The sequence below is a fragment of the Cricetulus griseus genome, chromosome 8, assembly GCF_003668045.3.
Source record: "Cricetulus griseus strain 17A/GY chromosome 8, alternate assembly CriGri-PICRH-1.0, whole genome shotgun sequence".
Taxonomy (NCBI): domain Eukaryota; kingdom Metazoa; phylum Chordata; class Mammalia; order Rodentia; family Cricetidae; genus Cricetulus; species Cricetulus griseus.
The window spans coordinates 88677181-88821359 of NC_048601.1; the positions used below are offsets into that span (position 1 = coordinate 88677181).

Below are 144179 nucleotides of genomic sequence, written 5' to 3' on the forward strand. Positions count from 1 at the left end.
GTGTCAGGATCAAACAGTACTGTAGGCAGACTTTTCTGTCCTGCCTGTTGGTCCCCAAATAACCACACAGAGACTTATTATTAACGATAGATGCTCAGCCAATAGCTCATGCTTGTTATTAACTAGCTCTTACAACTTAACCCATATTTCTTTTCTACCCTCTGCCATGGGGGTAGATGAACACAGCATGCTCATCTCCTTCTTGATCTGAGACTTGCTTGAAACTCCTGAGATTCTGTCTTTTTTCTTCCCAGTGTCCTCTTACTAGGTTCTCCCACCTAAACATACCCTGCCTTGCTATAGGCCAGTGAGCTTCTGGTCTATAATCACAATGACATATGTTCATACAGTATAAAGGAACACCCCACACAGTACTCCTAGGACTTGGCAGTTTTATGACCACCTCAAAATATTAGAAGACCCAGTGAAGTGCTGTCAACTTTCCAAAGGACAAAAATTGGCATGAAAAGACATATCAAACTATGGCCACCATCAAACCCTAAAGGAAAAGATATTTTCCACCTAAAAAGAAAAGAAATAGCATTGTCTCAGAAAAAAGACAGTCCTTTCCCCAAATTTTACTGATCCAGGGAAACATTTTTCTTCAAAAACAGGTGTGAAATCTCCTTAAAGTGAAGAGGCAGTCTCTGGTCCAGGCCTTGGGATAAGAAAGGGCAGAAGTAACCCTTGGTGGTGCTCAATGTCCAGGCTAGAGGAAGCCCTATCCTCTAACTAGACCTCATATGTCCAGTTGCAGCACCATGTCTAACTTGATAAGAAACACTAGAGATACAGGCCTTGATTGTGAGTACTTCTGGTTATCATGGTCACAAAATTGAGAACAAATCTGCTGGACATCTGATTTGTTTCCCCTTTTCCAATTCCAGGCCCACGAAGCAGCCATCAAATTCCAGTGCAGGTCTGTGGACAGAGAGAATGGGCTGACATGTGTGGTTTATGAATTTGGCTTTGCTTTCTGTGCAGCTTTACTAGAGCACATAGAATCTACTGGTTACATCCACAAGTGGAAATCATTATTTTGCTTCCCTAATAAATTAATCTCTACTTGGTGGGTTATTATAATTTCTTGTGCTTTTTTAAGTAAGTTGGAGTTCATTAAAAAGAGATTTTGAGCTAAATTTAAACATAGGCATTTATGGAGAGAGCCCTTAGGAAAGGGGAAGTGCATATCTAAGTATGGGCAGACAGTGGAATTTGTCTTAGCAGTAACTGTGTATGCAATTCTGGTGGCCTAAGAGTTGCTAATGACTTCCCCCTCTGTTTTATTTCTGTTTTTGTTTTTCAAAGATCAAGTGATTTCTGAGACGCACTGGGTAGCAGTGCAGGTCAATAAAATGAAATTTCTAGTTAAAATAGCCAGTCTTCAAGGGAACCATGTCATATATACATTGTGACATTTTTAAGGTCATGCATATTTATAAGAAACACAAAGAATGACCATACAAATTAAGACTACTTCCACCAGCCAGACTGGCCTCCTAAATGCTCTACACTGCCTCCAAATAGCACCCCGAGCAAGGGACAGGTGTTCAAATCATGCACCTGTGGGGGACATTTCATATGTAAACTGTAATACATGGTGATCAATTTCATTCAATAATCTTTGTAATTCATATTTACAAGGGTAAATAACTGTTAACCACCACAGTCAAAGATTGGAAAATGGAACTAGACAACATAGAATGCTAGGTGTATTTATTGCTAGGCTCCCTTTGATGACAGAGCAAAGAGATATATGTGTGTGTACACTGACCTGTGTATATTTATACCTGTTAAACATGAATTTGTACTATAAAAATTTAATCCTCTTAAGTAAACACAATAATATGAACTCAGGTCAGGTCTCTACTTGGACTATAGTTCAATCATCTTATCAGTGTTTTGTGTAAGACATGTTTTAAAAATTGATTATGGGAAAGACTGATGGTCATGCCTATCCAGAACCACTCTTTAAAAGAATAATTTAAAAAATTCTCTCCACTATATTTTTAATATGTCTTTAGAGCTAGGTGTTGCTACGTGACTAAGTTCTAGCATGGAAAGGGAAATTGCAGGGTGGGAATTTTAACATGATAATGAGGACAGTCCTTAGCTCCTTCCATCTTTCCCTTTGCCTGGGACCATGGCAAGATGAAAAGCTGGAAAGTAGTGCCTGTAGTAAAACCAAACCAGACCACAAACAAACTAGAGCTGACCTTGGACTTTAATAAACTGGAACTGTCATACTAGAAAAAAAATGTCTACCAAAATGTTTTTTTGGTGATGGTAACAAGTGCAGGTCCTTGCACATGCAACATGCTACATGCACACATACATAGATTCATATATACTATACTTCTGAGTTACACTTCCAGACCAGGCTTCATTTATGCATGGAAAAAAGAATTGCTGTCGTTTTAGTTTCAGCCAGTCAAATTTGACGCTGTTTACATATTTTTGTCAGCGTCAGTGTCAGCGTCAGTGTCAGTGCCAGTGTCAGCGTCAGCGTCAGTGTCAGTGTCAGGTGACTTTAGGTATCCTTCCTTTTTCCTGTCTCCCAGATCAGTGCTGAGTATTCAACACAACCTCACACATCCCGAGCAAAGGCTCCTCTGCGAGCTAAGTTAACATCTAGATCCAGCTTCTAGCCAGACTAAACTATTTTCATGGTACTTATTTCAGCAAAGAAAAATACTTTGGGAAGGTCACTTCCAAGTAAGTATTAAAAGCTGAGAAGTAAAATTGTTGCAGAAAAAAAAAGAAAGGAGAAAAGGAAGAAAAAGGAGAGAATTGGGGAACTCCAAGTGATGGAGCAAGGGTGATTGTGTCGTATTACCATGGAGGTAACTAAGGGTACTATTGTTTTTCTGTCAGCCTAGTGGCTGCACATGAATCTATCTATCTATCTATCTATCTATCTATCTATCTATCTATCTATCTATCTATCTATTTTTTTCTGAGACAGGGTTTCTCTGTGTAACAACCCTGGCTGTCCTAGAACTCACTCTGTAGACCAGGCTTGTCTCAAACTGACAGAGATCCTTCTGCCTCTGCCTCCCAAGTGTTAGCGTTAAAGGCATGCGCCACCATTGCCGGGCTGAATCTATTGATATTTTAGTTATCATCTGTGGCCACACAGCCCCACAGACAATGTCCCACTGGCATGGAGGGCTTGTGGTCCTGCGGTCTCAACAGATATATAGGTTTAAACGAAGTCTCTATCATTCCATTTATCAACAAAGACTCATAAGTCAGATGTGGGGGTGAAAACCTGCTAGATCTGAGAAGCAACCAGCTGACCTTTCTTTTTGGCCAGAGACTCAGCAAGAGACATGTCTTTTCACTTGTCCCAAAATCAAAAGGAAGGAGCCAAACTCAGTCCCTGCCCTTTTCTTTCTGTGTGTCTTCTCTATCCAAATTGCTGGCTTCTCTATGGCCAGTTCTGGTTAGCTCTTCACTGGCTCTGTCCCGATTCATGGTAGACTTTAACAGTCTCGGAGCATCACAATGCGATCAAAATTCCTGCTGTAGGGTTCCATCTTAGGGATAGGTGAGAGTTAGATAGTTTGGTTTGTTAGGAAAAGTCTTTTAAGAAAAAGACTTTTTGCTGGGTGTTGGTGGCACATGCCTTTAATCCCAGCACTCAGGAGGCAGAGGCAGGTGGATCTCTGTGAGTTTGAGACCAGCCTGGTCTACAGAGGGAGTTCCAGGGCAGGCTCCAAAGCTACACAGAGAAAGCCTGTCTTGAAAAACAAAACAAAACAAAAAAACAAAAACAAAAAAAAAAGAAAGAAAAGAAAAGAAAAGAAAAATACTTTCCTTCCAGTTTCTGACAACAGGAGCATTAGATCTTTTCTTACAGTTCTAGCTCTTGGCCCTGCCCCCATTCTTGTCTGTTTCCTGTTTAGATTGAACGATTTTAGGGTTCCATCTTCCAGACTGCCAATTTTCTCCATTCTACTGTATCTTTTTTTCTCTATGTAATAGCTCTGACTGTACCTCTCTTTGTAGTCTAGGCTGGCCACGAACTCTGCTTCCCAACTGCTGGTATTAAACGGGTATGCCACCACTGCACGGTCTACTGTATCTCTTATTAACTGGGCCTTACAATGTCAATAACTGCATTTTTCAGTTCTAAAGTTTCCATATTTTTTCCTTGCTATGCATTCCTGGTTGGCCTGGCTTCAGTTTCCCATGAAGTGTCTACTGTACTTCCCCAGCCAGCAGGTGCTGGACACCTCTTCATTGTTCCCCACATGCCTTCCTTGTCACCAGGCAGTGGTGAGGCACAACTCTTTCCCAGGTCTCCCCTGACACGGTCAGCTGAGCAAGGCAGGGGAGCCTCACTTCTCTAAGATAAGGGTGAAACTCTGGGCATTTTACCTCTGCTGACACCAAATGGGTGGGGAAGCATCCTCATAGAAAGGACTTTATTGCTGCCCACTGTTGATGATGGTAGTCTCAGCCTCAGACAGGCTGAGGGTATAGAGATACTGTGGAATGAGTATGTGTTTGGAGGTCTCACAACAGACTGGAGGGTGTGGCTGCCTAGGCTTCCCACTTGGTGTGTGTGTGTGTGTGTGTGTGTGTGTGTGTGTGTGTGTGTGTGTGTGTGTACAGTTGGGTGGTGAACTGTCTTCTACCCTAACATGCTTTCTGTCTTGCTAGGATGTCCATATCTCTTGGTTTTACAAAAAAAAAAAAGCTTTATAGTGAACCTTTTTTGTTTATGAATCTTGGTATTTTCAGAATTTTGATTGTGGAATCCTTGCTTAGTCTCAGGGACGTAGCCTACTGGGATCTGTGAGGGACTGAAGAAAAGATGAAGGCATAAATAGGTACAAGTACAGGAAGCCCGGATCAGGTGGCCTGGGCTCTCAGATGGAGAAACCTCAGCACCCCAGAAAGCTCTGCATGTTCATTACATAGAGCTGAATGAACAAGGAGGCAGGGTGATTACTCACAGATGAACAAGGATGCGTGATTTATGGCACATAACTGGATCAAGAAAGCAGGGTTAAACGAATCTCAGTTGGGGCAGGGTCTGTAGGGGAGCAGTCTTCAGGCCGTAAATATTCAGGGGAGAAAGTTATGGCAGACATTTCTCCACTTACTATTAACACCCACAACTGGGCCCGCAGAGAAGGCCTTTGTCATTTCCCTCTGGGTCTCACTGGGGAAGGCTTTGTTTGCTACTCCTATGGGGCTGAAGCCAGGGATCCTTGACATGGCTGGAACCATGTCAACAGCACATGTCCTCTGAGGACTTCATTCATTCGGGGCTGAATGAAGAAAGAAAATGAAAGGAGGACATGACTGCTCCTAAGGAGTTGGGGTTTTTATTATAGATACAAGGGGGAACACAGACGGAGGCAGAGACATATGGGAGAGTCCAGAGTGGACATGACCAGCATTGTAAGAGGGGCCATGTGAGGAGAGTGGGGAGAGGAGAGGGGGAAAGGGAGAAGGGAGAGCCGGGAGACCAAGAGGCAAAGAGGTAAAAGGACCACATTAGTAAAATGGCCGGAAAGAGCAGCTGGGGAAAGGGCCACCCAGGCCCTGGGCAGAGTTTGTCAACTAGGATGACTCTAACAGGCACCGAGAGATGCTGGGGCGAACTAGGTAGCCAGAGTGCACTCTGATATACTAGCAGGAACCTCAGTTAACCATTTGTCCCAGGGTTTGAGACCTAACGAGGGACCTGCGCTCCTCACATTTGCTTTCTCCAGCTCGAAGTCTGAGATAGATCAGGTCCATAAAGAGTCATGGAATGTGCCGGGTGGGTGATGAACATCTTTAATCCCAGCACTCAGGAGGCAGAAGCAGGAGTTTAAGGCTATCCTAGTTTATATAGCAAGTTCCAGGCCAACCAATGCTTCAGAGGGAGACCCAGCCTTAAATCCTAGGCCCCACCTCCAAAGCTAACCACAGGCGGTAACTGCCTAATGAATAGTAAGGATTGGTAACAAAGTCACAACACTTATGACAATCCTTTGCAAGCAATTTGGGGCTTCTGGGAGAAGACAATAGTCTACATGATAAGGGGATAAGTTAAAATTATGACATCCCTTTGTGGCATTGAAACAAAATGAATCAAACTTTCAATACTATGAGTTCCAAAGCCAGAGCAAAATCAAGCCAAACTAAACCAAACCAAGTACACAAGTAAAGCTCTGCTTGCTCTCTCCCAGCCTCCTCTCCTTTCTGCTCCTAGGAGGATGGTGTTCAGAGTCAGCCATTTGCAAAGAAATAACTCATTTTCAAGAAAAGAGCCCCATAAACAACCCAGAGAAACAAAAACAGTAGCCCACAATAAAAATGACAAAAGCAATCTGATTGGGTGTAAAATGTGAAGAGGACTGGGGTATTAGAGCTGCAGAGATGAATTGATGTATTGTCTCGTGTCGTAAACAGCAGACTGCACTTCAGCAGTTAAATATAGAAACCTGTAGGGACACATTTATTGGTTGCAGAAAATCTATTCCAGTTAAAACCTAAAGAAACAAGAATAGAGAGACATGAAACGCTCCAGAAACCAATTAGTACTGTTAGGGAACGGAAGCATCAAATCCAAAATACTGTCCAATAGCTAGAACTTTTTTTTTTTAACTTTTTCTTCACCTCTGCCTTTCTTCTTTTCTATTACAGCAGGACAGAGGACTGTTTAGAAGGACAATCAATGACAAGAATTGTTACAAATGGGTCCTTGCACTCTGTATGGCTTCCTGGGAACATCAACACCATGCCAGAACTCTAAGAGCCTGCAAAGAAATTCTCCACCATTGACTTTCTTCTTATCAACCAGCTCCATGGGTAACTAGGAAGAGTTTTTTGGTTTTGTTCTTTTAAAGGTCAAACTCAAATCCCTTGATTCTGTTTTTTAGGTTGGACGAATACAACAAAAGGGAAATGAATTAAACAAGTCAAAACATAAACAGACTTGGAGGGACATCCAGGAGGTGGACATCCCAGGATTGCTATTGCCTCCAAACCTCATTCTTTCCTTCTGGCCTACTTTTATTCAAAGGTTACACGTCTTGTTTTGGGTACTGAAAATGAAAATCCTTCAGTAGATATAGAAAGTGTTGCCATTATTCCCAAGGAACAGAAATTCAAATATGTATACCAATTATCCAAATAAGGACAGACATACTCCCTTCTGGGTTTTAACATATCATTAGGTTTGGGTTTCAAAATGGATGCAGGTTGCAGAATTTTCAAGCATTAAAGACATGTATCTTTAGCTGGGTGGTGGTGGCGGCGCACGCCTTTAGTCCCAGCACTCTCGAGGCAGAGGCAGGAGGATCTCTGTGAGTTCGAGGGCAGCATGGTCTACAAAGAGAGAGGTTCAGGACAGTCAGAATTGTTACACAGAGAAACCCTGTCTCAAAAAAAAAAAAAAAACATAAAAAGTGTCTCGGAACCCAGCAAGTTACTAGAAACTTCAAAGAGAGCAATGTTATTACTTTCTTACTATTTTTTCAAATATGATTGGAGAAACCAGAGTTATATATATATATATATATATATATATATATATCACAAACATTTTAGTAATTACAAATGGTAGTTCTATTACTGCTTTTCAACAGAAACTTAAGATGTATGTTAACCCTGGGAGATTTATTTATTTATTTATTTATTTAACACTGGAGTATTCATTACTGAAGCTAAAAATAAGTCTCTATAGTAGGAAACACGGAATTTCTGCTTTTACTTTAAACGCTTCAGTAGCTGCATTCTTGTCTGTGAGGAGGAAAAACAGTTCCCAGCCCTAAGAAAAGGCAGTTTCCGAGGGCATGTGATCGGTGGAGGCAGTAGTGAGCGGCAGCCACCGCCTCCAACACACCCCTCGGCTTAGGGTAAACAAGGCTGCTCCCACCCCGAAGCTTGCACGCTTGGAAGCAGCGGCGAGGGGGGGGGGGCAAGGCTGGGCGTCTGAGGATCTGGGAGTCCCGATTGGTCCTTTCTCGCCTCGCCGGCCACGCCTCTTGACGCCGTGCCCCGCCCCTCGTTGGGCGGAGCCCGCCTGGAGCAGCGAGGGCGCGTGCGCGAGCTGTCCTCGCCGTGGAGCCTGCTAGCGGGCTGTGCGCACTCGCAGTCGGCAGGCCGTGTGTGAGGCGGCGGGGTTCACGGCGCGGAGGCGGGGCGGGGGCAGCATGGCAGCCTCCCTGGGGCTCCGAGGAGCAGCCTCCGGTCTCCGGTATTGGAGCGGTCGGCCGCGGCCGGCCGCCAGCCTTGCAGCGGGTAAGGACCTCGCGCCCCTTCTGCGCGTTTTCCTCGGGCCATCGGAAGAGGACTTTCCGCCCCAGGGGCTGCGGTTGGTTTGAGGGTAAAAGCGACAATTGTGGCGGTCAAGGCCCGGGGCCCCTCTGCGACCTTCTCCTGAGGGGTCAGCCTTCGCCTCCTGCTCTTTGCCAGGCTGCAGATTGTTCCGCGTCCTCCGCGGGACCCGGGGACAGCTTGAGTTCTTGAGGGGGAGCAGTGTTGGGGTCTGCGGCGTGCGCCTTGGAGTTGGGGCTCGTAGGACCTTTGGAGGGCTCAGCTCCAGGGGTGACACAGCCACCTCGGCCTCTCTCAGCCTCGCAGCTCCCTGGCTTCACCTTTAGCGGGCGCGAACTGCAAGGCCCGGTTTGTGTTTAACCACCCTTGTCGGTGGCATGGCGCGGTCCTAGCGTTCTGGTGAAGTTTGTCGCCCTTGACCAGCAAGTCGGGCTTACTCCATTATGGAATAAAGCTGTGCTGCCCGAAAGTCGTGGACTTTTCTCAAATTATTAAGCACAACTCTTTGAACGACCTCAAAATTGTGGTCATAACCTATCCGACTAGCTCGTGTATCTGCCGTAAGTTATGGAAACTGACTAGGGATTTAGGAAGACGCGGTGTTTACAGCCACATGAATGCTCGAGAACTCATTCAGTCATTTGGTTTTTCACACAAGGAACTCCTGAGGCCCTTGGATAAGCAAATTGGGACAGCAACAAGATCTACGAAGTAACCCTTGGTTCTTCTCAATTCTTGGATTTTCTAGGACACCAAGACACCTCTTTAATTAAGAATTGGTTGAATTATGCGGGATGCTGAAGGATTTTTTTAATGTAAAAGTTTATGGATTAACAAATAAACAACCCGCTTGTGTTTGTTTAGCATGCAAAGGGCTCTAGATCCAGGGTGACTGTATTTTTTGTGTAAGAAATAGGTTGGAAATTGATTTCTGAGCTGTCCCCAGTCTTTCTCCTCAGGAAAACCTGTTTATTTCCTTTCTGCTTTGGAAGAGTATCCGTGCGATAACAGGTAACAGATAAGGAATCATGGTAGCAAGATGCAAACACATGATTGTGGATATAGTTCTTAAAAATCACTTTCCCATATTAAAGGGAGCAGCAGTTTTCACATGAATGCACAATTCTTTTAGATCTGATTAGCCTAGGACAGTATGTTTGCTGTTTAGTAGTTTTACAAGGTGTTCTAATAAACTCTTAAGGTACCTTTTAAGAGTTTTGAAAGTTCTTATAATTCATGATAAGAGAATATGAGGCCAAAGAATGTAATACTTTGCTCTGACAGCTGGAAGGACCTGTCTCTCAATGTTGGTTAGATTGTTATAACAAACCATCTTGTTCTTGGGGTGCTTTGGCCCAAAGGTATGTATATATGAACAATTTTAAATATTAGTTCTTCAGTGCAGTGTTTAAAATGCTTGAGCAACGTATTTTACTCTGGAGTAAAATACCTGTGTTTTAAATGCCAGTGTTAGCTTTAAATAATATCCACTACAAACAGTAAATGAACTACAAAAATGTTAACTCTTTGAGATTTGAATCTTAAAAAAAATAGGGGGTGGGGAAACCATCTTCAGGCAAATTTAAAGTCTAGGAAAATGAAGAAAAGGAATCATGTTCAATTACTAACACTTAATGTTCTGATTTTATTTGCCTTATCATATGTTCAAGATGTTCATAGCAGGTACATGGTAATGTTATAAAGATCATATACTTTTTAAAAATGAGACCTACAAGTTGTCGGTTTATGGCAAATTTAGTGCATTCCAGAAAAAAATTGAAAAATAATTACTTTTCCTGTCTCATAGTTCATTTAATAAGCAAATTTTATATTTTATTTTAAAAGGTAATTAATTATATTTAGCTTTAGATCTATTTTTGTAAAGAGGTCAAAAATATACATGTAGGGAAAAAGGGCCAGCCAAAGAAACACACCAGGAGCAAGGAAACACACTTTGGTCCTGTAACTAGAACCAAAGAAATGTACCCTGACCCTGAAACCAGTGCCAAAGAAACACACTTTGCCCCTAGAATCAGTCCTAAAATTAGAGCCAAAAGGCTAAAAAGGACCAGTGAAAGAAACACACTTTGGCCCTAAAACCAGAGCCAAATCTGACCTTGAACCTGAGCAGAAAACCAACCACCAATCCCTGAGCACGAGATCTAGCCAGTCTGAGCTCAGGGACTGAAATCTGAACAATCCCCATCCTAGAAATCTTCTCCTTGGAAAACTCCCCCCCCCCAAGAAGCCTTATGTAAACCGCAGTCTGCGGCTGTCTTCTTCCACCATGGATTCTTCCCTCCCAATAAATCTCTTGAATGAGGTTTGCATGGAGACTTTCTTTTGCTGGAGCAGAGATGACCCTGGGCAGAGTGGAATGGAGCAGGGCTGTAACACTCTTCAATGGGGAAACCTTCCCCCTAGCAAATCAGAGTTGCTATAAATCAGAGTTGCTATACTCCACTTTTTTGGGGACTGGAGCTGAACTGGGGAAACCCTCTCCTGTTGAAGCAAAGCTGCTACACTGGGGAAGCCTTTCCCTGAAGCAGGGCTGTAAGCTGCTACACTTACTGTGACCTGTGGTATTCTTTGGCTCCTGAGTCCCAGAATACTTTTCCAACTGAGCTATAACTCTTAGTATTCTGTGGCTCCTGAGTGCCAGAATCCCTTTCCAGCCAAGCCCTAATGCTTACAATACGGATGCAGGCTCTTCAACTCACTTTCTGGGACTCCTTAACATGAACATGGAAAAATTGTATCAGGACATTTTAAACCAAAGATGGTGTAGAAAATTTAAATAGTATTGTATATAAAGTTGCAATGCAGAATTAAAAAAAACATCACCGATGCTTTTTGTATTGTACTTTTTTGTATGTTTAGGCTGAAACTTTTTTCAGTTTCATGCATAGATACAGCATATTGTGATAATATTTGCCTCTATTGCTCTTTGTTACACCTCTCCCATTCCCTCTCAACCCCTTCTTTCCAGCTAGTCCCCAGAGGCTATACCAATCTGGAAATGATACCCCTTAGACTGAAAATACTACATGGACAGTTAAGGGAGTGACCACATTTTTCATAACTTCAAAAATTGTATTGTTCTATATTATGGTTATTCTTATTCATCTCTTACTGTGCTTAATTTATGAATTTAGCTTTATTATGGGGATATATATAATACATATATGTATGTGTATATATTATATATTTATGGATTAAGCTTTATCATGGGGATGCATAATTATATATATTTATGAATTAAGTTTTGTCATGATATATATATATATATATATATATATATATATAATGTATACATATATATATCCAATTCGTAAATTAGGCACAGTAAGAGACATATATATATTTAGGAAAATATTTATATCCAATCTTGAACTGTATCTCCTTCAGGTAAGGGAAGCACACTATAATATCTTATGACACAGTGGGAAATCCATTGAGAAGTGTTATGTGATTATTTTTGGGTAGTCTACAATGAATATGTTCCTTTGACTAGGAAGATTTTGGAGTTGTAAAATTATCTTTTTACACAAAGTATACTGATTTCTGGTAGCGGAGCCAGTTACCAAGCTGTATGTAAAGCCTTGCTCATATTACACTCGAGAAATCATAATCTGCAAATTTAGAAACTGGTGTAATCCACTTTTCCAGTTAGTTTCTTCACCAGTCAACCAGCATCACCCTTATGCTGACTGAATTTTTTTTTCCCCAGCTTATCTTTATATGTCATCTGACTTTGCTGTCTCCACAGATTACTGTCAAACTTTCTTAAGGGAAGATGCTTTTCTGTCGTAAGTTTGAATGTCTTTAGAGTTTCACTAAACTCCTTTGGATCCCTGGACCTTTGGGAGCCAGTTCTGTATGCCAAGTACTCCTTCAGAAGCTCCATCTTCACTGGATGCTTGTAGTTTCCGAAATGATCTCTGCCACCTTTGTCTTTCTCTTCCATTAACCCACTAGGCTAGAAAGGCCATTTGATATAGGACTTGTTCTATAGTGGTACCTCTTGACTCTATGTTTACTGATTGTCACGAGGTAGGCATTGTTTAATGCTTTACATATCTTATTTCAAATAATCTTGAAGTAACCTTCTGATATTGTAGGTACTGTTGTTGGTAAAAACTCCTAGAGAAGTTAACTAACTTGTCACTTCAGGGGCAGGACATACATCTGAAAGGTGTCTTCACATGGATCTCCTTAACTTAGAGTTTATTTATTTATTTTCTGGAACAGGGTTTCTCTGGAACAGTTCTGGCTGTCCTGGAACTCACTCTGTAGACCAGGTTGGCTTTGAACTCACAGAGATCTGCCTACCTCTGCCTTCTGAGTGCTGGGGTTAAAGGCTCGTGCTACCACCCCTGGCTACTAGAATTTAAATTTGATCATAATCAATGAGTAACTTCTCTTTGGACAATACTTATACTTAATACTATTCTTTTCTTATTTTTGCCCCAATGATGAAATGAAGAGAACTGAGCCCATCATTGATAACCTGTCTTGGTACACACGTAGTTGGCCTGGGTAACGTAGGCCTTTTTGTTCTTGGCTCTTAGTCTTCTGTAACAAAGGTTTACACTGTCCTCCCAGCTCTTCTTGTATCCTATCACTTGGAATTTCACAAGAACAAGTCTTTTGGTGGCTAGCACACCCTCTGACTCTTGTTCTGCCAGTATCCATCCTGCTTCCCTGTTTTATACCTGGCCCATTGACACTTTTGTTTGCCCCATTGATAGGCATACTCTCTTTTGTTCCTTCATTAAGTACCTCTCTAGCTTTGATTGTATCCAGTCTGAAATTTATTTATTTATTTATTTATTTATTTTTGGGTTTTTCAAGACAGAGTTTCTCTGTGGATATGGAGGCTGTCCTGGAACTAGCTCTTGTAGACCAGGTTGGTCTCAAACTCACAGAGACCCACCTGCCTCTGCCACCCGAGTGCTGGGACTAAAGGCGTGCGCCACCACTGCCTGGCCTGAAGTTTATTTATAAACAGGAATTTTACTGATGTCTTTGACAGTATCTTAGTATTTTTCTGGGGTGATAGTTTATGACCTAACAAATAAAACTTTCCTGAAGATCAGAGTACAAAGCTAGCCACACTAGTTTAGCCATAGAGGCCAGGCAGTGGTGGCTCACACCTTTAATCCCAGCACTCAGGAGACAGAGGCAGACAGAGCTCTGTTCAAGGCCACCCAGGGCTACATGAAATTGATCCAGTCTAAAGAGAAACAGCTCACACAAAGGTCACTCAGTACTTAGGATCCCACACCTTTAATCCCACACTGGAGAGGAATATAAGACGAGATGAGACAGGAGCAGGGCAGTGTGAGGTCGTGGATCTCCCTTCTGTCTGAACATTGGTAGAGGTGAGAACTCTCTAGTGGCTGGACACTTTGCTTTTCTGATCTTCAGCTTTAACTCCAATATCTGTCTCTGGGATTTTATTATTCGTGCTACATTTTTCTTAATCTCTTGCTTAAGTTCTGAGTATTATCTTAAATTCTGAGTACTGTCTGTGGTCTGCCCCTTCCGATGGCTGCCACTTAGGTAATGATTTTGAGAATTACAGAAGTTTGCTGATTATTTACAATGCTTTCATTAATCCCTTGTTCATTACTTATTATATTTTCCATAGCACTTCCAGGTGATTGACAGGGTTTGGCAATCCCTGGACCAGACATTTGGCAATAGTGGCATTGCTCCATATTGTTTAGACAGGTGGGATCTGAATCTGGGATGAAGAGTGCTGGAGAGTTAACCTTGTAATGGTTGCTGCAACACAGCTCACATTTGCTGGATCTACTTTATCACCACTGTTACTCTGTAATTGCTTCAGAACTGGCTTGTATTCCCATGTGCCCATTTAGTGAAACCTCTCTAGTTAGAATTAATTCACATAGCACTTAACATTCACTGTGCCAATTCATTTGTTTCCTTTTCTTACAAATGTAGTTATAAAAATTAAATACATATGGAAAAAGAAAGGTTTTTAATAAAAAAATCTTTTCTTTAAATCAGACTGTTGCTCTCGACATTTGAACTGTGACTACTTTAAAAAAATCCATACAAACCCCCAGAAAAATAAGTTCATGTGTATTTTTTCCTCTGCATATTCTTCTTTTAATGTTTGACATCTGCTGTTATTCATTGGTTTTTATCCTGGAGGCTTTTCCTCTACTTAGACAGGTATGCTATGGTAGGACAGAATAGATAGAGATGTATATTCTTGTATTACTGCTCTGCATCTTGCTGTTTTTTATTTGGTAATTTATCCTGGAGGTTTTCCCTCTGCCTCAGACGGGCATACCACAGTAGGACAGGATGAAAGACAGTTAAGGAAACTTGGGAGGGAAAAGAATCTCCTCACTCTTGACTGCTTAAAACTTGACAGTCAAGTCAAGATGTGAGGAAGTTTGGAAGGTCCCACTCCTGTATGAAGAGCTATAGGCAGCAGTTCATGTCTGCTAAGAGAGGGAGAGCCAAGCTTCTTCAGGGACAAGCCCTTGGCTAGGTTACCCAATCTCAGTGGTCAGCTCTAACAAATACACAAGTGAGTAACACTAACTGGACTCAGCAGACTGTGTGTGTGTGCGCGTGCACACACGCGTGTCCATGTGCGTAACAATGATTAAAGAAAGTCATGAATTTGAGTGAGGGGAGGGGACACATGAGCTGGAAATGGGGAGAAGGAAGGGTAGGGAAGAAATGATGCAAATACTGTCCTCATGTATGAAATTTTCAAAAATTGAAAATGTTATAAAAGAAATTTAGCATAATTAACATTTTCAGTGACAGTTACCTATAAGAGACAATATTCCTTTTATATGGAAATGTTTCAAATAAGACTTAAATAACAGCCACGCTTAAAACCTAAACATGTTAATCAGCTCCATGTGTGATCTTTCTCCTTTTCCCAGCTGTAAACCTACAATTTTCAAGGACTCTCACAGAATTCCCATTGACAGTGAAAGACATGCCTTGACCCATTGTGTATGCCTTGTGACCCTGGTTTTTATCTTATCAGAGTTCAGTCCTATTCAAGACACCCCTGGAACATTCTGATCTCATTTATAGAAAAGAGGGAAAAGTGAGAGGGATGTTAACAACCTTTGAGATATAACTTGAGAGCTACCAAAGTCATATACATGACAATTGCAGTTTGGTATGTTTTATTCTTTCTGTTAGTGCCTCTCTAATGACCCTTGTGCTTCAATCTATGTTAAATTCTCTTAATAAGTCAAGAATCCTAATCAAGCTTCACCTCAGTTGAGGATTCTGAAAGGAACTCGGGCTGCTGCATGTGGGAGCATCCAGCTGTTTCTTGCCCCCACTCCACTGTTCACATTCTTTTAAATTAAATATGGGAGTAATATTTCATTGCATTGGGTTAGTGTGAAATACTGTGAATTAAGTACTCTACTAATATGTTATTAGTGATTCACATTTTTCTGCTGTAACAATAGTGCTATAATAAACTATTTGTGTCGTTCAGAGTTTAGTGCATAGCAGGAACCAGCAAGTGATGGTCAATATTCATATATCTGTTTTTATGAACAAAATTGTATTTGAGGGCTCAAGACATGGCTTAGTAGATAAAGTGCTTGCCATTCAAAGCTGAGGACCCAAATTTGGATTTCAAGCACACACATAAAAGCTGTGTGGGTGTGATGGCCTACCTTAACAAGTCCCCGTTCCCCACCCCATGCTGTTCATGTAGGTTAGCCTAATTCAATAAGGTCAGACTTTAAGAGATCTGCATCAGTAAATAAAGTGGAGAGGGATCTAGGAAGACATCCAATGTCAACCTCTGACCTCCATATGCATTTATACAGGTGTTAGCATGTATGCACTCATACAGGTGTGAACATGCACATACATATATACCATACTTAAACAATATTGTATTGGAATAAGCCTTGCACTTTTGTTTATTATCTATCGCTATTTTAACTAGAGCAGTGTCAAGAGCAGATGAATGGGTTTGTTGTAACAGAGGCCTTATGGCTTGCAAAGCTGAAAGTAATTTACTACTGACCCTTTTAAGACAAAGTTTATGACCCCTTGTAAATAGTAAATTTCTGGGAAGTAAAATTGCCTAGTCAGTTGTTTTAAATTAAAATTAAAATGTAGATAGATTTTCATCTGGGTGTTGGTGGCCCATGCCTTTATTCCCAGCACTCAGGAGGCAGAAGCAGGTGGATCTCTGTGAGTTCAAGGCCAGCTTGGTCTACAGAGTGAGTGCCGGGATAGGCTCCAAAGCTACACAGAGAAACCCTTTCTCAAAAAACAAAAACAAAAACAAAAACAAAAACAAAACAAAACAAACAAAAAAGTAGATAGATTTTCAAAAAGGCTGATCTGATATATTTTTTTTTTATTAGTTCAAATTAGGAACAAGCTTGTTTTACATGTCAATCCCTTCTCCCTCTCCCTCCCCTGATCTGATATATTTGATGGTGTACAAGAACACTCATTTTCATCAATCTTTACTTGCTGGTGATAGTTTTTGTCCAAGACACAAAAGTTGGTCCATTCAGTAGTTGAAGAGTAGTCTCATATTTCTTTGTTTTATTTTTCTCTAATTATGATAAGTTGAATGTATCTTCATAGCATTTTTTTCTAAAGAGAATTGTCATTTTCTGTTATTTTGTGATGTTTGTCTATCAGAGTCATCATAGAATTATAGAATTAATTTGGGTATAAAATAGTCCTGTTTATATTCTGTGCTAGCAGTGCTCTTCTTAGTTACCTGTTTTTTTTTGTTTTTTTTTTTGTCACCTGAAATATTTTTAAGTATAAATATGCTAGTTTTTCCCCTTGTGAAAAATATCAGATGGGAAGTAGTAAGAGTGTAATATAGGGATTTTTGAGTAGTCTTTTGTGTAGAGTCTGTTAATTTTACTATTTCCTTTATTTCTCTTCACATGTATACTAATCCAGCTTGCATCATTTGAAAAACAGTAGCAGCACTATAATGTACCTACTATTACAGTATGCATTTCAGAAGATTAAGAACAACGTTTCCACCATGTGACTGAACCAAATAATGATAAACTTCTGTAAAGCCCAAAGGCATGAGTATGTTCAGAAGTCATACCTAGCATGAGTTCAACTTCCAGCGCTGCAAATCCAAAACCAGATCAAACACACAGAGCCCAACTAGATAAGGCCTTGGCCATTTGACTTAAGCTCACTAAGCATCTAGATTCTTAGGGAAGATGTGAAGTGATGACAGTTATTGGTAAAGTGCTTAGATAACTAAGTGTCTGCCATGTTCTCGAAGCTGCCATAAATGGTAACTGTTACTGTTCATTTCTTCTGGCTCTCCTGTTCTTGAATGTACTCATGCTTCCTTTTCTTGATGTAATTCTCTTCTTTCTGCTCTGTTTGAAACCTGATCTACTGTAGAATAGTTAAGTGTACCTTCTTTAAATTTCCAAACCATGAATTCAGTGCCAGCATGATTTTTACATTTTACCCTTGCCTATCTTGCATTAATGTTTTGTTGTGTAGTTTATGTCCTCTTGGATTTTGAGGTTGTTGGAAGGCAAGGACTGTATCTTAGTTTTATGTTCAGTGTTGTCGTGGTGTATGCCTACAATGCCGGCACTTGGGAAGCTGAGGTAGGAGGATCAGAGTTTGAGGTCACCCTTGGCACAGTAGATTGGAGTGGCTCCTTAATGCTTGTAGATTATGTGACTGAATCCTCACTTTGCTGTCATGCTTGTTATCTGTTTGACTAACATAGTTGCTGTTAAATTAACTGCTTTAAAAATTCAGTGTTCCTTGTTTGTAATGTTTTTGGATTGGTAAATTGCACTTTCCCAACCTCAAACACAGTGGTCTGATGTAATAGGACTCCATTTTCTTTTTGTTAATTTGCTTATGGGAATTAGAGCTTTTATAAGATGTACTTCTTACTCTATTTAATTTTAAAATAAAATTTCAATTAGGTGTCATTTCTCTGTCATTGAACCTTCGTGGATTATAAAGACAAAAGGTTCCTGTGTATATAGTAAAACTTAGCAGCAATGTGTTGTTGCATAGGAATGACATGTTTAATGGAAGTGGTGGAGTCAGTCGTAAAAAGGAACTAAATAAACTTAACCTAGTATGAGCTTTCTTCTTAAGTATAGAGCTTCAAATAATTTGCCTTTGGGATCTTATCATACTCACACATGTTCCTGGTGAGTAGGAGCAATCATTTGAGAGGATTTGGAACTTAAAAATGGCTGTGATTAGCTGTCACATGATACAGTCTCTAAGATACAGTCAGTCTTTGAAAGGAAAAGGAAGAATAAAGCCTGCAAATTCAATGGCCAGTATAGTTATTTTTCTTCTGTCAGTAGATTGTAAACTTTTCAATGACAAGTACTGTATCTTGTCTTTCTAAACTCTGTCATTATTTCATGTAATGCACATTTACTGAGTGGTATTTGTTGAGTGTCATTGTGAAATGAAGAAATTGTGTCTCACTTTTGAAAGCATTATTTTATGGGGTTAAAACAGTTTTTTAGATTATTTTATGTGTATAAGTGTTTTGCTGTGTGTGTACCATATGAATGCCTGGTGCCTATGTAATTCAGAGGAGGATGTTGGAACTGAAGTTACAGATGATTGTGAGCCACCATGTGGGTGCTGGAACTGAATCAGGATCCTAGGCAAGAGCAAAGAACTCTTAACTGCTAAACCATCTCTTGAGCTCCTGTTTTTGTTTTTTTTTTAATTATTAAACTCTGTGTGTGTGTGTGTGTGTGTGTGTGTGTGTGTGTGTGTGTGTGTGAGAGAGTGTGTGTGTGTGTGTGTGTGTGTGTGTGTGTGTGTGAGAACATGCACATGCTATCACATAAGTGTGGCAATCAGGATAATCTCTCCTACAACATGGGTTGTAGGTATGTAATTCAGGTTGTCAGTGTCTTTATTTCTTGAGCTTTTTTTAGTGGCCATGTTTGTTTTTGAATCAGTGTCTCATGAGGGTGACCTCAAACTTTGGATCCTTTGTTTCCATTTCCAGAGTGCTGATGTTATAGGCATGCATGTCTGTGCCTGAGTAAGCCATTGTTTTGAATTATAGGCCCCCCAATGGGATTTCAAAAAGCATTACAAATTTATTTATTTTTATTTATAAATGTATTGAAATCAGTGTGTTCTAGGTCCATGGCTTCTAAGACTCCAGTTGGGTTCATTGGACTGGGAAACATGGGGAATCCAATGGCAAAAAATCTTATGAAACATGGCTATCCACTCATTCTCTATGATGTGTTCCCTGATGCATGCAAGGAGTTTCAAGAAGCTGGTGAACAGGTAAGGCTTGTCTTTGGATTTTCTTTAGATTTTGGTTTTTAAAAATAAATTTTCTTCTTCTTTTTCCAAGAGTCTTAGAGGTATACCTAACAGAGTTGTAAAACCTAATTATTGTTAATTGTATTTCATTTTGAATTTCACATTAATTTAACACTTGGGTGAATATCTAAAGAGCATTTAGTATAGCTGCTGGGAGGGGCCTATTTTCTGCTAGGTGACTTGGACATTTCCTGTTTGGTCATTTTTGAGATAATGTCTTAGCTGATTATGCTGATGATGCAGTTATTTGGTGGAGACAGCCTCCTTGTGAGAGAAAGTCAGGGATGACTGTCTTAGGACAGGAATCTGCTTTGGGACTTAAAGCTGAGCCCAGGTCCCAGATCAAACACTTACGTTATGTCTTGAATGATGACTAACTACTTGTGTCATTAGATTATGAAGCCCAGATGAGAAAATATATGTGAATGTACTTTATAAATGTTGCATGACAGCACTTTGTGAGTCCATAACTAGTTATTGGCCATAAACCAGGAGACAACCTAAAAACATTGTGGGCTGTAATATGGAGCTGAGTTATGACAAAACTGTAATGTGTTGCTTTTAGGCTGCCATTCACATTTCAAGAATTGTAGTATTAGAATTTATCATGTTTGATGGTAGCATCTGATGGGCAAGTCTTGTTCTGTTTAAATTTGTCAGACTTTATTAGTATTGGTAACTCAAGTGTAAAGAGACCATGTTTTAGTCTCTGAATTTAGTAGATTTGCTTTTTCTACAATAGAGAATTTTGTGCAACTTGTAGAACACTATGGGTAAGATGTGACCCTGGAACTGGAAGAATACCAAAAGCTTCCTAAGAAACAGAAAATGGAAAGAACAAAATAAAGCAGAATAATCAATGTCCAAATTATTATTGAAAGGAAATCCTGAGATAGAAATAGGCTTAGTGGCTTAGAAGCCCTTTGCAGAGCTGAGCACCCTGTGTCTCTCTTGGCTGTGCTCTCTGGTACTGGCTGTAGTGCATGAGAATGCGATGTCATCTTGGCACTTTTTACTATTGCGTTAATGCTGCTCGTGCCCATGTGGTCTATGGAGACTGACATGGGACTGTGACCCAGGTAACCTGGGCTGGTGGTAACTTACTTTAGTAGAGAACGTGAAGAAGGCGTCCTTTTATTATCTTTAGATACAGTAAGTATTCCAAGTTGATTTTCTGTCTGGGGTTAATCAATTAGTAGCTAGTTGATTTAAGGAGATAGATACTAACTTTGGGGATAATCCTGATATTTGACATTTGACACTACATGGCGACATGTATATGCCAGGGCTGCTTGGATGGCTAAACTGAGGGAATGTCTTAAGTTAAATACAGAGTTTAGCCAGAAAGCATGGTAGAGGTTGACTGGAGATCCTTCAGTGGATTAGAGTATGGGCTGCAGAGCAGAAACTCAGGGGCTTTTAAATGCCCATAGTTATTCCTCCTTCCATTCCTGTAGAACTTACAGCTTGCTTTTGGAACAACTGAAATGCTTGTCACCGCATTGTATATTTTTTCAGTTTTCCCCAGACTTCCAGACTTTCTGGTGTTCTGCTTAAATTATTGTAATCTCAGAAGTTAACCCTCTGACCTCTGTTCCCCAATAACATTCATGTTTTTTGTGAATTTTAAGTAGGCCTGAGGAAAGACTAGAATGAAAGAGACATTTATATTTTAAAAGAGAGAAAAAGGAGCCTAATATTTAGTGAGAGAAACTACTGTGTCTCAGGTCTTTTGATAGTATTTTGTGTATTTTAGTTACTTGTTTTGGAGGCTCATTATATAGCCCAGGCTGACCTCTAAATCTCAGTCTTCCTGCCTCAGCCTCCTAAGAGTTTGGATTACTGGTTTGTGGCACAACAAAAAGCAGCTCAACCACTCTCATCTTAGTCTTTGCTTTGTTTGTTTTTGTTTTATTTTTAAGTATGACTGTGAATGAAAGAGTATAGTGCCCTCAGAGACCAGGAGAGGGGTCAAAACTGATACACGGAAAAGTTAGGTGCTAGCCTCTGAAAGTGATGGTTTCTCTGTCTCCCAGTGCTGGGGTTCAGGTGCATGCTGCAATACCTGCCTTTTACTTGGGTACTGGAGATAAAAACTCAGGGTCTTATGGTTGCATGGCATACTTTATTCACTGAGCCATATATCTCCCAGTTCCTGATCTAGCAGTTAAAGAAAATCTGCATCTAAGTTGGGCAGTGAATGAATGGGTAAACAAAGTGTCACATCTGTAATGAGCTATTTAGGAATTAAGGGGAAGGAAGTGCTGATATTTGCTATGTAACAGATGAACTAAGAAAACACACTAAATTAAAGAGTCAGTTACAAAAGACCATGCGCTATGTATCTCTAATTATCTGAAAAATCTTTAAAAAAGGAAATCTATAGAGATAAGAAAGAGTATTAGTTGTGTAGTGCTGAGGAGGAGATAGACACCTTTGGACATACAGGGGTGATAGCTCATGGATATAGTTTCTTTTTGAAGAGACCAAAAACTTGGTTTGGTTTCTCTTGTGTGGGAATATGTAAAAGCCAACCAATTATCCACTTTAAATGGGACAGTTGTATGGTCTGTGTTTTAGTAAAGCCATTTAAAAGTGAGAACCAGGGTTGTAGCTAGTGGCAGCTGAGAACCAGGACAGACCATCATAGCAAGGAAGAAGACACAAACAGGAGAGTGCTTTGAAGATGGAGGCAGACATTACAGTTGTGCTGCTCCAGCCAAGAAATGCCAGCAGCTGCCTGAAGCTGGGAGAAGCAAGAGCATCTCCTAGAGCCTTTGAAGGGAAACTGGCCCTGCTGGCACCTTGCTTTCAGACTCAGACTTCTGCCTTCCAGCTCTATGACAATAAATTTCTGGTTAAGAATGAGGGCACAGGAATCATTTCTTTAAAAGGCAGAGCCTCAGTCTCCATTTGCTAGGTGTTTGCTGCTTTTGGCCAGCAGATAAACTTGAGTATCTGTTATATGTTTAGTAGTTGGTATTGACCTGAAAGTGACATGATGTCTCTGTGGCATTCTATTCAAATTATAATGCAACTATAAATAAAATGCCAAGACAGTTTTTGAGGAGAAAAAGACAGGTAACTCTGAACAGTTCATTTCTAATAGAGAACTAGAGAATAATATTGCATATGATCTTTGCCTACATTCCAACAGAGTGATGGTATCTGAAATGAAAGTTGTGAGGACAAGGTCTCAGAGGATTTAGAGAGTTCCAGGACATAGACTCAGTGACCAGGTTTTCTCTTTTCTATTGCCTTATAAATAGATAGAAGGAAGAAGATGACTTCAGTGTCATTGTACGGCGACCAGCCTTACTGGAATTGAAGGTTACTAGATAGTAACACATTCTACGTTGGAGGTAGAAGCTAAATTAGATGTTTTGTTGTTGTTTTGTATGGTAAGAGGGCACTTAGGGTTCTCTGTGGAGGCAGAGACAGAAGAGTACAAAGGATTTGTTCAGGTTAAGAATGAAGACAAATGAGTCATTTCTTTATAAAACAGAACCTCAGCCTCCATTTGTTAGAAGTCTCCCTCTGCATTCCAGGCTGATTTCAGATTTGCAATTCTCTTGTTAACACAAGTCTTCCTGAGTCCTAGGATTACAAGAATCAATGTACTGTTCTTCATTTTAGGTTGGGAAACTGAAAGCCAGTGAGGTTAAATGATTTGCACAAAATCAAACTTGACTACATGGCTGAGCTGCATCTCTGGCTTCCCTAAATAAGTGTTCCTTTGTTCCATCCATGATGTTTTTTTTTTTTTTTTTTCCACTGAATTAGCAAATGTAATTGCTAATTAGTTGGCTGCTAAAGGCTTTTGTGGCTGGTGTCAGATTGGGAATGACGTTGGTTTCTTCCTCTCAGCTTTTGAGTTGTGGTCAAATCTTGTCAGTTATTATTTCAGAGTTTTAAGGTTCTCAGATCAGTGGTAAGATCATTTGAATGTGTATGTCTAAGAAACATGCCTTTGTTGTACAAATCAGACGTTGTTATAACACGTCGAATGTCTGTAGTCATTAGATATAGAGCAGTTGTGTCCAGTAGAGTGGTGACATTCCTGCTATCACTATCGGTGTGTGTTTTTTCCAGATCTATAAGCTTTGACACTACTTGATGGAATTGAGGGGTTAGCAGTGCTCTGGCAAACCAAGCATCCCGAGAAGCAGATGCTAGGGATGCAGGGGGTCGATGGACCACCCCATGCACTTGGCAATTGGAGGAGTTGGCACTGCCAGTTCATAGGCATGAAAAGTTTGGAGATACATAGCACCCTAAGATCTGTGAGTTAATTCTTGGTACCCAGTAGGGAACTTTTGAAGGAGTTATCTAGATGGAACTAAATTTCTTTCAGTGGAAGAGAACTCTCAATTCTAAGGGGATGCCTAAAGTTTTCTCACATAGACTTCCAGGCTTATTTATATATTGGAGTGATCTAGGATCTTGAATTGGAAGAAGCCATGCCATTGTTTTGCTTTGTATTTACTTCAGTGATGTGGAGGTGGGCACGAAAGGGGGCTTCCTGTGAGACCCATATTCTCCAGACACGCGGATGAAGGCTCTAACAGCTTCCATTTGTTATTTCCTTTCACTGAGCTTTGTTGCTTGTGTATGATCTTGAACTGTTTTCCAGTAAATAGTTGCCGGTCCTGTTTGAGGTCTGGAAACTGTTTACATTTGAATTAAAAAATTCTCCTTTGCTATTTCTTTAAAGGTAGCGTCTTCCCCAGCAGACGTAGCTGAAAAGGCTGACAGGATTATCACAATGCTGCCCACCAGTATGAATTCAGTAGAAGTTTATTCTGGAGCAAATGGGATTCTACAGTATGTATTTTTCAAATGCTCTTATTTCTTGCTGTAGTTTCTGGTTTCACATTTTTTAGAACCACTAGGGCATTGCAGCTCTGTTGGTTAAACCTTCCTGTGTATTTTCTTAGTTCATGAAATGAACAGTAAACCGTTAATTTCTGCATTAGAGTCAAGTATGTGACTTTTGGGAATAAAGACCCTCCCCCTTCTTTCTTTCCTTTAATTCTTGCATTAAACTTACTTTCACTGGTAACACGTTAAATTAATAGATTTTTTAAAAGCTTGTGTTTTAAATTGTACTACTCTTAAAGACATAATTTTCTTATAGTGTACAGAGATCCAGAAAAGGGGTTCTGTGAAAAATAAAACCAAACATTGGAAAGAACACTGTAATTTAAGATTTTATTATATAATAAAAAGTTATTGTATGTCCTCTGGGTTAGTCCATCTGTAATGAGAACTTTGGGAAGCTGGAATTCGGTATTAGCAGTAGCTCTTTGAGTAAAGTATAATTTAGGTCAGTGTTTCCTACCAGTATGTCTTCCCTGGTGCTGTAACCCTGTTGGTCAGTTGCCACTTACTGCCAAACCCTTGTGGTTATGTGAGAATGACAGTGCTTGGATTCCATTTTCTAGGCTTTCTGGTTTCTATTTCTAACTTTGTTATTGAATTAAACAGAGAGGGAGTACAAAATTGTAGGCCATGTAGACACTTAAGTCACCTACATACTGATTTCTGATAATGCTTGCTAAAAGAAAGCAAGGTTTACTTTCAGAAAACTGTAATGTGTGAAATTTAAGGTTTGGGGAAATTGAATTGCTTTGGAACACTAACAGACTTGGTAGGGAAAGACATTTGGATATTAGACAGAAAACTGATAAGATAAATGTTTAGATTTCAGGGATGGTTGAGTGGCACTCATTTTGGATGGATCCAGCAGGCCCACAGTGTGTGTGGTCCCGAGGTGTCCTGGCTGACTCATTACCTAGCCTGCTTCAGTTATGGCCCTGCTTTACCTCTCAATGAAAAGTTCCTAAAACATGTGTAGTGACACAACAGTGATTAATATCCTTTACTTTAGAAGAGGTGCCAGCTACCAGACGTGTTTTTTCTAGGGAGTGCTTAGGAAGAGTTTGGTTTTCATATTAAACTATAATTGCCTTCTCAGCGATGTGCCATTCCCCCCTCCCCCAGTCAGTAAGGATTCTTTATCTATAGTAGTGCATAAGTAATTTTGAGATGATTTCCCACTTATTTTTAAAATTGTTAAAAGTGATAATACCATAGAAGACTGGTAGGTTTTATTCATTTTTTTTTTTTTTTTTGTTATATAAAGTAAAGGCTTGGGACTGAAGTGATTTCTACTAGCACTTAGCATATCTCTTGTGTGGAGTACACCCAAATACTCTGGTGGGCCTGTCTACAATGCTTCTTGTTTTGTTTTGTTTTGTTTTTTGTTTTTGTTTTCAAGACAGGCTTTCTTTGTGTAGACCAGGTAGGCCTGGAAATCTCTGTAGACCAGGCTGGCCTTGAACTCTGAGATCTGCCTACCTCTGCCTCCCAAGTTCTGGGATCAAAGGCTCACATCACCATGCCTGGCTGTAGTATCTTTTCTTTAAAACAGTGATTTTCCAAATTTTCTTTTTTAATATTTCTACATACTGAGTTCTGATTTTCCAATCTTGACTGTGTATCCCTGGGTGAGAAGAGAGACCTACAGGGAGAAATTGAGGAAACTTATAGCTAGTGAGATGGCTTTGGATAGAGCCCTTGCTGAGTAAACTGACTCCACAGAAGTTGTCCTCTGGTCTCCATATGCACAGCTACACACACATCATACACGTACACTAAAAATAAATAAGAACTTTGGGAAATTTGCATATAATTATTAGCTATTATCCTTAATCTGTATATTTTTGTTTTATTTACTTTTGAGACAGGATCTCACTGAATTGCTTAGGTTAGTCTTGAACTCACATTGTATCCCAGGCAGATATTGAACTCCTACTTCCCTTGAGTAGTTAAGATTTTAGGCCTGGGCCACTAAGACCAGGTATCTAAATTATAATGTAGGTCAGAGTTTCTTAGCCACTAGAATAAGCACTGCCTTATAGATACAAGGGAACTATTTCAGGTATATGTCCTGAACTCATAGCATAAACAGAAATCTTTTACTTAAGAATGATAAAAGTTTAGGTAAAATATCTATGATCCTGTTTTCATCTTAACCAATGTATGCATTTTAATTTGCCACAAAAAGCAAAAAAAATCTTTGAAAGTTCTAGATTCAATCCTTTATTTCCATTTCTACCTGTTTAATATTTTGTGTTTTTAAAAGGTTTCCATTAGGACAAGGAATAAGTTGATAGAGTGGATCTGGGAGGAGTTGGAGGAGGGGATGAATATGATCATAATACATTATTTGAAATTCTCAATTAATAAAAATACTATTTTTAAATAATTTAAATTATTAAGAGAATATGCTTTTGTGAAGCAAATAACTATATTTCAGTTGCTTGTATTTATTATTAGTGAAGATGACATGGATATGGAAAGTTTGCAGTATAGCTTACTAAAGATGTAAGCTTTTTAAGACCCATTGGTTCTACAAAAAAAAAAAAAAAAAAAAAAATCATCCTGTCAAATGCCCCTTTAAAGTTGATAGGTTTTAAAAATCGCTTAGATATTAGCTTCACTTGTTAGCATGGCTGTGTATTTCACCAATACCAGAATTTACCAATTACTTTATTAGATTTTTATTTTGTTACTGCTTTTCAGATGAGTCTGGGTTTACTTTGAACTGAAATTGATCTGGAACATGAGTAAATATGATGTTTTTTTCAATACCAAGCCAGAGGCCTCCTTGTTGGTCTAGCTATTTTTAGCTGATTCTGATTGTATAATTAGTTGCATGAAGTTCTTATGCAGAGTTGTAAACTTGAATATTTTTATTTATATTTAGAAAAGTGAAGAAAGGCTCATTATTAATAGATTCCAGTACTATTGATCCTTCAGTTTCAAAACAATTGGCAAAAGAAGTTGAGAAAATGGGAGCTGTTTTCATGGATGCTCCTGTTTCTGGTGGTAAGTGCTATCTAAAATACATGTGCACCTATTTCTGCTTGTCAGAAGCAGCAAACATTCTTGGTTTTGTGCTATCCAAGGTATATACAGTTGTATTTAGATCTGTAAAGATTCTTAAACTCCCATTAAAATAAGAACAAAACAAAACCGGCATGATATTTAGTGCTCTCTTGATACAGCACTGGTAAGTTTCCTATAAATTCCTGTAAGAATCACACATTTTGGGGGTTGAGTTATTGTGTGGTAAAGGTAGATCACTTCCTGGAAGCTGAGGAATTGGTTCAGGAAATAATTAGTTTGGGGTGGGGGCTGCCATTCAGTTGGTTGAGTGTTGCACTGGCATGCACAAAGCCCTGGGTTTGATCCCCACACCATGTAACTACATGTGCTGGTGCGTGCCTGTAATCCCAGCACTTGGTTGGTGGAGGCAAGAGAATCAGGAGTTGAAAGTCATCCTTCACTACATAGGGGATTTGAGGCCAACCAGGAATATGCGATTGTCCAGCTTGACTGACTCTACTGTTCAAGAAATTGAATGATTTAAAAAGAAGGGGGAAAAAAAAGAACAAAACAAACCCATCTGATCCTTCAAGGTAAACATGAGGCCCAGGTGGATTTACAAGTGACTGTTACTAAAATATAAGGCAAAGATCATCAAGATTTCACGTAAATGTTTCCAGACAGTAGATAATAAGGAAATACTTCCCGGCTCATTCTACAAGAAAGACCTTGTAACTCTCTTACTTAAAGCAAACAGAATCAGCAGGGAGAGTGATAGGTGAATTTCAGTCAGGACTATAGAAGTTCAACCTTAGCCGGGCAGTAGTGGCGCATGCCTTTAGTCCCAGCACTCAAGAGCTAGTTCCAGGACAGCCTCCAAAGCCACAGAGAAACCCTGTCTCGAATCCAAGCATAAATAAGAGAAATCAAGCATTACAGGTTCTTTGTTGCCTGTATGTAGAGATAGCTTAATATTAGAAAATCGGTAATTGAAATTCATTGTGGGTAACATGTTTAAAAGTTACATGAAAATCTTTGTAGAAGCAAAAGACCCACTAATGAAATTCTTAAGATTTAATTTTGTATCAAATAATAACAGGACTAGGAGTGTGGGAATGGTGAGTGTATGGGGATGGCATATGTGTGGGGATAGCAGGATTGCTGGTTTGGAAGGATCGTGGGTATGGTAGGATTGTGGGTATGAATTTCTGTCATTTCCAAAATTGCTATATAATAAGAAGTGCTTTTTGTGTGTGTTTGTGCTTATAAATGTATAAAGATAAGTATACATTTGTAGCAGTAGGCAACAATAGCTATTTTATTCCAATTATATTAAACATGACTTTGGATTTTTAAAAATGAAAAGTAAAATATTATTTAAGTCAGCTTTTATTTTTTTATAAACTAATGGTTTTTCTATAAAAATGTTATATTTCAAATTCATTATCATTTTTTTATTTTCTTTATTTGTGATTGGATCTTTTGTATTAGCCCAGGTTGGCCTTGATTTCCCTGTCTCTACCTTGCAAGCTCGAATTACAGACATTAACTATCATGTTCATCTTCAAGTCATTTTTGAGTGTAGGTGAAGGAATAAATAATCATTAGGTCTTCTTGTTACAATGAATTAGTTACACAAGATTTAAGTATAAAGATTTGCAGTAGTATTTAGACACTTCAAAAAATTAAAATTTATTACTAGTGTTTATGATGTACATGTGGGGAGGTCAGGAGATGACTTTGTGGAGTTGGTTCTCCCCTTCCATCTTCTGGTGAATTCCAGGGATCAAATCATGTTGTCAGGCTGTGTAACAAATGCTTTACTCACTGAACCATTTGTAGGGCCTAATATTTTTTAAAAGTGTGTCAGTATATGTGGTGTATGTGTGTGTGTGTGTGTTCCTGTGTGCATGTGTGTTCCTGTGTGTGTTCCTGTGTGTGTTCCTGTGTGTGTGTGTGTGTTCCTGTGTGTGTGTGTTCCTGTGTGTGTGTTCCTGTGTGTGTGTTCCTGTGTGTGTGTGTGTGTGTGTGTGTGTGTGTGTGTTCCTGTGTGTGTGTCCTGTGTGTGTGTGTGTTCCTGTGTGTGTGTGTGTGTGTGTGTATGTGTGTGTGTGTTCCTGTGTGTGTGTGTGTTCCTGTGTGTTCCTGTGTGTTCCTGTGTGCATGTGTGTTCCTGTGTGTGTTCCTGTGTGTGTGTTCCTGTGTGTGTGTGTGTGTGTGTGTGTTCCTGTGTGCATGTGTTCCTGTGTGTGTGTTCCTGTGTGTGTGTTCCTGTGTGTGTTCCTGTGTGTGTGTGTGTGTTCCTGTGTGTGTGTGTTCCTGTGTGTTCCTGTGTGTGTGTGTGTGTGTGTTCCTGTGTGTGTGTTCCTGTGTGTGTCCTGTGTGTGTGTGTGTGTGTGTGTGTGTATGTGTGTTCCTGTGTGTGTGTGTGTGTGTGTGTGTGTTCCTGTGTGTGTGTGTGTGTGTGTGTGTGTTCCTGTGTGTGTGTGTGTGTTCCTGTGCATGTGCGGGCGGAGGCCAGAGGTTGATGTTTATGTTTTCTTCTGTTGCTCTCCACCTTAGTTAAAAAAGCTTTTGGTATTTCTGCATTTATTTACCTATTTAGAGAGAATATGCATATCGAAGTTACAAGACCTGTTCTTTCCTTCCACCGTGTGGTCTCTGGGAATTAAACTCAGATCACTAGGCTTGGTGGCGAGAGCTTTATCCACTGAGGCACCCTGCAAGACTCCACTTCATATTTTTTTACACAGAGAGAGAGAGAGAGAGAGAGAGAGAGAGAGAGAGAGAGAGAGAGAGAGAGAGAGAGAGAGAGAGAGATGTGTGTGTGTGTAAGTGTGTGTGTGTGGCACTTTTATGTATGCCATACCACATGTATAGAAGCAGAGGACAACTTGTGGGAGGGAGTCTGTCCTCTTCCACCAAGTAGATCCTGGGAATTGAACTCAGGTGGTCAGGTTTGGCAGCATGCCACTTTACCCACTAAACTATCTTGCCAGCCCGTCTAGCCTTTTTTTTTTTTTTTTTTTTTTTTTTTTTTTTTTTTGAGCTAGTCTCTCACTGAACCTGGAGTTAATTGACTTGTTGGCTATGCTGGTCAACAAGCTGAATCTGCTTGTCTCTCTGCCTCTTTAGTGCTGGGGCTGCACAGGTGCCTGCTTTTACATGGACCTGGGATCCATGCTTATGCAGTAACCACTTTGCTGATTGAGCTGTCCCCTCAGCCTGAAATAGTCAGAAACATTTGAAATTATTCTTTTCTTTTTATGAAGCAATGTTTAAGTCCTAATATAACAGTGAATGTATCCAAATTTGTACCGACAGGGTTTCTCTGTGTAGCTTTGGAGCCTATTCTGGTACTCACTCTGGAGACCAGGCTGGCCTCGAACTCACAGAGATCCACCTGCCTCTGCCTCCCGAGTGCTGGGATTAAAGGCGTGCGCCACCAACGCCCGTCGTACTGTTATTGATGAAAAGCTTTGCATAGGGATAGTTTGTGATAATTAATTGGTTTGACACTTGATCATTATGAGATTAATTGGTATATAATAGCAGCTTATTTATATTTATATGGTCCTTGCAGTTATTTTTAGATATTTAATATGATGGATTATCTCATTATTTTATGTACAAAAATGGTATGTTGAAAGTGACTCTAAACTGAGCACACCTGTAATCCTATCAGTGGGGAAACTGCAGCAGGAGGGCTACTGTGAGGCCTAGTCAGAATGGGCTACATAGTGAGAGAGGCCCTGCCTCAGAAGCAACAACAGAAAGATTGTGGTCTCTCAGTTAAATGAAGAATTACCTGTGTGCCAAATAGGCAGCTTTAAAAATCATGATGTTTTACCCAGATAAAATTAGGAAGGAGGAATGTGGGGTAAGTACAACCCAGGAACCTGGAATTGACCCAGTTTTGTGAAATCTTTGTATTCATCAGTTTTGGAATATGGAATATTTTGGATCATTTGAATAAAACCTTACTTTTTTTCTTCCATTGTATCCCCTTCTTTATATCTGTCTCAGAGGCTGAAGAGTGACTTTGGGTATTTTCCTTTATTGCTCTTTATTATTTTTATTTGTTTGTGTATGTGTGTGTGTGTGTGTGTGTGTGTGTGTGTGTGTGTGTGTGTGTGTGTGTTTGTCTCAGCATGCATTTGAAGGTCAGAAGATAACTTTGGGAGTTTGTTCTCTCTTTTCACTGTGTGAAAACTCAGGTCATCAGGCTCAATGGCAGGTAGGTGTATTTAGTCACTAGCACTCTAGCTGGTCCCTCTACTTTTTGAGATAGGATCTTTCACTAAACCTGGAGCTTTCCATTTCAACTGACCTAGTGGGCCAGCAAGTTGCAAGCAGCCACCTGTGTCTGCTTTCTCATTGCTTGAGTTACAGATGTCTGTTTCTATGTCTGACGTTTATATGGGTGCTGAAGTTAAGAACGCCAGTCCTTATGCTTCCACAGCAAGCCCTTTACCCATTGAGCCGTACTGCCACCCCCTGATGTTTTTTTTTTTTAATAAAAATGCAATTAGATAGATTTATATATGGATATAAATATAGTAGTGTACAAATACAAACGGGACTATGCCACAATTTCCATTACCATTTTAATAAAAGATAAATTTTCAACTCAGATGATTGAAGTGGTTTAAGATGGGCATGGTTTCCCCATCCAGCGCTTCCGGGGAGTTTTCACAGGCCGTGAAGTAGCAGACTGAAGGTTTTTCCTAGGTTGGGTTTGATGTGTATTAAACCAGCAGAGATGACTTCTGTATACCTCATCTTTATTAGAAGGAAAGCAATAGTGCCTAACATACTTCACCCTTGTGCAGCTGTCACTGTACGGTGTCAGGGCTATTTTGAAGAGCACTTAAACATGATCTCACCTCTTTGCTTTTTAAAAAGCGTCCAAACTGTACATGTCCTTTTCAATTCTCATTCTGTTGTTTCTAGGTATTTGTTCTCTTGTTTCAGGTTTGTTTTTTTTTTTGAGACTATGGAGTCTTTTTTAAAATCCAGTTTCTTTGGTGAAAGACTGCACATATATGTGTCCTCACCTATTCCCGAAACCATGTTCATAAGGCTGGAAAGGCAAGAAGTTTAAGTAGATACTAATTATTTTTGATTAATAGAGTACTTGTTCATAATTATGGGTGCAGTGTGACATTTCAGTGTTGTATTTGGAGTGTCTAATCAGATTCACATGCGTGGAGGGCCTGTCACTAATGTTCTTGTGTACTCCCCCATCCTTTTCTCTTTGACTACATAGCCAGTATCCTGAATTTTGGTTTTTGTTTTGTTTTGTTTTGTTTTTTGTTTTTTTGAGACAGGGTTTCTCTGTGGCTTTGGAGTCTGTCCTGGAACTAGCTCTTGTAGACCAGGCTGGTCTCGAACTCACAGAGATCTGCCTGCCTCTGCCTCCTGAGTTCTGGGACTAAAGGTGTGTGCTACCACCGCCCAGCAGGTATCCTGAATTTTGCTTCCCATTTACATTCTGCTTTGCTTTATAGTTGACTGTATATTTTTAATCTCTAAATGGTAGTTTCATTTTTTCTTGATTTGAAACATTTTAGAAGTGGAATTATGAGCATATTCTGTGAATTGCTTTGTCACATTCTGTTCTGTTCATTTGTCATCCATAGTGTTAAAAGAGGCATTAACTTATCCAGTCCTTTGTGAGAATTAGAAAGAGTTGCCTTCTCAGTATTGAAAAAATTGGTAGGTAAGCCAACAGCGTCTGATTTGTCTTTGAAATAAGGTGGCACTGCAAAGTCTAGGCTGGCCTCAAACTTGGGATCTTCCAGCTTCTGCCACCTAGTACTGGAATTGCAGCATGTCCCACCACACCCTGCTTCAAAGGGACTTTTTTTTTTTTTAAAGAAAAAGTCACTCGTTTTTAGACAGATGTCACCCTACATCAGAGTTTATGGCCTGCCAAACAGTGTGATTGAATGTCAGCCTCTACTTACCTGTTTGGCTAAAGGACCCATATAGTACACAAGTGTCTCATCATTACATAGTTATTACATATAGTTATTCATTTTAACTGCTGTGTGACAGTCAATATAAATAATCACACTTCAGGCTTTCTGCTATGATGCATGTTTGGATTATTTCCAGGGCTTTAAAAAAATTACATGTTGGGCTGGAGAGATGGCTCAGAGGTTAAGAGCACTGACTGATCTTCCAGAGGACCTGGGTTCAATTCCCAGCACCAACATGGCAGCTCATAACTGTCTGTAACTCCAGTTCCAGAGGATCTGATACCGTCATACCAATGCATATAAAATAAAGTTAAATAAATTATAAAAAAAATATATGCATTTTTATACATCATGGGAGCCTGCCCTTTCAGTCTGTCTAGTATCATACTTGGAACATTGTTGGTCTTTAATAAATGTTTAAAATTTTAAGTTAAACTCAACTGGAAAAACAACTGTGAAAAATAAACAGGATAGTGGTGAGACACCCTTTTATCAAGGTGAAACTAATTCACAGAGATGTTAAGTAACTTAGCTCAAGCTCATACCTGGTTGGTGGTAAAGCTGAATGAGTGTAACATAGCTTCATATTTTGCTGTGTTAAGAAACTCTGTTTCTTAGTGTTTTTTAATTTATTCCAAGTAGAAATAAAAATTGCTAACTGAAAGAATGCTCTTTAAAGTGTCAACTCTTATTAATTGGCTAAAATAGCTAATAGCTGATGTGGTACATCATTACAGCAATGACTTTGAATGCCTGGTCTCCCAGTATCTGTTCTCTGTATCTACTCCTCAATGGTTTGGGCTCAACTGTCTGGCTTGCTTTGGACAGTGGTGTTTTGGATGTGTTAAACAAGGAGATTTGGAAACACTTTGAACACCAAAATGTGTTCTCTTTTACTATGTGGAATTCTTCCACCATCAGAGCAGCCTGATCCAGCTTGGAGGCATACACAAAACTGCTGAGAGTGTGAGTCTGGCCATCTTGACCATCCTATATCTCAGTCAGAGTGCAAGATGACTGCAACCTCATTGGTTACCTTGGGCCTGACCAACATTGCACTGTCCAGTAGGCTCAGTCTAAATTGCTTGCCTATAGAATTGTGAGAGAGTAAAAGTTCTGAAGCTTGGGGTGGGTAGTATGTACCCATAATGAACTGATGGACCCAGTTAGGTCAGATCACCATGATTCTTGTCCAAGATTTGTTAGCAAGCTGGAGAAAATGATTCTGTGTAGAAATCTGATTGCTACAGTCAGTTCTTTGCCCTTAAGTCTCTGTGTTTCTGATTACCAATGAGTATGTTAACCACGTTACTTGTCCAGTTGATACGAGACCGCATTTGCTCAGATCTGGGTAAGGAGTTGGTAAATTTCAATAAATATTACTATTTTTTTTTCATGGAGTGTTGAGGTTAAGTAGTATGTCCAGCTTTTAAGTGTCTCTTGTGCTCCTACAGTGGAAATTTATTATTAAAAGGGATCTTATGAATACTTTAGTCTGACTCCATTATTTTGTAGGTGGAAAAACTGAGGTTCAAAAATGGTGAGTGAGTTGCCTGGGGTTCTCCAGGCTCTTAACAAACCTGGGAGCAGGATGCTAGGCCCCAGTTCAGTCTTGGCTCTTCCTGCCATCTTTTAGAACTTCTTCTTCCCTTTAGTCCTGTGATGATTTCATTTTGTTATACCAGTTTCCTTCTGATAGCTTCATTTCCAATAAGGTCATCTTCCCCACAGCTAGTTCTTTCTGCTAGTTACTCCCTGACAGGTACTGGCATGTCATGAAAACCTAAGGGGAACTGTCTTATTTTCTAGCCCTTAGAGGCCAGATTCTAAACGGAGTGGAGTTTACCATTTCTTTTTGAGTCACTAGGGAGAATTGCTTGAGAAACCATTATTGTCAAATTTGGAGAACTCTGACCAGTTCTTCTCATTAGTTGGAGAGCAACCTCTGTTCTGTAGGCAGAATGGGTTAGAACCAGTTTTGGGAATCCTTCCAGTTTGGGGTTACCTAACTGCTGCTGCTTAATCAAATAGACTTGCAGAGGAAGAAGTAAGTGCTGTCTTACTATATCCTTAGCAGGCTTGGATGTGTCTGGGACATGATGTATTCCCTTGGGAGTCAAACAGGATTGTGCCTGAAAGCAAAAGGACAGAAAATATTGTTTTGTTTTGCAGAGTGAAGCCATTTCCTTGGCTTTCTTTTGTATCATAGCATTGCATCTATGCCATTACTGCCATGTTATATTTATGTGCTTGTTTCTTCTGCTAGACTAAGAAGTGGGTAGATCTTATTTTTTTTTAATTTTATATCTCCAGTATATATTTCTAATGGTCATTTAATAAAACTGAATCAACAATTACTCAGTTCTTTCTTTTCTTCCTGCTTTACCAACCTGCCAATTCATATATGTGATGCTTGAGAGTAAGTGTAGAAGGATTTCTTTTAGGCCACCAACCAGCTCCCAAATCATAACTCAGAGACTTATTATTAATTATGGATGCTCGGCCTCATCTTAGCTCTTATTTTTATCTGTTTCTCTTTATATTTTGCTTCAGGGCTTTTCCTTCCTTCCTTCCTTCCTTCCTTCCTTCCTTCCTTCCTTCCTTCCTTCCTTCCTTCCTGTCCTGCTTTCCTGCTTCTCATGTCTGGCTAGTTGGTGGCTGCCTGGCTTCTGGCCCCTGGCGTATCCATTTCTTTCTCCCTTGTTCTCTTCTTCTCTCTTGAGCCTAGGTTTCTCCTCCTACTTAGTCTTTCTGCCCCACAGCCCCATCTATCCCTCTCCTGCCTAGCTATTGGCCATTCAGGTTTTTGTTAGATCATTCAGGTGCCTTAGGAGGCAAGGTGAAACAGCAACACATCTTTACATAATTAAACAAATGCAGCATAAACAAATATAACATATCTTTACATAATTAATAATAATATTCCACAACAGTCAAACACAACTTTCTCTACTGCTGAACCACATCACCGGCCCTTTTTCAGATGGTGGAAGGACACTTGCCTAGCATGCACATGCCCCCCAGTTCAAGCCCCAGGACTAACTGCAATAAATAATAAACAGATAAACAAATTTCAAGATTAATGTTAAATATTTTGAGTCATTCCTCATTCTTAAACTGTATAGTATTCAGGACAATGTAAAGAAGAAGAAAGTTTGGAATGTAGAAAAACATACTAATAATTTGTAAACAGTTGCAAAGTGCGAACTAATGCAGATTAGCAACATTCCCAGGACCTGTAAGAACAGGAGCTTCTCTGCAGCAGTCTCCGTCAGTGGCCAATTGCCATGGAGAAGCATGTCACACTGAGCTGGCTGGCTGCTTCTGTTTTGAGTTTTCTTTCATATGCTGATATGAATATTTAAAAAGAAACTAACACAGGATTTGACATATAGAGCTGATTCTAAAGCAGCTGAAAGAGTTTTTGAGTTTGGAAATGGAAAATATATGTTGAAGATAAACTCTGGAAACCTCAGATGAATTCCTGTAATATCTCATGGGAACCACTGGAATTTAGGTTTAGATTTAACAGTTCTTTGGGAAATATTCTTTAAACGAAGGAAGTTGCTTAGTTCACATCATTCTCATACCAACATTAACTCTGCTAGTGAAGAAATCTAGTTGTGTTGGAACTTGCAGTTAGGAAATATAACTCTAAGCACCAGGGTCTGGGAGTCTGGCTCAGGGGATTAAACACTCGCCACAAAGGCATGAGGGCCAGAGTCTGAATTTCCAGAACCCATGTAGAGCTTGCATGCAGTAGCACCTGTATGCAATCCCAGCACGCCTACAGCGAGATGGGCGGTGGAGACTGGAGGCTCTATCTCAAGCAAGCTGAAGGAAGAAGATTGACACATAACATTGTCTTCTTGGCTTCCATATGCTTTGCCACGGTACACAAGCATTCATGGAAATACACACATCATACACAAGATTAAAATTGGAAATAAGATGGAGAGTGCTTGAAGACCTCCATTATCAATTGTCCTGCGTGTGCATACACACATATGCACACACGAAATCTATACCTCTCCTACACATGCACATGGAAAGATAAGTAAACATTTCCTTCAACAAAATATCTTGTGATCAAAAATACCATGTTTACATAATTTTTATGATTGCTTCCTGCTTGCATACTCTTACTCTTTATTATGCTGATAATACTCTGACTACAAGGGACACAATCCACTTTGTATTTCATGCAGTGTTTATTAAGTGCTTGTTATATTTTGGTAGATTTCAGTTACTAGGGCTTGGGCTTTTCTTCTTGGAGTGTATGTTTAATGGGAATAGAAGGAGTAACCAAATAAAGGGAATTTCAGTAATTAGTACTTTTAAATATAAATAAAAGTTATCGTTTAGGGAGATAGAGACTAATGAAACGGCCCTTTTCTGTAGAGAGATGGATGGTCTTTCTAAGGAAGGGACATTTTAATCAGAGATGTGAGTGGAGAGGCCCAGGAGAGTGGTATGTTTCAGTGGTCAGACTTTTCTGTACAGTCTCCTGTTTAGTAACACTAGGGTGTTACTGGTACTTGATTGATGAATTGAGTAATAGCCTTTACTTGTTTACCATTTCTCATACCAGCCTTTATTTAATACCATGAGGTTATTAAAGTAATGCTAACCAGGCCGAGTATTAATTAAACCATGATACCCATCTGAAGCATGTTGCCATAAACTCTTTATCCTGTGCAAATCATACATCTTTGTGAGACTTAAAGTCCTCACACCACTTTGGGTATATGCACGTCTTTTGTGGTGGTATATTTGCTGCCACAGTGGTGGTCCAGTTTAATCAGCTCATTTTTGGTATAGAGCCAGACATGAAGCAAATTTAAAATCATTGTTTATGACTAATGACCACATTCTTAAGCTGCTCTACCAGCATCATTATGGTACTTAACTGTGCTTGAATAATTAAAGATAAACTCACCTATTGCCTAATATGTCTATAGGTTTCCACAGAGAACTTGAGTTGAGGCAGCTTTGAAGTGGCTTTTGCAATTAGTTACAGGTTTTCTGTGCTGCCAAGCCTGATTGACACACCAAACTGCATTGTTTCACTTAGGAATTAATGTCAAAATTAAATAAATGAACTTGTGTGCTTATGTAACAGTTCCCTACTAGGAAACCTTATTTTATATTCTTCTTGACCAGGTTATGTTTTAATAATTTGAGGTGTTCTTAAACTGTGAAGTAGTGAGCACAGAAACCTATAGTAAGCACAGAAACCTATTAAGGAGTTGCCCTTAAGTGCCAGACTTGCAGGCTATATCTCAATGAAAGTTTCATATAGCCTCCATTCTTATTTAAAAATCAAATATGTACTCTTGGCTTTTATTCTTACTGAACTGGATACCTACTGTATTTTTCCACTAGAACTATATCTAATTTATAGTAAAAGGACCACAAAACCAAGGATCATTTCTGTTTTGGCACCTAACGCTATTATAGTAAGGGTCTGTTGGCATTTTAGTTACAGCGTTTTCTTACAAAAGTTTACAACTTGGCAGTCTTACTTGACTTTAGGCTGAAATGTTGCTATTTCTGATCCAAAGCAAATTCTTTTTTATCAAATTTCATGTGTCTGCTGCATTGAGGAAGAAGGATGATTATAGTATAGGAGTTCTTTTCCTGATGCCTTCACATGTGGTTTGAGTGCATGGTGATGTTGTATATGATGTTGTTTATTCTTTTTAAATGATTTTATATTTGTTTACTTTGTGTGAGTGCATGTTTGAATATGAATGCCACAACCTGCAAGTGGAGGTCAGAGCAGCTTGGGAGAGTTACTTCTCTTCCACCCTGTGGGTCCTGGGCATGAAACTCAGTTTGTCAGGCTTGGCAGTGAGCACTCTTACTTCTGAGCTATCTCACCCACCAGTGTTAGGCTCGTCCTTACATTTTGTTCTTACCTCAGTAAGAATTGATGTTATGCAAGATTAATGAGTTCTAGATATCTGCTGTTATATCACAGTGCTCATTGTTAACAATTTTGTGTTCTCTACTTAAGGATTTGTTAAAGTGGAATGCCAGAGAGGCAGCTTAGTTCTTAAGAGCTTGTTATGAAACCATGAAGACTGTAGTTCAGATCCTAGCTCCAACAAGCAAGGTGTGGTCGTGTACAGGCTGGTGGGCTGAGGAGCACGCATGATCATTGAGGCTTGCTGACTGCAAGAAAAATGTGAGCTCCAGGTTCATTAAGAGATCCTGTCTCAAGGAAACAAGGTGATAAGATAGAGGCAGACACTCTGCCTTCCTACCTTCCCACACATGTGCATACACTACACACACAGAAATAAGTAAGTGAAAACAGTTTGTTAAAAGAGCAAGACACAGAGGCATAGGCCTTAACCCATTTTGGAGGCAGAGACAGGAGAATCATGACTTCAAGGTCAACCTGAGCTACATGTGAGACCTCATCTCAAAAAGAAAACAAAAATGATTGGAAGTTAAATCTCTTCAGTGTTGCTACTGCAAAACAGCAGCAATAAGATATGAGGATGAGGAAACTTTGGAAGATAAATGTTCTTTACCTTGATAATGGTGGTAAGTTTATGGGTGTATGCTTGTGTAGATTGAGTTTTCTTTGGGCCTCTAGCTCACCAAAAAAACCCAATAAAAACAAAAAACCAAACTAAACAAAAAATGACACGGAGACTTACTATTAATTATGAAAGCTCAGCCTGTAGCTTAGGCTTGTCCCACTAGCTCTTATAACTTAACCCATTTATATTAATCTTCATTTTGTCTTGTGACTTTTAACCTCTCTTCCACCTTGCACCTCCTGTTTCCTCCCTGTGTCCCCTAGTGTCTCTCTCACACCTAGATTCATTTCCTCTCTTTCTCTCTCTACCTGGAAGTCCCACCTATCCTCTCCTGCCTAGCTATTGGCCATTCAGCTCTTTATTAAACCAATCAGAAGGTGCCTTGGCAAAGACACACCTATACAGTGTGCAAAAAGATTATTTCACAACATATGCTTATTTTCATTCTGATCACACTTTATTCATTAAATATTTATGAGTTTTGGTTTATCAGTTGTCATTCAATAAGGTTACTGTAATTTTTATTTTGAAATAAATTGGTTAAATTATCATAGGTCTCATTTTTTTACTCTCCTTTGAGACTGTGTTTTGCTCCATAGTCTAGGTTGGGCTTCAATTTGCTGCATCCTGCTTCAGTCTTAGGGCCAGAATTACAGGTGTGAGGTACCATACCAGAGTAGGCTTCTCTCCTCCAAGAGTTATATTACTGTTGCAATGTATTTTTAAGGTTACTCTCTAATTGGAAACTCTCATCGTTTATTAACTGTAATGTAAAAGTATGTCATACCATTCATTTTAGAATGAGAGACTTGAGTTACTCTCTTTATAAATATGAACAAAGTATAAATACTCTCCTTGGTCAGATTTTGATTGTTTTAGTAGCTTAAATAGTTAAAATGTGCTTAAGCTTTGGTAGCCAACTCCATTTCCTTAGAAATGACTTAAGATTCATTAATAGAGTACACAAAATTGATTTAATTATATTAGTCTTTTCATTCCCTGAAATTCTTATGATCATCACCCTGTATCCATTAAGTATCCTTTTTGTTGGGGTTTTCTACAGTTCACACAGGTAGTTCAGAAATGTTCGTAAATACATTTCAAGAGTTTATTTGAGATGGACTCAGAAGTGGTGCCCATAAAAATCTCTTTATCTTCTTTGGCATGCTAAGACACCCTTGCAAGAGCTTCTGTAGTCAAGAGACCCCCTGTACATTGTTAGTAAGTTCTTAATGCAGTGAAAGAGGATTACTGACTCTGTGTGAGATAGCGTAATGATAGCTCTGATAGGTTTGTATCCCAAGAAAAGAATGGGAGAATGAGCTATAGACAGCAAAAGTGATTACGCAGTGTTTTCATTATTGCTATCACTATCCATTTTTATAATAGTCACTGTTACTAGTGGTCTACTTTCTTTCTATACACTTATTCTCTCATTTTGGGATTCCTTCATCTCTAAATCTAAAGGCTACATTTTAATTGCACTGTAATTTTCAAGTTGAAAACTCACTCACTACAAAGGTTGTTCCTGGCAGGCCCTTGCCTGTGCTGGAGGGGCACTGTGCTCTCTTCACGTTGCTGTGAGGAAAGCACATCAGTATGGCAGGGGTCCTGCCTGCAGTAATCCTAGGGTATTTTTAATGTCTTTTAATTGCCAGTCAGGATGTAAGTGAGACCAGACGCAGTTGGGTCTGGTCACACAGTTAGGAGTGCCTACCTTTGTTTATGTAAAACTGAAGTACGCTTACCAAATAAATCTGAAGCTGTTGCTTGTGTGTAATTTATTATTCCTTAGCATTATTGATTTCTAAGCAGCATGAAATCAGTCCCTTTATGCTTTACATATCCTTATTTTGTTTGACCTGGGTGTAGCATTTGGGGAGAGGTGAGAGAAAAGATGGGATTGAAAATTTGATAAGAGTCTTGTAAGTACTATGAAAATAGTGATTTTCTCCAGATGTTTGATTTTATTAAAGTAATTTGGTAATGTTGGTAGATAAAAATGATATAAAGTTAAGTTTAAATTAGTCTCTTCATATTTGCCATACAGTTGTATCGTTTTCCTGCATCCCTTTGGGTGTTCTAGTTGGGAACATTTTAAATTTGCCTACAGATTTCATGACAGTTCCCTTCCTTCCTGCTGGGACAGGAACAGTAGTGGTCTTGCCTTCTCTTTCTTGCCTCACAGGGATTTTAACCTGACCTGATGGTGGACAGTTGTTTTGTATTTAGCTCAACTTGCCATCAAGGATATGAAAATAGGGTTTTTTTCTTCTTGTGTTCATTGGGAAATTTAAACATAGTCGACATTGTTTGTTGCAGTGCAAGCTGTTGTCATCTCAGTCGCTTATCCCTTGCTGCTTTGAAAGGGCATTGTTCTTAGATTTTAAAAACAAAACAACATAAGGCCTTGCATCCAAGTACTTTTACCATTAATTAATTTCATTGCTTGTAATTCTTTTTATGTGTGCGAGTAAGTAATACTTGTTTTCAAGCAGCCAACATTATTAATGTGCTATGTTGATATAATAAGAGTAGCAAAAGTCTTGGCAGATACTGAAATAGGTAATTAGCTTTTCTAGCCAAGATAGGTTTGTAAAACTTTCTGAAAATTAAGAAATGGGAGGAAAATATTTCTTTTTCACCTTTTATTGTAGGCTATAGAAGTTTTTCATTTAGCATTCTTTTGTTATATTAGATAAGCATCTGAAGAAAGAATAGTTTATTTCTTGTAATTGTTAAATATCTGTAAACATTCAGATTGTTGAAAGAATTATTTTGATTTAAAATCCTGGGTAGAGATGAGAGTTTTTTAAAACTCAGATAATTTTAAGAAAGACATAGAGCAACCATGTAACTGACTTCAAGGGTTGGAATCTGTAATAGCAAACTTTGAATCAGCACTTAAATCTATTTGATGATATCTCATGGTCTTTAATTGGGTTGAACTTTGATATTCTTATTTATGTTCTTATTACTACTCATATAAAATCAAGTTTTCATGATTTTAACATTTACATCTTAGACCTTGGACTCGGTTACATTCAGAAACAGATTGTTTACGCTGAGACATTGAAGTTAACAGGAAGGAGTCCACATGTGATTCAGAAGTGGGCTCCTTGGATGGCTTGAATTAGGGTGGCAAGAGAGAGAGAGAACAGGACCACAGACTTGCCAGGAGGTAAAGACAGGCTTTGTGCCCCTCCATTTCAGCTGCTGGGTTTGTTCTGAAAACTGTAAAGTTAAACTTTTTGGAATTGTTACTATCCCAAGTGGGAATATAAACTATATTGAACAAAATTTATTTAGCTTGTTAAAAAGTCAACATAAAACTGTGGTTAATTAGTTTATATTATTACATCACTTCTAGTAGAGGCTTAAACTAGTACCCAGTAAGAGGAGCTGCCCAGGTGAGCTGTCTTCTGCCTGTATGAGCTTTAAGATAATGATGAGTTTAAATTCCCTCTTAGAGCTAAGTGAGAATAAAACTGGAGGCAATAAATATTCTTGGCCAGGGCCATTAAATGAAAAAGCTGGGAATTCTCCAGCTCTTGACTTAAATTGTTTGTTTATCAGCTGGCGCCTAGTCTGGAGTCAAGAGCTGGAGATTTCTATCTGTGACAGAACTTTGAAACTCTTGCAGGACACTTTCATTTCAGCTGAAGGTAACTTGAGTTTATAGCTTTGGCTTTAAAGATTACTAATGATTTACTCATTTCCTTACCATTTAACTGAGTGGACTTTTTCCCAGGAAGGGATCTGTGTTTATTTAGGGCTTTTGTCTGCGGAGGGATTAAAAGGCAGCCCACCAGCATTGTGAACTTGATGGTAATAAAAGGTCACCAAAACACACCATAAAAACATTCTTACCATGGAATTAATTATACAGTGTAATTTTGCAAAGCAACTTGGTTACTCCAGCTTTACCCCCCTCCCTAAACATTTTGTTATTTAAAATGAAAACTTTAGTACAAAATTGCTGTGTGAAAACATGTTTTGCCTCTTTTATGATTTAAACACTGAAGAAATTGTCATGTGCATTCATGCAGTTAATTGTTTAAAGGCCTTAATATCTCTAGATACAAATTATTTTTCAGCTGTAGGATAAGAATTCATTTGGGAAGATGGTAGAGTAGTTGAAAGGGGTAGTTGGTATTTCAAGGAATGCTCAACTTGTGGAAACGTTAAGTCCTGTCAAGAGTTCGTCTGTGCCACCAGGGGGCGCTGCATCCAAGCCTGCTTGTGATGAAGGAAGGATTTTAAGATGCATTATTTTTTGTTTGAGAGGATGTAAGACATTTCCTAGATTTTTGATTTTGATGTTGGCTTAAAAATACATCTGATAGAAAGGTGAATTAAGTGTCCTCAGAGCTGAAAAGACTTCTGAGTTTTACAGATAATGTATTTTTTAGGTTGTTGATTCTGAAAGTAAATCCAAATGAACATTTATAGAGACTATCTTTTTTAAAAAAATAAAATGAATACAGTGTTCGCTTATTTATTTGTTGCACTGGTCTGAACAATAAAGGAGGGATCCTTCTTGTAAAAATGCTCAAAATATTTCAAAACCCCTTAGTCCCCACCCTTAATGTACACATGTACCACACATGCACACACCTGATAAAAATATGTTAGCAGGCGGCACTGACAGGTATTTAAAAAACAAAAATGGAGAGGCTTTTGAAAGGTGCAGGTTGGTCCTTTTCACAAGCCTAACTATGAAACTCATTAGGCAGCTCATGCTCATGCCTTAAAGTTGTTTTGAGAAAAGTAGTTTCTTGAGTTTCCTGTACTTGTTTTCAACAAATCTTTATAGCTTTTCGAATCAGCTCATTTTTAAAAAGTGATAATGTAAGACAAAAAAAGCACCTCATTGTAAATTTTATAAAAATGAGATCTTTTCATTATAATGCACATTCATGTATTTTTTATGAGCCATTAGATATAAATTAATAAACAGTAACCAAAAGAATTGAGTTATTTAGTATAAATGTCCAGTTGGAATGCATGCAGTTCCCTGTACATTCTCTTGAGTTTTATTCTGACAGTGTGTACTTACTGTGCAGAGAGGTGGCTAGTACTTGGCTTTGATCATTTATTAGTGTGCTTTATGAAATTTACTCACTGTATACTCTTGCCTCTCCTCTGAGGCTTCTTAATGTGCAAAGCCTATAAGAAGCATATATGTTTTCAAAGTAAATGCCTGACCTCCCACCTTGATGTTCCCATTTAGCAACAAAATAAAAACTATTCCCTTTCACATAGTGAATTATTAAAACTCTTCCCTCTTTTATTATCTCTCTTATATTGTGAATTATTTGGTTTACATGTGTGTTATACTAAAAGTAAATATATTCCATATTATTAGAGACTTTCTTTGTGTTAAAATTATCACTTCACATTTGAAAGTGGTCTAGGCAGTGATATTGGTGACATCTGACCCCGAGTATTTTACTTTTAAACGTGAGACAACAGTCTGCTTCTTAGCTAGCATTTCTACTCACTTCACATCAAAAGCTGCTGTGCTTCCTCTGCGCTTATGTGTCCTGGAACCGCTTCTGCTGTCTACAAATTGCTTCTTGGTTTGTCGTCAGAATTTCTCACCCAGGTTTTGTGAGATCAACGTTTAAAAAAAAAAATCAAATTTGATACAGTAAACTGACTTTACAAAAAATGTACTTACTGTTCATAATTATAATTGAAGCAGGTTTCTTGGCCTGGTATATCAGCTTTATGTATTAAGAGTAAGTAAATGCAAATCTCATGTAGTAAAAAAAGAATTGTCTACAATGACTGTATTTATCTAGTTATTTCTATAGCATTAGCTGTTTTGCTGAAATTATAGAAATTAATTTTTTTCATTAATAACAGTGGTGGGAAGAAAATCCTTTCTCATTAGCATGTGTGTTATTGCAGTGAAACATTTAGAGTTTTGGCTGCTTTCATTTCACTTGGCAATAGTATTGACCCAAATGAATGTTGCTATGGGAACATCCATATAGATGTAAAAGACAAGACTGTCTAAGGCCAGAGGAAGGGCATGGTAAATACTCTGGCCTAGATGATCTGCTTTCCATGTGTGTTGGTGGGTATGGGTTGGGGTGGTTAGTTCAGATGAGATAGGAAGAAAGCAGTTTCAACTATTAAGTGTTAGAGCCATTGAAGATGGAAGGAAACATTTCAGGATTTGAAATATATTGAATTATTTTTCATTGGTATACGTTGGGGAGTTTTTGCATACTTTATTTTAAAAACTGCATCTGTGAGAAATAATGTTCATTTGATTTAGGATAAAAATGTTTAACTCAGTTAAATTTGTTAGTTTAAAAGTTAGCATTCTGGTCTTTGAAATGGCTTTAATTATTGAAGATGCCTATCATTGTTTTTCTGACATCTGAAATAATGAACTAACTGGTTAGGAGACAGTTATTGTGGCTTTAAAAGAAAAGCTGGCATTGAGGTTTTTCGAGGCTTTTTAATATTTGATTTTTAAAATTAGACATTTTTAGTAATTTTTAAAAAAATATTAGGCAAGAAAATGACAATACTGAATGTTTAATAATAGTAAAAGCAAAAATAAAACAAGAAATAATGGTAGTAAAATCAAGCACTAAATAGATTTTAGATTCTTTAGAAATATGTAGGATAATTAGGTGTCACTGCTAGGAAAGATGATTAGAGATTAGCTAACTTTAACTGTATGCAAAGTCACATTTTAGTTAGACTATTAAGTTACAGATAGCAAGGAAGCTGTGCCAATGTGGTGAGTTAGCATAGTAAAAAGATCATAATCACTGTACTTGAAACATTGGATTCTGGTCATCAAATACATTAGGGAAAAAAAAGACAGAAATTATTTAAACTTACCTTTTAATCCATCCAGAGAAAAAGTAAAGCTGCCAAGATAATAAGCATCCCGTAGTTTTAAAATTAAAATGAATAATTTAAAAGATGTGTGAGGGTGCTCTTGCTTGGGAGAAGGAGGGTTAAAATGACAAAAACTGCCTGGCTGGGCCTGGAGTATCTGATGTCAATTGACAGGCAGTGGGAAGTGCATTGTTTTCAAGACCACATAAACAATGCTGGGATCTTTGTGGTGTAGGGTGTTGGGATGGGTCTTTGAGAACTGAATTGGGGGCTGGAGGGATAGCTCAGCCGTTTAAGGCTAGGCTCACAACCAAGAATATAAGAGAAGTGAATTGGGATGCAAAAAGTTAACCTGTGGACTTTTTTTGTCATGTAAGAAAACATTAGGAATAAGAGTGAAAAATGAGAAGATTTGCAAATAAGGTTGGCTAAGTGGTATGAAAGACTTTAGCCTGTACGAGTTCTGCAACTAAGATATCATATCTATATCTATATCTGTATCTGTATCTGTATCTGTATCTATCTCTATCTATCTATCTATCTATCTATCTATCTATCTATCTATCTATCTATCTATCTATAATTTTTGACAGCGTCTCAAAAGAGATCAGTCTGCCTCTGTCACTTGAGCTCTGAGATCAAAGGTGTACAATCAGAGCACTTAGCCAACGATACCCATTTTATTTGTCTGTCTGTCTACCTTTTCAAGACAGGTTTTCTCCGTGTAATAGCTCTGTCTGTCCTGGAACTCACTCTGTAGATCAGGCTGGCGTTGAACTCAAGAGACCCCCCCTGCCCTGCCTCCAGAGTGCTGAGATTAAAGGTGTGCATAGTCTAAAACTTATTTCACGTGCTTAATTATCCTAATGTGCCTGGTTTTGTGACTCAGAGATTCTCCTTGAAACTCGGCAGTCATCTGGAACGAAGAGTAAGGAGGCCTTTCTTCAGCTTGTCTTGAGTGTTCAAAGGGGAAACAAGTAACATTCCTGCAGCTTGGAGCACTAAAGAGCCTGCTATGAGTTCCCAGGCTGTTTTGAAAATAAAGAATGCAGGTTTTTTATTCCAGAGTTTTCTGTTTACAATATAACAAGTTATTTCCAGGAATGTTTATTTATGGATTGCTGTGAAAGGAAAAGATGAGAGAAGATAAACAAAAACTTTTTGGAGGAAAAACCTTTCTTTTGTGTGAGCACATGTATGTGTGGGTTGGAGTGTTTGCTAGTGCACATGCATTCATGTGTGTCTGCATGCATGTGGAGGCCTGAGATTGATGTCAGGAATCCATTGCTGTTCATCTTACTCTCCAGGGCTGGCTCTTTCAGTCAAACTAAGGGCTCATTGATTTGGCGAGTCTGGCTAACCAGCTTGCTCTGGGGATCATCTGTCTCCACCTTCCAGGGCTTGAATTACAAGCTGGCTGCCGAGCCTACTCATCATTTATATAGAGTCTGAGGATACAAATTCTCATCCACACAGTTGCTGGGCAAGTGTTTTTACTATGGAGCCTTCCTGCCAGTCCCCAAATACTTAGGAAGGTTGAGAACCACTGCTTTAGTGGGTTCTGTGATTTGGGGAACACCATGGACAAAATTTGCATCAATAACATATACTATCTTTTCTTGCCAGAGTACCCATGATAGCAAGTTCATGGGATAGGAAGGGGAATTCTTGATCTTTTCATGCATCAGTAGCACCCACAACTCCACTTGCAAGGGATCCGGTGCTCTTTGACCCCCTCAGACACCTACACACATGTGGTACATGGAAACTCCTGTGACATGCACATAAATAAGTAGAATAAATACATCTGTTTAAAATGTGATTTGTTTTGTTTTGTTTTTTGAGAGAGGGTGTAAATTTAAGAAAGTTATGATTTTCCAAAAGATGTGTTAGTGTGAACCTGGGATGGTGTTTCAAGGAAGGGAAGGAAGATGATGTGGGAAAACTCTATTATAATAAAGGTGAAAAAACTGAGAAATGCAGTAGAATTCTGTTTTTATTGAATAAATGAGAAAGTTGGGGAATCTGTGGGGTATTATATTTGAGTGAAAATTTAAGAAAAATTGGAATAAAAAACTGCTCACAGTGACTATTTTTTTCAGACAGTGCCTCTCCATATAGACTACATCCACCTCATTAGGTAGTCCTCACTAACTTTATAGACCACGCTAGTCCTGTTACATAGTGTTTCTCCATATAAATGACATTAATCCCATTACACAGTGCTTCACCATATAGGCTGTACTCGCCTCATGACATGAGTAGACTGTCCTTCAAATTGTCCTCCTGCTTTAGCCTTCTGAGCTCTAGGACTGGGGTGCATACCACCATTCTTAACTGTTTAATGCTGTCTTTATTATTATTGTTATGATGGTATCTTCCTGTTAGAGATTAGATTAGAATTCATTGTGTAGCCTAAGATGGTCTCAACTTGGGATCCTTCTGCCTTTGTTTCCTGAGTTTTGAGATTACAGGTTTCACACTTGCTCTTCTGAATGGTAATATTGGTACTACACCAAAATAAACTGTTGGCACTTACTTTTTATCTGTAGTATATATCTGTCACATGACTCTGGAAATTAGAAATTGGGAAGAGTACTGTGGAAATGAGCAGTCTGTGGTTTCATGGCCTGATATCTGTATTCTCCACTGTTGTGGCTGTACCTCTTGCCTTGGCTTTTCCTTTATTCCACCAAAATATTTTATTGTCTAAGAAATAAATCTGTCTTGTTATTTCTTCCACACACCAGAATAACTCTGAATTTGTCATTGGCAATTAAAAAGTTAATGGCACATCTTTTATTTATATCTGTGTTTTAATTGTTCTTGAATTTTTATATGATGCAGTTGTAATATACACTATTATATAAAGAAATCTTCCATGCAAATTCTTTTGGAGAGAAAACTTTACTTAAAAAAAGAACTAATTTTGAGTAAATACTATAACTTTATTTGCATTGCTTTATTATATTTTAATTTCTTCTGATGAAGTTTTAAAACTAATAAAAATTTAAGTTCAAAAGATCCAAGATTAAGCTTGATGGGAAATGTATCTAATTGCATATAGTTTTTTCTTTCTGTAGAACAGTTTTTCTGTAAATATTCTATCCTTTTAACCCCCTTTAAATTATATTAAGTTATATACAAAGAAGGCATTTAAGATGCTTTTTTGTTTGAACCCCAGGACCACAACTCTGGCTGGACTGGTGTTGGTATATGAACACATCCTTGTGTGGTACTTGCTTTCTGAAGGACTCTCTAGTTATTCCTTCTCAGTGATGTTTTACAGGGATGGATAGGATCAAGTAAATGTCCCCTTAGGTGTTCTGTACTAAACCTTTATCTGGCAGAGATGATGCTGTTACATCAGGATTGTCTTGGCTGTGCTGGGGCAGACTTTCTGCTTTGCTTTTCAGTATTCAGTGGATGCGTCATTTCTGAAGTGAAATGGTGCTAAAGCTATGGGAACAAAGTCCTGGTTTCCTGTCTTTGTTGGTCTTTGTGGGTTCCTAATCTCCTAAGCATCTTGGGACGTAGATCTGTGCATCTCAGCCAGGAGTGGGCAGTTTTTATGGTGAGGAAGAGGGGAAAAGATAGTATTGAAGCAATTCCTGTCTAGGTCTGCAAAGAGCAGATTGCATTTGGCTGTCAGTGGTGTTAAGTTTATGGCCCCTTTTTGGGAAAGTGCTATTAGGGCTTTGGAGACCTTTATCTTCCTCTGTTCTGCTGTAGCAGATGAACTGTTCTCTGGCGGGTTTGCTAGGTATGATAAATGCTGTACTAAAACTCCCAGGGTGGAAGTTTGATCTGAAAGGATTAGTTTCTGTTTCTTGAAAATGGAATCACAGTATTCAAATTATACAACAAGCCCTTCATTAGATTAGAAAGTGTATATATGTCTAATTTCCTTTAAAATAGTTTAGGGATGCAGACCACAAAGGACATATCGGTTTTGTCTGAAGCAGTATCAGTGGTACAGATTGTCAAACCTTTTCCATCAGAATTTCCAGGGAGAAATGTCTAGATAATGAAGGACCGTCCTTATTTTATCAAAGAAGGAGGAAAAGCAGAGAGTTATGAGAGTCTCTTATATTATAGAATGTTTGGTCCAGGGACAAAATGTTGAGGTCCTTGATTAACACAGCATAGCTATTCTTAGTTTTATTCTCCCAAGATAGTTCTTTGTGACCATTTCTTATGTTCTAGGATATGCTTCCCTGTCTGTCTTTGTTCTTTAGTTCTGCTTAGCCTGACTAGTGGTGTTTTAAGGTAATTGTACACTTCTGTAGCTTTTGTGCAGTCCTGGTTTGCCAGTGTTGGTTGTAGATGTTAACTTCTACCTAGCTATGGGATTGAAATACATTTCTGATTGAATTCTTTTAACAAATACATGTTAGTAAAAACAGGTAAGAGGTATCATCAAGTTACTTGGTATCTGAAGACAGTGTTTTCTTCTTTCTTCATACTTCAGATGCTTTGATACAGGTGAAGGCAAATTTATAGCCCCAATTGAGTATATGGGGGTGATTTGTAAATTATTATTCTCACATTTCATTTATATGTGTTAGTATTTCCTTTTCTTTACAAAGGCAATCAAAAAATGATGTTCCTGGCTCTGGAAATCTCTCTTTAAACTTCTTTATATTTTACATTCTAGCTTTTATGTAGTCCTGCTAATGAATAACAACATAAAAAAGATAATAAGTTCTGGGTGGCATGCTCCTGCCTTTAATCCCAGCACTCTGGAGGCAGAGGCATGTAGATCTCTGAGTTTGAGGCTGCCTGGTCTACAGAGTGAGTTCCAGGATAGCCAGGACTACACAGAGGCACCCCCCCCCCAAAAAAAAATAACATTCAGACTCTTTTGTTGTTTTGGGTAGCTGGTTTTTCCAGTGCTGATGTTGTAACCCAAGTCCATGCACATGCTGGGCAAGCTCATAGAACTTAGCTATTATCTCTATCCTTTGGCCTTTTCAGATTGGGTATCATTATATATGCCAAGCTTCCCTGGAAGTTAAAATCATTGGTAGACAAGCTTAGCATGCACAGAGCCCTGGGTTCAGTCAACCTGAAGCATAGAGAAGAGAGAGAGAATGGTAGGTGGTCTTGTTGGTGTCTAGAGTCCACTCAGGTCTTTGCCTGGGGTTATAGTACTAGAGATATAGCATGCAGAGGCATCTGCTCAGTAGATTCTGGCAATTTCCTTCATAGTGCTGTAGCTCCTCAAGCTGTTGGACGAATGTGACTTCCAGCACCGTGGAGCTTTTTTACAGGGGTGTCAGGAGGCCTGCTGCATTTTTTGGACTCCATAACAATCATTTTCCCATCCTTCCTTTTTCTATATAATTTCCATTTCATCTGTATGTTTTACGTTTAAAATACCTCATTTTCACTCTCTGCCATGACCTGGTCCAATACTGGTAAACTGGAGAGATCTGTGTTCTCTCTTCCAGTACTATAGTACACATGTTTATGCCATCTTTGAAAATAACTTAAAATACTACTGGGAAGTAAAGGTATACATTATAAACATGACTTCATAGCCATCGGGTTTTTGTAATGTTTATCTTTTAATTTTTCTTCTTTGCTTATGTTTTTCTTTCTTAAATGAAATGAAGAATCCCTACCTGTCTTCTGCAAGCTTCTGGATCAGTAGGTACAGTCCTTTCTTAGCACTTGTGAAGCCTTGGATTCAAACTCAGCATTACATAAACCTAGCACATGTGGAATGGAGACAAGGGTCAGTAGTTCCTCCTCCACTAGTACCAGCTTTGAGACCAACCTGAGTTACCAAGAAACCAAATTGTGTGTTGTAGTTGAAGATTGCCTTATGTGCACCTTTTAAAAAGAAAGTTGGATTCTGTTTTAAAACTCACCTTTCTATGTAATGTGTCTTGTGTAGTAGATTTACTTTATCATTTTCAATACTACTAAGTATTTTATTATATGGTCAGTCTTACTGTTGCAAAAGTAACTCTGAATATTCATGAGCATCGATCTTTCCATGTGTTTTGCTTTAAAAGTGGAACTGCCAGATCAAAGAATATATGCATTTTATTTAAATTAATTAATGTTTTGGTGGGTTTTGAGGTATAGTGCAGGTTGGCCTGGAACTGCTTGTGTAGACCAGTCTGACCCTGAACTTGGGGTCCTCCTGCCTGTTTTCTTGCCTGCAGGGACTGTGGCATGTGCTGCCACAGCTAGCAGGGTATCTGTATTTTGGATTTGGTAGAGACTGCCAGGTGTTGCAGCAGTTTATACATGAGTGGTGTAGGGAGTGATCTGAGCTGAATGTGCTCCTCAAGTTTCATGGACTGGGAAATTCATTCTCAGGGTTGTAGTGTGGGGTGGATGTTTGGGTTGTTGAGGGCACTGTGCTCGGAAATTAGTTAGTGCCCTTATGAAAGGGTCTGACCCAGAGAGTTTGGTCTCTTGGTCTCCTTCTGCCTTCCCACTTCCTGCCTTGTTGAGGATGGCATGGCATTCTTTCCCTCTGTAGGATGCAGTGATCTGTCTTACTAACCACAATCCTGCTGGTGTTTCATCTTAAATTTTCTGTCCTTCAAAAAATCTGAGAACTTTTTTCCCTGTATAAATGATGCCATCTCATAATTGGTTGTAGCAGCACAAAGCCGTAGAGAGTATTTATTCACAATTGGAAACAGTGTTCACATTTCTAGTCTGAGAAGTTAAAAAAATTATGTAATTTGGCATTTTAAGAATGTTTATCAGTGAGGGTGGGGCTCAGTGGGTAAGAGTGTGCAAGAATGAAGACCTGAGTTTGAATCTCCAGCACATACATTTTAAAAAAGCCTTATGTGGCTATTTCTGTAACCTCATCATTAGCAGGCAGAGACAGGGACAGGCGGGTCCTGGGAACTAGCAGGAAGCCAGGCAGCCTGGCCCAAACAGCAGGCTTCATTTCCCAAGGCAGCAAGGTCAAGAGGGACTCTGTGATCCTCTTCTCACCCCTTTCTTGTGTGTGTGCTCGTACATTTAGTATGCATGCACCTCACACATAAAATATATAACTAGCAAAGAATGTTATTATTGTAAGGTTTGCTTTCTATTATTTTTCAGTGATTGTGTTTTCTGTGTTTTGTTGTTGTTCTTGTTAGGTTCAATTTTCAGTGTGCCAGGAGGCATTTTGGGCATTGGTCCTTTCTAGCTGAGATAACAATATCAGGTGCTCATTCATTCATTCATTCATTCAGCAATTACTTACAGAATATATTATATGCCATGTACTTAGTATTATTCTAGGCCTAGAAGCCTAGGAATATAGTAGTGAACACACATAGATATACACACATATACACACTCTTTCTTTCTCTACAGAAGTTATATTGTAGGGGGTATGAATATGAGGGAAAATATAAATGTTAAAATTATTCTTTGTCAACCTGTCCTTTATTTATGGTACTTTTCAAAGCACAGAAATTTTGAATCATTTATATAGTTGGATTTTTGTTTTGTTTTATTTTGTCTTATCTGTTATGGCTTCTGAGTTTTATGGCCTATTTATAAAGACTTTTTGTCCTTTTCATTTTATAAGATTTTAAAATTCATGCATATTTTATTTTAGTTATGTTAGGACTTTATTTTTTAAACTTTAACTCTTTGGTCTGTATGTGGTTTATTTTGATGGAGGGAATATTAGTAGAGATCTATGTTACTTTTTTCTTTTAAAAGTCCACTTATTGGAGGCTGGATGGGTGGCTTAGCAGTCAAGAGTACTGGGCAATCTCCCAGAAGACTCAGGTTCAATATCCAGCATGGATGTGGTGGCTTGCAAGGTCTGTAACTCCAGTTCTAGAGAGTCTGACACCCTCTTCTGGCTTCCTTTGGGAATCAGGCATGTATGTAGTACACAGACATATATGCAGGTAAAATACTTTTACTCATAAAATAAAAATCTTTTTTAAAGATCCACTTAATGAAATGAAAATCTTCATTAATTTCAAATACTCTGTTAATTTCATGCTTTCAATTCCCATATATATTTGGTGTTGTTCTTCAGCTCTCTATATGATTCTGTTGATAGTCACGGCTGATTCTTTTCCTAGAGGACAGTTTTATTTTCTATTGCTGTGTTTTATTATCTGGAAGGGATAGTCTTTCCCCCCCCCCCCCAATTCTCTAAGTTTTCCAAACTTTTACTTGGTTCTTGTTCCAAAGCAATGTGGGAGTGATTTTATTATGTTCTTCTAAAAGCATCCTGTTAACAATTTTGTTGGGATTACATGGACTTTATAGAACATTGGCGTGTTTACAAAACTAAGTCTACCTTAGAGTGAGTCAGCAGGGGAGGAGAGACTGGCTAAGCCCGGTTAGACATGCTGCTCATTTTGTTCTTCATGCCCAGAACATCGAGAAGCTGTAAACTTGTAAGCAGGAAGGCGTGTGATCACATTAGAATCTCTAAAAGATGATAGCTGCTATAGTGTGGGAAACACCTCAGACAGGGGAAGAGTAATCTGGGGTGCCTGGGGACACTCTTATAACAGCCCAGTCATACTAGTTTGTACTAGTCATGGGACATGATAACATTTTTCCCTTGTTTTCCTAGGAGTACTTTAGGTATTATAAGAAGGTAGCCTGTAACAGGAATAACAAAAGACCCAGAGACAGATACTGGGGTTCAAGCTTCAAGCTGAAGATCAGAGAAGCAAAGCAGCCAAGCCACTAGCTCTTACCTCTACCTCAGGCTGAAAGGTCTGATCCTGTCTCCACAAGCTCTCACCAAGCAGACTGCTGCCTCTCCTCAGTGTGGCTGGAGAATATATCTCCACATGAGACCCTTCGCTCTTTTTATACCTCCCTAGTGCTGGGATTAAAGGCATGTGATCCCAAGTGTTGAGACCATCTTTGTGTGAGCTGTTTCTCTTTAGGACTGGATTAATTTCGTGTAGCTCAGTGTGGCCTTGAACTAACAGAGATCCATTTACCTCTACCTCCCAAGTGGTGAGATTAAAGCTGTGTACTTCTATAGCTAACTAGTGTGGCTGGTTTTGCTTTCTGTTCCCCCAGGCAAGCTTTAATAAATCAGAAATAATATATCACCACAGTAGCTTATAAAATGCACCAAGGTTATTGCAGGTTAAATAGACCCAGTGCAGGTACTTCAGGTTAGTACTAGCTGTCGTGGCTTTTATGTTGACTTACAATTCTCCTCCTTTTGTTTCTTTATCAAGGAAGCATCAGATTCCTGTTTTTTCAGTGGATTACTATTCTTTATTTCTTTTTGAAGACTTGCTTTATTTTTAATTTGTGTATATTTTTGGGTATGTCACATTGTGGAGGGGAGTGGGGTGAGTTGTGGGTGGTACCTGTGAATGCCAGAGGCATTAGGTTCCCTGGAACTGGAGTTACAGGCAGTTTTGAGCTGCCTGACCTGGGTGCTAGGAATTGAACTCACATCCTTCAAGAAAATTAATAGAGGCTCCTAACTGCTAAGCCATCTTTGCAGCCCCATATTTTATTTCCCAGATACCCTTACATCCAGTAATCACTGAGTTCTACCAGTCCTTTCATCTGTTAATTTAGGAGTATATGAGGCTGGATAGCTTTATAAAGCATGCTTTCATTTTGGCTCCTGGCTCTGGAGGTCCCAGGCTGTAGACCATATCTGACCATGGCCTTCTTGCTGGCAGAGTCCATGACATGTGGGCTGCCACATAGAGAGAGCCAGGAAGCACCTGCCTTTTCTCTTTGCCCTTCCTCTTAGAAAACTTTCATTCAAATGTTCAGCCATGAAGATTGTCACCTGATGCCTTACCTAGCTTGGATCACTTCCTAAAGGCCTCACCTCAAAATGCCGGTTAGGTTAAGTTTCCCCTTCCTCCTTGTCCCCTGCTTCAACTTCTGTGCTCTGCTGGGTGCTAGGGAAAGAGATGAATGGACTTTCAAGGTGTCAGTTTAGCAGCTAAATTGATCTAAAATTTTAAAGGAAAATACAGCCTTCAGTTTAACTTACATATAAATAGTTGCAAATGGTAAAAACAAATAATGAAGCTACTTTTATTAAGTGGAAGTAATCAGAACTTGTGAGTTTGGCAGTTCTCTCCGTTGAGCTTAAGTGGGTCTTTAGCAAACTATTCATTTATTTCTAGTGAGAAACTTGAGATTTGTGGAGAATGTATGTGCTCACTCCTGTCCTTGAGTGAGCCAGAGGCAGATGTCTCCTGTTCCCCTGTCACTCTTCACCTTATTATAAGACTTTTGTCTTTGTTTTTGAAACATGATCTCTCTATGTAGCTCCTGGAACTCACTATGTAGACCAGGCTAGCCTTTAACTCAAAAGATCCTCCTGCCCCTGCCTCCCAGGTACTGAGATTAAGGGCATGTGCTACCACATCTGGCTTGTGTGAGGGGTTCTTTTGATGATAATTTGTATTGTGTTGTAATTTACTTTATAAGGCACCTCCATTTAAGAAAAGCTTAATATGAAGCTTAAAATTTAAAATTTAAGACCTAAGTATAATATAATATGAAGGTATGTATTTATAAAATTTTTAAAAATTAAAATGGATCTTTTTGCAGTGTTGGCTTTTTAAAACAAAAAACAACTATGTTTTTCCTTTCATTGATTGTTCTTGGGGTTACAGTCAATGATTGAAACTCAAGAGTAACTCATTGAAAGGCTTGAAGTAAAATTTAACTTAACCACACATTATGGTATTTTCTTAAGTATGATTGCTCTTCATTTTTTTAAAGACTTGGTTATTAATATTTTTACATCTATGGTGTGTGCCTGCAAAAGCTGGGATGTCAGAAGAGGATGTTGGATCCCTTGAGGCTGGAGTAACAGGCAGTTACAAGCCATCCAGTATGGGTGTTGGTAACCAGCCCAGGGCTTCCACAGGAACAGTAAGCTCTCCTAACTGCTGCCCGTCCCCCAGCCCCAAATATCACTCTTCTATATCAGTTGCTGCTAAGATGGCTGGACTGAAAGAAGGAGCATTTCTGGTTTACAGAACCAAGTGAGGCCTGTATATGGGTTTGTGAAGGATTAGCAGAGCCTTCAGAAGGCTACAGCTGAGGTAGAGATAGAGTAAGAGCGCTGAAGAGGAAAAGTGGGTAGGAGTTAGCAATGACAGATGCTTTAAAATCTGCAAAGTTGGGTTTGTTGCATATAGTGACTGTTTTTTTGACTTGGTTCTGTATGAGAAAATCTTTGTTTTGACTGCTTCTGAAAGAATCAAGAAGAAACTGTTGATGGTTTGGAAACTAGGGGACTTGCCTAGGCAATAAATTCTGATTACAGAATGAACAGCAAAGTATTTAATTCCTGTTTGGAAGGGAATTGGACACAGTGAGTGGTTACTTACACTGAGAATCTGGGTGTGGTGACTCTTGCCTGTAATCCTAACATTCCGGAGGCTGAGGCAGTAGAATCACTAGCCAGTTCAAGGCCTGCCTGGGCTGCAGGAGAGAGAGAGAGACAGAGACAGAGAAAGAGAGACAGAGAGACAGAGAGACAGAGACAGAGAGACACACACAGAGAGAGACACACAGAGAGAGACAGAAACACAGACTAGTTCAAGGATTGATCTAGTTACTGACTAATTTACCCCTCTTTGCATTTAGTGTTAGGAAGAAATGCTTTAAAAAATCCTAAATTATTCCTAACCAGTATTTTTGTGACTTAAAGGTAATAATAAAGGGGGCTGGAGAAATGGCTCTGTGATTAAGAGCACTGGCTGCTCTTCCAGAGGACCTGAGTTTAATTCCCAGCAACTGAATGGTGGCTCACAACCATCTATAATGGGATCGGATGCCCACTTCTGTCTGATGCCCTCTTCTGTGGTGTAGGAACACAAGCAAATAGAGCACTTACATACATAAAATGCATAACTCTTTAAAAGATAAAAAGAAGATAGTAATAGAAATATACTTTACCACAGTGGAAATATACTTCGTCCTTTTTGTCAACATGAATATGTAAATAGAAAGATCACAAGCCGGTATAACCAGTTCATTAGATAGAAACATATCTTTTCAGTGTACCTACATTACTTAATATATTCACATTTCCACATTTAATTAATATCACACCTGCAGGGTAGATTTTATTCCTATAATGCAAATGGTAATTAATCCATTTATGCTTTTAAGTACATTTGAAAATTTTGCTTTTAATTTCAACTTAGATAATTCTTATTGCACTTTGTTTCTAAAGAGTTTCTAAAGAGTTAAAAGGTGGTGACTTTTAAAATTATGTAACAAGCCAAGCCTTGGTGGCACACACCTTTAATCCTAGTACTCAGGAGGCAGAGGCAGAAGGATCTTAATGAGTTCGAGGCCAGCCTGGTCTGCAGAGCGAGTGCCAGGACAGGCTCCACAGCAATGCAAAGAAACCCTGTCTCGAAACAACAACAACAAAACAAATAAAATTACCTAGAGATGGACACTTGAAAAACAATTGTCAAGTGACTTCTTTGGGCTACTATGCCTTTCTCTCGTTTGATCAGGATCAGGGCAAAGCAAAGAATAGAAGCTCTTGTGCTTTTTAGTGTTAATATAATTTGAAGAAAGTTATTTCTAGAAACTCTAGTAAAAATTGTGAATTAGTGAAACTAACTGTCTTAGCAAATAGCTAAGTGGTCTCATGGTATATTTTAAGATGCTGTATTCTGATTGGTCATAATTCCTTGTCTGATGTTCTTTCTTACTCATTTTCAAGTCCATTTAGAAAATGAAGCAAACCAAAAACCATGTAGCAGACTAATCCCAGAGTCTTTATAAAGCTGAAGTGTGTAAATCTGGCTCATGTCTGCAGCCAGCAGTGAATTGTGACCTCCAGAGTAAAGATCCTAAAAATTTCTACCCCAGTTATGTTCTTTGAGGGACTGAGGTCCAGATAATCAATATTTTTCATAATGCTGGTTCTACAGTGTTGATATCATGTTGTGACTGACAAACAGACTTGATGTAGCCTTTCCCTCCTAACTGCTGGAAATTACAAGTTTAAAACAGCTGCTGCTCCACTCATCTGCCCCCTCTCAGTTTATTCAAGTGTCTACTTTTATAATGACATTTCTAGGGGGAGACTCTTTAAATTATACCTTTACCATTGTGGATTCTTTCCTCGATTGACTGGAGTAGAAACAGTTAAATGACTTTTACTTTCCAAATAATCTTCAAATCAGTGGTTGTTTAGAATGAGTTATTGAGAGAGAAAGAAGTTAAGGGTAAATTGGGGTTCATATAGAGGGTTCATGTCCAGAAGAGGGTGCAAAGGAGAAAGGAATTCAGAAAGGGCAAGGAGCCAGCAACATGAACTTTATGTAATAAAAATCTTTCCTCTTTTTAAGATATAAAATTGGATATTAGTAAAGAGTACTTTATAGCTTTATTCTAATAATTCTACTTTTGTCCAAATCATTGAAATTTAAGTCTCACTTTTCTAGTAGTAAAATCACCTCTGTCAAATCTAGGGAATCTGCAGCTTGAACACCTCTGTGTTTGATTAGAAGGTTTTGTTTTGTAATTAATTTTCCTCTGAGCTCCATGTGGAGAACAGGAACCCACTGCAGAGAGGTTAGAATACCATGGAGTCTAGCTGTTCTTCTCTAATGATACAAGGGCCTAGCAAAGCAAGAATAAATGAGGCACTTTTTGGTGAGACTGACTGTCAGTGTGAGATGGGTTCTAGGAGCACTTAGCCAGCAGTTACAGGGCACACTTGAGTAATTGGATTTGCATAACAAGGCTTGCCGAAGAGATCTGACAGCATAGAGATTTGTCTAGCTAGAGAGCTCCAGATGGACGTGACTACGCAGCAGCTGGGTGGCACGTTGCTCAGCATGGACAGCACCGCCCAGACTGGCAGCTGGACCCTGGCGACTGCAGGGCTGTGGCAGGCCAGCTGGTGGCTTCTGACAGCCAGTGGCCCTGTTAGAGAGCCTTTTCATAATGGCCTGTCAGGGTGGACCTTCAGGGACTGGCAGGACAATCACAAGTCACCAGTGAGGGCTGTTAAGCTAAAGTCCCAGGGATGTAGAGGTGGCCACTGTTGAGCCACAGCCTAGGATCTCCTGAAGTGATAGCCCTCCTTTCCAAAGAGGACAGTTGCTCTCTACTTGGTCACTCTAGGCTTTTGTATATTTGGGAGAAAACCACATGTTTAAAGAGTAAACTACACAGTGAACTGGGGCCATCAGTTCATTCCGGTGACTTTCCCCCCACTGTGTCTGTGTGGATTGCATTTGTGTGGAGGAACTAACCCACCCATCTTCTCAGATTAGAGTTGACTTAGAGGAGGCTGGCCTTGGGTCTGCCATTAATAAACTACATGTGTGCTTCAGTAGAGAGTTTTGCTTCCTTACATCAGTTTTCCTCTAAAATATCATGTGACAGGATACTATAACTTATTTTAGGGAAGAAAACTACTTAGATTTTTCTTATAAGTGGACATTTTTTGTTAATCTAAGCCCCCAAGCTTATTTCCTTTTGATGTAACAAAATTCTGTGAAGCAAAAAGGTTCATTATATTTCCTTAGAGTGCTATTAAAATTTCGTCTGCCCCTCTGGATCATCTAACTATTCTCTCTGTCTCTGTCTCTGTCTCTCACTATGTGTGTGTATGTTGCCTTTTTCTTGTATTTTATTTAGTCCTTTAGTCCTTGTATTTTATTTAGCCCAGTGAATTACAGAAGGTAGATTAAAATTTCTATTTTAATAAGATAAAATGTCTTATGTCCCCATAAAGAAGGCAAATGTGCAGAGCTGTCTGGCAGTTGTGGGACACTTTGCACTTGATGGCAGTAAGGATGGGTGCCCCCCCCCAAAATACATAACTTTTAAACCTTTAAATTGGCAAAGGCATAATTTTATTTCTTAGTAAAAGGCTTTGGAAATAAAAAAAAATTCATCCAAATCAGGAAATGGTTTAATATACTTTTAAAAATTATACAAACACATCCTTTAATTCCAGCACTTGGAAGGCAAAGGCAGGTGAATCTCTTAAGTTTGAGGCGAGCCTGATCTACAGAGTGAGTTCCAGGACATCCAGAGCTGCACAAACAGCTGTCTCAAAAAACAAAAAACCAAAAATTACACAAACACATAATTTACCTAGTAATTCTGTTTCCAAGAAGTTAGTACTACATTAGGAATGTGTATAAATATGTATTGATAAGCATGTATTTTTAGCATTAAGACCCTAGGCCTCACACATAAGAAGCAAGTTCTTGACTCCTGAGCTATCATCTCCAATTCTGAAAACACTGGCTCCTGATGTGCTACCCATAGCCCTCCCTCCAGATGGACTATAAAGTTAAGACCATTCTCCCAATGAGTCAGCAGTACTCATGAAAGGGATAGTAGGTACCATTGCCTTCAAGCATGAATCAGGATGGCTACTTTGAAGGTTTTGTTGTTGTTTGAGACAGGATCACGTGTATTCCTGAAGTGCTCTATAGCTTGCAGTGATCTTGAACTTCTTACCCACCCTCATCTGTCATCCAACTGCACCATCATGTCCAGTTTATGTGGTCCTAGGGATCAAACCTAGGACCTCATGAATGCTAGACAGGCACTCAATGAGCTGAGCTACATTCTCAACCCCACACTGTGTTCTTGCTGACTATTCAGATATAGTTTCACTTAAGAGTATCTTCAACGAAGAAATTGTAATTATTTTATCAAATTTTGACTTTGAATGCATCTGGTCATTGTTTTCTCTGATGAAATGGCACATGTGCTCCAAGATCTTCTGCTGCACTTAATAAAATGTGTAATTGCAAGCTAAACTGGCTGGGTTTTTTTGTAGAACATCATTTTACTTGTAAAAATGACTAATGAGATCTTAGAAAAAGAGCTAGCAGAGCCTTTAATTTCAAGGAAAAAATGTTGATATATTTGTTGTCAGTTGTAAAATCAGTTTGTTCAAGTGAAAAATTATACTTCTGGAACTCTTATATCTGACTGCAGTTTTGAAAGAATCCTAAGATGTTTATGAAATGCTTGGAAGTGCTATTAAAGAACACAAGTTCCTAGCCAGGCCTTTAATCCCTCACTCAGGAGGCAGAGGCAGGTGGATCTCTGTGAGTTCAAGGCCAACCTGGTCTACAGAGAACAAGTTCCAGGACTGTACAGCCAGGGATACATAGAGAAACCCTGTCTCAAAAAATCAACCAACCAACCAAAAAAAAAAAAAGGAAAGAAAGAAAGAGCCCATGTTTTTCATACTGTGTACTGGGAATTTTTGAAGCTTTGTGTCATTCACCAACTTAATATATTCCAAATGATCATTATTTGGTGTTGTAAAATATACTGCTGATTTTAATGTATCAGTACAGAAATTCCCTAGTAACACTTTCAGATCCCATGATGTACCTAACCCTGAAGAGAACACTCAGCAGATTCTTGTCTGCTATCATGGAAGAATAGGCAGTTTTCTGGAAAGGCTATTGAAGTGTTGCACTATTTCTAGTGTTACCTGAGTTTCTTGTTCACTCAGCTGAGGGCATCGTATATCCACATTAAACCTGCCTTAAGAATGCATCTGCCTTCCATTATATCAGAGCTGAAGACAGTTGCAGCTGTAAAGTAATGTTTTTCTTCTTTTGCTCTGTAACATTTTTTAAAATAAAAATATGCTAACATACTTTAAGTAAACAAAGAGAAATATTTCAAATTTTTCTTAGTTTTAGTTTCTAATATTGTAAAATCTGATGAAATATATGTAATCTATATGAAGAAAAGGTTTGGGTCTTCACTGATAAGTAATAAAATGAAGGGATCCCAAGACCAGATGATTTAGAAACCATTGATGTAACTTGGTGATGACTTAGAAATATCTCAGATGTTCAATAACAATTAATTAATCTGCATTATGATTTAATATAAATAAATACTTAATATGGAAAAAAATTTTTTTTTTCAAAACAGGTTTCATTGATCCAGGCTGGTCTCCAACTCTCTATGTAGCCATGTCTGGCATTAACCTAAAGTTTTTGATGTATTTTTTTGTTAGGTTGTAAAAACAAGTTTAAGAATTTGTTACTCAATTTTTAAAAATTATTATAAATATATAATAGGATTATAGTAATGTTAACTGTTTTATAAATAATTGATGTTCATAATTATTATGTATAATTTAAGTAGTTTTCTCTGGAGAATAAGCTAGAAAACATTTTGTAAAAGGCATTGTAAACCAGACTTGGTGGCACAGGCCTATAATCCCTGCCCTTGAGAAATGAAAACGGGAGGATTGCTACAAGTTCAGGGCCAGCCTGGTAAACAGAGCAAAGTTCCTAGCAAGGCAGGGATACTTAATAGGATCCTGTTTCAAAAAAAAAAAAAAAAAGATACAAAAAAAATTTTTTTAAGAGGGAAAAGTGTGTGTCTAAGTGCACTGTAAAAGAAAAATAAGTAAATGAATGGATAAATACTAGGCTGCATCATGAGATACTGTTTCCTTCTAGCTTTTTTGGGGGGGGGGTTCGAGACAGGGTTTCTCTGTAGCTTTGGAGGCTGTCGTGGGGCTAGCTCTTGTAGACCAGGCTGGTCTCGAACTCACAGAGATCCACCTGCCTCTGCCTCCTGAGTGCTGGGATTAAAGGTGTGCACCACCAACGCCCGGCTCCTCCTAGCTTTTGACAAAGACAATGTTCTGTATTCTGTATTAGTTTTGTGACACTGGCTAGGCTATTCAGTCCAATCCCTTTTTCTACTGTTTTATAAACCAGGACAATTATCACTACCTTTCAGACTTTTTGAATGGATTAAGTGAGGCCTCTAATACCATTTAGTATATATATTTCCCTCTGTCATCTCTTAGAAGTAAAATTCTGTATGAAAGTTATGAAGTTGTAACACTCAGTGCCTTAAAAGCTTCCCTTAAAGTCAAAATTGGAGACCTTTGAAAACAAGAGGATCATAGCATATGAGTTTCATTTTACTACAGGGATAAAAGAGTTGTAGAATAGTAGCTGTAATGTAGAAAGGAAATGTCACTATGTAAATACTCCTTATAACTAAAGGTAAAGTAAACTAAGATTTAACAGGCTGCAGTTGCACAGTAAGTACCTAGCTACGGAGCTATTGGCAATTAATGGCTGCTAGGAGAGGCAGAGTCAGAAGAGTGTGGCCCCGGTAGGTGGTATAGTATACTCCAGTGGAAGGCCACACACCCGAGAGTGTATGAGCAGCACAGACTGTACTTGCTTCTGTTTGTGATTTAAGAGGACACAAAGTTAGGTGGGTAGGGAAGTGGGGTAGAACTGAGAGAAACGAGGGAAGGAGGTAAATATGACAAAATTTACATGTTTCAAATTCTCAAAGAGCTAATAGAATTTTTTTAATTGCTGAGTGTTTTACAGACTGTATCCCATGTAGTTTCATAACTGCTTTTGAGTTAAATACCATTCATCTTACTGAAGTAAAAATGGTCTGTGAAGAGTTTGAGGTACTTGTCCTAGGCATTGTGGAGGTGCAGCTAATTAGATTTGCCATTTTAACCCACATGATACACTACCTGAGTAAGGAGGGCACAAGGAACAGCTAACTCGGCTCCTAACCCTAGGAAACCTAGTGGGTTTTTAGTGAGACATGGCCTAGCTTAAAGTTGACATACTCTCAAATATCTAGTCTGTAAAGATTAATTCACAATATTCAATTAAGTTGAAATAAAACTGAGCACCATGTATATCATAAGTAGCCAGTAATCAGAAGCAAATTATTACAAAAATTCTAACACTGAACTGAAATTTAAATCCTGTTTATAAAATAGGAAAAGAGAAAAATAGCCTCTGTAGGACAGTATTCCCTTACTTAACACTGTGGAGTCATGTGAGCTGCTCTTAAATTCTAGGCAGCATTTGTATTTACTCTGTGTTACACATTAATTCCAACAGAGTTCAAGGCAGCCCTCTGTAATCAACACACTATTTCTGCACTGAAATATAATATATGAATATTAATCCTAAGCAGTTTAGTTGCCAAGTGAATAAAAACAACAATGCTGTTTGGTATTGTGGTCTTTGAAATACCAAAAGACACACAAATATAAAGTTCTCCCAATCTATGATAGACACGAGGAACGTAGTGGTTAGTCATTCTTGAGCCAAAATAATCAAGAGAAATGATAATGTCTGTGATATAAAAGGTACATGTTCATCACAATAACGCATGTACTTTAGATACATAATTCTTAATTGATAATTAAACTGGAATAAAGTTAAGGAGAAAGGCATCCTACCTTCTGCAAAAGAAAACAAATGGTTTTAAAAGAAAAGAATCTCAGTTTAGGCTAGTAAGCAGTTACAGTTAATCACCTGGCTAAAGTGGAGGCCTGGAAGTGAGACAGCCTCTTTCTTACCCTTCCTCGTGTGCTCCTTTCCTCCCTACTATACTTACATATCCCACTCTGCATGCTTACATAGCCTCAGCTCCCAGTTCTTTGCCTCTTCAATCTAATGTTCTCACAGTCAAATCCAACTGGTGTTTGCCCTTTCATGGGTGAATGTGTTGTAATGAATGGTTGGCAATCATGGTTTTATAATCCCTGATTGCAAGTGGGACTATGGGGCTGCTGGACAAGTTCTCCCTCATTCTATTGTCTGTACTGTTGTCTCGTACTTTCTTCTATCTCTAGACCTCTGGTACCGTTTCTCAGTGTCAGCTGGTGGCTTTCTTCCTTTCACTAGAGAATACTCACATTTATGAAAGACACTCAACACATCCCACCACCCAATCTACTAATGCCATGCCTTTATGTGCATATCCTCTGCCTTCCTGTCATGGAATGGCGTCAGTGATCTCTAAAGTCAGCCTCTATTTCTGATTGTCACCTCTCCTGCTCTCTCCTTATTAAAATCAGAATCTCTAATAGTTGTTCTCTAATAGTTGATACATAGTTGGGAATGATGCCAACACTACTAGATTGTAAGCTCCAGTAAAGCCAGAATTTGTTTCTATTTGTGCTGATCGATGTATTGTCTATTCATGTAACAATACCCCAAAATAGTTGGTACCTGACTTGTGAAGAATAGGCAGATAAGTGAATAAGTAAATGGGTGAATCTTTTTAGAAATAAAGGTCATAAATTGCAATATCTGCCTTGAAGAACACAAAGCATACCTAATAGTCTGTCTTTATATCCTGTTCTCAAGTTGGAAACAGAAAACATATTTCTCTAACTGTTGGCTTGAAGAGCTCTCTACTTGATTACTATAGAGATCACCATTAGAAAATTTTGAACATTGGCTCTAGTTGTTGGGACAGATTTTGGCTCCTGGGAATTGACTTTTCCGATTTCTAAGTCATTAACTCTTCTCGTGGATTGCATTGGTGATTTGGATCTGTACAAACCCAAGCTCCTGTCCTTTTTGCTTACTGTTACTTACGTCTTAGAAGTCCTAGATAACTGTCTGCTCCATCACTGCTTCTCATCTATGAAAAAGATAGGACATGATAATTTTTGTATTAAGAGATATCTATTATGATCTCATTATAATGGACTGCATTTCTTTAATTAAAATCACAAGAAGCCAGGAGTAGTATGTAATCCTAGCACTTGGAGTAGAGGTGATTTTGAATTCAAGGATGGCTTGGGCTACATAGCAAGACCCAGTCTCAAAAAAAAAAAAAAAAAAAAAAAAAAAAAAAAAAAAAAAAAAAGAAGTCACAGGAAGTATATTTGTTTCCTTGACCTTTCTGGGTTTTTTTTTGTGTGTATGTGTATACGTATGTGTGTCATTGTAGAAAATAGCCAAGCATATTTAATTTAGCCTTATGTCTCTTCTTTCCCACAAGTCTTCATTTGTAGAAATATGGTTATAAAATCCTGTTCCTTTGCTACTTAAGGATATATATGCACAGTATGCATGCGGTATGAGGTACAGTTTGGCCATAGGAGGAAGCCCTGGATTTTCATGAGCTCTAACTCAGTGTAATGTGGGGCTCTTTGTCCCAGATGGTCCCACCGCCACTTTAGCCCCAAATAAACACACAGACGCTATATTAATTATGAAACTGTTGGCCAATGACTAGGACTTCTTATTGGCTAGCTCTGTCTTAATTATTAACCCCTTTCTATCAATCTACATATTGCCAGGAGGCTGTGGCTTACCCAGTAATACGCAGCATGGTGTTACTCTTCTGGCAGCTTCACAACTCTGCCAGGCTCCTGCCTACCTTTCCCAAAATTCTCATCTCCTAATCCCACCTATCTTCCTGCCTCATTGGTTGAACGGTGTTTTATTTATCAACTAATAAGAGAAATATATATAGAAGGGCAGCCCCCATCAACTCAGCAGGACCAAATCTGTCTAGGAATCCTGTTTCTCACTATATAATAGCAACAAACTCATCCGTGAGAGACTTTCTGTTTGCCAGACATGTTGGTCCATGCCAGGAATCCCAGCATCTCAGAGACTGAGGTGGCAGGATCCTGAGTTTGAGATCACCCTGAGGTGCATCAAAAATAAAAAAAAAAATTGACTCCGATGTTTCATAAAAGTGATGTGTAAGTCAAGAGATACTTAATTTACTTCCATTGATCTTTGGATCTGAATTTTCTCCTTCCCATCTTGCTCTTCTAGAAGTCACAGTAAAAGTGGAATTCAGGAAATACTTCTGAATTAGCATAAATGTTCCACTTGTACTCAGATTCAATGAATTATGAGTTGATAATATATTGTTATGGAATAGTTGTTATAGAGTCCCCTGCTATCTAGTCATTTGTTGTGTTTTGTTTTCTTTTTTCAGTTTATGTGCACTCCATACTTGACTTCCACATTTACATACCTTCTGCTCTTTGGCCAAAGCATTCACCTTTAAATACTTTAATCCCATGTCTCCTGAAAAGTTGTTCTTCTGTATAACTCCAAGACTGATATCATACTCAAGAAATTTGCTGGTTTGTTGTTTTCCTGTCAGCTTAGTTGCTGCACCTGAATCTACTGTTATTTTAACTACTGTCTGCACCCTGCTGCACAGACCATGGCCTGGCAGGATTTCCGGTCTGGGAGACCACCAAATGTAGGTCTTTAACTAAGTCTCTATTGTTCTATTTACCAATAAAAACTCAGGAGTCAGGTGTTGGGGTGAAAACCTGCTAGATAGAGAAACCGAGAAGCAACCAGCTGACTTTTGTTTTTTGGCCAGAGATCCAGCAAGAACAGAGTGTCTCTCCTCTTGTCCCAAATCAAAAAGACTGTAAATCTCTTAAGTCCCTCCCTACTGTTTCCTGTGCATCTCTCTATCCATATTCCTGGCTCCTCCATCCTCTCATGGCTAATTCCTGTCAACTAGTCACTGGCTATGCACTCTGATCCAAGGTTAATTTTATTAACCAGTCTCAGAGTTTCACAGTGCAATCAAATATTCCGAAGCATTGGTTATTTAGTGTCATTGGGTGAAACACTTACTTATAAAAACTCTAGAGTCAGATATGGCATAAAAACCTCATTGATCAGAGAAGCAACCAGTGACCTCCTCTTGCCTAGACCAATCCAAAAGGCCATAAATCTTTCTAAGCCCTTCCCTACTACTTCCTGTGTCTCTCTATATGTATCGTTGGGCTCCAAAACCGCTATGCCTAATTCTGGTGAGCTAGTCACTAGCTGCCCTCTGATTCCAAGTAAACCATATTGGCAGTTTGTATTGTCAGTGCAAACAGATATCCCACAACAATTGGGTAGGGTTCAGCTCACATTTCCCATGTGGTCCCACGAGTTTGATCCAGACTCTGATAGCAGTTAGTGCATTGCATTTGGTTTTGTTTCTTCATTTGTCTTTAATCTAGAATAGTTCTAATGCCCCCATCCATTAAAAAACCTTTTATGATAATAAAATCTCTAGCGTCCTTTAGGTGGTGATCCAATTTGGATTTGTCTGTTTCCTTATTATTAGCTTCAGATTAAATCTTTCAGGTAACTATGTAGAGCCTGCTTTGTATTAAAAAAAAAAAAACTTTGGCAATCAGTTGTAGAAAATTTTTATTTATTTTTCACAGTCTCAGATGTTTTTCTTAAGAGTTCCAGTCTTCACTTGAGTGTAGGGAAGCTGAAATAGTTAACTTTTTGCAGGTAAAGAAAACTAACTATTGTGATAAGAAATTTTGTTTGTGCTTTTAGTTAATATCAGCAGTCACCCTTCTGAAACCTAATGGTAGGATTTGTGGCTTTCTGTCCCTGTTAGGATCTGGAAATGGCAGTGTTAAATGATTCCCTCTGAAATGCCACCTTCATTCAGATTTACATCCTTTCAAAGTGGCCCCTGTGTAAAACAAAAACAGCTAACCTGCAAAAGAATGTTCTCCAATGAAATGTTTCACACTAGCTTCTCTTCTGTCAATAAAAGGAAATAGGAAATATTCTGATCTATTCTGCTTATTTTTGAAGCATATATGAGAAGAGTTTGATAAACAAATGACATCTTACTGTAATACTAATTTATATGCTAAAATAAATATTTTAAATAATATGCTGAACTTTGAGAATGTATACTTTCAAAAAAATATGTTTCTTTTAGTTGTAACAAAACTTCACACCTAACTATTGTCACCCTACAAAATTCTGTTATTTAAGTAACTCCTTAGCTCTCAGGTGTGGTCTCAGTGTAACGGTTTTGCTGGTGATCTCCATACTCGAGAACAGTAGATGTTTATGGTAGTACTCGGCTGTGGGAGTCTTGAGTAAAGCAGTTTTGGCTTTTTAAGGTCACCAGTATTTAGATTAATCAGGTTGACATTTCTTGCTGGTGGGTCATGAACTGTTGATAGTAGCATTAAATGGTGATTCAGTTGTTACAGAAGGTTCAACTCATTATCCAGATAGCACATTAAATCATCAGGGGAACCACCAGCACTCACACCAATGTCTTCTGCAGCAGTGGTGTGTAAGGGAAATATGTTTGTTTCTTTTGTTTGCGTCTTAGATTTATTAGAGGCTGAGTCACATCTTAAAGGATGCTCCAGCCTTGCCATTATTTTAGAAAACCAGAATCAATAGTTGGCTGATATGAGAGAATGGAAGAATATATGATGCTTTTTGTAACACAGTCCAAGTCTTCTTTTCATGTCAGTAGCCTTTCTGAAACCTTATCTGAATGAATGAATGTATCTGCATTGCAGTTAATAAAAGCAAGTACATTCACAGATTTGTAAATTGTATTTTAATTTAAAGTATTGATGTGAACATATGGGCCCTTTAACAGTATATGTTCACTTTAAGAGGGAGAGGGTGGAAGGGGAGAGATGGAAGCGTACATGTGTGATCGACATAGACTTCATGAACAAGATCCTTGTATCAAAACCTAAGTAAAAGTTAAGACATTAGCTGTAATTTGTTTTAATGCTGGGAATTAAACCCAGGTCATGTATTTGCACATTTGCTTTACCTTTGAGCTCTGCCCTCAGCCTGTTACGTTTGTTTAGTAGTTGCTAATCAGTTGCCTTGTAGGGTAAATAGCAGTTCAGAATGTAGTGAATCAGTTCTATTCCTCTTATCTTTGAATTTTAAAGTACACTTTTAGCATGTTTGTGTGTATGCACAGTGAGTAAACAGTACTGTGATAGTTGTATTCATGTTGCTTTTGTTTTGAGTTTGCTCATAAGAATTAGTGGTCAGTTCTTACGTTTTAATAAACTACCTTAATCACTCAGCCCAGGGTCATAATTTAGTAAATTATTTGTGTCACTTGGGCAGAAGCCGTAGTTTTTAGGGGGACTTTATATTGTCATGTAGAATTATTTTAAGCAGGAAAGAGGAGTATTTCCACTTACAGTGAAAAATAATTGCTTTAGTTAGGGTAAACAGGTTCTTCAAATCTTGCTCTTCTGAGAAGAAATACAGCATTAGAAAGTTATGGGCCACTAGAGGTCACTGTTTAGTAATCAACTGCTAATGAACCAGAACAGTCAGAGGAGCCAGTAAATTACAGTGTGGGTTTTTCTAATTATGAATTCATATTTAATCATTCAATGACAAGGTAACTGGAAATGGTTCTGTGTCCTTTGCATATGTGGTTATGCTAATACACTGTTACATTTCTCAGATGCTGGTCCTCAATCATTACAGTAGTGCATCATGGAAGGCTTTGTTTTCTAATCTTAATTACCAATTGTAAACCATAATTAACTTTGTTACCACTTCCACCTTCCATGGGCCAAGCATTCATTCTTTTAAAAATAAAGCTGAAGTGTACATATGCATTCTATTTGTGTGACTAGTGTAATGATTGATGGGTTCCTTCTCCTATGTCTTAGTGCTTCACTCTGGTGTTCTTTTGCCCCCAGCTCTTTTCTGACTTCTTTCTTACCTGGTTTCTTTTCTCCCTCTCTTGAATTCCCTTTTCACTTAAATGTGCTTCTGTTGGCCAGTGACTGTTTTCTCAAGCTTTCCAAACTTGATTGACTGCCTAAGCAAATGACTTTCCCTGAATATGTTAAAGGAATCTCAGGGTGGGCAAGTTGAGTTGAGCCAACCTGCAGAATGATGGGTATGCTTGTCAGCAAGCTTGGAGCTGCTTTTGTTGCTGAGAGGATAGCTCTCTTAAACTTGTTCAACCAGGAATCCATTCAGGAAGAGGCAGCTTTTTCCACTCACGGAGTTAAAAGAAAAGTTGTCCAAGAGGAGGCCTCCCAGTCACAGGGAAGAACTGAACATATACACAGTTCTGTTTCTAGAAACCGGTTGTGTGCATTCTTGCTTAGACAGTGGACACATCATACATTGCTGCCCAGATTGGCAGGCCTTGCTGATGCTGCCTTCACTGCACCTGCAGTTCTGAACACACCTGCCACCTTACCTTCTGAAGGGTCGCTTTGTGTGCCTAAGGTCACCTCTGGTGCTCATTTCAGAAACCCTGGTTCTCCATGGATGTATAGTCCAGGCCAGTCTTTTCAGCCTGCCACTCCAGGCCTCTGGATCTAACTCATTGTCTTTCTTTCTTTCTTTCTTTCTTTCTTTCTTTCTTTCTTTCTTTCTTTCTTTCTTTCCTTTCTTTCTCTCTCTCTCTTTTTTTTCTTTCTTTTTTTCTTTCTTTCTTTCCTTTCTTTCTCTCTCTCTCTCTTTTTTTTTTTTGAGACAGGGTTTCTCTGTGTAGCTTCGGAGCCTATCCTGGCACTCGCTCTGGAAACCAGGCTGGCCTCGAACTCAGAGATCCGCCTGCCTCTGCCTCCCGAGTGCTGGGATTAAAGGCGTGCGCCTCCAATGCCTGGCTTCTAACTCTTTTTCTAAAGTTGGTATTTCCCTAACTCTTAAGTTCTAGCCAAAGTAGACCAGTCACTGTTCCTTAAAGTATACCTTACTTAAGAACATCGTTCTTTATGCATTGTTAAATTAGCACTATAATTTTTCCTATTTAGTTATCAAACTCACAAGCCCCCATCTGCCTGCCCACAGCCCTTAAGCAGAGGTGACTCTTACCCTGAGCCGATTACACTCCCTCCTTGTATTCTAATGTCTATGCAAGACCTGTTTGATAGTACCTGCCTTTATTCTGAGAATATTTAAGTAGTTTTGTAGTTTGTGACATTAGTGAAGGTTGTAGGGTATGTTTCATTTTCAAAAAAAGATAGGCCTTTGTCTAATAGTTTGAGTTTTGTCAGATCACATGACAACTCTGGCCTCCTTAATTATCTGCTCTTTAAAGTCACTGGAGATGCAAGCATTTGTACAGTTTATTTTGAGGAAATTAAGAGTTTAGTCAAAAATAACCATTGGCTTATAATGCTCTTACAATTTGGTAAAATTTAAAATATGAAAGATTTATGGACTTTGAACTCAAATTTGTATTTTTAAATTCTTTTCAAGTATTATTTGTTGTGAGTAAGGAGAGTATATAGATTCCTATTACTAGAAAAGGAGACATGCATAACACATTTTTTCTCTCCTTGAAGAGCAGTTTTGTGTGTCTAAACTTACATACATATATACCTTGTGACCATAGAAACTGACTTTTAAGATTTTGTTTTTTGTTTGTTTATGACTCAAACAGGTAGATATTTGAGATACACCTTCCCTTGTACACATCCTTTTCCAATACATCTTTGTTTCTGTATAAAGTTATTTCTGAGATCCATTGGGGGAAGCAGACCAGGGAGAAAGAAATCTCTTATGTTTATGCCTTTATGTTTTATGTCTTGGTCTCAGTGATATCCTGTTACCACTCCCACCCCTCACCCCAGAGTGTGTGTATGTGTGTGTGTGTGTGTGTGTGTGTGTGTGTGTGTGTGTGTGTGTGTGTGTATAGTTGGACATTGCCCCCCCCTCCTTTGGAGAGAGTCCCATACTAACTTCACTAGCCTGGAGCACAACCTTTTGGTTAGATTAGGGAGCTCCTGGTGTCAACCCACCTACAGATGTGCACCATGCGTTTGGCTTTATGTGGGTGTTGGGAATACAAACTCAAATCCTGTGCCTGTACAACAAGCACCTTACCCCTGAGCCATCTTCCCAGTCCCCTCGATGTTAATTTGGGTCTGTAGTTTACTTCATTTCATTGTAGCAGGCTTTTATTATTTTGTTTTAGAATGTTTCTTCTTTTGACAATTCACATATGTGTATAGTGTATCTTGATCATATTTAACTGCAGTTCCTCCATCTCACTTGCTCCTGTATATCCCCTGCAGTGTCTCCCTTCCACCTTCCAGTCTTCTTTCTGTGTAATCACTCGGTTCCATTAGTGCTTCCTTGTCCAAGGAAGGAAGTGACTGATCTTGTTGGCTGGATCTTGTGCTTGTGAGTACAACCTGTCCAGAATTCAGCATTTCTCATCACTCCTCCTCATCTTCTGGCTGTTACATTCTTCCCACCCCCTCTTTCATGCTGTTTTGTTTTTTGAGACAAGAGCTCATATAGCAGACCCATTAACTTACTTTGTAGTAGAGAGTGGTCTTGAACTTCTGTTCCTGCTTCCTCTTTGTTTTTACTTCCCCACCAAAACCAGTTTTTTTAATGCATTGCTGGGGATTGAACCCAGGGCTTCTTGTATGCCGGGGTTGGGGTGGGGGGAAGCAATCAGTTTATTTTACCTGAAATTTCCTTCTTTTCCCAAGTCAGTCTCTGTAAGCACACTGCAATACTAGTCATTTTTGATGGCTTCATTAACCTGACATTCTTTTTTGTTTGTTTTTGAGACAGGGTTTCTCTGTAGCTTGGAGACTGTCCTGGAACTCACGCTGTAGACCAGGCTGGCCTCCAACTTACAGATATTTGCCTGCCTCTGCCTCCTGAGTGCTGGGATTAAAGATGTGCCCCACTACCGCCCAGCTGATATTTTTATTTAAGCTTTTAGTTTTATAACCTAATGTGACATTTCACTTATTTGAATTTTGAACATCTTAACTTTTTAATGACAATTAGTTTTCTTTGTATTCAGGTTTATTTTATAGTGAAGTAACTCTTGTCTGGATTACAAGCTCAACTTGAACCAAAATTGTACTTAATTATTTTTGTGTGTATACAGAATATATCTGGTAAATACTTGATTTCAGAAAATAAGTATTTTTTTGTTTGTTTTTTATTTTTTGACATTGACAATACCACATTCAGCAGTGAGTTATCAGCAAATCAGAAAGTAAATATTTTTAAAACAGACACAAGAAGGGCATTATGAACTTGAAGTGATCTTGCAATTCCAAATATCTAATTTCTTTTCTTTTTGATTCAGAGAAAGTCATCATTAACTTGATCGACTGCTGTGTCTAGTTGGGTGAAAGTTCTTGATTTTGTGTGAAGTAGAGGCCATAAAGGAAGCATTCATTTGTAAAGTTTTAGATTGATGCTGGTCCTAATAAAAAGGTGAATCTTGTTTTATTGTCAAAAAGAAAGTATCCTCGAATATAAGTGGGGGGAAGTCAGTCTTCCTTTTGATACCAGAGAACATATCTTATTTCTTCCATGGCTAGGTACTACTTTTGACAGTACGGAGGACTAGGTCAGAAATTTTAGTGTTTAGCTACAACAATAAAAAGACTGGGTGTGGTAGTATTTATCTTAGGGAGTCAGAGGCAGATCTGACTTGGATCTTCAAGTTTAAGGCCAGGCTGGTCTACATAGAGCTTTCCAGGACAGCCAGAGCTACACAGCTGAGACTCTATCTCAAAACAAAACAGACAAAAAAAAAAAATGGAATGTTTATCTACTATCATATGTGTACATTATATTTATAGTGGACTCCATCATCGTGGCATGCATGTGGAGATCAGAGAACACCGTTATTCTCTCTCTGGGTTTGGGCTATTAAGCTCAGGTTGTCAGGCTTTCACAAGTGTGTTTAACTGGTGACCAGTCTCATTGGCCCCCAGGTAAATATTTTTCAAACTTTATTAGCATATATTAGTTATACCTAATGGTTTTAATGACTTTAAAGTAATTTAATTACATGTATTTATCTTGTATATGTTCATGAGTGTGTGCGCCACAACATGTCTGTGGTGGTCAGAGAAACAACTGTAGGAGTCACCTCCACAAGTCCTGTGGGTCCAGCTCAGACCATCAGATTTGCACAGCTGAGATATCTTGCTTATCCAATTCCGATATTTTTGTGCATGAATACAATGTGTTTTGATCGTACTCCTCCCATTACCTTGTCCTGTTCCCTCTACCATTCTTTCGGCTTTGTTTTCCCAACTGACTAGTTCATCTTCTTGTTTCTGTGTGTGTTCACGGATGTACATGTGACCGAATGTGCACACTCCAATGTGTGTTGGTAATATAATGAATTTAATTAGGATTGTTTACAAGAATGTGGTGGGGCTTTAGATACAAGAAAGTGGGTGAGCTTTACTTAAATATGTTCAAATACCCTGTTGCCATAAAGAACCCATGCTCAGCATAAATCACCATAAACTTTGGTGGTTGGGGGTCAGTGCAGGCAAACCCAGAATTTCACACATGCCACACATGGGTTCTATCACTTGTCTGTATCCTCGGCCCTAGAACTACGTTGGGGATTTTTTGAAACAGGAACTCCTGTGACCTCCTGTCTTTCCTCCACCTGCCTAGTACTGGGATTACGATGTGTGCCCCACACTGCACTTCCTAAACACGCTTTTAAATGCACTCTTCCCTCAAAAGATAAGGGAACTATTCCGGGATTGAGTAACTAAGCGGCAATGTGAACTCATGTAATAGGCAAACACAGGGAGTTTAACTGCCCTGGAAGCAGTTGCTGGTTCTGGGAGTCAGAGACTCCTGGATAAAGATCACAGGGTAATGGGAGCCAAAACTATGTGCTCATACAAACTGAGAAGCTAAACCCTGTGCCCCTTTTAAACAAAAATCTTAGAAGCCTAAACACCCCCAAGTAGGCCCTACCCTTCAGGAGGAAGGATCATCTGGAGATAGTTTGCCTGCTGGTCAAGGAGGCTAAGGAGGAGGTAGTCTGTCTACACCAGCCAAAGTTTGAGAAAACATATTAGTCTCTTTGCATCTTTATAATAACAGTAGCTCTGGATTAGCTGATGTAGAGTTTAAATTATTCACCAATTGGGAAGATAACCAATAACTTTATGGGCTTCTAAGTAGAGTTAGTATGAACTATCTCCTATAAAAAGAGTCATCATCCTCTCTGTAAAACATCCTTCAATCTAGGACTATCAGAATTTACAGATGTTCGTTTAGTATATGTAAGTGCTCAGCCAAAAACCTTACCTGGGGCTGGACTCTAGCACTCTAGAACCAAAGCCCAAGTAAATCCTTTGTTAAGTTGCCTTGGCCATAGTGTTTTATCACAGCAGTGAAAAAGTAACCCATACAACACTTCAAGCAGTAAGAAAGGACGTCTACACAGGACAGCAGGCGGGTAGCAAAAGCCTGTCTGCCTCACCCTGATGCGAGATGATTCATAGCTTGTAAGGTTAAGATATCTTTATTTAGATAAACACCAGCCAAATGCAAGCCAGAGCGTGCCAGGGGTAGCAAGGCAGGGAGGCCAGAGAGAAGGGGCTCCCATGTGTCTTGCAGCCCCTTAAAACCCTATCACACATCATCCTGACCTCACCTTGACCATGCCCTGACAGGCGTGGTCAGGCACACCTGTAGCCAGCTTCTAGTAGGCGTGGCTTACACTGTCCCCTACATCACCCCGTGCATCTGTCCCATCTACACATCAGCTGATTGGTATATAATGAAATCCAGCCGCTTTAAATGTGGAGACTGATGAGTGTGGACAGTTGTATATGGTTATGTAACTGCAAACACAGTTAACACACAAACTTTCTGTTTCCCCAGCAAGTTTGCTTTTCTTTCTTTCCTTAGCCACTTATCTAGACCTAGGTAAACACTGATTTATTGGCTATTGCTTTAATTTTGCATTTCCTAGACTACAATATAAATATTTTATGAATATGTATGTGCACATGCAGGGTTCATATAATATGTGGTCTTTTGCATCGGTAATAAACTTGATAAGAATAATTGAAGCCAGAAGACAGTGGAACACTGTTGTTGAAAGACTGAGTTAACTGTCAATTTAGAACACAACCCAGCAAAAGTTCTCTTTAAGATGATGGTGAGGTTCCAGTTCTGGTACAGTGGATTAAACATACTCCTCTTTATCCTCCTGTTGAATATGACTGACAGTCTTGGACAGAATGTATGCAGCCACTGTCTGGGGACTCTGAAAACTAAATGATAGCAGGTAGACTGAGGGGAGAAACAGGACTTCAAACCAAACACTCTGTCAGTGAGCTTCCCAGCTTGCCCTCACTACCACAGCACAAAAGATATCTATTCCCCCCCCCCCCACACACACACACAGCTCTTTCATTGGAGTCTCACTCCTGAAGTTTAAGTTTGGTAATGGCCAAGCGGATCATGAAATCTGAGGGGGGCAGGAATTTTTGGCTTCAGAGGAACTGTGGTCCAGATTGAGGGAATATACTATGTTTTTAGGGTTTTGTTTGTTTTTTTCCTTTCCCTTCTGCTTGGGCCCAGAGAAAGCCTTAGTTACCAAAGCACAAGACTTTCTAGTCAAAGGGTTAGGAGGGTTGGGGGTAGGTATTGGAGTATTAGAGGGTACAAAAGGAAACATCAAAAAAAAAATGTATATGGATTTCTGGGTCCACTTCCAGGCCATCTACCAGGGCTCTGATCCACAACAGCACACCAAAGACTCGTCTCCCAAATGACAAACTGTCTTCTGGGGGACTTGCGTGTGGGGCAGATGCGAATGGTGCTTAGGAAGATTGTGAAATCGGATGGCAGTGTGCGCCTGCCTGTAACCTGGGGTTGCCTGTAACCTGGGTTGCCTGTAACCTGGGGGTGTCTGTAACCTGGGGTTGCCTGTAACCTGGAGGTGTCTGTAACCTGGGGGTGCCTGTAACCTGGGGTTGCCTGTAACCTGGGGGTGTCTGTAACCTGGGGGTGTCTGTAACCTGGGGGTGTCTGTAACCTGGGGGGTGCCTGTAACCTGGGGGTATCTGATGAAACATATCCCTCACCCATCCATGATGCACTGGTTTCATAGAATTTCAGCAAGTTTTAGGGTTTCATAACATTTTATGTTCCAAGTGTCCGTGTTGCTTCAAAAAGTTTCTTGACACACAAAGACCAGAAAAGGCAGTTAAATTCCCAAGAGAAAAGACAAGATGCCAACCACGAGATCACACAGATGTTTTACATCAGGCAGAGGCTTTAAAATAGCTGTGCTTAAAAAAAAAAAAAAAAAAAAAAAAAAAAAGAGAGCCAATAGCAAGTCTCAGTACTAAGAATATAGAAATGTTAAAAGTGAAATTTTTATTTTACATATTATTTGTTTATTATTTTGGCTTTTTCTGACAGAAATTCTTTTTGTGTAGCTCAGGCTAGCCTTGAACTTCAGCTCTTGTCTCCTCAATACTGGGATCACAGTCTTGGGCATTCCTCCCCTCCCCTAGACCCACCCCTCTACGCCTCTCCCCTCCCATTCTTTTTCTCTTTCTTTGGAGCTGTTCATAGTAAGCTGCCTGGTGTAGGAGCTGAAATTAAGTCCTCTGGAATAGCTGTGTGCTGCTTAGCTTTTTGTTTTGTTTTGTTTTGTTTTGGGTTTTTTAGTTTTTTGTCATCTTGATAACAAATTAGGGTCAACTGGGAAGAGGGAACCTCAATTGATAAAATGACTTCATTAGATTGGCATGTAGGCATATCTGTGGGGCATTTTCTTGATTAACGATTGATATGGGAGACCCATTCTACAGTGGGCAGTGCCACCCTTAAGCAGATGGTCCCTGATGGTGTAAGAAAGCAAGCTAGGGAGAGCATCTTAGTGTTTCTATTTCTGTGAAGAGACACCATGACCACAGCAGCTCTTATAAGGAAAGCATTTAAATGGGGCTGGCTCACAGTTCAGAGGTTCAGTCCGTTATCACCATGTTGGGAAGCATGGCAGCATGCAGGTGGACATGGGCTGGAGAAGGAGTTGATAGTTCTCCATCTTGATATATAGGAGACTGTCACATTGGGCATAGCTTGAGCATATAAGACCTCAAAGCCCACCTTTACTGTCTAAACTTGGCTGTCCTGAAACTTTCTCTGTAGACCAGGCTGGCCTTGAACTCAGAGATTTACATGCTTCTGTTTCCCAAGTGCTTGGATTAAAGGTGTGTATCACCATTGGACCTAAGTTTTTCTTTAATTCCTTTTCATAATCGGGGAAATTTAGTTAAGTGGGGTCTTGCCCTGAGGTCGCCACTCCCTTTATTCCATTTAACATCTGCTTTTCTTTGATCTGTTTATCTCCTTGAACACAGGACTTAACTTCTTCCCACTTCTTGGTTTTCCTTTTCTTCTCAATCTTTACGTTTTGTATTTTTACTTGCTCAGTTTGCTCCTTTTCATTATGAATCTTCATAAGAGTGAACTCTATTAAACACACAACAGTATCTACACTAGGCTATTTTGAGATTTCCTTTGCCGGTGCAATTAATCCAAAATTCTTCACTTTAGGCTCAGGCAGACTTTTTGGAGAAGGGCAAAAAGTAATCACATTCTTTAACAAAATACCCAAGAACAGTCTCTGGCCATATACTAAAATCCTTCTCTGAAACCTCTTGAGCCAGGCCCCCACAGTTCAAATCACGAAGCACCATTGTCTTTCATGTCCTACTAGTATAGCCCATTAATCAGTGCTTAAAGCATTCCACTGCTTTCTTAACCTAAACTCCCAGAGCCCAAATTCCTCCAAACAAAAGCATGTTCTGGCATAGGCAGTACCCTACTCCCTGGCAGCAACTTTTGTCTTAGTAAGTAGCATTTTTTCATGGTCTCTGCTTGAGTTCCTGCCTCCAGGTTCTTGCTCTGACTTCCCTCAGCAATGAACTGTGAGATAATTAAGTGAAATAAACCTTTTCTTCCTCAAGTTGCTTTTAGTCATGTGTTTATCACAGCACTAAAAGTAAATCAGAACAAACAAGTGTTCTTAACTGCTTGCTGAGCCATCTCTCCAGCCCTTCTAATTATTGTATTGTTTTAAAGGAGGTCCAACTGTATGTGGTTTATGATAGGTCCACTTTTAAAAACCATATAGATGGGTTAAAATCAAGAGGAAGAAGCTGGGGCTAGAGAGATGACTCAGCTCTTCCAGAGGCCCTGAGTTCAATTCCCAGCAACCAGGTGGTGGCTCACAACCACCTTGAATGAGATATGGTTCCCTCTGCTAGTGTGCAGACAGAAGACTGTATACATAATAAATAAACAAAATCTTAAAAAAACTTTGATAAAAAGGAAGAAGTTGTACTTATTTAATACTAATCAAAACAGAGAACAAAGGGGCAAAGATCATAACTCAGTGGTAGAGCACCTGCTTGCTGTGTTCAAAAAAATTAATTTGGTTAGGCATTGTTTTTCTGAGATGGGGGTACCCTGTCTAGCCCAGGCTGATTTCAAAACCTGTAATCCCCCTGCAAATATTTCCTGTGTGCTAGAATTACAGGAATATGCCATGGCACTCAGGGAAGGTTTAGGGCAGGCAAATTTTATTTAATCCTCAAATAACAGAATTCTTATTTGTAGGTGTTATGGGTTGTGTGTGTCCTCCAGAATTCAGGAGCAAAAGCTTAGTGTTTAGCATGTTGGTAGTAAGAGAGAGAGGTACCTTACAGAGCTATTTGGGAGGTGATGTGTAGAAGTGCCTGCCCAGCCTATGCAAAGCCATGGGTTCAGTCCCCTTTTCACAAAGGAAAGAGAAAGCAACTGGGTCATAAGGGCTCTCTTCCTTACTACTTTGGGCTTGGGATTTGGTGACCTTATAAAAGAGCTTGGTTGAGGCGGTTTTCTTGCCCTTCTGTTGTCATGTGAATATATACCGTTCTGTAGGTAAAGGGTCTTTTATGTCATCAAGATGTATTCTTTTTAGTCCAAGGATTAACCTTTTGTCCCCTCTTTGATCGTTTAAAGCATTGTAATAGCTTTCTTCCTGACATTACAGCGGCCAGAGCTCACAAGCATCTTATAAATAGATCATGCTCATTTCTGAGACTCTCCTTCAGCATGTTCTTTTAAAATAACAAATCAAGAAAAAGCCTTTTTTGTTTTTTTTTTTACTAAAATTCAATTAATCATTTCCCTAAGTTATTTTCTACATTATTTCTCTCCTGCCCGTGTTTTCTGTCAGTTTCTTAGACTTGATTTATTTAGTGAGTATTATGCAAAGAGCTCACGATCCAGAAAAAGGAAACAGATAAACAACACAAGTAGGATAATGTGACCGATGCGGGGCCATGAGTAATTTGCAGGAGAGGGATGAGCAGGTGGCACAGGAAAGGTCTTGGTGGCCCAGGGCGGGGTCTGCAAGAGACACTAGGCAGAAATTTAAAAAACAGGCACAATTTTGTCAGCTGAGTAAGCCCAAGGTAGGTGTCAGAGTAGGGAGTACATACAGAGGCTGCATACCAGGACAAGAGGACCACTCATGGGGATATCATGTGATCATTTTTTCTTTATGGGGAAAAGAAGGAAAAAAATCTAGTTTGGCTGTTGTATTAGGTCCAGTGACATGAGTGTAGGAAACTATGCCAAGACTAAAGGAAAGTACAGTTTTGATGAAACTCTGCTTTGTTCTAATAACATAAAAGTAATAGCATATAATTTAAAAAATGAGAAAACCGTTAACAGTGTGCTCCAAGATAACGTGTCTATGGCAAAATGGAGTGTAAATACAGGAGAGTAAGTAAGAGTGCTGATGCCATCCAGCACGTGAACTCTGGGTCCAGAATTGGGCATCAGTGGCTGGGAGCTCTGTTCCTAGATTTAGGAGAAACAGAAGTACTCCTCCATGTGAATAATGGAGCATGTTGTGTCAGTTAGACAAACTGCTGGGCATGTCTGTGAGGGAGTTTCTAGATTGGGTTGAGGTAGGAAGGCCCATCCTAATTGTAGATGGCACCATTCTGTGGAAAGGGTCTTGGACTCACCTCTTCCAGGTGACTGACTGGACTCAGTGTGACATCTGCCTTACATTCTCCTTGCTGTGTCTTCCCTGTTTTGATGGGCTACAACCTCAAATAGACCTCTCTTCCACAGAATAGACTTCTCTTCCAGCAGTGGGGAGTGTAACCAATTCAGGGAAGCCCCATTTTCAAAGGCTGGAGACTAACTGAAATCTGCAGGTGACTGTTGCCTGGGGCTGGAGTTCTCAGAAAACTAAGCATCTTGGTCACAAAAGAAATGTGGTGGTTGTAAAGCCAGCCACCAAACCAAGCCATGTCTTTACTTAATCTGCGACATCCTCACAAGGCAGGAGCTTCAACACAGTAAGAACTGGTCCTAAACTAGAAGCTTGTAAGGCTCCAGGAGATAATGGTAAAATCACAGAGAGGGACAGATAAGTATGGAAGTCAGGTGGGAGTAAGGAGTGGGACTGAACAAAAAGCACTGCATTGGAAATGAGCCCAAGAAAGTAGCCATAGCCTTGCCAAGGACACACCCAAGTAAAGGCCACCTTCCTCAGCTGAGGAAACTTCTGGACAAGAAGTTACCATAGTAATTGAATGTTAGCAGACATGCCCATGAACTGTTCAGGAGGATTTGATCTCTTTATGAAACTTGTTCCCAGTGAATATGTGCTAGTGGCAGCAGAATACCACTGAGTTAATGACTGTTGGAAGAGATACATATCATGGTAGAAGTCTCAGAACATGGCTGCTCTGCAGAGAAACTTATCTCTCCCACAATGGACCCGTTGAACCTAATCTTGATGTAAGAATTGAATCATATACACTTTGAAATTAAACTCTTTACTAAATAAATTCCTAATAGACAAGATATTTTTTCAGATGTTCTCGGAAAGAGAAGATCAACAAAATCTTACCTAATAAGTTACCACATCATATATGTCAGTATAAAGAAAGGTTTTTCTAGAGAGCAAAACCGAGTATTAATAGCAGTAGACACAAAATGATATAAAGTAAGACCATTGGCTACCTTAAAAACTTAATTTGTGTATATTTAGAAATTAAAAGGGGAAACTAAAACTATATATAGGCGATAAGATTTTAATTGTGTGTGTGTAAGGGGTGGGGAATGTCATGATATTCCCTGCCCTAAAGTATACCAGGGTTCATGTCATGCTCAACAATGTAGAAATAACCAACAAAATTTTATTAAAACATTTATAGTTAATGATGTATGCTTTGCAGACATCATGAGAACAGAAAGAAGGAAAAATGAAATGGAAAGTAGAAAACCTTATCTAACTGAAGCAAGAGATGGAAAATGATATATGAACCTGAATAGTGATTACAAAATAATGTGTTAAATAACTAACTACAGAAACTAAAATAGGCTAAACTCATTTTTCACCAGTTATATTTTTAAACGCTAGCCTTTCGAGTCCTGGGATTAAAGGTGTGTACCGCCACTGCCTGATCTCTATAGCTTGAGGCTGACTTTGCTTTCTGAATCCTCCGGGAAGCTTTAGTAAGTCATAAATATCACCACAGTTGGAGAGACTTCACTGCCTGCTTTTGCAGAGGACCCAGGTTCAGTTCCCAGAACTCACATGGTGGTTTACAACCATCTGTAACTTCTGTTCCAGAGGATCTAATGTCCTTTCTGTCTCTAGCAGGCACCAAGCATACACATGGTGCGCAGACATGTATGCAGGCAAAGTGCCCACATACATCATCATCATATTAAAATTTAAAATATATTTTTAGATTTATTTAATTTTTAATTTATTTTATGTGTGTTTTGCCTGCATGTGTGTATTATGTGGACCATATGCATGCCTGGTGCCTGCGGAGATCAGAAGAATGCATTGGATCCCCTGGAACTGGAGTTACAGATGTTGTGAGTCACAGTGTGGGTGCTGGGAAGTGAACCCAGGTCCTCTGCAAGAGCAAAGTGCTCTTAACTGCTGAGCCATCTCTCCAGCCCCAATAGTAAAAACTTTTTAAAAGTAAAATAGCTAGAAAGCTTCTCTCAGTCTTTAGAAAAATTCAGAATATATTTTTGCATATTAGTATAAGCTTATGCTATTTGGCATCTGTCTAACATACGTATTTGACCACAAAACCTTTAAGGAATTTTTTGTGTGTGGGGTGTTAGGAAGTACTGGGGTAGCTCTTAAGTTGAAAGAAATCAGGCTTTCAGTCCTGGTCCTGTTTTTGCCTCTGTTTTCCTTGCTGCAGACCCTGCCTGTGAACTCTGTCAGAGCAGAATTCTGTTGGCTTGGTTGCCATTCGAATGGGTACTCTGACCATGTTTCTTAAATCTATTACCAGAAAGAGGAGGATGGGAAACTGTACTGGTCAGAAACAAAACATAACTGTCAATTTCTCTCCCTGTAAATCTCCATCAGTGTCCTATAGAACTAGTGATCTGAGGTGCTGACCTTGGGAAACGCTGCTCTACAACTTCTAGCACATGTAGGCCTTGGTGATGTCTAATGTGAATGGATATGCCTGAAGAAGCATCCATTTGGGATGTGGCTGAAGGAGAAGACGGAGGGAGGGTCAATGTTAGAGCATGCTGACTTGTGCCTGTGAAAGCCAACAATAAGAAACAGGTTTCTTGTAGCTCTTGGCTGGGCATGTAGTCAAGAGGTAGGTTGTATTAAAGGGTGAAGAACTGAAAGTCTATTTTCCATGGCAGGTTGTTGCATATGGCTTCACTTTAAAGAAAGCAAGATAAGAAATATGATTCTGCTGTAATTCTCACAGAACCAGATGGAGAAATCTCCTTCCTCACTTAACATTATCAGCACTCAAGTAAACAGTTGCCTTTATCTCATGGTCTCACTGCATGCTATAAATGTATTGACTCTCAGGTGTTAGTACTTGAAGTTGATTATGAATGCAGTCTTTTTTTTTCTTTATTACTTCCAATAGGAGTATTCTTTTATTCAATAAGGAGATTGCCAAGTGGATGTGAACGGTAAATAATAGTGTGTCCTTTACCGTCATGCAAATATGGTGACTATCCTTCCTTGAGTTTGCCATGCATCATTAGAAATGATTGCAGAATAAGACAAGGTGGATGAGGGGTTAGCAAGAATGTGGGAAAGCATCTCATAACGTGAGTGGCTCCTTCTTCGGCTTGGCCTTCCACCTCAAAATCTGTAGTTCAGATTCTCAAAGGCTTTACAAGTGGGATGGGTTCGGAGCTCATCTGGTGAACCCGTTATTCCCATTGCTGTTAGATCACCTTGCACTTTGCTTGTTTTTCCTTCTCATCTCCTATCCTTACTTGTCAGCTGTCACTTTCCTCTTCCTTTAAATCTACAACACATTCTTTATAACATAGATGGGATGGGTGGGGTCGAAAGATGTGGAATGTGGCAGTAATTAGATTATCTTAAACTTAATTATTAGTCTTTTAAACTTTGATTATTAATGCTGAATGAGAAGAAAACATGAACTTTATAGGAAAATCGCCAATTCCTATCACAGGATAAACTCCTAAAATGTTTTAAAAGGTAAAATAAAAGCACACTAAAGTTATAAGCTACTTAATAAAAGATTTATTTCATTTTAAATATTATTTTTAAAGCTGAAAGATATGATAGTTACAAGATGAGTTTACATTTTTACAGTTTTAGTGTGTGCTTTACTATTCTCTGTCCCCAAGACATAATTCTAAAACTGAGTTTTCTCCAAGGGGCATCACCCTGATTCTCTGTAGGCTCTGGATATGTGGCTTTCAAGGGCCTAGAGTTTTGTTGCTGTTCAGCATTGAGCAACCATCTCAGTCTGAACGATGTCTGAAAGTTTTTTTTTTTTTAAGTGATTTCAAAATGAAGGTAAACCATTTTATGCTTTGATTCCTCACCAGTTAGAGCGCACTCTGCATTTCTGTCTGGCTTTCTATCGCACAGTGGTCCTTCTCAAGCCAGGCTAGCTCCACACAGAACATTCTGTTGCTCTTACAACATAAGCAGGGCTATTGTGATATTTATCTGAATTCAAACAAGGCTAATTAAAAGAGCTGCTGACAGTTGTTGTGATCTGACTTTGACTGCCGCTTGATGGTCATTATGGGTAAATAATGAACCAGGTCTGCAAATGTAGCAGCTGCCAACTTGGGCTAGAAGAACGGCTATTGCTTCCAATTTAAGGATCTATCGACCGCCTCTCTTCTCCCTGCAGATCTTCTGCAGAAAACAAATGTTTTCTGCTGCTGTGTATTGTGGTTTCAGCTGTTTCAGATATAGCCTATAATTTCCTTCTTTAATATTTAACTTAGGACATTATTAGCTTTCAGAGTTAACAACTTTTCTGTTTTAAAGAAGTTTGGCTTTGTCCTTGTGAATGCTATAACCAGCTGTAGCTGTCATATGCTTTTATTTAATTTGTGTGTTATGCAAGAAATAGTCTAGAACAGCAAGGTACGACTTAAGACAGTGTTTCAAAATCCTTCATTAATAGCCTTTTGTTGTTAATTGATCAGCACATGCCCATTGCTTTTGTTTTCATAAAGATGGACACTTCTTGCCAGACCTCAGTTTTAGGTTTTGTTCATCCCTTCATTGGCCTTGAAATATTTTGATACATGCTATATTTATCAATTCAGAATAGCTTCGGTGGCTTTCATTAAAATGCAATAGTGACTATATTGTCGCTCCATCATGAGCTTCTCCTTGTCCTATTAGTAAGTGGGAACAGGTGCGTTAAAGGTAGGCACCATAACAAATTACATTCATAGATTAGTGTACTTCCCTGCAGATTTCCTGCACTTACAGAACTCAGCTCCGGGACCTGATCGTTAGAATCTAGAATTTAATACAGGCCAGTACTGAACGCACTCCTACTACTTTGTCAATGGCTGTGGAAAAGCCCATCTGTGTTATGCAAAGTCTGAGGCTGCAGCAGTGCTTTGTGCATAATATGGGGGAGCTTCGAGGTCTTGCTGGGAGGAAATGATCCCTAACATGCCCCTGAAAGAGAAATCTCACTTTGAAAAATAATGATGAAAAATTGCTAATTTTGCCATGTATTTGTCTTTGTTTATTTCAGGAAAGGCTAACCAAACTTTGTTTATCGGACTCCAGAATAGTGCTGTGAATGGTTTGGCTTTCTTGTTTCCAGCTTGGATTATGCCAGAAGTAGTGTTAACAAGGGGTTATGTTATGCTGGCTTATGTTAAACCAGATCACCCCTAACATGTGCAGAGCCATTCATCTGTGTCACCAAAACCCAGGAGAACATCTGACATGGGCCCTGAAACAGAAACAGTGATCACTTACAAATCAAACATGGCACGCTCTAAACTGATTGTGCACGGCAATCTTTTCTAGAAAGGACAACTAATTGAACATGATAAAGTGTAAAGTTAATTAACACCCTTAAATTTGTTGATTACTTTCACGGGATTATATTGTTCGTTGAGTAGCAGCTTTCTGTCCCAGCTGTCGCCTTTTTTCAGTGAATGACGCTGGTAAACAATAGAGACACCATAACAAGTCGTAAATGGTCCCTGTGACAGCAGCCCCTTGTGAGGCTGCATCTGTAGAAAATGATTAGAACAATTGCATTTTAAAGACAGCTCACATTGCAGCCCAAGTCCCATTGGCCCTCTTCTTGATCTCTTTTGATGGCAGACTGGTTAAAACATTTAAGTTCTTTTGAGTAAATTAGGTGATTTACTGCAGTTTTTCCTGAGAGTGCTTTGGCAGCTCGGCTTTTACAGTGTTAAAGGCAGATCTAACCGGAACGTACATTTTAACTTTCTGTCTCTCCCTCTCTGGGTTTGAAGGCCTCTTTCCGATAGGCGTGGGTGAAATGAGCTCATTTGTGATTCCTAAGAGGTTATTTTAGGTTACCCACACTTGGTTCAGCGTTTTTTAGTAATGCTAATTTCCAAATTTCAGCTCTTTGGTGTTTTTCGGCCAAAGACTTTGACATGCTTTAGTTGAGTAGATTTACTTACCACATTTAAGTTTCATGGTATTTGTGTATTACTATATAAAATATCTTTCCTTTATATTCTTTGTTGCTTCCATGTAAGTATGGCACCTTTTAGGCCGAAAAACCAAGATTTAATGGAACTGGGATTTGTCCAAGTGGTGTGACTTGAGTGGTGATTTCACCTAGGCCTCTTAATTTGAATCACGTGTTTTTCATTTTTAACTCTTCATAATAATGCCCCCATACAGGCACACTTGAGTTTGTTTATATGGCAGTAAGTGAAAATGCCAGTGCCCCATATAGAGAGAGTCACACTGCTCCAAAATTGAGGTTTTCTTTTTGTATATGATTGGTAAATAAATGCTATTTATCATTTATAACATGTTTTGGTAGTTTGTATACCTTGTGGACAAGCTAGGTGGAACTTTACTCACTAAGATTCAAAGAGCACATGCCCATAAAGGTCTTAACAAGAAACATCAGAAGAAAAACCTGGGTTTGAGTGGTTAAAAGTGCTTTTTACCAGCATCCCTCAGAATGCCACAACAGTAAAAGAAAGGCAGGGTTGTGAGGTGCTCAGTGTGAGTACAGTCTTGGAGGTAAACTGATCAGACAAGGAGGGACAGGCAGGGAGTTTCATGTGAGGGAACAGCATGAGTGCACAGAAACCCAGAGTTCTCAGCGTACACAGCGAGGGTTGTTTTGATTGCAGGGGTAGATATACTTAGCATTCATTGACAGGAAAGGTGAAGGTAAAAGATTTAAGGAGAGAGAAGAAAAAATTCACTGGTTGGTACTAGTGAGTGGTGTCTGCAGCTGGTTATGTTCATGGGAAGGCATCATATGAGACACCCGCCTGTCCTGCCCCAAGATTGGGAGGCAGAGCAGCATAACTATGAGAGCAAGGTGATCTATGTTGATCTTTTGTGTTTTAAAGGTGTGAGGCCAAGTTCAGCCAGAAGAAGGGACAAACTGAGTGTTAACTTAGTTCACTTGGAGCAAGCAATCTTTTAGCATAAAAATATGAAGAACAGTATTTATTATATCATTTTCTACATTCTGTGTAAAGTACCAAATGAGCATTGAAAAATATGTAAACTTAAAATATGTAACTCAGTTCAAGGAAAAACTCTTGGTTTGGTTTTGTTTTGAGTATTATTTATTCCTCCCTAAGATAAAGTCTCTCTCTCTCTCTCTCTCTCTCTCTCTCTCTCTCTCTCTCTCTCTCTCTCTCTCTCTCTCTCTCTCTCCCTCCTCTCTCTCTCTCTGTGTGTGTATGAAATCTTAGGGTTTTGTTTTGTATTTGTTAATTCTGAGTTTCTCTTTTCTTCTCTTTTTGATGTGTGTGTGTGCTCATATTTGAACTTGCTGGTGGTATTTTTCTTTGAATTTGTGAACATCTGTATTTATCCTTCTCTAGCTTGTATCTGTATTTTGTTGCTTGTGTGGATTTTCTAGTCCCTTACCCTCCCATCACCAACAATGCAACTTAAACTCTTTGATCCATAGGAGCTGTTTCTTAGTATCATGTTGAAGACCACTGAATGATAGGTGTGTCAACTCTAAGCCTCTGTTTTTAAAATAGGGAAAACTTGATAACTTAGACTTTGATTAGGCCTAAGAATGTTTCTCCCTTGGGGGCTGGAGAGATGGCGGTTAAGATGGCTGTTCTTCCAGGGATTCCAGGTTCAATTCCAGCACCCACATGGCAGGTCACAGCTGTCTGTAGCTTCCAGGGTACCTGACACACTCTCACACACATACATGCAGGAAAAACACCAATGCACATAAAGTAAAAATACATAAATTATTTTTAAAAAAAGAGTGTTTCTCACCACACTGCCAAGACATATGATAGATGTCTGTGGCTTTTAAGAACAGAGTATTCTGTCTATTTTGAGTGATTTGGGCATTTGCATTTTCATTTGTTTGTACAAATGAGTTCATTGTTTTTATTCTAGGATTATGGAAGAGAATCTCCAAAGACCTTATCACTTGAAATGGCTAGATAAGCTTTAAAAGCAGCCACAAGGATTTGGGCTCGTTAGCTTTAGTTAGTATAGTGATGTAAGAAAAAACAGTCTTTTTCTGTACTCGTTTTTAGTCAATGGTCTGGACTTAATGAACAAGAGGACATTTTATTTATTTATTTATTTATTTATTTATTTATTTATTTATTTATTTATTTTCTTTTGCGACAGGGTTTCTCCGTGTATCCCTGGTTGTCCTGGAACTCACTGTGTAGATTAGGTTGACCTTGAACTCAGAAATCCTCCTGCCTTTTTGAGAAGAGATAGGAGAGGAAGTCATGGCTTTATTAGAGGGCCCTTGAGGGCTTTATAGGACTTTGGATTTTATACTAGGCATGATGGGAGCTTTGAGATGGTTGATGCTAGGGTTAAAGATGTGTACAGTATAACATGCTAGACAGTTTGACTTAGCCATTTTACAAGGCATACATATCTTCAAGTATAACATCAAACATGATGATAAATAGTATACTATTTTTGTCATTTGTATTTTGTCATGATCAGCTTTTCTTTTTTCTAACCTGGAACTATTGTGCAGAGTCAGGTGTACCTCCATTTGAGTGTTAGCATCATACATATTTGAATGTGGATGCATGTGAATTTGAAAACGGCAAATAATCATAGAATTTCAAAGCTTAGCAGTGTCTCTATGGTTATGTTGTCTGACTGCCTTCATAGATTGGGAGTGGATAGAGCAAGCAGCATTTAATGGCATATTAGAATGATGAAAAGGTTTGGCAACCCTCAGCATCATTATTTCTGTGACAACAGGTCTCACCCAATACTGCATCTCAGTGTTTCTAACCTGTTGTCTCCTGTCTTAGTCCTGTTGGTGATGCTGTAGCAATACTTGAGAGACTGGAAGCTGGGGGTGTAGTTCAGTTGGTAGAGTACTATACTCAACCTAGCAACCACCACCACCACCACCAAGAAAAAGAGAAAGACTAGTTAACTTATAAGAAGCAGAACTTATGGTTCTGAAGGTTTGGAAGTCCAAAATAAAGGACTGTTATCTGGCAGGGGCCTTCATGACTTAGAGCAGAGTGGTAGGGGATGAGTATGAGAGGGTCCACACTTGTCCTTTCATAAGAAACCCATGCCCTTGAAGTTGCATGAGTCCATACATGATGGAGCCTTCATGTTCTAATTACCTTTCATTGGGTCTCACTGTTTAACACTGTCGTCTTGGGGATGACTTGCTTTTTAGAGGATCCATTGAAGCCATAGCATCTTCTTATGTCTATCTCTGGGTAAATGGTTGCTTATTGAACATCTCTTTTGGTTCTGTGGGTTCTCATGTGCCTTATGAGTTGGCTGTCACTGCCTTCCTGGAAATAATGTTCCTATGGAGAACCCAGATCAGAAATAAAGGTGCTGAAGCAGGAAGTGAAAGCAGGAAAGTTACCAAGTTAAAGAAGTGTGGTCTGGCTTCTCTGAAGAGGCGCATTTTGAGCAAAGTTCTCAACTATTGGAAAATTAGTTGTGAATAGTTTGGAGAAGAATGTATCAAACTCAAAAGAATAAGTGCAAGGATTTTGGATGAGAGGTCCCTTAGGACTTTGGATTTTATACTAGGCATGATGAGAATAGAGAAACCCCATAAACTGGATTTTTGTTTTAGGAGGGTTCCTCAGGCTCCTATGTGAGAATAGATGTTGGAGACCAGGGCAGAAGGGAGCTCAAGTAGGAGGGAGGAAGGCTGTTGCTGGAGTCCAGGCTCAAACCAGGGCTGTAGGAAAAAAAAAAAAAAAAAGGCCAAGTCACAGGTGCATAACTTAGTAGAGGGATATATTTAATTTAGCCTTCGTTCTGCAACTAACAACAGGGGCTGATACTTACTAGGTCCCTGGCAAATTGTCTTGAATGGACAAACAAATGCAAATTTCTCATCTCTTTCCAAAAGATACACTGAGCAGTTATTGATATTTTTTTTTTCCCCAAGAGTTCTTCACAGTGATTTCCTCATCTCCCGACTCTTTCTTTTTTGAGACCAGGTCTCATTATGCTGCTTGAATTGGTCAAAATTCATGGTCTTGCTGCTTTAGCCTCCTAAGTTCTGGGATGGCAGGCATGTGCCACCACAGCCAGTTTACAGTGTGATCTTAGCAACAACCAGGTATGGACTTCTCTAGAACTTTTTAGCCTGGGCTTCTCTTGTTTATGGGATCAGCCTACAGAAGCTAATATTTAGCAAGCAAGGCTAAAACTACCCTAGAAGAGACAATGTCTTAGAAAACCAGATAGGAAAATGCCTACTTGACAAACTCAAGTATAAAGCCCTTTTATTTAAATGGTACGAACAGCTACTCTGTAAAGAAGTATTAATGCCTTTCCCATCTTAGTCACTGGCTCGGAGCTATTTCTTTATAATTAGACAGCCAGCAAGTATCACTCTCAAATCCAGTTATTACATCTCTAGAGCCTTTATTCTTCCAGCCATGCTTATTGATTTATTTTCCAAACAGTCGTCTATTGAATATGTCATGTAGTGTGCTACATAATAGGAATACTGACATAAGCAAGAACCCATGTTGACCTTACTGGAAAAATCAGATAAAGAAAATCAAAGTTTTTAATAAAGTATGGTAAATATTATAATAGAACTAAAACAGTGTGTTTGACTTTATATATACTATTATTAAAATATAAACTAAAATACAGACTTAATATCTAAAGTGGTAGGGACAGTATTTCAGATTTAGGACTTTTTTGGATGTTGGAATATTTGAATGTGTATAAGGAAATATCTTGGGGTTGAGACCCAAATCTGAATACAGGATTCGTTTCTGTTTTATGTGCACTTTATACTCATAAGCTGAAGGTAATTTTACATAGAATTTTCAATGTGCCTACATTTTGACCACATCCTATTACCCAAGGATAGATGCTCAATTTTTCTGCTGTGATTTCGTGTCGGTATTCAAAAGGGCTGGATTCTAAAAGGAACATATCAGATTTTAGATTGTTGAATTAAGAATGGTCAACTGCCAGGTGGTGGCGGCATGGTGGTGACATGCTGCTGGCGGCAGCAGCACACACCTTTAATCCCAGCCTTGTGGGTGGAGGGGGGCAGTGCGGGGTAAGGGGGCGGAGTAGTCAAATCTGGAGTTCAAGGCCATCCTGGTATACAGAGTTCCAGGATAGCCAGGGCTACACAGAGAAACCCTGTCTAGAAAAACAAAACAAAAAGAATGGTCAACCTGTAAATATTTCTCTTTAGTACTAGCTACCTGAGCATGCATTAGTTCTGTGTTGTCCTATTTTAGAAAATAGATAAATTGCTGGGCGGTGGTGGCGCATGCCTTTAATCCCAGCACCTGGGAGGCAGAGACAGGCAGATCATCTCTGTGAGTCTGAGGCCAGCCTGGTCTACAGAGCCAGTTCCAGGACAGTTTCTAAAGCTACAGAGAAACCCCGTCTCAAGAAGGAAGGAAGGAAGGAAGGAAGGAAGGAAGGAAGGAAGGAAGGAAGGAAGGAAGGAAGGAAGGAAGGAAGGAAGGAAGGAAAATAGACGAACTAAAATGGCATGACAGAGCAATAATTGCTTATTATTGATAAACATAAAATCCTATGCCACGTCTGAGGTCTTGGGAAGCTTCTGAGTTGCAGCTTTTCAGGTGTCCTTTTCATCTGTGCACAGGGATCACATCTCCTTTAGGATAGCTTAGGGTTAGTTCCTGAATTGGGAGTAGGCTTGATAGTGTTAAAGGAATGTGTCTGAGATGATAGAATTTGGTTCCAAGAATTGCTCAGTTTAATCAGACCTACTTTGTGATAAGGTCAGAAACATATATGCCATTGAGAGAGTGGGACTGCCATGGACTTTTGAAACAAGGGTAAACGACTCTTTCTTGTGAGCTTCTATTGCTTAAGTAACTTATTTCTTCTTTTTGAAATATATGTTTGAACAAGTGAGAAAGTGCACCTGTCAAAAGATTAACCAGCTGAGAACCATTGTCAGCATTAATTTTCCTTCAATAAATGACTCTCTGAAGCTATTTAGCAGTCTGTAATCTAGATACAGAGCTACTGACCTATGATGGATAGTACTGGATTTGTTTGTAAGCTTTGACTTAAATTGTCTGCTTAATTTCTCCTGGTTAGATCAGCAGGGTTAGGAAGCACAGTGGTTATGTGTTTTGAATAAGAATGAGCAAAATAATTGTAAAACATTGATGGTTTACCATCTTGGTGAAGTAAATTAGAAATAGCAAAATGACAGTCACTCAAATGTCATTATCAAAATGTTAAAATAATTTGGTTTTTGTACATAATCATTTCCAAAGTGTGTAATGAAATAATGTAATTTAACTTCCTGTGAGCATTGTAGGCTTCCATATATGGGGGATGCACTCCCAAGATTGATTGGCTTACATCACACTGACTTTTGCTTTTAGTAAATGGTTAAAAAAAATAATATGTACCAGGAAAGAGAAAGCGACTTGATTTGGCAATAGCAAAATATTGACACTTTAAGTCAGGCACTGGTGGTACATGCCTTTAATCCCAGCACTTGGGAAGCAGAGGCACTTGGATCTCTGTGTTTGAGGCCAGCCTGGGCTACAGAGTGAGTTCCAAGATAGCCACTGCAGAGAAACCCTGTCTTGATATATATTACATTACAATTTAATTTTAATATTTAAGAACTATTTCATTAAGTAAGTTAATTGAAAAGCAGGCCATCACTTGTAGCTGTCTGTTCAATGGCCAGGTCTAATCTTGGTACAGCTATGGTTTCCTATTTCTAGTTGCAAGTAAGCTATAAAATAATTATAAGCTGGGTGGTGGTGGCACAAGCCTTTAATCCCAGCACTCGGGAGGCAGAGGCAGGTGGATCTCTGTGAGATCACCAGCTTGGTCTACAAGAGCTAGTTCCAGGACAGCCTCCAAAGCCACCCTGTCTCGAAAAAAAAAAAAAATTATAAAAACAGAAGTTGCACTGATATAGCTTATCCACATATTTACTATTTTAGCAAGAAAATCTAACTTGAAAATTATAAACAAAGACTTCTCAATAATAAAAGCATTAATTTTTAAATTTTATTTCATAGTTAATAAAAAAAAGTTATAGTGGCTCTTCTCTCTTTATGAAGACAAGCCTAAATTAGAAGTTGTTTCACTGATCCTTTCAACCAGAGACAAGTAACTCATCAAGCCTGTTAAAAACTAAGAAGTAACCAGAGTATGCTGAAGTTTATTTCTTGTTTGTGCTCATGTCACTAAGAATGAGTTACCTCAAAGATGTGACAGGAGGGAAGAGAAAGATGAGGACACCCAGATGATACTGAAAACTGCATGTGAGAGTAATCTAAACAAGCGGCCACGTCTCCCTTCAAAAGGAGCCTGGCCACCAGAATGCCTGCTTGCTGTAGGCCCAAGAGCCAGGTCTCCAGATCTCATCAGTAAGTGGGATCTGGAGAAGGGGCTGGTGATCCACAGACCCCAAGTACTGTCTTTAGAGCATGTTCCTCTGCATGCTGTGGTACCAGCAGGGGCCCAGTAAACTATAAGTGTGTATGGCTGTGTATGTCTTTGGAGTTTATGGTTAACCTGCATGATGCCCAGTTACTGGAACACTCCTGTGGAGATTTGGAGAATCTTCCACATTCCTGGCAGAAATAAATTCTTGAGGCAAGGGTTAAATAAATAATCCCTTTGGTTTTAGGTTTTTCTCTCATTTTTTTGGTACTTTCTTGAACAGTTTTGCTTCAATCTCTTTTCCCCAAATGACTCAGGTGTAGGAGCTGCTCAGTCTGGAAACCTTACATTTATGGTGGGAGGAGTTGAAGATGAATTTGCTGCTGCCCAAGAGTTGCTGGGGTGCATGGGCTCCAATGTGATATACTGTGGAGCTGTTGGCACTGGGCAGGTAATGTTGTTGAATGATTGATGTGATGCAATATAAAATGTTCTTTCTGACTACATTCTTGCCCCTTTTTACTTGGTTCATGCTGTGGATTCCCTGCTTAGATTTAAGTTAAATTGGGGTGAATTGGTTTTTCATCATTATTGGTAGGCTCAGACAGATGTCAATTCAATGAAGAAGAAGTAACCTGTGCACTTTATAATCTTCTTGAATACCATCTCCTTTAGAAATATGAGATGACTGATAGTAGTGAACTCTGAATTGGACTGACTGCCCCTGTCCTGCTCCTAATTTATGCTCATGTTCCATTCTTCCTTGTAATGCTTTTTGCCCTGTTGCTAAAGCTCTGGAATCTTTGTTGAGCTTCAGTTTACCATCCTGTAAGCTGTATTGAATTTTACTGTTGTTGATCATCTTGTTCCACACATTACCTAAATGTAACCTTCCGTTATCCCATACCTAGTTTGCTGCTCAGAGGGCCAATGGATCCCTCTTTCTACCATGTCAAGTTAACTTTCTATCCCACCTGACTGTCGTAACTATCAAATTTCTCCATGTTCCCTAAAACATAAGTATGAGTAATGTTCTTAAAATCCCAGGCTCATCCCATGCTTCTGTGTGTCTAATCCTCTTACACATTTATTGTTTACCCTGATGCCCTTCTTTTTTCTTGCCTATTTACATCCTGTCCTGACCTTCAGAGAGATGATTTCTGGTTCCACCTCCTCTGTGACCCTGGTTTTAGTGATGAAATAACTAGTACTGAACTCTGAGATTGAATCAGTTGTTCCTGCCCAACTCCTTACAGATGTACACATTCACCCCACTCTTCCTGAGCCCTCTGTCTCCGCCACCATGGACTTTACCATTATTGTTCTTGTTTGGTTATCTGTTCCCTTTCATATAGCATATAATTCCCATTTCCCAATTAGAATGTAAATCTATCCCTTTGAGAGCAATGGTGCCACATGGATCAGTTGTTCTTAGTGTTAGGTTACAGTAGGAGTGTCTTTTTTGTTTGTTTGTTTGTTTGTTTTAGCCAAATGGAAGAGCCTCCCAGGTTCTGCTGAGGACAGTGTGTTAGGCTCAGAGGGAAATATACCGAACCACATTCCCCTATCCACTAGAGAGAATCCACCATTGAATGTTTGTTTATTTGTTTATTTGCTTGTTTCAAGGGAGAACCTTATGGAATCAGGTAGAGTCTTCTAGAAGTCATAACTTGAAAATATAGATAATTAATATACACTCTATTTTCAGGCTGCAAAGATCTGCAACAACATGCTGCTGGCTATAAGTATGATTGGAACCGCTGAAGCTATGAATCTTGGAATCAGGTTTGTTGAAGAGAACATTTTCATATACTAACAATTTTCATTGTCTTCCCTACTTGATTTTTGATGTTAAAAGAATGATGTTTATGAGAGATAAATGAGTTAGTTCAGGAGCACACTGAAAGCACTTCATTATTGAATTTTAATAGATTTTGCTTATTGGACAAGCAATAGGACCCTAGGGAATATCAACACTCTTTGCCACAGCCATAAAATATATTGCAATGTGTACTGAAGTTATATTATGCTTTTTATATGGAAACCCCATATCTTCTATTATACTGAATTGCAAAAACTATAAAATTCAAGCACATTTTGGCAATGTTAGGACAAATTTGAATGAAACATGTTTTTAATGTATGTATGGTGAATTCAAGTGTTATGCTGTGTAACTAGTTTTATATACCTATTTTAAATATATTTCTCAGAATCTGCACTAGCAGGGTTCTTGATGGTCTGTTGTCAGGATAACCAGGTTTCCATTCCAAAAGGTGCAATTCATGCACAGAGCTTTCATTTTAACTTGCCTGGTTACTCTGCATTAGGATGTATCTTTAAAATACAATGTTCACTAATTGTTTACTTTAGTTAAGACAGAAATTCTATTTTTCTTTTCGGTGATAATTCTCTAGAATACTTATAAAGTTAATGCCTTAATTTTAGCCTTTAATCTTTTGGATTGGGAATGCTATGTATGATTAAGCAACTAATATTTTTAATATCCTGGATTTCGTGACTATAATAAATACACACTTTTTAAAAAATTTTAGAGAGCTGCTTAATGTGTACAGACCACTTTATTAATAGCTTTTCTTCATATCCCTAGGCTACTTATCAGATAGATGCAGCACATAGTAGAGGAGTGGCTTTTGATAAAAGCAATAAAAAGAGCCAAAGTGCTTGAGATATTTTTTAAAACATGGTAATGGATTCACATTTCCTCTTAATTACCATATCAAGATGCTGTTGTTTTATTGAATTGCCCGTCTCAGATGTTAAACTATCTTGACCTATTAAGTTGTCATGTTGTAATTGAGATAAAAGAGGAATTTGCTTTGCATCAGCGCTAATTGGTTTATCAATATCCCATACCATTTACATTTTAGAACCATGTCTATAAGATGGTAAGGCATGTCTGTACAAAGCCTTAATAAAACCATTGTGCATGGGAGCCCTTCAGAGCGTCACGGTGCAATGGCCAGTTTCAGGCTATGGGCCACTTGTCACACTAAAAAACTTGTTACTAGCCTACTTATTTTCACATCTGTTCTCCAGACCAGTTTCCTGAAAGAGGAAAACAAGACTTTCTGGAATTTGAATTGCATTGTTACTAACAACAGAATTAACACCCATATATGGTTTTATTTTTATGTTTCTGGAAATCAGGGACTAAACCATAAAAAGTAAAGCATGGGTGAGTGAGCCTAGGCTCATGTCCTAGAGTCATATGGCATGCCCCTTCCTCACTGGTTTGTCTTTGCTTCTCACAGGAGCATCACTGGCTCAGGCTCAGGATGCTCCTTGGGCACCAACAGTGTGTCTTCTGGCATTTCTTGAATATATTTCTGTCAAAACTCTGATTAGATAACTATTGACTCTCTGAAGCAAAACTTTGGGTTGGATTTGGTGGTGCATGAATTTGTTTAATCCCAAACCTTGGGAGGCAGAGGCAGGCAGATCTCTGTGTGTTTGAGGCCAGCCTGCTCTATATAGTGAGTTCTACAACAGCCAGAGTTACATGGTTAGATCCTGTCTCCAAATAAGTAAACAAACAAATGAATAAATAAAATAAAATGAAGCTTTGAGGACAGAAAGATGGTTTAACAGGTAAAAGTAAGAGCACCTGCTGCCAGGCCTGACAGCCTGAGCTTGATCCCCAGGGCCCATATGGTGGGAGGACAGCACTGACTCCAACAAGTTGTCCTCTGATCATAAACATGGCATGGCGTGTGTGTGTGTGTGTGTGTGTGTGTGTGTGTGTGTGTGTGTGTGTGTGTATGTGTGCATGCGCGCGCGCGCGGCATGTGTGAGCACACACATACAAATAAATGTAATTTTAAAAATTAAAGTGAAACCTGCATCTAGGTAAGTTCTTGTGGAAATCCACCAAATGCCAGCCAATAAAGAACAACAGGACTATCAACTGGACAAAGTGTATAAAGTGTAATGAAGTAAAAGCCATTGGCCACTGCACTAGGTTGGTTCTCAAGGAAAATATTGAAAGTGGCATAAATTCACATAGGGACATTAATAGCAGAAAAATTGTTTATCTTATTTTGGCCATGACCCAGTATGGTAAAGTAATATTTGAAAATAGGAAGCTTTTCTGTTGCTCTATAATATAGAACCTAGTGCCCCAGACTCTGAAAAATATGAAACTTTTAAATGTATAGTTTTCCTAAACTCTAAAAGAGTCCTATAAATGTAAATAAAATGTGAATAAGAAGTCCAAAAACAAGGCAGAAATGTATTCATTTTATTTAACTATTAAAATAACATAACTTCTAATGTTTTAGATAGTACTGAGTTACTTTGATAACTTGAGGGTCTTCCCACATGACAAGAGTCTTAGTGGTCTGAAAGCCTAAGATGAGAGCTTCTGCTGTTGTCTTTTCTTCATGGTTTACAGACATGGTTTAAAATGACAGGATTGTTCTCTAATAGAGTATAGAGAGTGGCCACGATTTATTGCGTTTTGCAAGGTGAAAGAGAAAATTGGCATCAGCAAGCATCAATTCCCAAGTAGTAAATTCCCATGGAGTAGTACAGCATCAAAGTGGTTCAGCTGCATTTATATTCTGCTCACTCACAAGTAGAATTTTCTAGAGTATTAATGTCAACATTTACAAATTGAGTCGCCTGTTTCGGTGACGTGATCATTTCTGATTAATTTCATTCTCATAAGTCAGTGTTTTGTTTTTTCTGCAATATGGTTTCTCTTTAATAGAAGAATAAAATGATGCAGTTGAAAATCGTCTTGACCCTTCTTTTGCAGTGAGCTTTAAGGGAAATTTTGCAGTGAGCCTTTAGTGAAATTTTGAAATGTTGTTAAAAAAAAAATGAAGTGTAAAAAATATTGGCACATAGTATACTTTGAGATTCCTTTTTATTAGATCTTTTTCTTTCCCAATTGGATTCCTAGTTAAGACCTGAAGTCATTCTGTAGCCTTCAACACTCCCTGCTTACATGCGAGAGGTTGTGTTTCTGTGATCACAAACACATAACATTGTGAATGTGCATTTTGTTGTTTCATTTTTAATGTTGCTCCATTGGGAATTGGTTTTTAAGAAACACTGGTGATGTAACAAGTGATTTGTATGGTCAATCAAGCCCACTCCCCTCCTGCAGCCACCATGTTGTCTTGTACAAAAAGAGACTGTAAACACTGCTGCTTCTGTTGCAGTTGGAAACTCTTCACAAAGAGAGCCTTTCCTGAGGTGTTCTTTCAGTTTCTTGATTATTGCACTTCAATTTTGCCTTTTCTCTCATGTGAGGATTAAACTTTTATTTTTATGTTTATTTATTTATTGACTTACTTATTTGGCTTTCAAGACAGGGTTTCTCTGTGTGGCCCTGGCTGTCCTGGACCTCACTCTGTAGATCAGGCTGGCCTCCAACTCAGAGATCCACCTGCCTCTGCCTCCCAAGTGCTGGGATTAAAGGCATGTGCCGCCACCACCACCTGGCAAAACTCTTATTTTTATACCCTAGCCAACAGAAAAACTTCAGGAGGTTAGTAATTAAAATGTTGATAGCATTTCTTAGCTGATAAAGTGCCACACATTGGCTGTCTGTCTGTCATGTCACCACCCTCCACAATCACACAGTGACTTTCAGACTGGTTTGAGTCTGTCTAACTTGGATCCAGTTATATACAGATGTCTACCTTTTTCATTTATAAAATGATAATGGCACCAACCCCAGTTATTGAGATGGCTGATTAATACTTGTAACTTTTTTTCCCCTCTGAGACAGGGTTTCTCTGTGTAACAGCTCTAGCTATCCTGGAATTCACTCTATAGATCACGCTGGCCTTGAACTCACAGAGATCTTCCTGCCTCTGCCTCCCAAGTGCTGGGATTAAAAAGACATGTGATACTGCTGCCTGGCACCCTTGTAGCTTTTTAAAGAGATCTGAGATTAGGGTTTGACTCTTATTTGGACAGATTTCCTTCATAACCTTTGTCATAAGCTGGTGTGTGTGTGTGTGTGTGTGTGTGTGTGTGTGTGTGTGTGTGTGTGTGTGTGTGTGTGTGTGTGTGTGTGTGAAGCCTGTTTTCCCATCTAGAATGTAAGCTCCGTAATGGATGTATGTGCATGGCCAATCTTAAGAACATAGCAGGCACTCAGAGTGAAGATTTGACTAAATGAAGAGAGGAGGGAGGGGATGAGTGAGACAATGGGCTGTGGCAATTCTGCTGTGGCTGCATGGCCTTTGGGCATGGATCTCCTCTCTCTTGCCACTGGTAGGCACAGCCTGTGCTTGGCTTCTTTGTTGTCTCATTGGCTCCTGCCTAGAACTGACACATGGCAGGTCTGAGGAAGTGTGAGTGAATCAGTGAGTCAAATGGATATGGCTTTGGATGTTTTCTTTCCAGATCTGTTTCTGTTATACCAACACCCAGTTGTTCTTCCCAAGCATCAGTGTAGATACTTAAAAGGTAGAAAGTGAACAAACTTTGGCCACTAAAATTTTGGCCATGGCGAAGGCAAAGGGATTTTACACTTTTTCATTTAAGTTTATGATGCATCATTTTTTACTTCTTTCAAAAGTTCATTTAATGTTCTTGTGTTTTAGAGGTGAGTAGGTTTGACATAGTGACGTTTATTTGAGTTGCATTATATATGCAGTCAGAGCAATGAATTCATTCTGTTTATATCAGAGAACATCCCAGCAATTGTAAAGCCACAAGCATGCATGCACACACTCTCGAACCACCTCCAGTGGCAAGTTATTATGGGGACTGACAGACTGTCATCCTTTTGATGGCTTGAGCTGTATATCTCCTGAGCAGCGATGGGGCTCTTATGCAGAAGTATCATATGTTCCCAGCCAATTTACAGGGAAGCAGCAATAACATTTTATCATGGTTGAGAGCCCAGTAGCTGCTTCCTATTAAACTTGCCCTTTCAGATACCTGTCTTGGATTAATTTGTTGATTTCAAATGGAAACTCAGTCTTCTCCAGTGAAGCATGACGTTCTAGGGTAGACTCTCTGAATGACAATTACTGTGTATTCTAGCTGGTTTCAGACCATTACAAGCCTTGGGCACAGTGGAAGACAGAGGACTTCAGTAACTGATTTTAATATCCTGTCTAATTCTAACTGTCAGGTCTGTATGTGCCAGCCGAAGAAGGCTCAGAAAAAGGAAATGCAAAACACTCCTCACTTGCTCTCTTTAATGATACACTTTGCTGCAGAGTGGGGGCAGGGAGGGAGCAGGAGTCTCCTGAAGGGGATCTGCAAGGCAGGCAGCATCAGGTATGGAAAGTGAGCAGAGGAACAGCTCCCACTTGATTTTGTATATGTGCGTGTACCCTTTAGGTGCCTCTAGATAGTGACATGTTCACCAAAACAGGTTTCTGTAAGCCAGTGCCAATGTTTTCCCTGGGTTGTTCTATTCAGAGGGTGCTCCAAAGTTAGGGAGATAGGCTTAACTGGCCATTTGAGCAAACACTACAGAGTATGAACCTCCTTTGCAGTCAAGATTCTTGTGAAATACTACCTGGAAGGTTCCAAAGAGAGGAGGCAATCCGCTTGTGTAGATGGGATGGCATCTTGAAATCTAAGACAGGCTGGGTAGTGGTGGCCCACGCCTTTAATCCCAGCACTTGGGAGACAGAGGCAGGCAAATGGATCTCTGTGAGTTTGAGGCCAGTCTGGTCTACAACGCTACACAGAGAAACCCTGACTTGAACACCCCCCCCCCAAAAAAAAAAAGAAGGGAGGAAAGAAAGAAAGAAATCTAAGACAGTAGGATGCCCCTAAAATGTTCGATGTCTTTGGAAATGTGCTGTCTTTATGGATGTGTGTTTTGCTTAGAGAATACATTTGTAGTTATAGCACTTAGCTAATGGCTAATCTGTGATTTTTCTCTTCACAATTATTCCTTAAGAATGCTGTCTTTGTCTTTCCATGTTGTGTCTCACTGCCATAGTGATAGCTTGATTTTATTTACACTGGAAAGAGTCCATTGCAACTACACACACAGCAAACTTAGATCTTTTTCTTTTTCCTTTGGCTTTTTAAAACAGTATCTGACAAATGTAGCTGAGGATGGCCTGGAACTTGCTCTGTAGCTCAGGCTAGACTTGAACTCTTGATCTTCCTACTTGTGCCTCCCACTTGCTAAGATTAGGCATACACTACCATGCTCTGCCAAACTCAGTTACTTTTAAAAGACTGAAACCGTTGCTCTTCTGTCTATTATTAGTGTGGTGGCTGATTTAGATGGAATCTTTATATTTGATAGAATCCTTAATAAGATACCCATCATAACATGGGCCAGCATACAAACTCATGTGTGGCACATAGTGTAGTGTGTATTCCCACCATCTCAGAAGCCTGATTACATCCTGTGTTACACTGGTTCCATGTGATTCTTTGCTGTCAGCTCTCTTCCCTGCTTTAGCATCAGAAAAATGGCTTGCTGTTTGGGTATTCAGATTTTGCAGTAAACAAACTACACAGTAATCAATTTAAGCACACTGAGGTGCAGTTTGTTTAACATCTATCTAAGTGTTTCTTTTCAATTTTTTTTTTCTGTAAGAGATTGGTTTTAAGACATAGAAAGCTTTTATGACAGTTGTTTTTATAATGGCCCTTTGCATGAAAGAATCCAAAAAGTGGCTGAGTATGAAGTTTTATTTGAAACTTGATTCAGTGATACTTAGACTTGGCTTGCCAAACGGTGTGAAGATCCTTAGACTCAGGCTGATGAGCATTGTGCTGCTGTTCCTAGGGTTGCATTGAGCAGCCATTTATGCCAGTGATAGAACAAATGATGTTTCCGCTCGGGCAAGCTTTGTTTTATCAGGATCAGTAACCTTATCAGCAGGTGACCCAGAACTCTAACGCATGTCTCTGAATAGATAGCATATGTCACCACTCTGGGCGGACTTGCTTCATAAGCAAGATTATCTAATGAAGGCTTAATAAATAAGGAAATGTGTGCAGCAGGAAATACTGTCTTTTGTAAAGATAACTTCTCCTAGGCATATTTTACAGCTCATCGTTCATCTCTTGCATTAACTCTCATAAAAACCAAAGGAATAAACATACATAGGAGTGCTTCTACCCAGACTGCTGTGACTTTCCAGAGTTGTCAACATTTCTTTCTGAAATAGATCGTTTGTATGTGAGTGCAGAATTTAGATTATCCGGTTGGTTTAAAGTTCATAAGTGACAAAGCAGTAACATCTGAAAGACAACAGAACCCATGAGTGTGAGAAACCACACACACTGATGATGTTACATGTTTTCTCCTCTTTATAGTAATGGTGCAGGTTTTCTCAGCCTTGTTAATTGGCAGCTCTCTTTGTTGTTGTTGTTTTCGGGGTTTTTTTAGTTTTGTTATGTTTTTTGAGACTGTCTTTCTGTGTAGTCTTGGCTGTCCTGAAACTCTTCTTGTTGACCAGGCTGGCCTCAAACTCACAGAGATCTACCTATCTCTGCCTGCTGAATGCTGGGATCAAAGGTGTGTGCCACCACTGCCTGGCTTTAATCAGCAGCTCTTAATATATAATTAAAGATTGGATAGTTCACTTGGCTTTGATTTTAAGGATGGTGTTTTGTTGTTTGTTTATTTGTTTTTGTTGCCGGGGTGGGGGTTGGTTGGAGGGTTGAGAGAGGTTCTCTGTATGTAACCCTGGCTATCCTGGCACTCACTGTGTAGACCAGGCTGGCCTTGAACTCACAGAGATTTGCCTGCTTCTCCCTCCAGAGTGCTGGGATTAAAGGTGTGCTCCACCACTCCCATCCTTTATGCTGGATTTTTGAAGTAGCCCAGGTTGGTCTGACACTCTCTATGTATCCCAAGCTGCCCACATCTGGCAGTGACTCTCCTGCCGCCCAGTTCTGTGTGAGCTTTAGATTTATAGTGAGGAACAAAAAGGTAGAATGCCCTCACTTTTAAGTCATGCATGACTTGTACATTCTGACATTTAATGTTTTCTTTTGACCTTTGACAGGTCAGGGCTTGACCCAAAATTGTTGGCTAAAATCCTGAATATGAGCTCAGGACGATGTTGGTCCAGTGACACTTACAACCCTGTACCTGGGGTGATGGATGGAGTTCCCTCATCTAATAACTACCAAGGGGGATTTGGAACAACACTCATGGCGAAGGTATGGTAAATGCAGAGATTAACTGGGAAGGAGAGAAAAAATATTTGCTAGTCTAATCCCCACCATCACACACACACACACAGAGACACACACATACCTTTCAACAAAGCATGCACCTGTCCTAGAAGGCAAAATTGTTACACAGTGAGTCAGTTTCCCACTAAAAATTAGTGTAAATTTATATATATATATATATATATATATATATATATATTATATATATACACACACACACACAAGGATAGGCTGAAATTTTTCTCTGGGACTTGGGTTTGTGTATGACATAAGCTAGTAAAATTTTGTTCTTCATCATAAACTTGCACTAACTTACCAACTCCTTAGAATCCAAGCAGTGGGATTTCTTGGTTGTTAATACACTTGTGTTAAAGTATACATGGGTTTCAAATCTATCTTCCTGCTTTAAGTGTACATAGGGATTTATGTGTAAATTAGTCATTTAAAAGGCAACTCACAGCCCTCATTTCATTTGTCATCTCAACTATAGAAGTTTTTCCAGTCTCTCCTAGTGCTCACTACCCTCCACCCCATTACAGTGGTAGCAACACAGTCCCCCAAACGCTGTGCTTGTCCTGCTCTCATGAATTCCCTTGGACATTTGTCCACTCAATTCCTGAGTGTGTCTTGAATTCATTCTGATCCTTTTTCTTCCTCCACCAATACCATGGCAGTACCTCATCTGCTTACACCACCAGACTCCCCCACTGAGCCTCCTGATCTTCTCCACATCACTTTCCACATGATAACAAGAGTAGGCTAGAATGTAAAACCTGAGTGTGTCACTTCTGGTACGGCCTTTAATAGCTCGCAGCTACTTGTAGGTTAACATCTCTTTCTGCAGCTTGTCTAACAAGGCCTTGATGATTTGGCCTTTGCTTCCTTTCCCTGTTCTGCTCCTCTCTCTGCTTTAGCCACGCTGAAGTCATTGTTCTTTCTCCCTTATTTCCAACCTTTCTACTGACTATTCTCTGTCAGGATTGTTCTTTCCTGCTGCTGTTCCGTCAACCCCCAATGATTTTACCTAACTAACCCCTATCTTTCAGCTCTGTGCTCAACCATCCTTTTGTTCTGGAAGGTTTTACCCAACATCCTAGACTATGCTTCCTGGGCTCCCATACTGGTACTATTGCTCCTAACTAATACCAGTTCCCTCTTGAGTATCTTTCTTCAGTAGACTAAATCTGTGTAGGCTGCAGCTGTCATCTGTGTCACTCTACTCAAGACTGTTTCTATGTATTTCCTTTCATATTAGAAAATACTTTTTATAGCAATCATAAGGCTTCCACAAATGTGAAAAACATCTCTCTCTCTCTCTGTGTTTGTTTTTTGAGGTAGGATTTCTCTGTGTAGCCCTGGCTGTCTTAAACTCAAACTGCCTACTGAATGCTGGGATTAAACACATGTGCCATTACAACCTGACCTGAAAAATATCTTTATATAATCCTGCCTGCACAGTATTTCTGTCTAAAAACAAAATTAATATGTTTCCTGGAGGACAGGAGTGTGAAGATTCAGAAATCAAGAACTTTGTAGCACTTTTCCAGCTATATGAAAGCACTTAATAAAATAATATGGGTTGGGGGTGTGGTTCAGTGATAACATGCTTGCCAAGTATGAAGCACTTGGTTTGATCCTCAGCATCAAGAGAGAGAAAACATACATACACTCACACACTTAATGCATATAAGAATCTTTTTTTTTTTTAAGATTCTATTCTTCCTTCTTTCCTCTTCCCCTTAGCAATAGGCAGCCCAGTTCCAAATTACATCTTCCCACCAATCTCAACGTGCTTCTTCCTGTCTGTTTGATTTAGGATCTGGGATTGGCTCAAGACTCTGCCACCAGCACCAAGAGCCCAATTCTTCTAGGAAGCCTGGCCCACCAGATATACAGGATGATGTGTGCCAAGGGCTACTCAACGAAAGACTTCTCGTCTGTGTTCCAGTATCTGAGGGAGGAGGAGACCTTCTGATTTGCCCTCTGGACATGGACACTTGGGAACCAGACTCTGCCCTTCTATCTCTAAGTGATGGGTTTAATCAAAGGTCATATGTCTACTTTTGATCATCTACATTACAGTAATCCCTGGGATTTCTTACCCAGTTTTAAATGATGCTGCTTTCATCTGTTTAGCAAATGTACCTGATGGTTTCCTCTAACTAGCTCAGTTGACCTTTTTAAAAGGTTTGATCCTTGAGCACCTTCAACAAAAATTGAACACTTTGATCAGGATATTTTATTTATTCCACTGTGCAAATAAAACCAAATGCTTTGTCAACAAGATGGAATCCATGGTAAAAAGGAAAGAAGTCGGTTACAAAGACAAATTAGAGGGAAGTTTGTCCTGTTAACCAAGTGGGGTTATTCCTTCATTCCAGGTTACTGACTTACTATCTGGGATTGATGGGTAAGACAGCTTGTTGACAGTGTCTTCCTGTTTGGATTGTTACAGTGTCTTAGTGTGCCCCTCCTGTTACAGCTTTCCACACTCAACCTACTTGCTTCTGTATTTCTGCTTCCTGTATATTCTTACTACATATTTTTGACTCCAGAAGAATGACATCTTTAGACTGTTTCAGAGCCAATGATGATATTTCCTTTAGACAATTATTACATTATTCTAACTATAGTCATATTATTTTGAATTTAAATAAATTTCTATGCTGATAACATTTTCTTGGAGCTTTTTGTTTTGTCTCTATTTTTTTTTTTTTTTTACAATGAAGGAAAGGGGGAAAGAACAAAGAAGAAGCAGAGGTCAGAGGGTACAGAGCATAGAGTTGAGGCCATCGTCAGATCAGCCTTTAGCTGCCCTTATGAAGACTTGTCAGCTCTGTGTTTGAATGGTTCTATGTGGTAAGTCAAATGAAACTTGCCCCAGTGTGTAGCACAGTACCTTAGCCTCAAGAAACATTATAGTGATAGACCTAGACACCTAGTTGGTGGAAATACTATTACGTTTATCATTTTCCACGTGGCAAAAAAAATAACGAGACCCTATTGAAAGTGCTAAAGATACAGTAATAAACGAGACCAAGTTCTCACCCTTATGGATTCCAGCATTTTCTTGGGAGCAGATGTGATAAAGGATACTATATGTATCAGATCATGAAAACTGGAAAGAAAAGCAGAAGGGGGAGTGTCAGAGGTATTTGTTAGCATAAGAATTCTCTTGGATGATATACTCAGACTTAAGTACAGATAAAAAATAAAAGTCAGGGAACAAGCCCTATAAGTATTTGAGGAAAGATAGTCTAAGCATAGGAAACAAAGTGTGCTGCCCTTGGGAATAAGAAAGGTTGTAAGAAGGGTTGTAAGTGAAATAGTTCAAGAAGAGGGGCAGTGCAGCTATGGCAGGACATGGGCTTCCCTTCTGAGTGAAATGTGTGTATCAGTTTGCTTTGCTGGGTAACAAACCACCCCAATATTTAATGGCTCACTACAATAAAGTTACTATTTTTCAAGACGGTCTAATGTGGCTTTTGTTCTTCTGCATGGGGCTGACTCAGCTTGAGCTTAAGGTCACTCAGCTGGGACCACTGGAATGATGGTGGCTTCTCTCAAAGAAGACACTCATCCCTCAGGAAACTAAATTGAGCCTTTTCACCTGGTAACAGAAGTGTTCCCTGAAGCAACTGAGAGCCAGTTCATGAACAGGTATTTTTCAGTCATCTGGCATGTTGGCAGAGGAAGTCACACAGCTAAGGCCAGAGTCATCTTGGGAAGGGAGCACAGGAGCATGTGGATACAAAGAAGGGCTTGGTGGTACTATTTGCAAATCACCTTTCATAAAGGTGAGTGTGAAAGATTTTGCTCATAGGAATGACCTGATCTGACCTCACTTTTAAAGGGTCCACAGAGGATGCTGCATGGAGAGTAGTTGCTGGGCCATGGATATGGGGTATGGAGTGCAGGGGAGCCAATGTGATAATGGGGATGAGAGATGGTGGAAGTTGAGCAGCAGTGTTACAGTGTTGTCAGAGACAAGAAGTGGTTGGATCCTGACCATAAAGGTGGAGCCACAGACTAGAGGATGGGGTCAGAAGGGTCAAGGGTGATTAAGATTAATAGCCTGGGAAAGTGGAAGGAAAGAATTTCTGTGTCTTCAGCAAAGGAGTCTGACAAAGGTTAGATGTCAGGAGGGAAAAGTCAGCTTAGTTGAGGTACTTAGTGATGCAAGAAAAGAATGACGGTTGTCAAGACTGAGCCCTGTGTGGGCAGGAAGATGAGGCTGGAGGAGAAAGGTAGGAGGGGGATCCTGGAAGTCAAGGGAAGGTGACTTTAAGGGAGTGATGGTTGCCTGACAAAAGCTACTCATAAATGAGTAAGAACTAGAAATGAGTCATTTGGATTTGGCAAGAGGTCACTAGTGGCTTTGAAAAGTCTTAGAAACATGAAGGTGATAATGAAGGAGGGAGAAGAGAGGAATTAGAGGTGAGGAGGAGAGATGACTCTTTAGTTTGCTGCGGAAGACACAGGGTGTGCCCTGGCAGAGAATGTGGAATGGGAAGTTTATTCAGTATCAAGATGGAAAGGCTAAACATATTTCTAAGATTGCAAGTATGGATGGGAGTGGGGAAAGTAATGATAGAAGAGAAGACACTTGCTAAGTGACTCTTGAGTGGTTGGGAGGAGATTATCAGTCTGCCTGTAGCCTTCCATAGAGACTAGAGTGAAATTTTAGTTACATGGTTTTCAACATGAATGATCAATGTTAATCAAGGATGGGCTTTACTGACCTCTAACATGACCTCGGGCAACTCTTCTTCCTCCTGCTAGTCTTGTCTATGAAGGGGTCACACCTGCTTACGTGGAAGTAAAAATATGAGTAAGGACAATGACAAGGACAAAGATGCTGAGATTCAAACCCTGTTGCAGGGAGTGTCAGTTGGAACCAGCACTTGGAGAAATAGTTCTTGGACATTCCTCTGAAGTTAAACTCCAAGTCAGCACCTCATCTACTGCTCTCGTCCCAGTGCTCCCCAAATGGAAATGTGTGCAAATGACAGCCTCCTGGCAGCAGCATTCACAGTGGCAAAAAAGTAGAAATTCCCCTCAATTGATGAGAAAAAGAGCAGGGGCCTGGAAGTTGCATAATAATTGTTTTGAGGTAACAGTTGTCAGTTTAAAAAGCTGCTGATAAGTGGAGTGATGCAGGGGCTGGAAATTAACCATTTGGATTTGGCAAATTAGAGGTCATTACTGACGATTTAAAGAATCTTGGGAATGAGTGTAATAGCACACTATATCATCTAAGCACGATGAGAGTTTATTTAGCCATTAAAGGAACAAAATGCTGAAACATGCCTCAGCACCGACCAGCCTTGAGAATGCACCAATCAAAAGAGGCTAGATGCAAAGACAGGACCATATGTTCTGTGCTTCCTCTTAAATGAAATGTCAGGAAAGCAAATCCTTAGAGATTTGCGGCAGATTAGTAGTTGCCAAGGATTGAGAAGGGAACTGGGAAGTTGTGGTGTTGGTGGTGGTGGTGGTGGTGGTGGTGGTGGTGGTGGTGGTGGTGGTGGTGGTGGTCGTGGTCGTGGTCGTGGTGGTGGTCGTGGGTATGTGTGTGTGTAAGGAGGCAGATGTCTTTCTTTTGATAATTGGTTCTCAAGTGGAACATACACCCATTCCCACAAGAATATAAGGTAATATCTGAAAATGTTTTTGGTTGTCACACTCTTAGAATTTAGTGGAGAGAGGCCAAGAAAGCTGCTGAGCATCCCGAAATACAGGATAGTACCTAAGAATTAGCCTAACCAAGGTGTCCATAATGCAGAATTCAGACAACCTTGCTCTAGGGGGCCACAGGGTTTTAGATCACATACCAAAGCCTAGAGGTCCCCACCTTTCCTGACAGACCTGGTTCTCCTTGTGGTGATATATTGTTTATGATCTAGTAAAGCTTGCCTGGAGATTAGAATGCAAAGCTAGCCACGGCTATCGAAGCTGGACGGTGGTGGCACACAGCTTTGATCCCAGGACTCAGGAGACAGGCAGATGGATCTCTGTGAGTTCAAGGCCACCCTTGAGATTCACATAAAGTGAATCAGTCTAAAAGGGAAACAGAGCTCAGGCCTTTAATCCCAGCACTAGAGAGAATGTAAGGAGCTCAGTGCAGTCTCAGGAGCAGTCTGAGATTTGGTGAGTAACAGTGCAGTCTGGAGATGCAATCTGAAGTTCGTGAATCTCCCCTTCAGTCTGAGCATTGGTAAAGGTTAGAGCTTTCTCGTAACTTGGGCACTTTGCTTCTCTGATCTTCAGCTGGAGCCTCAATATCTGTCTCTGGGTTTATATTTTTCATGCTACATCTCCTGGCCCTTGCTCCAATCAGATCTCGGAATGCCTCACCCCTCTCCATCCACACTGATCTAAATTCTCAGTACCTGTTGCACACTCAGCAGGTGTGCATCCAGGACACCCCATAATTGCTCTTGGGTTTTTTTTTTTTTTGTAGAATTTACATAAAATGCAAAGGTCTCCTTTTGTACACTTCCTAAAAGTGCCTTTTAGTAAAGTCAGTCTTACATAGCCATTGCCATAGTCTTGGTTTACAACACTTTTATGTTGTGGAATTTTTTTTTTAATGTTGTGGAATATTAATTTAAGATATGTTACATTTGTTTATGCTGTGGATTATTTGTTTAGTGATGCAAAGATGTGTTGCATTCTTTTATGTTGCATTTGTTTAACTCTGTAAAGCTGTGTTACTTTGTGTAAAATACCTGATTGGTCTAATAAAGAGCTGAATAGCCAATAGCGAAGCAGGAGAGAGAAATAGGTGGGGTTGGTGGGCAGAGATAATAAATAGGAGAAATTTAGGGATGAGGGAGGAGTGAGAAGAGGAGAGGACACCAGAGGCCAGCCACACAGCCAGCCAGTCATGGAGTAAGAAGGAAAGAAAACTGCATAGAATAGAGAAAGGTAAAAACCCCGAGGCAAAACGTAGTTAAAGAGAAACAGGATGACTTAAGTTAGAAAAGCTAAGCTAAGACTGGGCATTCATAAGTAAGAATAAGTCTTAGTGTATTTATTTGGGAGCTGAGTGGTGGGCCCCCAAAGAGTAAAATAAACCAACTGTACTTCTGTTCTTTACTAAAGTCCCTTGGGTCCAGATTTTCCTTTCCCTGCAGCCACTGACAGCCACTACTTTGTCTCTAGATTCCCAGCTGCTTCTTGACTGCTGGTCTGGTTCTTCAGTCCCTCCGTCACACTGTTCTGAGAGAGGTCCCTCCAAGATGGAAATCTAATGCAGGTCCCCTACTTCACATCCTTTAGTTTGGGCTGGGGCTGGCAGAACTCCTAAGTGATGTTCGAGCCCCGTTGGTGCTCTCGCCTCTGTTTACCTCCTCCAGCACCACCTCTTTTAGTACTTGCCATTTCCTGAGTCTTCCATGCTCCTCACGCTCTAGTTAGTGTCTTTGCTCCTGCTGTTACCCTCTACCCTGCCTGCCCAAAACCACTCCCTTCCCTCCTGACTAACCAGCTCAGTTGCCATTATTGTTTAAATAGCTTTCCGTAGCTACCTCAGGCAGTCATTTCCCCCATCGTAGCTCCTTGTTAACCTCTGTGTCAGGGGAGCTACCTGTTACGTTATAGTTGCTGCCTTGCTTGCCTTTCACACTGGGATGGGAGCTCTTTGAAGAAGCGGAATGTGCCCTCAGCTTTGAACATCAGGGTCAAATTTAGCATTGACATTGATGAGGAGTTCAGGTGAGCTTTTGAGTATATAAAAGAGTAGAAACTATGGGCTTTGTGTGTATGTTGAATGAACCACTAACTGCACAAACTTTTCCTTAAAGACTTTTGCTTGGTGCTGTTTATTTTATATTTATTTATTTGTTTGTTTGTTTTGATTTTTCCAAACAGGGTTTCTTTATGTAGCTTTGGATGTCCTAGAACTAGCTGTGTAGACCAGGGTGACCTCAAATTCACAGAGATCCACCTGCCTCTGCCTCTGGAGTGCTGGGATTAAAGGTGTGTGGTGTGGGTCCAAGTTTATTTTTTTAATGATTGCACTTCATGAGACACAACTTCCAAATTTAAAAAAATTAATAGAATTTGGCTTTTTCACAAAGATCTTTTTTTTTATCGAAAAGTTTTTTTTTCAATCAAAAACTTGTAAACTCTTGACCTTTGTAAAAACCGCATAAAGTTTTTTTACAGAGAAAGGTATGCATTTCTGGTCCAACCCGATATGTACTTTAACCATTGATTTGCATGTACAGTAAAACAAGTAATCTCATGACAGCAGATTATCTCGCTAAGGGACTCATCTATCTGACCTATCTGACACCATATACTCCGACCTAGAGGAGCAGTGATGGGAATGAATGCCCTGCAGACAAGCAGCCTCTTTGGCCATTCTCAATGCGCATGCGTTACTTGACTTACTTTCTAAGCAGTCAGAAGCGTGTAGGATCTGTCCACACTGCAAGGAGAGGTGAATCCAGCAGGTTTATCCGTGTTCATTAACTTGAGTCAGGCTGCTGTCAGAAGGCTGACTGTGCTCAGGAAAATAGCCACAGTTACTGCCCGCCTCAGCTGTAGAAACTGCACCCTGATTATTCTCAAATGGCTAGCGGGTGGGAAAGTCATCAGCACGAGTAGGGCTTTTAGCCATCTTTCAGTTCAATTGAAGAAGGAGCTTAAGGACATCATAAGGATTTGTAACATTCCATGCAAGGTGTCAGACCCATAAACTAGCTTGTCTGTCCTACTGGGCACGCGTGGAATTGCCTCTTGTTGGCAGCAGACAGATTGAAGATGACCTTTTAGTATGTAATTGTATTCATCATTTAATAATTCAAGAATACCTCAAAAGGAAAAAGACTTCTTCAGACTGGAATTAAGATTCCTTCAAAAACGTTCATAGGAAACTAGAGCAAAACAGAAGCACTTCGTAACCAGCCTGCAGGGAGTGCTTTAGAATGCCTTGGATACAACAAGTCTATCCCTGGACCAGAGGACTGGAGACCTAAGGTCCTGTCCTAGGTCACTGCTGAGCTGTGTATATTTGGGATCTAGTTCTCTCTTTTTACAGGAAAGTACTGTGCTGCTTGCAAAGGTCTGTTTCAGCCCTAAAATTCTGAATCCTGTTACTTAAGAATTTAAGAAAACATGAGGCATGTTTTCTTGACAGTTTTTGGACTCTGTCTTGTTACATATTATTTATTGCTCATATAGCCATCTCATTTATTAGAAGTTTTTTTATAGCCAAGAATAGACTCCCAGATCGATACATTTTTATTAATGATACTCTGTCATGCCTGGTACAGAGGTGGCAGGAGGGCTCATCTAGAGTGAGCCACTTGAATAAACCTGACAGGGCTTAGCTCTGAGCTGTGCTCTGGCAGGCTGCTCCTTAAAGTAATGACATTGGCAGAGGGGAGCCTATGGAAACCTTCCTCACAGCCAGACTCGTAAAACCAAAGGGCAGGTTTGGGGCCTGTTTCACAGCCTTGGCTGTATATGCAAATCCTGTGACTTTTTGAGTATAGCATTTTATCTTCAAAAGGACAAAATTTGGCATTTGCCATGGTTATTAAAAATGATAAATGCCTAAAATACTTTAGCATTTGGGTTGTTGGAGGTTAGAACAAATATTGTTTCAGTAGGAAACAGTATTTTAGAGCAGAAAACTTCAAATTAAAATGATCAAATCAGAAAATTAAAAATCTTTCACTAGTTTTCCTTTAATCAGATGAAATTAGACATAATTGTTGCTCCCTGTTTAAAAAAGTAGTCTGGATTTGGGGAAGTGGAAGACTTGTCCTAACTTCATTAGTGATAGCCTTATGCCCTGAAAAGAGTTAATGCCCATCCCCATGGCGCCTGCAGCCCCCACCCCTGCCTTAGCAGACAGCAGAGGATACAAGTTCACTGCTCACTAACTCTTGCCTTGTGCCTCTTAAACTTCACTGCATTCCATTGATGGATAGAATTTGAAGTGTTCTTGGGTAATTTTAGACTATTTGACTATCCAGAAATTTCCCCTTGAGTTCCAATCTCAGAGATGCTAAGAGCAAATGTACCTTTCATCTTGGGTCTCTGTCTCTGTCTCCTCCTAATGACCCTAGCCCTGACCTGAGGCCTGCTCTCTATAAGTGCCAAACATGATTCATTCTCCTTGCTTGGTTTAGTTTAGTTCCTTTAATGAGCCAAGATGACCAGCAAGGCCCAATGGCTTATTTGTGCTAATGAAAGCATGCTCTGCGAAGTTAAATCCTAACTCATTTACTTTGGCTTTTGTTTTCACCTGGTGTTGACCCATCTCAGAGATGAAAAGTCCGTATTTTAGATAAAGATATGGAAACAGTTCAGGTGAACAGGAGCGAGTCAACTAAGGTGGAGTAAAGGATAGAGCCAGCTGCTGGGAAAGGGGACACTGACAGCTGCAGTGCTGCCATGGCCTGAGACACTCAATGTTCCTATCATTGTCCTCTCATGGCTTCTAGGAATCATCCCATCTCCAGGTTGACGGTAGCTTTTGTGCCTTGGGGTCTGAACATCTTATCTACTTCAGAAGCAGTTTCAAATCCTGTCTGGAGGAGGCAGAAATGCTTTATTTTTTTATGTTTTTAAACTTGGGCTTAATTTGAACTCAGTCTGATCCCCCCCATCACAATGACAGAACTGGGCCATCAAGGACACTTACATGGTGATAAGCTGTAAGAGACTGATTGACAGGGAATTTGCTCTCTCCGTAGTGGGGTGTGCCACTTTCAGCCCAGTTCGTTTGGGATTGGGATGAGTCTGTCCGTGGGGTCTGACAAATGTGTCTTTATCCTCCTGAATTTATGCTTTGCTTCCCTGTCAGAAAAGAAAGCAGTAAGAACTGATAGCCCCTGAACAGTGGTGTGGTCCCTGATTATGGCCTTCCCTGGCTGTCCCATTTCCATCTAGCGACATTAAAAGCTGCCCCTTTGGAGGCTGGGTCCCCTGAATCACATCTGCTCACAGCAGTTTGGTCTAGTTCCTTTTATAGGTCAGTGACACCCTGAAGCTTGTATACCTGTGTCGCCACAAATCTTAAAAGATGCAATTTTCTTGGCAGCTCCATCCTCCAACAATGAATTGGAAGGTATGTGTGAAGGACATGGTCCTAATCTCAGTGTTGGGGTTGTGGGAGGTGGAGGCCTGTGTTTCACATAAGAAAACTATAACCCTAGGACAGCCAAGGCTACACAGAGAAACCCTGTATCAAAAAAAAAAAAAAAAAAAAAAAAAAAAAAAAAAAAAAAAGGAGAGAGACAGAGACAGAGACAGAGAGAGAAGAAAAGAAAACTGTAGCCAAAGGATCACAAGAGAAGGATTTATGGAGTGCCCTTAGTCAGGAGATAGAATTTTGCCTTTTCTGGCTCTCCGACTGGTCTCTGCCTGGAAATACCTGGTTCTGCTTCTTGAACTGTCCTTTTAACATCCCTCATCTACAGTTCAGCTTTACATTCTGACTCTCAGGGAGAAATGAAGTCACAATGTCAAAGTAGATTCTTCCTAAGGCAAGCAAAAGCATTATCAAACTCTAGCCCTTCAGTTTGAGGATCTTTTCTTGTGTTAACTTTGTTATGCCAGATGGTTTCCTTTATTTAAAAAAAAAAAAAAATCTAAGTGAATTCTGCATGGTCAGGTATTGCCATCTTTGCAGAGAATTTTCTTTGCCTAATGTCCTATCTGATGGGCCGTTCCGTGTATTATAGCTACATAATCTCCACAAATGCATACTGTGGTCCATAAAACTGCCATACTGTTTTCAGAAACTAGTAATTCACAAAGTAAACCTGAGACAGTGCTGTTAATAAACACAAATTGCAAACAAGACGGTAGTGAGGGGAACAATGCACTCATTTAGGGGTAATAAAGCCTTTGATCCTACTTTGAAGGAAAGAGTCTATGTTTAAACTGCCCATTCAGGGACAGCCAGATGCCCATAAAGAGCCCTGCTTTGCTTTGATTGAAAATCACTGAGGCCTGTCTAGCAGGTCTGGTTTGTAAACAGATTAGTTAAGGGCTCATCAGGACTGATTTGCATAGGATTCAGTGAGCCCCAGTCACTTTTTCAACCTTAATGACCAATGCCAGTTTCAGACTGGAAAGAATGCCATTTATTTACTTTTATTTGTTAGCTAGAAATCTTAGATAATTACCTTGTGGAAGGGGAAAGAATATGTATATGAAATAAAACCCTTGTTTTCCCCTCAGCTAATGGGAAAATGATGACGGAAGACTCATTTGGCTCCCAGTACACAGGGAGGGGAACAGGAGTTACACAAGGGTTACCTGGCTACACACAAGGCTTTTCTTCCATTCCCATTGTTTAAGAAGGAAAGGGGGATTAATCTGAGTTGCAACGGAAAAGGCAAACTACAGACTCAGACCACAAACATTTATACACAAATTCTTGTCCTTGGAGTCAAGGCCAGGGACCCTGTGGTGCTTAATCCAGACAAACCTCTGCCCTCTCCAGTGGACCTTCCAGGCAGGCATAACAAAAAGGGCTGGAGGAAGAGGGAATCTGACCTGTTTAAATACAGGTTCTGAAGCCTCTGTCAAGTGGCAGCAATTTCTTGAGGTAGCAAGGTCCGGATTTCCAGAATATATCACACTGTTAGCCTCACTACTCTTTCATCTTTCTTTGTTGTTTTTGAGCCAGGGTCTTCTACATAGCCTAGGTGTTAATCCCAAAGACTTGTGGAGAAAGATTACCAACCCAAATCATCATGGCCCAATTAACTAAAGCAAGGAATTAATTAAAGCAAGGTTGTTTTTGTGTACGTGGGATGTCTTTCTCTAAAAGTGGGGTTCAAGAGATCAGCATTGTAAGAAAGACAAAGAAGGTTCTAATAGCTCAGAGGTAGGTGGGCAAAATAGGCAAGGTTAGAGGAGCAGAACATAAGGATGACAAGTTAGTCATGATGATCCCCTGAAACAAAGACATGACTGCAAGGTGGTCACAAGGTAGTCATAACAACCTTTTGAAACAAAGGTAGGGTTGCAAGAAGCTTACAATAACTGTTTGAAATGAAGACATGGTTGTCATTTCCAGGAACAGGCATTACAGAACCATTTGTAGTTAAGGTTACAGGTGGGGCATAGTCCAATCCTTGAGAAACAGGTTTAATCATAACAGGAATGAACCTACTTTGTCTTCACTATAAGACAGCTTTTAAGCATAAAATGGAGACAGGATGGTTCATCACATGCTAGTCCTGAACTCAAAAATCTTCCTGCCTCTACCTTCCAAGTACTGGGGTTACAGGTGTGTGTTACCACTCACACTTGCCTGTATTCTTTATTTTTAGAATAGATGATCTTCCCATCAGTAACTAAGAAAAATCTCCCCTTGAATTTTAAAATTAAAAAAAAAATCAAAAGAAGACTGGTAGAGACTGTGTTCTGTCAGGGAACACAGAAGAGGTCCTGGCTGGGGAATAGCTTTGCAGTTCCTATGCCAATTTCTTCTCCAATACCGCCCCCCCCCCTTTTTTTTTTTTTTTGAGAGGTTTCCACAGCTTACCTTTCCAGATTCTCTGTTTGTTGTAGGCCTATTCGTGCTTCTTACAAATAAACTGTCCTTGTCTGGGATAAGCTCTCTAGGTGAGTACTTCCAGAAAAGTTGCAACTTCCCTTCTCAGGAATCCCAACACATGGCTTCACCCACATCTTCACCACAGGCAATCACAAGGCAGATAGGAGCTCCAATAGTGCAGGGACAATGGTCTTGTTACCTCCAATTTGCATTTGGAACTTTTTTGTTTTGCTTTCTCCTTTTGTATCACTAGAAAAAAAGAGCCAGAGCCAGAGTGGCCATGAGTTGGTGTTACTGGAGAAGTGGCTACAAGGAAAGGGACCTGTTTATGATGAAGCAGCTTGATCCATTCTTCAGAAGTGTGAGGTTTAGCAGCTCTAAGGAAGCCTCACCTCAGTGTTTGGAAGTAGTCCTTGAGTTCCAAATAAGGCTGCTGCTGTTAAAGGTCTAAGGAATCAAGATACTTCCCTCTAAACATGCAGTTACTGGGCAAGGCTGGTAGTGTGGTCTCTGACCTATGATGGGTATTTACTAAGTGTTTTTGCTGTCAGTGTGACTGCATCTGAATGCTGGCAGGTAGACTCTGCCTGGAGTCATGCCTGGTATGCTGTTGTGCTGGCCCAGCTCAAGATTTGAGTTCCACAGTGATAGAACAAAGAGGTTTTGCTTCATCATGTCTTCTGAAGTTAATATATATGGATAATTATGAGAAATTAGGTCAGTAGTTCTCAACCTAGGAGTTGAATGACTTTCACAGATGGTCACCTAAGGCCAATGGAAACACGGATAGTGGTATTATAGTTCCTAACAGTAGAAAATTATAGTTATGAAGTAGCAACGAATATAATTTTATTTTACAGTTGGGGGTCATTGCAACATGAGGAACTGTATTTAAGGGCTACAGCATTAGGAAGGTTGAGAACCACTGGATTGGGTGTTAGGGAGACTACTTGGTGGGCAGATGGATAGGAAGAAGGGCCTTAGCTAGGTAATAAAGATGGCTAGCTTTTTCCTCAGCAGGCCACTGCTGTCAGACTGGCTCAACAAATTCGAGGCTGAATCAGGACATGTCACTCATCAGTTCTAGGCCAATCAACCATCCTGTATGTCTTCAACATGACCAACCCTAAAATGGGGAGGGGTGGTGGTGGTGGAGACTGTTCAAGACTTTAAAACCACCCAACCAGTGAGAAGAGACTGGATTTTTTTGGCTTCCCAACGATCCCCTCTGCTTCCCAGAGGGTAGTTTTCTCTGTGTCAGCTGATATGTGTTTCCTCACCCCCAGCAAACCTTCCTTACCTACTGATTCTGTCTGAGATTTTGTTGCTGCTACCTATTGCACTAAAATGAACTCAGCCAAGACTATACCATTTCTAGACTTTATCAGCTGTATAAATGGACTCAAGGGCAGGAATTTCAGTGACCTCCATAGACACAGGAACTTTTGACAAAATCCAGCATCCCTCCATGATGAGTCTTGAAGAAACTTTGAATAGAAGGAGCATATTTCAACATAATAAAGGCTATATACAGCAGGCATATACTAAAGGCAGAGAGACAAAAAAGTGATGGCAAGTTGTGGCCCAAGTTGTGGCACTTGGAAGAATACATGCATTGTGAATGCTCTGAGAGAGAGGGGAGCTTTTATTATGAGTGGTTGTTAACCAGGGTGTGGTGAAGCCTGCTTTTCCCTCAAGAGTCCTATGAAGATAAGCACCAGGGTAGAGGGAGAGTAAAAAATGACCCTCTAGGTCTGGGGTCTTCCGATTCACTTCCTTCTGTCCCAATTAGTTGCTAAAGTCATTTACAGTTGGGAAAGCTGTGATCAACCTACTTGAAGCAGTAAAAGGCATGGGAGGGGGGTCTCCTAATTTATCACAGGCAATAAATACTAGCAAATTATATTACACTAAAAAAGCCATCGGAGAGAGTTTAACCTAGAAGATATCATGGACACAAAACATTTGTTATTATTTCTCCCTTAGGATGGCCAAGCTTTAGAGCTTTCATTTTTATATGATACTTTGGATTTCTTCAGATCAGACCTAGGGTTGGTCCTGCTGTTTGCAGTAGTGTGCCCTTTGTCTTTTATTTCCCACCTCACTGTTACCTCTACCCACAGGGGCTCTGGAGCTCTTCCGTGAGTATGCTGTTGTCTAATAGTTAGAATGGGAAAATATTTGCAAGGAAAATGGATGTTGCCATTTGCACTCAGTCACTCATCAAGAGTCAGTCTCCTCATTTGAATGCACCAGGGACTTCAGGGAGAGGTTTCAGCCACAGTGGAAAGCAGCTTGCTGGAAACTGCACATCAGGAAGCTCACACCTGAATTTACAATGGTTACCAGGGTCCACCAATTCATCCACCAGCTACTGAAACCTAACACTTTCTTCTGAGAGCCAAAGAAATTAGCCCAAACCAAACTTTTTTTTTTTGGAGGGAGTGTGCCACTTTTTAATACCTTTGTTAATACCTGAGGATATATTTGTTTAAACACCTAAGGTAAGAGTTTGGCTCTAGGGAAAAAGAAAAAAGAAAAGATTGCCTTAAGATATTCCAGGCTCCTTAAGCTTCAGAAGTCTGATCAGGTCGCTTTGAGTATCTGCCTCTATTGTCTTTCTAAATGCCATAGGAAGGGAAAAGCTTGGCAGTATCACTTTATTTCACCTCTTTGCTGTCTCCTTTTTGGAGAGATTATTAATTTGCTCTCATTGCATTGGGTTTTGTTGTTGTTGCTGTTTTATTTGTTGTTTTCCCTTTCCAGATGAACGTCAGGGTTGCTTATGTGTCAACAAACCTCTTGCTGGTGAATCTGGGGACAAGTGGAGTGGCATCACCTAGGAACATGCTGTTTCAGAGTCTTCCATACAGCCCAGTCCCCCCAAAGGTCCTGTTTCCTTGGAAGCTCAGGCCCCCCACCCTCTCCAAACCCTGCCCCTTCTCAGAAAGCCAAGTAGCAGCTCCTCCCCCCAGAGCTGCTCAAGACTGTGCCTACAGAGAATTTAAGCTCTAGTCCCTAGACCTGCCATGCGATTTCTCCTCCTTCCTCCCCGCCTCACTTCTGGGGGACTTGAGAGTCACCCAACAGTACTTGGCTCATTAAACCTGGACTCTTAATTCGGCTTGATCTGGCTTATTGCATTGGCAGAGAAACTGACTACTGGGGATCCAAAAATACTTCTCATCCCCTTCGGGGTGGGTGCTGAAGACAGCTGGCTTCTGACCACATTCAGCTAGTGTTGTGTGTAGAGATCAGCTTTAGGGACTTGGCAGGCTTCTGTTTGGTGGGATGTACTGGAGTGGTAAAGGGAACCAAACAAAAATCAGAAACTTAAAGATGCAGAAATTTGCTGATGGGCTAAATGAGGACCTGAACAGGATTCAGAAAGTAAGACTTTAGGCAGCTTTAGGCTGTCTTCTGTATCCATCTTTTCTCCCTGGGTCTGCCCCACTCTCCTCCTGTTACTTTTCACTACTATGATAAGACACCATGACCTACAGCAACTTGAGGAGGAAAGAGTTTCTTTGGTTTACAGGGGACAGTCCATCACCAGGGGAAGCCAAACAGGAACTCAAGGCAGGAACCCAGAGGCAGGAAGTAAAGCAGAGGCCGTGGAGAATCACTGCTTACTGGCTTGCTCCCTGTTTCTTAGACAACTCAATATCACCTTTCCAGGGATGGCATTGCCCACAGTGTGCTGGATCTTCATACATTAACCTTAAATCAAGACAATGCTCCCATAGACTTGCCTATAATCCAGCCTGATGGAGGCTATTCCTCAGATAATGGTCCCTCTTTCCAGGTGACCCTAGCTTATGTCAAGTTAACACAAACAAACCGACAACCAGCATGCTCTCCTCTGGCTGTCGCCCAGGGCTTCTGCTACCTTGTAGCTATAGCTATGGCCCTTCCCACCACTTTCTCTGTCATCATTTCCGTTTGGCTTCAGCTCACATCAATGCCTGACTTCCTTGCTATTTCTCAAACCAAATTCTCAAGATCTGGGATCTGGGTTATACAACCCACATCCTCCCATTCTACCACCGGCCAGCTCAGGACCAGACTCAAGATTTGCTGAGTGATATGCAAACGAGCTGCACAACGACCACCACCTGTCAAGAAGGAGGTAGAGGACCCAAGTGAGGGCAAGCACCCATTCATGTAAGCACAGCCTATAGGAAACCTCAGGTGAAACAGAGCACCACCTGGAAGAGAGCTCTTGTCTGGTTCTTCAGTTTGGGCCAAGGGAATTGAAAGGTTTGTAAATTTGTTTACTGCCAGATCTGTGCTAGGGCAGAAAAGAGAGAAAGGTGAATGAAACATTTGTTGTTGTTGTTGTTGCTGGTCACTATTACTATTATTATTTTGAAATAATGTCTTGTTACATAGCCCAGGATAGACTTGAACTCAGACTCCTCCTGCCTCAGCCTCCCCAGGACTTGGATTAAAGCATGTGTCACCATGCCCAGCCTCTGAACAGTCAGGTAATCTTAGGAATTTTTAAGACACTCATACCTATGCAGGAGCCTATGGAGAGAAAGTCTAACTGGTGGAAATTCTGCGCTGCTAGCTATAAGACACTGGACCTCTGTTATAACTCCTTACAGCACTGTGTAGCATAGCTGAGTTTATGAAGCCTGAAAGAAACTGTTTAAAAGTAATTACTGAGGTTCAGCTTGATGGCTCAGTGAGAAAAGGTGCTTGAGGCCAAGTCTGACAGCCTGAGCTTGATCCCCTGGATTCCAGCTGGTAGAATGAGAGAATTGACTCGGGCAAGTTGTGCTCAACATGAACACACACACACACACACACACACACACACACACACACACACACACACACAGCGCGCACTCCACCTCTTGTTTCTCTTCCTGCAGTTTCCCTGACTTCCTTTGCTCTCTGCCCAGCTTTCCGGTCCCACCTAGGATCTCCTCCAGTCTCCATCTGCCAAAACCTTCCCCAGTCCACTTACATCTCGGTCTTCCCCGAGAGTGCCCTGGGCCTGGTACTGATTCTTAGTGCAACTGCAACTCTTGTACTGTTTCCTTCCTTTCCTCCCCATGATGCCATTCATCTACCATTGGGTTGGAGCCACCTGAGAATGGAAATGGTAGCAACATAGAGGGGTGAAGCAAAATACTTAGACCCAGATTTCTGCTAAAGTTCATATGGCCATTGGGCCAAAGTCACTTCCTCTTTCAGCCTTGGTTTCTAGATCTATAAGCAAGAAAGGATCCTGTAGACCTCAGGGGCTTGTGAGGAGGCTCAACCAGGTCCATAGATCTAAAGTGCTCCGTGACCCAGTAGCTGTTCTGGTGATTGCTGTCAATGCTTGCTCGAAGGCCACTGGACAAGACAGGGTTGGAGGCTCCAGACTCAGCCAACTGTATTACTGGTCCCCATCCATCAAGGCTTTTGTAAGAGATGCTAATGAGCAAGAAGATGACTATGAATTACTTTTGCATCATGCCTCTCCCAAGCTACCTTCTGAAGGAAGTACTAACGAGCAGTGAAATGCCAAAAGGTGCTCAGGAGGGGAGGTGAAGGGAATTGGGATAGCCCTAACTAGGCAGTCATCTCTGGAAGAGGAGGCCTAATGGGCAGGCACAGGGGAGTCCTGTGCCTAGTGCCAGTTCCATTTGGCACCAAAAAGAAGGGAAAGCCTTTTTGGGGTCTTTAGCCTCATATCTGGCTCCTGGGAAGCTATGGAAAGGAGTCCACAGCCTTTGCCACATCTGTTCTCACCCGTTCTACTAGCTGCTTTTGCTCTTGAGAAGTTTTTACTGATTACCTTGACAGAAATATTAAGCCACAGGATGTTCCTGGCAAATGACAACCTGGGAGTTCCATCAGCCACAGACTGACTCAAAGCCTTCTGTTCTAAGCTAGTGACCAGACCTGGCTGGCCCAGGATGGGCAGGCCTGGGATGATTTCCCAAACCAGAAGGATACTGGAGACACTTCTTGTGAGAGGAGCAGAGGCAGACCCTTACAAACCTTCCTTCACCAATACCATGCTGCCTAGTGAGCCCCAGGGAACACTGGCTATTATTGCCAGCAACCCCACCCCAGGGGCAGAGAGATCAGCCTCTCTCAAGACTGGATGCACTTGAGATGCACCTGCTGCCGTCCTTATAAGGTGATTGTGTGATATTTAAAGGAGTCCTTTCTCAGTACTTAGAGCCACACAGTTTGCAAATAACAGTCTATCAAATTAATATAGGCCTAATAAAAATTCAATGCAAGCTGAAGTGACAGTCTGAAATACTCCATGCATCTGTCTTTACTTTGCTGCTATTCCACTAACATAAAAGCAGAGAGTTCCCTTCGGGAGGAAAAGATGCTTGCTTAAGAGGTCATCGAACGGGGCAGAAGAGGATGTGACATGCTTTGGAAAAGCCATGAATTGAGCCTGATGCCAACAGAGCTTCAGCTGACACTAGCTGCCACGTCACCTGAGGTAGACAGCTTGTGGCCACACAGTGCAAGCTCAGAAGAAGAAGGTTTTTTAAATATCAAAAGAAAAAACCTCTTCTAAAGAGTATCGTTATATTGATTTAAGTCAGGATATTTATAATACCAAATTTAAAGGAAAATTAAGATCTTAATGTTTCCCCCAATGATCAGGTAGGAAAAGGTAGTCATGAACGTTCAGGTGCGAGAAAAATGTGTTCTTAGAAGTTTGTACAAATGTCCAAGCCTGAATTTATTGTCATCTGTCAGAAGCTCTCGACCTTGAAGCATGTTTCTTGGTGTTGTACTTAGAGCATGTCAGTGGGGCTCACATAGAAGCCTGAAAGGCACTAGTGCTTTGGAGACCCTGACATGTTGGTTTTCTGGAAGACAAACACGAGTTCAGGCTATGAGTCAGAACTTACTTTAAGGCCAAAAAGCCAGAGAAGCATGCTCTAATGCAATGGTGCTGAGCTTTAGTGTGCGATAATCACCACCTGCAGGGTCTGAGAGAGGTTGCCAGGTCCCACTGTGAGTGTTTCTATTCAAGAGGTCTGAGCAGAGGCTGAAAATTTGTCTCTAATTCTCAGGTGAAGCTAATGTCACAGGTCTGGGTCCTGCACGACTTTAACATGAAAAGGACAGGATATACTGACTCCAGCAGTTACAGTTCTACTCTGCATGGATAGGGAGCAATGCCAACATGCTGGTGAAGTCTGAGTGGTTTGAACCTGGGCAGGCCCTATGCATGCTGCCACTGTCTCTAAGTTCCTATGTGCAAGTCCTATTGCGTCTGGGAGACACTGTTTCCTTGGAGTCATCCACCACCTCTGGCTCATAAAATCTTTTGGACTCCTCTTCCACATAGACCCCCTGGTCCTCGGGGGTAGGGGTTTGATGAGGATACCCCATTTAGGACTGACTGCTCCAAGGTCTCTCACTCTCTGCATATTATATAGTTTTGGGTCTCTGTGTTAGTTCCTATCTTCTGCAAAAGGAAGCTTCTCTGGTGATGGCTGAGTAAGGCACTGGTCTGAGTCCCAGCCTGGCTGTCAGGCCTAGATACTCCTGGTTCTGTGAAAGCTTTTTGGTATCCATGAGTCAAACAGGTGCCCATATGTCACTAACTCACATGGGCTTTATGGTGCAGAAAACCCAGTGCATCTGCCACACCGTTAGAAAGCAAGAGCCCACAATGCCCTACCCTCCAAGAGGCAGGACACAGAAGCATTGACAGGCTGCCTTAACTCCTGCCAGGATCCAGTTCTGTTCATCAGAGTCCTGCAGAGGGAAACACTGTTAGAGAATGCCATCCTAGCCTCTCTCCTCCAAAGGTGCGCTTAAACCAGCTCAAATAGAAAAATAATAACCATGATAGGCTTGACCTTTGAAAAAGAAACATTAGGTCCTCTTTCTAGCTGAGGAATTCAGTGCTAGCAATGAGATTATGTGAGTCCCTGACAGAAGGGCTAGTAGCTACAGCCCTTGCCAGAAAGAGTAAGAGAAGAGCAAGAGGCAGATTAAATATTAATCACAATTATTTATGTTAAATATGAATAGCTATATTTTGAGGCATTGAATAAATGCTGGTATTAGTTATTAATATCAATCGCTTTGCTTTCCAGAGCTTCCTGGGGCTTTGGGGTGTGGAACTGCAGATCACATTTTCCTTTTCCCTGGTGTTGGAATTAGATCAGGGATGACTCACTGTGGGCTTTCATCCCTCAAGGAGGAAGAGGCTGAGTAGCCTGCCCGCTGAGAAACTTCAGTAATATCTTGATCCTCATTTGCCAGGTTGATTTTAGACCAGTAATTCGGGCTCTAAGTGGCTAAAACATGGGGGATATAATCTACCACCATCTGTCCCGGGCAGCCGCGCTTTCCTGCAGTTGTGCTTGGTGATTAACCAACTCAATGGTAATGGTAAGAAACAGTAGTAAACTATTGGAGAGTAAGGACAGATATCATAGGGCCCCTTAAAACTGAATTTCAGGCCTGGCAGTAGTGGTGCACGCCTTTAATTCCAGCACTTGGGAGGCAAAGGCAGGTGGATCTCTCTGAGCTCAAGGCCACCCTGGTCTACAGAGTGACAGTCAGGGCTGTTACACAAAACAAACAAAACAAAAATGCTGAATTTCAGGATAGGTGACAGGTTTCTGTTTGCTGTGGTGTAGACTGGGACTGTTTGATCAACTTACCTTTTGAGGACAATTAGAAAAGTTAGTAAAAACGGTTTGTAAAAATGTCTTTGAGGCATTAGAGATCTACTAAGTCAGACAGGAATTAACAGGTTAAAATTTGGGAGAAGATACAAATAGAGAGTCTTGGAAAACCAGTGCAATTAGGAGTGTTTCTGCAGATTCCAGAAGAGACACCTAGGGACTGAGAAGGCAGCTTTGGAGGGCATGAGGAACTAAGGGAGTAAACTAACTTTCAAAAGGACCCAAGCCATCCTTCTCATTCCCAGATTTGAACAACTGAGATTTCACCTGTCTTCCAGAGGCAAAGATCAAACCTTCCCATAGGAATGATGACATCTTCCTAAACTTATTTTCACTACTCTCCATCGCCAGTTTAGGCATCCAAGCAAATCAGGCTTTCCAGACACACAAAGAAAAACCAACCAACAAAAAAGCAAAAACCAAACCCAAGCAACCACAAATGAAAATCGTAAGAAACAATAGACCCATAAGGAATTCAGACATTGAAGGCACTGACACAACTTAACCATGCTTTATATGCTCGAAGTTTAATAGATAATATTGAGGTGATTTCAGTAGGGAAAAGGCAAATGGGGAAACTGCAAAGTTCAGTCCCTAAGTAGAGAACTCATTGAGCAGGCCTGCAAGTGTGTGTCTTTGATCTTATCACTGGGAGGCAGAGGCACATGTGTGTCTGTGAATTTGAGGCTAGCCTGGCCTACATAGAATTCCTCATAGTTAAGACCCTACCTCAATAAACAAAGTAAAACAGCTCATTGAGTGGATCTAATATAAATTAGACTTAGATAATTAGAAGATCAATGAACCTGAATGAGGGAAAAGACATAGAGATTCAAAGAAGTCTTCCTCCCCCCACCCCCAGAGCTAAGGATTGAACCCAGGGCTCTGCCCCTGAGCTGAACCCCATGGCAGAGGTCTAACATAATGTACAACTGGAATCCCTAAAGTGGAAGGGAGAGACTGAGCAGAATCAATATAAAAGAGACAGTAGATGAGAGTCTTCAAGAACTGATGAAAGACATTGAGCCACAAGGTCAAGAAGGACTAGAGAGACCCAGACCTTGAATATCAGAAGAGAACTGTTCAAATATCCTACACCCAGTAAAATACCGCCCCCATGAAGAGTAGATATGCACATTTTAACCCCTAAATGATGAGTTTCTCACCAGTAGACCTTCATTACAGAAGACACTAGAGCATGTTCTTTACATAGAAGGAAAATGGTTAAAGACCCCAATGGGAGATGAAAAGAGTGGAGAACAGTGCACAGAATGTAGGAGATGCAAGCAAACACCAAGTGGATTTGATTTCTGGCATTTATAACATCTCTGCAACTAAAATGCACAGCAGTAGCATCCTATGAGGAGAAGGGCAGATTAAATAAATTAAACACATTATTGGGTGAGGGTAAAAAATACAATACAACATCCAGCTTTTATCAAGAATGCACCGGAAGAAACTTGGAGAGTAGGCCAGTTTTGACTGTCAGCTTGATGCAACCCAGAGTCACCTGGGAAAAGTCTGGATGGGGGACTGTCCAGGTCAGGTTGTCCTGTGGGCAAATCGCAAATCTGTGGGAGATCTGTGGGACCCTGAATGGAGGTGGCACCAGTTCGTGGGTTGGACTCCAAACTTGAGGGTGTGGTGGCGCACACCTTTAATCCTAGTATGTGGGAGGCAAAGGCAGTCCCTGACCTCTGTGAGTTTGAGCCCAGCCTCAAACATTCCAGTAAATCATTGAGTTAGTTAAAAAGAAAAAAGAAAGCCAGCTGAGCAAGAGCAGCAAGCAAGGGCACGCCAACTGTCTCCTGTGTTCCTAACTGTGGGCGTGATTTGCTATAGCTGCTTGAGGTCCCACCTTGACATTCCCTATTGATGAACTTGGAATTTTAAGCCATCTAAACCCTTTCCTCCCCTATGTTTGCTTTGTGTCAGGGTTATTTGTCACAGCAACAGAGATGACAAGAACAGGGAAGGCCCGCCAGAATGTTCAATGTGTTTACAGGTGGATAGACACATCTAGACACACAATTTTTCCTTTCCTTCATTTATTGGTCTTAGTTAGGCTGACTACTGATATGATGGAACACCATGACCAAATGCAAGCTGGGGAGGAAAGGGTTAATCTGACTTACACTTCCACATCTTAGTCCATCATTGAAGGAAGTTGAGCAGGGCTGATAAAGAGGCCATGGAGGGGAGCTGCTCACTGGCTTACTCCTCATGGCTTGCTCAGCCTGCTTCCTTATAGAACCTAGAACACCAGCCCAGGGTGGCACCACCCACCATGAGCTGGGCCCTCCTGAATCCCTCACTAATTAAGAAAATGCCTTACAGCCTGATCTTATGGAGGCATTTTCTTAATTGAGGTTCCCTCCTCTCAGATGACTTTAGCTTGTGTCAAATTGACATAAAACTACTCAGTGCATTATCTATATTTAATTTTCCCCCATCTGACATGTGGGAAAGGGGCCATTTCCATCAAAAGAACCCTGCCTTCTAATTTTATGATTTGTCTGTTTCCGTTTTTAGCTCTTATAAGCTGGAGATAGATGATCAAAAGTTAAATTTGCCATTAATGTGAAGGTTTTTTCTTTTACTTGATGTAACCTGGATCTTTTCTGTCAGTAAATATAATTTTATAATATTTTAATGCTTGTAGAATAGCCTGTTGTATGGCTATTTTATAATTTGTTTAGCCATTTTCTTACTGTTGGGCATTTGGATTACTTCCAACACTTAGAAGGAATTAAAACTCCCAGTGAACATTTCTTCACATATTTTTTTTTCTGAGAACTTCTAGATGTGTGATAGGGGAGGGCCAAAGAGTCCACAAGATATGAAATTTTAGGATTCATGCCATCAAATTGCCCTCCATGGCGGTTAGAACTAGCTGCAGGTTAGGAGTGTCCAGGATACCTCATGGCTGTTTTAACAGCCTAGGCCTGCGACAATGCAAAGCTTGCCATCCACGTAGCAATGGCCACACCTGTAGAATTAGTCTCAGCAGTACAGTGTCATGCCACTGTGTAGAAGAAATTCATAGCAAATGAGCAGCCTGCTGGCCTGGGCTCTGCTGGCGAAGTTTTGTGGAGAAGTGAAACTCAAAGATCCTGAGGTGGGCAGCTGGCTGACGAGTCCAGAGATGGAGGGACAGCTGTGTGAAGTAGAGGCCTGCTCACCTGGCCCAGCACACGTGAGCCAGTTAGACAGCTGTCTCTCAGAGCGGAACCATGTTGGCTTTGTAGATGTTGGGAGATAGGGTGACTAACCTGTACTGTTCCAGATAAAACAGGCCAAAGTGGACTCTGGAGCAAGAGACATGTCTCTTTCCTCTCAGTGGATAACCCCCACATAAGTATATCTCAGAAATGAGAAGAAACTAGGACTTTTCTGATTTTTATAGTATTAAAAAAACAAAACAAACAAACAAACCCACTGCCAATGTGCTAGATAGTCTTGGGAAGATAATAAAACCAAAACTTTCCTCCTCCCTCAGCAGAATGGAATTAGACTCACCTTGTTACAGTGTGTGCTGTTACCAATTAGAGGGAGAGAAGAAACTGCAGAAACCGTGCCACCTTCCAGCTGCTCCCCTTTAATCCAGGTAGTGTAAATCCCCACGGTCCTTAAACTAAATCAACCACCAGATATTGAGAATAAAAACAAACTGTTAATTAGAGGAATTGTAAAGATCGCCTTTCCTTGGCGTGGGAAAGGAGGGGAGCAGGTCCTGGGTAGGCAACCCATCAAACACAAAAAAGGGTGTTAGGAGGCACCTTCCTTTCTCTCCAGGGGTTTCAAAGCAAAGATTTGTAAAGACTCCAGGAATAGTGGGGACAGCGCTGGTGTCTTGTTAAGTCAGGTAGGGACCTCATTAGAGATGGATGGAAGCAGGCGGTCTCCCTACTGGGAGATGCTGAGCAGAGCTGTGCTCGAGGACAGTCTCACATAAGACCTACTCATGAAGAACTGATGTCCTCAGTCAGGTGGGCATCAGGTGTGGTCATCAGAGCACCCCACACCCAGAAGTATGTCACAGTTCCCTATATGTACTTGCAGCCCAGTGTTATGATAAAGTGCCAGGGGAACCTTAGCAGGTTCCATGGCAGGAGAGGGTGACGGAGGTGGGGGACAAACATGCCAGGCAGACAGACAGATTAAATGAGAAGCTTTATTAGAAAGGGAATCAAGGGGGGGAGAGGACAGAGGGAAGAGGGAGACAGGAAAAATCCAGTCTGCCTCAGGGTAACAGCAGGAAATAGAGTATGGGGGTGTGTCTTTCTTTTAAAGGGGTCCTTTGTGCCTGCGTGCAGACCAGTAGTCATGGGACCCTGGGCTGACCAAGGTACTGCCTGAGTACATTCTGCCAGGTGAGAGGGACAGGCCAGCATAATGCCTGAATCCTTACACCCAGGAAGAGCTGCCTGTCACTGGAATTCACATTCACTCCACAACGTCTCTTCTCCATAGGCAACGCAGGAAAAGATGACGCCAGAGGACAGCTGTGGGCAATGGTGGCCTCTCCACCTGAGCAAAACACTGACAGTAGATTTTAACCCGGTTTCTTTCACTTAGTTGAACTGTGAGAATGTGCCACTGTACTAAAAAACAGGAGTGGGGGTTAAGAAGTGGACTTTGCATTAGCTTTGGAGTTTGTTATTTTCCGAACCCATTAGTGAATGTATGGGCCTGCTTCACTCTCTGTTCTGTAATTTAACCACCGCCAGTTCTTGGATAGTTGGATTGTTCCTTATCTTTTGGAATTATAAATCAACTTCAGAGAACGTATTTGTGCATATTTTATCTCCGTTAAAATCACAGCATTATAAAACACAAAGCTGTAAAACTCTTGAAGGATATTAGGATAAAACCTCAATGACCTTGAGCATGGCAATGACTTTTAGATACAATACCAAGTGCGGGGGCCATGGAAGAAAGAATTTTAATGGACTTCAGTAAAATTAAAAGTTTCTGCTCTGCAAAAGATGCTGTCAAGAGAATGAAAGACAAGCCATGGTTGAGAAAGTATTTATAAAATATGTATCTGATAAGATGTTATTACCCCCAAATGTGCAGAGAACACTTAAAACGCAACAGTAGGAAATTATACAGCTTGATTGGAAAATGGACCAAAGACCTTCAGAGATACTTGACTACAAATATGTACAGATGACAGACACATAAGCATATGAAAAGAAGGTCCAAACTATCTATCATCAGGGAAAGGCACATTAAATCAGGGAGACGCTGCTTAGGATGCTCAAAAGCCAGAACAGTGACAGTACCAAACACTGGCAAAGATTAGAGGAACAGGAATGGTCTTTCACTGCTGGTAAGGATGTAAAATAGCACAGCCATTTAGGAAGACAGTTTGGCAGCTTCTCACAAAACGAAACATTTTCTAACCATATAACCCAACCATTGTGCTCCTGGGTATTCAGCCCAATGAATTGAGAACTCTTAGGCTCATAAAAAAAAAAAAAGTATACACAATTGTGTATAGCAGCTATGTTCCTAAGTGCCAACACTTGGAAGGAGCCGATTATGTTCTCCAGTAAGTAAGATGAGAAATAAGCCACGCTGTATCTACAGCAGGCAATGTTGTTATTCTTGCTGAAAGGAAATGGGCTACTAAGCTAAGAAAAGAAATCGAGGGGGTAGCTAGCTGGCCCGGCAGGTAGAGCATTGCCACTCCAGTCTAACGACCTGATGCTGGGAACCCAAGGGAGAAAGGGAGACTGATTCCTAAAGTTGTCCTCTGACCTCTACATATGTGCTATAACAAGTGCACACATGGACACACACACACACACACACACACACACACACACACACACACACTAAAATTTAAAACATTTTGGGTGCTTGTTTTTTGCTTATTATGTGTGGGAAGCTGTCTTTGCAGGGCTGCGGTCAGAGCCAGCTGACCAGCCCACAGTTTGTCCCTGAGGTGTTTTTGTCCTGGAATTTTCTATGTAGACCAGGCTGGCCTCAAACTCATAGAGATACAACTTGTCTGTGCTGCCCAGCTGCTGGAATTTATGGTGTACATCACCATGCCCAGGCATAAAGGTGGAGAAAACATGATGCATACTGGTGAGTGAAAGAAGCAGACTTGAAAAGGCCATGTACTATATGATCCCAACCATCTGACACTCTGGATAAAGCAAAACTTTAGCTATAGAGGGGGGAAAAAAGATCTGTCATTATCATGGATTGGTGTTGGGTGATGGGATAAAGAGGTGACATATGGTTTTCAGACAGTAAAATGATTTTGTGTAATTTGATAATGATGGATACATGCCATTATTTATTTGCTGTATCTCCAAAATGTGCAGCACCCGGAGTAAGCCCTAGTGTATTGTGGGTGATAATGACAGGTTCAAGCAGTCCACCAATGATAACAAATGTGTCACTCTGGTGGGGGTCCTAGGAATGAAGAGGGATGCCTGGGTGGGGCAGGAGGTATAAAGGGACCTCTGTATTTCCTGCACAGGCCCACTGTGAATCTAAAACAACTCCATGAAATCAAGTCACCTTGAAACAGAATTCTAAGATTAGTATTGCTAGGTCAAAAGGCACATATGTTGTAAATTTTGGCTTCTAAGGTTTTTGTCCATTTGAGAGTATTAAGTGTAAAGGTTAAATTACGATTAGGAGTCGTATTATTCAAGTAGCATCGAAAAGCATGTCTTAAATGACTTCACATTGTAATGAAGGAGCTTCTACGTGGAAAGCAGCTGTGAGGGCTTCTGATGCTAGCACAGTGGCAGCGTCATTGCACACCGCACAGCTCTTCCAGCCTTAGAATGCCCACAGGTGGAACCCTCACCTCCAGAGTCTGAGTGAGGGAACTGAAAGCCCATTTGTTATAATTGGTGGACTGCTTGAACCTATCATTATCACCCACAATACACTAGGGCTTACTCTGGGTGCTGCACATTTTGTAGATATGGCAAATAAATAATAGCATGTATCCATTAAGTAACTCACCTAAGGTCACACACCAAGTGTCTGACCCCTGGCTGCGATTCCAGAGCTCACATCTCCACCTCATGCTGCCCTGCCTACACAGTTGGCACTGACAAGAAACCAAGACTGTGTCCTCACTAAGATTTCTTTCTTTCTTTTTTTTGGGGGGCGGAGGATGGTTTTTCGAGACAGGGTTTCTCTGTGACTTTGGAGGCTGTCCTGGAACTAGCTCTTGTAGACCAGGCTGGTCTCGAAGTCACAGAGATCTGCCTGCCTCTGTCTCCCTAGAGCTGGGACTAAAGGTGTGTGCCACCACCGCCCGGCAGGATTTCTATGGAATTCTACTATAGCCTTAGCAAACTCAAACATTAATAAACCTTCACAACTCATGACACAGTCATTGGACGGGGCCTGCCTGGTCAGGGGTCTTCAGGTCTGGGGTTCTTCCCTATGGATTTTGAGTCACCTTCACCCTCCATTTCCTCTGCCCTTCTCCTTACTTCTAGAAGCTGGTCTTTAAGAGTTGCATCACTGACTTCCTGATCCTTAGCTCTGGTTTGGTTTGGCCAGTGGAAGATCGGCTGCCAAGACCAGAGAAAGATCAAAGTATGCATTCTACTTTTCCCTCCTTCCAAATTGTGCTCGTCCGATATCCAAGAATGGACATCTGCTTCTTGCTTTGGGTCACTACACACCAAAGCTGTTCATGTAAGGTGCTCAGAGAACAGCCTTTCCAAACACCCTTTGATTGCTTTAAAGTACTTTGTCCCTCTACTGTGCTCTACCTATCAAGGTCCATCTTTCCAAGAAGAGCCAGACGTTTTGCTGCATGTCTGACAAGAAAAGGCCCGGTGTTCCTAGAACTCACTGCCTCCCTAGAACAGGGGAACCCTCACTTTCCTTTTAGGCCAAGGTGCCCAAACCTTCCCTTTGCATTGACATACAGCCTATTCCACGCAAAACTGTGTAGATGTACAGATTATGATACATGGGACTAGGATAACTATAGATAGATTTTATTCAGGGAGAAGTCACATACATAAGAAACCGATGACCCACAAGTTTCAGCTCCAAGGATCCACACCCAGCTGCTCTCCGGGACCCGACTGGAACCAAGAGAGAGCAAGCCTGTCCCGAACCCCAGACCAAATACCACACACTCACAAACGTACCGGTGACCACGCCCAAATGGGCGTGGTCAGTGCCACAGGTGAGACTGGTTGGATCTCTCACTATAAAACTAACTTGCTGCCTCTGGGGAGTTTCTCTACTGGGTTCTCTCTCTAGTAGTCCACAGTGCGATGCATTTTCAAAGTTTGGATGAAATAACAGACCCCACCCTTTGTAGTCTTCTAAAATGTCACCTTGACACTCCACCCATTGAGGGGTGGCCTTCGTCTCACACACTTCCCTCTTGTGTCTGAGCTTGTACGTGATAGTTTCTACCATAAAGTACAGCAAAAAAGAAGTCATGTGACTTCTGAAATTAAGTGTGCAAAGGCCATACAGTTTTAGCTATTCTTTTTTAAAATTTATTTATTTTTATGTGCATTGACCTTTTTGCCTGCATGAATGTCTGTGCAAGGGTGCCAAGCAGTTGTGAGTTGACATGTGGGTGCTGGGAATTGAACCCTGGGCATCTGAACTCTGGAAGAGCAGCCAGGTGCGGTGCTCTTAACCACTGAACCATCTCTCCAACCCCCTTGAGCTATTCTTGAACACTCACTCTGCACAGGCTCCCTCATGGGGACCCTTCATAGAATTCAATCAGACTGTGAGATGACCAGACCGTTTGGAGTGCTCCAGGCCCTGGTGCCAGTTGAATCACCTGTTGTGGTTTAATTGTGAAGCATCCCCACCCCAGGCTCTTCTGTTTGGACACTGGGTGCTATTTTGGGAGGTGGGGTCTTTTGAATACGCTGGCTGATGGGGCTTGGGGCTTATAGACTGGTTCTTTGTTTCTGAGCTCTCTGCTTCCTGATGGCAACATGTGGAGCCACTTATGCTCTCGCTGCCACAACCGCCAGTCACCCACCCTACCACAGTGCCTTCACCTGAACTTGACCCAGAATAAACCCACTGTCCTTCATCCCCCCTCCCCCAGTCAGGGATTCTGTCACAGCAACAAAAAGCCAAAATAGAATGCCAGCCTTCTACAAATCCTAGCGCAGGCACCAGACACCCAGTGAGTCCCCAACCTGGGAAGTAGGACTTCCAGCTCCAACTCTTCTTGCCTTTAACAGACCAGAATGTCTCAGAGTGGCACAGAGGAGAGCAACTATCCAAGCTCTTTCTAATACTGACCCTTGGTTGTGTGAGCACAAATAGTCGTTTGGCATCACGACTCTTGGGTGGTTTTCTGCTCAGTCCTAGTAGCTGACTCTTGAGTATATTCCATGCCCAGCACTGTGCAGCCACGCAGCAATGGAGCCCACTGACTCCTGCAAGAACACACAACCTCTAAGACCCACACCACAACATCCTTTCCCACCTTTGTGCTAGAATCTTTGAAGCAACAAGGGTATGTCATTCACTCAGTGATTTGAGAGCATGTGTGTTGGGAGTCTGAAGGATAATAGAGACAGAAAGTACAGATCCAAATTCTAGAGTGTCTTCAGTGGTTCAGGCTTTCAAGTTTTCTTCCCCTTCCTACAGTTTCTTCTCCCCCCCCCCCAAAAAAAAAGAAGAAGTTTTAATTTTATTTGGAGAGAGCGAGAGGCAGTGAGGGAGAGGAAGACACAGAGTATGAGAGAGTGTGGGCATGTCCATGCCCGGATCTGGGCATCAAACTCAAGTCACCGGGCTTATGTGGGAAGCATATTTGCCTACTACATTATCTTGCCAGGTCTACAAATACTTCTCATTGGCAGCTGTGCATCCCTGCACCTGTCAAGTAGAATACTATGTAACTTGCCTCTGCTCATGCCTACTAGCCTAAACCATTCATGCCTCCACTGCGATGCTCACAGATGGTTAAATAGCAGCAGGTTCATGAGGTTTGACCTAAATATTAACCTCTGATTCCTCAAATACATTTCATTCTTTGGTCTCAACTCAAATACTACTTCTTTATTTTTATTTCTCTTTTCTGCCCCTGCTCTGTCTCATTTGGATTTCTCTGTATCATGGCCTTTCTTCCACAGAATGTGTTGTAATTTGTAGTTATACATATGTTTATTATTTAATGCCTGAGATCCTGCATATACTTATAAGTTCGATGAGAACTGCACAGACCCTGCAGGCATGGGCCTAGCACATCAGAGGCACCCCGTAAACGTCAGTGGAATTAATGCGTGTACAACATGACTCTCTTCATAAGCAGACAGTGTTTGTGCTCTGTTGCCAGTGTCCTGTATACACTGTGGTCCTTATCATTGTGTCTGGATCAGAGTGTAAGCTTTTAGAGCACTGAATGGCGGCTAGTCCTGACTGCCCATTAGAAACACGTGGGAAGATCTTAGGATAGCTGGAACATCTGCACTCAAATCCATCAAATCCGTCTACAAGGAATGGAGTCCAAGTATGTGGAGAAATTGCAGGGGTCTCTGCCTAGTGCTATGTGACACCATGATGTTTTCCTGCTGTTGCCCAGTGGTAGAGTTTTCAACCCAGCATTGTGGTCCCAGCTGCAATTGCCTCCTTTAGACATATCAGGTACTACCACCAGCCACCAATCAGAGGGCTTTGAAGAATCAAACTTAATGTCATAACCTTTCCACTGACTGTACCAAGGGGTAGTGTCAGCTTCTTCATAATCTATAATGGGAAATCTAACACCAAATAAAAACATGGAGTCTAAAAAAGTATTGCTGGAGGGCAGGTTTTCAACAGTACTGCCATGCTTTCACCCCTTGTATTTTAACTCTCCCCCTCGTATCTTCCCAGCTTTTAGTGCCTTCTATTGGTTTACAGTTTAATGAGCACTCACCCATCCACCCTTCCATCTAAGTACTGAGCACCCACTTTTTCTTATCTACAATCATGTTTTACCCCTTGGAGAGCACAGCAAATAGAAAAAAGTGTGTAGTTGCCACCTAATTATATATCACAAAACCAGGAACTAAAAAAAAAGTGAGCTGTTGTTCTGAGAACATAAAACGTGTCATCAGAATACAATAAGGAAAACAATTAATTACTGATGTTATAAAGGAGAGCTCCATATAGGTGGTATTAATGGGACCCTAATATGAGGCAGAGGGACAGGTGACAGATACATGATCAAAAATAGAGCCTGTGATAAAAATAACTTAGGCACCATATGGCTTTCTGTTGCTTGTTTGTTTTGTGGTGCTGAGGACCAAGGCAGGGTCGTTTCACATATGCTAGACATGTTTTCTACCACAGAGCTACACACCTAGCCACGTGTGGGTATTTTACCTGCCCCCTTTTGTTTTTACTCTGAGTAAGCCCTCAAACCATAGAGAACCCTATGCTCATTTCCTAAATACAGAACATGTTCTGTATTCGTTACCCACGTTCATGCACAACTAATTTCATTTTCATAAACTTTATTGATTCTACCAGGCTCTTCACAGCCTCCAATTTATATGCCTTCTCATCAAACAAAGGTTTATTACTTCACTTTGTACATGCTGTAGTAATTGAATTGCTTGCCTTAACGGGACAATAAGGTTTTGTACACTCCACCATTGATGTTGCTGACTTAACACAGTTTGTCTCACTTTACAGCATTGTTCTTATTAATTCTTCCACCGCCAGCTAAGCTGTTTCTCTTGGGAACCGCCTGAGAGGCAGAAAGCCTTATTACCGCCCCAACTCTGCTTTCCTAAACATGGGTAGAATTTTGAATTGGTGTCACTTTCCAATAAATACAAATCAGGAATTACTTGAATTATTTATTGTTACATAATGAACTGAGCCAAAACATAGTGGCTTAAGATTACAGCCATTTTCCCCGTCTCCAGTTCTGTGGGTTGGCTGGGCTCAGTGGAGAGGTTCCTTGGCTCCATGTGGCCTTGGCGAGGGCGGTAGCATCTGGAGGCTCCACTGAGCTGTAGTATCTGTTGGTGCTGGCTGCCATACCTTAGTTCTCCAGCACATAGCCTGTCACAGTACAGTGTTCAGATTCTAAGACTAAGTGTCTCCAGCCCATGGAACTAGAAACTATAGATTCTTAAGGTTCAACCTCAGAAGCCACACAGTATCACCTCTACTATATTTTATTAGATAAAACATGCTATAGAGCCAGCCCAGATTCAAAGTAAAAGGAATGGCAAAACATTCAGCCGCCCTTAGTTCACTAGGGACATTTTCCGTTGTATAGATCAGTACTCTTTTGAGGACACATGTACTGCAAGGCATATCTCTGACATGGCCTAATTATTTCACCATGTGCTAGCTCACTGAGTTTCTCAGAAAGTCACCTCCCAGACCTGCCCTTCTCCTCTACGGCTCTAACCCTGATGGAGAGCAATTAGACTCGGGAACTGTACCTCTGTGTGATGACAATTGGAAGATGAAAGCTTTCAACTTGCATTTCTGTTTTGTCATTTTGGGTAAGACAGTACTATATCCTTGTAAACTCTAATTTTAAAAACGAACTCTAAGGCAGGAGGACATATTTAAATAGTTTATTTTTGAGAGCAATGTCGGAGCATAAAAATGATATGCTAATTGTTATCTGATGTTCAGATTTACTTTAAAATAGTTTGCTCTGTGAATCTATTTTATATATAACTTTATCTTTGTGGTGCTGGGGATTGAACCCAGGGTTCAATCTTATACCTCCTGGTCAGGCTTTTTACCACTGATATATATTATATATGTGTATATATCAAAGCCTGAGGTCAGCACTTAACCATGACACTTAACCCAAGACAATCTTTTCTACCTATGATTTGAAAACTTCATACATGTATATATTTTGATCCCATTCACTCCCAGGTTGCCCTTTCTCATCCTTACACTACACCCCTTCTTCCCAAAATGTCCTCCATTTACTTTCATATCTTTTCGATGCTGATTCTTGTGACCCATTGAGTTTAACCAGGGTTGCTTGAAGGATAAACACGGGTAAATACCAATGGCTGCACAACCAAGGAAAATGAGTCTCCCTCCTCTATGATCATTAATTGTCAATAGTTCTGACGAGAGAGGTGGCGTACCATGAGGCCTTTCTGCATCCATGATGGAATGTTGAAGGACCCACTCTTAAGTAGGTAATTAGTTCATGAGTGCAGTGGCTACGCCATGTCCAGGAGATATATTATAGCTCTCTTCTCCATTCTCCTTACTGTAGGGGACACCGTAACCACGCCTGCTAGGGGCTGGCTACAGGTGTGCCTGACCACGCCTGTGAGGGCGTGGTCAGGGTGATGTAGGGAAGGTTTAAGAGTGAGGCGTGCGCACCTGGGCTTCCCTTCTTCCGTTTCATTTTCAGCTTACTGTAGTTATTGCTGCCTGCCAGCTCACTGGCTCACTCTGTAAGTAAGGCTTTTCCCTAATAAATACCCTTATATATTTTTTTTACCTGACTCCATATTGGTAAATTCCCACATTACCTTACATTCCAGCTCTTAAATTCTTTTTCCCTCTTCTTAATGTTCTCTGACCCTCAGAGAGAGTAGTATTGATGTCCTATTTAAGACTAAGCATGTAACAGTCACATATTTGCCCCCACTTTGCTCAGTTATGAGTCTCTCCATTAACCATCACTTCCTACGAAGTTTCTTTGACCAAGGCTGGATGCTCTACAGTTTCTTCTCTCTGCTAGTCTTTTGTTCCACAGTAGCTGGAGCCCATAATCTTCCTTCCTCACTTGCCCAAGTTAGGGCATTATAAGCATTAACCACCATGCCCAACCCCAAAGCTGTGCTTTTCTAAATACCATTGTGTTTGTTACTCATTAGTGAAAATAGTTCATTTATTACCATATGGTCATGCTGACTTGGATCACCCACTCTGTTGACACAAAGATGAATGAAATAGAGACCCAGCCTTCAAGGGCCTCATGATCTGAGGAGGAAAATGTATGTGCCTTTGTAACATGCTGAGCAATGATGAGAGCAACAGTGGCCAAAGGCAGGAGTACAGGTCATGGGCAGAGCTTCTTTAAAGAAAACTAGGGAAGGTTTTGCACTATATGAGGACAATGTCAGGACAAGGACAGTAGGGAAGCTGGCCAACATAGCTGAGGCACCTTGAGGACTGCACTGAATGCTATATTTTTGGGCACCACACAAGCAAGGGTTATAAGACAATAGTTTTGTACTATTAGTACAAATAGTTTTGTACTAAGTAAGCATCGCTGTATGGAATGACAGTGCTTGTGTCGTGGTTTGAATGAGAATGTCCTGCATAGACTCAGATATTTGCAGCAAGCACTGACCAGGGGCACAGAAAAGGCAGAATGCTCTCTGCTGCTGGAAACTTCAAGTGAGAAACACTTTCAGAAAACAGCTCAGCTGACCATCAAAAGGCTACGAGCAGAGGCAGGAGAGATGGCTCAGGGTCGAGTGCTTTTTGTTCTTCTGGGGATCAGAGTTCGGTTCCTGGCTACAAGAAGGAAACTAGTCTTGGAAACAATAGTTTGCTTGATTTTATCTGTATGAACTGTTCAGAGAAAGTAAATCCTTAGAGACACTAATGATTCCCCTGCCTGCTTTCTCTCTCTCTCAGTGTCTCTGTCTCTGTTGAGGGATGGTGTACATATGATTAGCAATGGGTTTGCAAGAGTGAAGGGGGGTGCCTTCTAAGAGGTGTGAGGTTTTAGGGTGATGGAATCCAAAATAGATGATGGTAATGATTGCACAACTCTGAAAATACACCAAAACCTTTGACTTTTACATTGCAGGTAGGTGAATTGTATAGTATATGATGACCTCTCAAGACAGCTGTTTTTAATAAGGAATTCCCTGTAGAGAGGTCTAGAGCACTTCCACACCTTAATGCTCCCCATCTCCAGTTCCTGATGAACTTATCACAAAGGTGGGAGGTATGGTCCTTGCTCAGTTATCTTTGTGAGAGGGTGGGAGGGGAACTTGCTGGTGAGTCAGCCTCCACTTCCAAGTCCCCAGTCCCCAGTCCCTAAACTCTCAGTCAAGACTTCTACACTGAGCCGGGCGGGCATTGGTGGCGCACGCCTTTAATCCCAGCACTCGGGAGGCAGAGGCAGGTGGATCTCTGTGAGTTTGAGGCCAGCCTGGTCTCCAGAGCG

At 40.3% G+C, this 144179-nt stretch overlaps 1 protein-coding gene across 1 annotated transcript; it reads left to right on the plus strand.

Annotated features, from left to right (window-relative positions):
* The first annotated feature begins 8073 nt into the window (after positions 1 to 8073).
* Positions 8074 to 109495, plus strand: Hibadh (3-hydroxyisobutyrate dehydrogenase). The gene is made up of 8 exons (XM_027429646.2): positions 8074 to 8247; positions 19445 to 19605; positions 24359 to 24468; positions 27416 to 27537; positions 96988 to 97121; positions 98379 to 98455; positions 106645 to 106801; positions 108633 to 109495. The coding sequence occupies exons 1-8, from the start codon at positions 8160 to 8162 to the stop codon at positions 108789 to 108791; spliced, it is 1008 nt and encodes a 335-aa protein (XP_027285447.1). The 5' UTR covers positions 8074 to 8159; the 3' UTR covers positions 108792 to 109495.
* Positions 109496 to 144179: the final 34684 nt, after the last annotated feature.

Bases quoted from the DNA above. Each gene is read 5' to 3' on its own strand.
- Hibadh (XM_027429646.2), top strand. From the start codon at position 8,160: ATGGCAGCCTCCCTGGGGCTCCGAGGAGCAGCCTCCGGTCTCCGGTAT. The intron at 8,248-19,444 runs GTAAGGACCTCG...TATTGAAATCAG, and splicing joins GGCCGCCAGCCTTGCAGCGG to TGTGTTCTAGGTCCATGGCT. The intron at 27,538-96,987 runs GTAAGTGCTATC...CAAATGACTCAG, and splicing joins GGATGCTCCTGTTTCTGGTG to GTGTAGGAGCTGCTCAGTCT.